The sequence below is a fragment of the Rhinopithecus roxellana genome, chromosome 2 (assembly GCF_007565055.1).
Source record: "Rhinopithecus roxellana isolate Shanxi Qingling chromosome 2, ASM756505v1, whole genome shotgun sequence".
NCBI classification, from domain to species: Eukaryota; Metazoa; Chordata; class Mammalia; order Primates; family Cercopithecidae; genus Rhinopithecus; species Rhinopithecus roxellana.
Genome location: NC_044550.1, coordinates 136933617 through 137077795, shown reverse-complemented (window position 1 = coordinate 137077795; position 144179 = coordinate 136933617). Strand labels below are relative to the sequence as shown.

Sequence of the window (144179 nt, the reverse complement as noted above, 5' to 3'; positions counted from 1 at the left end):
GCAGCTTGTTTGTGATTAAAATGAACTTCAGTTCCTTGAAATCTTGTTTAGCAATTAAATCTGTTTTACTTAGGCATTGAAATACTGTCTATTGTCCTGGAATGATCAAACTGGTATAGACATGTCTTAGCATTGGATGTTACATGAAAATGTGAATTTAAGAAAATCATAGTTACATTGATCCCCAAAAGCAGAAGGTTGTCTTTTAGAGCAATGAGAAACAGCAGCTCAGTTAAATTATCCATCTAACTTGGAAATTCAGGATTAAATTAGGTCATTATATTAACAAGAGTGTTAATAATGACAAAGCTGAGAGCCATACCTAGAATTGAGCCTTCTCGGAGCTGTCTAGTCTAGACAAATGCTTCTTTTCTTCAGTCTTTCCTAGTCCACTAATTTCCCTTATGGGCCTATTATGCTAGTATAGGCAAATAAATTTGTGATTAACACAAATCTGGTATCTTCAAGTAGGCTCCAAGTTTCATTGTTTCCCAACAGTTGCTTCAAATAAATAAAGTAAGCATAACATTTACAAAGGAAAGGAAATATTTCCTGCTCTTCTAGAAAGGCTTGGCTCACAGCAACTAAGTAACAAAATAAAATTTATGTGATTCACTTTGCAGCTCTAGGAACTTGTAATCATCCTCCACCTTCTTGGGAATATGGTTTTTGACAGCTTTGTTTTTTAGTTAATGTTTTTCACTGTTGAAAGGCTTATCTACATTTTCCTCTACTTTAATCTGTTTTTGCATAGAGAATGTAATAAATTCCCCTGCAAATATTTGCATGTCTGTGTATCTCTCGGGTTTGGTGTTTACATTAAGGCTCTCATGTAAGTTAGATGAGTTCACCACAGTAGCCATAATTTTATCATTAACATAGGTTGCATGGCATAGTTCAAAATCCTTCAAATATAAATTCTGTATAATTGCTGTTACTCGTAAGTCCACACCAACTGAATGAACACTGTTAATGCATTTCAGAAAGAATACAAAGGTTCATTTAGAGTGACTGCCTTAATAGTTGGATTGGTCTGGTCTTCTTTAACAAAAACTTGAACCACTATCCCTTCCCCAAAGGAAGATTTCTGTCGGATGTTTTATTATTCTCCTATTCTCCTTGATGCACTTCATTATAAATCACAAGTGGCTGTCTCTGCCTTCTTTTTTTTTTTTTTTGCTATATTAATTTTTATTTTTTATTTTTTATTTTTTTATTATACTTTAAGTTCTAGGGTACATGTGCATAACGTGCAGGTTTGTTACATATGTATACTTGTGCCATGTTGGTGTGCTGCACCCATCAACTCGTCAGCACCCATCAATTCATCAATTATATCATGTATAACTCCCAATGCAATCCCTCCCCCCTCCCCCCTCCCCATGATAGGCCCCAGTGTGTGATGTTCCCCTTCCCGAGTCCAAGTGATCTCATTGTTCAGTTCCCACCAATATCCCTGATGAACATCGATGCAAAAATCCTCAATAACATACTGGCAAACTGGATTCAGCAGCACATCAAAAAGCTTATCCACCATGATCAAGTGGGTTTCATCCCTGGGATGCAAGGCTGGTTCAACATTCGCAAATCAATAAACGTAATCCAGCATATAAACAGAACCAAAGTCAAGAACCACATGATTATCTCAATAGATGCAGAAAAGGCTTTTGACAAAATTCAACAGCCCTTCATGCTAAAAACGCTCAATAAATTCGGTATTGATGGAACGTACCTCAAAATAATAAGAGCTATTTATGACAAAACCCACAGCCAATATCATACTGAATGGGCAAAAACTGGAAAATTCCCTTTGAAAACTGGCACAAGACAGGGATGCCCTCTCTCACCACTCCTATTCAACATAGTGTTGGAAGTTCTGGCTAGGGCAATCAGGCAAGAGAAAGAAATAAACGGTATCCAGTTAGGAAAAGAAGAAGTCAAATTGTCCCTGTTTGCAGATGACATGATTGTATATTTAGAAAACCCCTTTGTCTCAGCACAGAATCTCCTTAAGCTGATAAGCAACTTCAGCAAAGTCTCAGGATACAAAATTAATGTGCAAAAATCACAAGCATTCTTATACACCAGTAACAGACAAACAGAGAGCCAAATCATGAATGAACTTCCATTCACAATTGCTTCAAAGAGAATAAAATACCTAGGAATCCAACTTACAAGGGATGTAAAGGACCTCTTCAAGGAGAGCTACAAACCACTGCTCAGTGAAATAAAAGAGGACACTAACAAATGGAAGAACATACCATGCTTATGGATAGGAAGAATCAATATCGTGAAAATGGCCATACTGCCCAAGGTTATTTATAGATTAAATGCCATCCCCATCAAGCTACCAAGGAGTTTCTTCACAGAATTGGAAAAAACTGCTTTAAAGTTCATATGGAACCAAAAAAGAGCCCGCATTGCCAAGACAATCCTAAGTCAAAAGGACAAAGCTGGAGGCGTCACCCTACCTGACTTCAAACTATACTACAAGGCTACAGTAACCAAAACAGCATGTTACTGGTACCAAAACAGAGATATAGACCAATGGAACAGAACAGAGTCCTCAGAAATAACACCACACATCTACAGCCATCTGATCTTTGACAAACCTGAGAGAAACAAGAAATAGGGAAAGGATTCCCTATTTAATAAATGGTGCTGGGAAAATTGGCTAGCCATAAGTAGAAAGCTGAAACTGGATCCTTTCCTTACTCCTTATACAAAGATTAATTCAAGATGGATTAGAGACTTAAATGTTAGACCTAATGCCATAAAAACCCTAGAAGAAAATCTAGGTAGTACCATTCAGGACATAGGCATGGGCAAGGACTTCATGTCTAAAACACCGAAAGCAACAGCAGCAAAAGCCAAAATTGGCAAATGGGATCTAATTAAACTAAAGAGCTTCTGCACAGCAAAATAAACTACCACCAGAGTGAACAGGCAACCTACAGAATGGGAGAAAATTTTTGTCTCTGCCTTCTTAACCAAAACTGTTCCTCTTCTGCACTCTGAAATGTTGACCTTGAAAACTAGAAAGCTAGTTGTAATCTCCTGTGAAGGAAAAGTACAAAAAAAAAGTATAAAATATAAATGTACAAAAATAAAGATGGCCAGGAGATTGACATTTCACTGTTATTTCTTAACTTGAAGATGATAACATACATCAAGAGATATAAAGCGGATTCTTTGGGTTCAAAATGCTAGCTAAAGTTCTGTTCCTTCTTTTCAATGTGAAAAATATGAGGATGTCCGTAACCACTCCCTCCCTGTCTAAGGCAATAACAGTATCTTAATATTAGAGGAAACTGGAGTCTGTGGTTTTCAAACCATTTTCTGTTTCTATACTCCTTAATATAATTTTGGGTAAATACGTATCCATAGAACACTTTATGTTGAAGTCTAAATATTTTATTATAAGTTTAAATATTTGCAGATTGTATCATGTACATTGTATTTGCTTTAAATACACAGTACGTCATAAAAATGTGAAACTGCAGATTTAGCTGTTTCTTTTTGCAGACAATGACCGCTATAACCTAATTAGAAAAACAAGTTCTTACGGTCAAGCAGTCAAATCAAACTTACTTTATGTCAGAAAAAAATGTCTAACTGCATTTTTAAGTTTCTAAACATTACATACTCCCTCGAGAACCATGTTTTCTTCTTCCAGATAAGTTTCTATGATAGTATACTTTGTAGATTAAACTGGAAATTTACTAAGGGTTTGTTTTTGGATGGAATAAGACATTTATCCTTGTATTATGTCTTGTTTTGCTCTTACAAGTATCTCAGTCAAATGCAAAACACTTTCAGATTGTCTTTTTTTTCCCCTAAGTCCTCAAAACATTAACATCACTAGAGAGAGCTCCATAATGTGATTCAGGATGAAAAATTCACCTTAAATTTGTGAAGTGGGAAAGAAAAGAGAACTGAAAAGAAATATTGGGAAGGTAAGCCAAGAGACCATACGCTTTTTCTTTCTTTCTTTTTTTTTTTTTTTCCGACAGAGTCTCTCTCTGTCGCCCAGGTTGAGGTGCAGTGGCCGGATCTCAGCTCACTGTAAGCTCCGCCTGCTGGGTTTATGCCATTCTCCTGCCTCAGCCTCCAGAGTAGCTGGGACTACAGGCGCCCGCCACATCGCCTGGCTAGTTTTTTTGGATTTTTTAGTAGAGAGGGCGTTTCACCATGTTAGCCAGGATGGTCTCGATCTCCTGACCTCGTGATCCGCCCGTCTCGGCCTCCCAAAGTGCTGGAATTACAGGCTTGAGCCACCGCGCCCAGCCACCATATGCTTTTTCTTAAGTAGAAAGTCGAACATCCAAAAATTAGTTTTCTTAAAAAACATGTATTGCTGTTTGTATCCAGGAATATTCTCAGATATACATACATCTCCCAGTTTGACTTTGAACATCCTTGTTTGGAACATCATGTAATCAGACACTTCTATGTTTAAGTTAGATAATAAGGTTGAACATCAAATAATTATCTGTATCAAATTGTGTGATCCTTTTCAGTCTGCAAAACTAGTCCTTATATTGTTTCTTCTTGAGTATTTTCTGAACAGATGCTACCATACAATTATTTTTATTTTTATTATTTTGGTCTGTGGAAACATTGCTTATTTTATTCAAAAATCCAAAAGACCGCACTAAGTGAAGACTGAGAGAGAGGTAGTAGGACTTGTGGGCTGTCAAATATAGGTTTAATAAGTCTGCCTTATATATAGTTAATGATGATGGAATAGGCCTGAGGTCATGTGCTCTTTGGAGATGTGGACACATATTCAAAATATATTGTGTTTCTCTTTTTCACTGTGTTTAGACCAACACTGAACAAGTCATCTACCTTGGATATGTTATGTTTCTATGTAACTCCACTTAAATTTATATAAGTGAGAAATTGGCTTTCTTTATCCCTGTGAACTACTCAACAAGTAGTTCAGCATAATGGTTTGTGGATAATTTACACTTAGTAAATATTGACTGACTTGCTATGGCAATATTAATTTTGAAGTTATAGACTGAAAGATAATTGTTAACAGGGGAACCTTGCTCCAAGTGACTCAATTAAAATGATCGTTATAATCCATGCAAACAGAATATTTTAAAAAGCAAAAAGCATGTGGATATCACAAAGCAAACGTAAACTCTGTTTTTATGCATTTTCCTCATTTATATAATATTTTGATGTATTTTTATAAATACATATTATATATACTACATTTATATATTTTTATAAATATATTTTATATATATTTCCTCATCTATATACAGTCTTTTTATATATTGAAACAGCAGGTAATTATCAGATCTCCAACTTTTTGCACATACACCAACAAATTTCTTAAGTCCTGTCTTCTAAATTTTAATATTCACAAAATAAAAATGTTGACCTACATGACAGAAAAAATTGCCCTGCCTTTTATATTTAATGGTTTTGTACCTCTAAATCTTTTTCTACAAATGATCCACCCATCTCCATGTTTTAGCTAAAGCATGTTTGACCTGGCATAATTTCCCTTAACACCTTTTCCTACAACAAATTAATATCTTCTTTACATTCTAACTTACAAAAGAAAGAAAGTGATTACTATCTACCATTTCCACAGTTCTAGAACTATTTTTTATTTAACCAATTAATTATTTTTTAAACAATGGAATGGAATGACCACCATGTAGCAGACACTGAAGGTACCTCACTTGCCAATACCGAACTTATCCCTGCTGTTTATGAAGACACAGCCTATCCAGGGTAAACAAACAAATATGACATTGCAACAAAGTGTGATACATATTCATGTAATTGAGTAAATAAGTGCTACAGAAAGACAACCTGGCTTCTTTTAATTTAACATCATCTGTGACATATCCTTGTTATTATCTATAGATCTAAAAGGTACTCACACTATCTTCAAAGGTTGAAATACTTATTATAAAGTACTTCATCAGTCTATGACCTTCTGCTCAGCAATATGTATATCTCTATCAAAGATATGTGTTGCACTCAATTATCTGACAAACTAATACATCTTAGGCCTCGGATATCTTGGATTTGTTTTATTTCCATTATAAATTGTTTGCTTTTTTCCAGGCACTATACTTTTCATTTTACATGTATTAATTCATGTAATCATCACAACAAGCCAATGAGGTTTCTGTGGATTAAATTGTTTCCCCATGAAAAAATATGGGTATTCAGGGGAACCCCCAAACTCGCAACAGTGTCAGAAGTGAGGGTGGTGTTGTAGACTTCCTAAAATACACAGATAGATAATATATTATGCTGGCCTTTCTGTAACATTGGCAAAAAAATAAAAATAAAACAAACAAAAAAAAATCAGAGCATCTTCTTTGTTTTTGTAAAAAAAAAAAAAAAAAAAAAAATCAAACCAAACTACATCCATTGGATTACATATTGACTATGGCTGCTCATTTGCTTCAAAAGCAGAGTAGTAACAACAGATAATATAGTGCTCTCAAAGCCTAAAATACATAATATTTGACCCTTTACAGATAAAGCTTGCTAACTTTTGGAATACATTATGCTATTCTGTGTGGTTGTGCTCAGATCTATGAAACTCCAAATATATTGGTACAGAAATTCAGTACTGCATCTCTTAGTTCCACAACCAATATTCTGATGTCATTATTATTTGCAATAATTTCCACCCTTAACATGTATTTGTTATTCCTTTGTGCCTTTGTCTGCAGAGTACTCAACAAATATTACCTTGATTTGAAGAACGTGCTTCTTATTGGATTTACTTTTATCTACAGAACAAACTTGACAGTGATTTCCATGTCATAAAGCTTTCAATGGTTTGACTCCAAACTTTCTTTTCGATATCATCATCTATAGCTTCTTTCATCTATGTACCCTCTGATTCCATAACAGTGAACATGGCATAAACTTTCAAGAAAATCTCTGTGCCTTTGTCTACATAATCTCTTAACATGGGATTTCCGTTTTTTTCTAATTATTTTTTATCTTTCAAGACTAAGCTGAAATGCTCTACATCTTGAATATTTTACATTTTCTTCCATTTGCACCATTCACTACTTCTTTCACATTTTTACAACTCTAATATGTCAACAAAATTATTTCTAGTATTTTGCAGTAATATTGTAGATGCTTAAAATACATGATGAATGAATGCATAACAAAGAAGATTTTCTAAAATATATGGAAGTAATTATTCATTTAAGTGTCATATCTTGTGACTTAAAAATTTAAGTGAAAGATTAAAATTTATTTTTCCTCAACACTGAATCTCAGTGATATGTATTATCTCCTTTTTTTTTCAGCTTTTATTTTGGATACAGAAGGTACATGTGCAGATTTGTTACATGGGCATATTGTGTAACACAGACTTGGAGTACAGCTTATCCTGTCACCATGGTAGTGAGTATAGGTAGTTTTTCAGCCCGTACCCCACTTTCCTCTATCCTCTAAAGGTCCCCTATTTACATCAATGTGTGCCCAATATTTAGTTCCCACTTATAAATGAGTACATGTGATATTTAGTTTTCTGTTCCTGTGTTAATTCGCTGAGGACAATGGCCTCCCACTGCATTCATGTTGCTGCAAAGGACATGATTTTCTTCTTTTATAGCTGTTGAGTATTCCATGATGTGTATATGTACCACATAATTTATCCAATACACCATAAATGGATATTAGGTTGATTTCATGTTTTGCTATTGTGAATACCACTGCAATGAACATATGAATTCATGTGACTTTTTGGTAGAATGATTTGTTTTCCTTTGGGGGTATACCCACTAATTGGATTGTTGAGTCTAATGGTAATTCTGTTTTATTTAGAGTTCTTTGAAAAATCTCCAAACTACTTTCCATGGTTGCTGAACTAATTTACATTCCCACCAACAGTCTATAAACATTTTTTTTTCAAAGCCTTGCTAGCATATGTTATTTATTTTATTTTATTTTATTTTTTGACTTTTTAATGATCTCCATTCTGGCTGCTGTGAGTTGGTATCTCATCATGGTTTTGATTTGCATTTTTCTGATGATCAGTGATGATTAGCATTTTTTTTTATATATACTTGTTGGCCCCTTAAATACCTTCTTCTGTGAAGTATCTCTTTATGTCCTTTGCTCATTTTTTACTTGGATTATTTGTTTTCTTCTTTTTGATTTGTGTAAGCTCCTCATAGATTCTGAATGTGAGACCATGAAGTTAGCATCATCCTGATACCAAAATCTGGCAGAGGCAAAACAACAACAACAACAACAACAAAACAATAACAACAACAACAAAAAAACAAACTACAGGCCAATAGATAAACCTAGACACAAAACCCTCAACAAAATAATAACAAGTTGAATCCAGTAGCACATCAAAAAGTTAGTTCACCACAATCAAGTAAGCTTATTGCTGGGATGCAAGGTTGGTTCAATATACGCAAATCAATACATGCGATTCACCACATAAACAGAATCAAAACCAAAAACCATATGATCATCTCAACAGACACAGATTAAGCTTTTAGTAAAATCCAGCATACTTTCATGATCAAAATCCTCAACAGACTAGGCATGAAAGGAACAGACCTAAAAATAATAAGAGGTAACCAGGACAAATGCACAGCAAATATATTAAGCGGGCAAAAGCTAGAAGCATTGCACTTGAGAACTGGTGCAAGACAAGGATGCCCATTTTCACCATTCCTATTCAACATAGTCCTAGCCAGAGCAATCAGATAAGAGAAAAATAAAAGGCATCCTCAACAAACTAACACAGGAATAGAAAACCAAACACTGCATGTTCTCACTCATAAGTGGGAGTTGAACAATGAGAACACATGGACACAGGGAGGGGAACAACACTCACCAGGGCCAGTTGGGGGTAGGGAGCAAGGCAAAGGAGAGCATTAGGACAAACAGCTAATGCATGATTGGCTTAAAACTTAGATAACAGGTTAATAGGTGCAGTAAACCACCATGACACACGTATACCTGTGTAACAAACCTGCACGTTCTGTATTTGTATGCCAGAACATAAAGTAAAATAAATAAATAAATAAATATATTTTTATGAAAAAATAAGAAATCAAACTATCTCTCTTTGCGGATTATATGATTATTTGCCTAGGAAACCTTAACGACTCCACCAAAAGGCTTCTAGACCTAAGAAACAACTTCAGTAAAGTTTCAGGATACAAAATCACTGTACAAAAATCAGTAGCTTTTCTGCACACCAAATTGAAAGCCAAGTCAGGAGCTCAATGGCATTTACAATAGCCATAACAAAGAAATGAACTATCTGGGAGTACATCTAACCAAGGAGGTGGAAGATCTCTAAAAAGAGAATTACAAAACACTGCTGAAAGAAATAAGAAATGTCACAAATAAATGGAAAAAATATGCCATGCTCATGGATTGGAAGGATCTGTATCATTAAAATGGCCATACTATTCAAACAATCTACAGATTCAATGCCATTCCTATCAAAATGCCAACATTATTTTTCACAGAAATATAAAAACTATTTTACAATTTGTGTAGAACCAGAAAAGAACTAACGCAATCCTAAGCAAAACAAAACAAAACAAAACAAAAAACGAAACCAAAGCTGAAGGCATCATGTCATCATGTTATCTGAATTTAAACTATACTATAAGGCTACAGTAACCAAAACAGCATGATACTGATACAGAGACAGACACGTACACCAGTGGAAAATAATAGAGAACCCAGAAATGGAGGTACATACCTACAACCATGTGTTCTTCAACAAAATTGACAAAAGTAAGCACTGGGAAAAGGACTCCCTATCCGATAAATGGTGCTGGGACAACTAGATAGCCATATAAAGAATACAACTGAACCCCTACCTTTCACCATGTACAAAAATTAACTCAAGATGGTCTAAATATTTAAATGTAAAACCTCTAATTATAAAAATCCCAGAAGAAAACTTAGGAAATACTCTTTTTGACATCAACTTTGGCAAATAATTTGTGTTTATATCCTGAAAAGCAATTGCAACAAAAACAAAAATTGACAAGTGTGGCATAATTAAACTAAAGCGACTCCATACAGCAAAAGACATATCAACACAGTAAACAGAGAGCCTACAAAATGGGAGAAAATATTCACAAACTATGCATTAGATTAAGGTCTATTATTTCTCTTCTAATGGGAACGCTTCATGATCAGTGTGATCAGGTCTTATTTTTGTATATGTCACAGGCCTTATTACAATATTCAATATTCAGTAGTTGTTTCAAATTCATGATGAATAAATGAATAATCATCATTGTAACTTAGTATACATGTATCATGCCCTCTTTTGTTTGTGATGAAGTCGATGATGTATATTTAGGACTATGGGCCTTTATCCTAATGCATCAACCTTCATTTCCTCTCTGTTTACTTAGATCAATTACCAATTTCACTGTAAAACCCCAGATACTATAATTATTATTATTTTTTGCCTGTACTGTAGCACATCTAGCACAGAGATAGAGTTGACCTTTTTTATGACTGCCCAGCAAGTATTCCTTAAGTAGAAGAAGGTAATAAAATTGCATTCAGTGAATAGATCTCAAATATTTGGTACTTGTAATAGTTGAGCCTTTAAAATGTTTGGTATTTTTATTCTTTTATTACTTCTCAGTTCCAATCTCTAATGCATCTGGGATAAACTTTCCAATAGCCTAAAGAAGCCCACCTCTTCTTTCTCATCCCACCATACATATATGCACACATACACAGGCTGAGTCACACATTTGGTGAAAATATTTAGGTCAAAGTAAATTAATATCCTCATCTGACTATTATACAGAGCTATTAGTCATTAAAAGTCAGGTACATACATGGAGTTAATGTTATAATTTTACAAATAGGAATACAATTTTTTTCTGTGGCGATGTAGACCAAGAGCAATCCCCTCAAATACTTGTATCTCTATATTCTGAGAGCTATCCTGAAAAGAGAAGGCTCACTAAAATTATATGTGCGTGTATGCCTATAAAAGAAATATACACACATACACTCACATACATACAAATATTATGTATGTATACGTTAATGTTTATATATTCATGTATATACATTTTAATTTAAATTCCGTTAATTTGCGCAGGTCTGATCATGATTAAAAGGTAGTAGATTGACATAGAGTATATATGCCTAGCCATGCTTCTACAATTGTGTCAGACACTGTTTTAATACCAGATAGTAACTCACTGTTCACAATAAAATGAAAAAGAAACTTAAGAGATTTATGCAAGCAAACAGTTCCTCCCCCATAAGTGATAAGATAGGAATTGTCTCATAAAACAAATCAACATTTTATCAAAAATGCATATAGCCAAACAGCTATAATTCTCTACTGTGTTTTTCTTCCATAAAAGTCTGTCATGGAAATGTCATGCACCCATATTATAAATCAATCCAAGGTCGTTTCAAGGTTATACTCACTCTCTGGGGCATTGAACTGATGAATTTGAATGACTTTATTCATTATATAAAATTTATTACTTATTTAGTATTGCACATACATTTCTCTTAAAAATAATACAAAACACAAGAAATAACATATAAGACATTCATGATAAAGACAAAACTCAATTAGTGTTAATCATAGATCTTCCACAGAAAGTTGAAATCTAACACAGTAACATAAATAGAAAAGGTACTGAATAACATCCATTTGATAAATAAATAGCATACTCTATCCAATGTATAAAAGAGTGAATAAACATATAGAAGAATTACAATTTGGAAATGCAGAAGAAGGATAAATTAATTATGTTTTTAGAAAGCAGTGCAAAATAAACTTCCTAGAAGAGCGGGCTCTTGATTTGAGCCTTAAAAGATGCCTTAAAGTTATTGATGATGAATATGGTATTGGAAAGGTAGAAAAATATTCCATTACTTGAGGTATGAAAGTAACTCATGTATGGAATTGTAAATGTGTCTACCTCTCTAATAGAACATTAGAAGGGTAGTATGAATTGTGGTTAAAAGGTTGACCTGTTAAAATCCTGCCACATTTATATACATAATAGTTAGTTAATTTGAATAAGTTATCTAACTCCTGCCTTTGGGCTTCAGTTTCCTCATCTGTAAAATTTAGATAATCATAGTGTTGCCTTTTTTGAGGGACACATAAGCTGATACAGGAAAATAATGCATAGAATATAGCTCAATCCTAATGCTCAATTATATGGACGCTGTTATTAACAAACTTTCTTGCCATGAATTGTCTACGTAGCACAATCACATACTGAAAACCTTTAGAATGGGTGCTATCTTTCAGATACTGTTAAAATGGCTCTGTTGTTTTAGTATGTTTTTCTAAAAGAAGAAAATAAAAACTTGGTATCTCAAAATTTATCCTTGAGAAAAAGAATAAATGCTAATGTGTAATCCTATTATTGTGCCAGTTGTGTAAGTGTTGTACTGTCTCATGTGCTGTACTCATTTTAGGTAACTTTCTTGTTACCCTTTGAATAACCAAGAAAAGGTACATTTTTTTCCATATTCTCTGCTGATTAAAACATGCTAACAACTCCTGTTTTGCCAAAGTAAGAATTTTAAATTCCTGAATATTATATCCACATTCTTGTCCAAGCTTACCTCTCTAGTTTCACTTCTAATTGCTTCTCTAACACACTATGATCTAACAATAACCACCTAATAACTATTTTTTCTCTTTTAGCCTGAGCCATTCACTCCACCTGAAAAGCCCCACTCATCCTGCCTACCTGAAAAATTCATTATCTTTTACAACAGTGCCAAAGTATTGCCATTTTTCAAAGCCTTCTTTCCCCCTATTTCTACCCTATTTTCAGAATGGAGTTTACACTTCTCAACATGTTTATATAGTTTTATTATGGCATGTCAATTGTCACTTTAAATTTTGGTTGTCTGTTCTGTCTCCACCACACTGACCTGAACTACTGTGCTCAGTCAAGTCCAGGTAAACTTAGGTGTCTAATAAATAGTGGTTCATCAAATGGACCAGGGTCTTAAAAAAACAAACAAAAAAAAAAAAAAAAAGAAAAGAAAAATATCACCAGCTATATTTTACGTTTCTTTAGGTAAAATATGTGTGCTATGCCCTTCTTTTAACTATGGCTAAAACATGTTTTAGAATTCATACATAGGTAAAGTTAACGGACTTGCCTGGGATGCCTTCAAGACAGGGGTTGCTCTTCAATTAGCCCTTCAATATAGGTAAATGAAGTGACTTTAGATCCAATGAGGAGTTAGAAACTGAAAAACTGCAAATGGTGTATGGATGCATAACCATGACCAGATAGTTGAAGAGATGACGGCAGTGATCTTCAGAAGTGGATGGTGTAGGTTTTATACCAGTGGCAGCATCATAGCTTTTCTTTCACCACTGCATAAAAGGCTAACTCCTGCCAGAAGAGTGCAGCTCTTGGCTGGGTGCGGTAGCTCACACCTGTAATCCCAGAACTTTGAGAGGATGAGTTAGGCGGATCATGAAGTCAGGAGTTTGAGATCAGCCTGGCCAACATAGTGAAACTCCATCTCTACGAAAAATACAAAAAATTAGCTGGGTGTCGTGGTGGGCGCCTGTAGTCCCAGCTACTCGGGAGGCTGAGGCAGGAGAATGGCTTGAACCTGGGAGGCAAAGGTTGCAGTGAGCTGAGATCATGCCATTGCACTCCAGTCTGGTCGACAGAGCAAGACTCCGTCTCAAAAAAATAAAAAAAAAGAGTGCAGCTCTCTTGGCCACATATGTCTCTCAAAAAGAACAGTGGATCAGAAAATACTGTATCACTAATCTCATAAAGTTATTCCTGTCAGTTCAACTTTCCCAACACCAGTCCCTAAAAACCATGACTTTGTAATGATTTAAAAATAAGTCCATATCAGAGACTGCCCTTTACAATTAGCATTGTATATTATATACTGGTTTGTGAGAGGCTTGTGAAAATAGAGAAAAGTTTGCAAATGAGAAAGGTAACTTACAGTAATATTTTTCCTGCACAGTGTATGGGAAAAACAACAGACAGTGATTGCCCATGTCGATTGCCTTCAAATATTCTCAATAAGCAAAAATGTGTAATAGCTCCTTTTCATACATTTATGTCTAATGAATATGTCTAGGAGATTTTAACAATTTTTTAAATAACTGTGGAGATATGTGAATTGAAAAATGAAATGATAAATGTTTTCTGGTAGAAAAACATTACCATTTACAAAGCCTCAAAGATGCCTCACACCATTGTCAGAATCCTAAGATTAAAACTTTGTCTCTAAATTAACTTCAGTAGTATATTCACTTCTATAGGGTGCTATATGGTCTACCAGAGCTTATCACTGGAAAGTAAGATGGCAAATCTATCAATGTTGATGATTGATTGAAAAACACTCTGATTCCACAATTGAACTCTGCATAATTCACCCCCCGCCCCCCCAAAAAAAAGTCGATCAGCGTTTTCACAACTGTTTTTCAACTTTTGACAATCTAATGAATACTTCAAATAAGGCAGAAAATGAACCCGTTTAAATTTCACAGGTCATTATTAGTAGTTTCTGTTGAATGTGAAACTGACATATATGCATTTTGTTGCAATTTTCACCTTAATAATGGGAAAATTGTTAACTATGACTGACAATATGACTATGGCACTTTTAGAAAATCTTAAGTCAACAATATCTAACCCTGTATTAAAAGAAAAATAAGGACACTTTTGTTCAAAGTAAATGAAAAATCAGGACCACTTATGAAGTGGTGGAGAAATCATTATTCACTCAGTTAATAATAATTCATACATATATGTTTGTTAAGTTACATTAATAAACAAATATTGTAGTATATGAAGTTAATTTTCCTGAAAATCTTTGCAAAGTACTTTTCGTATTTTCCACCATATGAACAAGGAGAATTTTTTGCTGCAATTAACTTAATTATGAAAAATAATACATTGAACCAAATTTGTGAAAAGACTTCTCAGAGCATTAATATGTCAATGATTATTCTGAGTCTTCCAGAGAGAGCTATATCATGCAGGAAACTGACTTGTATATTTTGTACATCTAATTCTCCTAAAACTAATATTCTGAAAATGAGGTAGGGAATATACATTTGGAAATTTCAAACTGCCTGAGCCTGCTCTATTTGCTTTTTCTGATAGAAAGAACCATCCATTGTTGGAAAACATGCCTAACTTAAAATACAAGTACCCACATACACACACTGTACATTTTTAAAAAATTATTTTTAACAATTTAACTCAACCAGATATTTAACGGTTAAGAACTGTGCTAACCCTTAGTGGGAAATTTTAAAAATTAAGATGTGGTTCCTTCTATCAAGGAATGCGCTATTAATTTAAGGAATAAGGTGTATGAATAAATACTTATTTTTGTATACAATATTAACATACTAAAAACACTTAAGCCTAAGATCACATAGTGAGTGTCCTCCTGTACCCAAAGGGATTAATCATGCTCATAAATATAACTGCTATCATTTATAGAAAGTCGCTTCTATAGAAATATCTCTTCCAGTCATGACCTTTAAACATATAATAAACATTTCATTATTTAGATTTCATATGAGACATATTAATTAGACTATATATATATTTTAAAACTTTGAAATATGTAGCTTTAGCCAGGTGCAGTGGCTCACGCCTGTAATCCCAGCACTTTGGAAGGCCAAAGCAGGTGGATCACAAGGTCAGGAGATTGAGACCATCCTGGCCAACAAGGTGAAACCTTGTCTATACCAAAAATACAAAAATTAGCCGGATGAGGTGGCGGGCGCCTGTAGTCCCAGCTACTCTGGAGGCTGAGGCAGGAGAATAGCGTGAACCTGGGAGGCAGAGCTTGCAGTGAGCTGAGATCATGCACTGCACTCCAGCCTGGGCGACAGAGCGAGACTCTGTCTCAAAAAAAAATATAATAAATAAATAAATTTTAAAAATAAATAAAATAAAATATGTAGCTTTGAGAGTTACTGCAACATAGTGTAGAAGTACAGAATTCCTTATACTGAACTGGGATTTGAATTTGTAACTTTGGAAAAATTATCTCTTCATCCACAAGTTGGGATGGTTAATAGCATTTTCCTCATAATAGTGCTGAGGAGATCAGTTAAAATTGTGGGTATATAAAAGGTGCTCAATAACTACTAGTATTTATCTCACTGACTTAATATAATAATAATGAACTTGTCTTACTGATATTATATATTGGCAATAATACAATTTATTTATATTGTGATTATTTTATGCCATGCAATATTGCTTTTTCCTCAAATGTTAATATAAATGATTATAAATATCTGAAAATAATATGTACCATCATTGTAATATAAAAACCTGTTATATTAGGGCAAGGGGAACTTCCAACTTTCTGATTTTATAGGAATTTGCAAATTTATCAGTGCTTTATTTTGTTAAACAGAGTTCTGTTTATGAGATACCTACAAAACATATGGTTATTATTAATATAGGTATCATTCAGATATTATTTATGAAAAGTAATTGCAAAATTTGGAGCATTATTTTACACAAGGTTGTTTCATCTTGGCCCTTATCAAACCTAACTGTAGGGTACATTGCCGTTTTGGATGATTGATTTTTTTTTTTTTTCAAGTTACATAGGACACTTGCAATGTAAGTTGTCCCTAGATGTGAAAAAGTGGACATGGACCCCCAATTACAATTACTGATAATCGATTTTTGCTGCATTTTCATACCATAATGCACTCCCTGAATGCACCCAAGATTCCATGAAGTGCCTGGAAAGGTCCTATTAATCATTTTCATGTGTTGTTTTCTTATTTATTAAAGTGCTAAACAGGCACTTTAATCTCTCCAAAAAATCCATTTACTTATGTTATCAGAAAAAGAATGAATTAGACATGACCATAGGCAAGCTTTATTTTTTAAACACTGTGCCATATCAATTTGGGTATTTCATCAGGCAAAAAAATATATAATTATATTAATGTAGAAGATTTTACAATGTTATGTGTACCTTATTTCTCTACTGCCTTTTTGATACGTCTTAGTAAAGTCTTCTGTCACAGCTTCATTAATATTGCCAGCACCCCAGGGCAATAAAAATACATGAGACAATTTATGGAAATGCAATTAAGCTACTGATTTAATAATCCAGTACTCAAGGGCTCATTCTCTCTCCCTCTTTTTTTTCTTTTTAATTTAATTCTCTTGTTCCTGGAACAACTCAGTAAAGATATGGCTACATCTAAGCAGACTTTTTTGTTTGTTTTAAATTACTTTAACCAATGATTTTCCCATTAGGAATTGAGTTACAACTTCAAACTTGCTCAAATATCCTTTAATACTACATTTTCAATTAAGTTTTAAAATTAAAAAACAATTATCATGAAAAAATCTTTATTATAATGTTTGATATCTATAAATAGTAGTCACTATCGATGTGCTTATGAGGAAATAGAAGCAACAAGAAACTTGTCTCATTTTTAGAACTATCTATTGCAATAACCTTAAGTTTTGCCTATTTATGTATCCAGTTATTAATCATTATATATTTATGTTTCACGAATGAGAATAGATTTTTTTTTCTGATAACATAAGTAAATGCATTTTTTGGAGACATTTGAATATATGTGAATAATATCCTGAAGAAAATAGAAGTATCCTAAAACCCCATTTCAACAGTGAAAAACAGTCATTTCCATGGCTGTTTTTCATGTATCTTCTTATGCATACACACACACTTGCACACACACACACACACACAGCTTTATTCCAGTGAAGTCAGATTATACATTGTTTTTCTTACCTCATTCTCATTCATACATCCATCAAACAATCTTAAAAACCTGGTTTTTATTCCTTCAGTTTATCCATAGCATTCTTCATACTCTTAATCATATAAAAAACATGTCTGGACACACAAATACAGAATTGGAGAACTGTTATTGCCTACTTTAGGAAAAATTGAATAATATCACATACTCTTCCTAAATCTTGTAATACATAACTGCCCGCAAGTCAATTTATACTTCGTGGTTGCCTGACAGTTAATGCTATAATATATCAGCAGGTGATTCCACCATTCTTGAGCTGATGAACTTTCATTTTCTTTTACTTTTTCTTTCTCCGCAAATCATGCCGAAATAATCCTGTTTGTCCTGTTTGTACAAAATGTCCTGATACTCTTGTATTCTTATATCTATGGGGATACTTTGTAAAACTGAGATTAAAGAGTAAAAAGCACATATTTTTAATTTTAGCAGATAGGTGCCAGATCACCTTCAAAATGCTATAATTGTTCTTTTCACCAAAAGTAAAAGTATACCCTATCCTCATCATACCTGGCCAGCAGTAGGGGTAATCTTTTTTACCTAACTTTTGCCAACTTAAAAGTAGTGTCAATTGTTAGTTTCATTTGCATTAATCTGACTATTAGAAATGTTAAGCTTTTGGCCAGACATGGTGACTCACGCCTGTAATCCCAGCACTTTGGGAGGCCAAAGCAGGCGGATTATGAGGTCAGGAGTTCGAGACCATTCTGACTAACATGGTGAAACCCCAGCTCTACTAAAAATACAAAAAAAAAAAATAGCCAGGAGTGATGGTGGGTGCCTGTAGTCCCAGCTACTCGGGAGGCAGAGGCAGGAGAATGGCATGAACCGGGGAGGTATAACTTGCAGTGAGCCACGATCACGCTACTGCACTCCAGCCTGGGCGACAGAACGAGACTCCATTTCAGAAAGAAAAAAAAAAAAAAAAAAAAAGAGAAAGAAAAAGAAACGTTAAGCTTTAAAAATGTATTAATTACATATTTAGATATGTTATCCTATCAAATTGATTTATAATGTTCATTTACTTTGTTTTTCATATTTCTGTTCTGAATTGATCAAAGGTTTTATATTACAGATATTATACTTGTAGTTTTGTTTCTGTTTTAATTAAAAAGTGGTTAAATAAGTAAAATACAATTTGCCATACTGCAGAAAATAAAATTGGACACTATATCTCAAAATAAATTCAAGATTGATTAAAAACCTTGAATGTAAAATCACACACACACACACACACACATAATATATATATATGTCCATAAAGAGAGATTTGGGAAGATTTTTTTAAAATATGAAAGTCCTTGAAGCTATACAAAGACACATACATTGGTATGTACAAAACAATCTCACATTTTAAATTTTAAGCATCCCATATTTATAATTAAAATAAAGTATTGTTACTGTGTCTAGTGTTGGTACAGTGTGTGTTTATGTAAGAGAATGGGTGTGTAGTTAAACTACAAAAGATTTAAAGGATGACTATTTCAAAAAAATCCAATCTTCATTGATCAAGGATTCTAGGAAAATGATAGAGTAGGAGGCACCAGGAATCTGCCTACCTAGATGACAACTGCATTGGCAGAATCTATTACGGAACTGTGTACTCTACTGAAGGCTCTCAAATTCCAGGGGAATGCTTGGACAGTATTGTATGGTTAATTTTACAGTAAAAGATTAACTACACAGGGCTGGGCACAGTGGCTCATGACCAGCACTTTGGCATGCTGAGGCAGGTGGATTCATTGAGACCAGGCATTTAAGATCAGCCTGGGCAACATAATGAAACACCGTCTTGCCAAAAAATAATATAAAAATATTAGCTGGGAATAGTAGCATACACCTGTAGTCCCAGCTGCTTAGGAGGCTGAAGTGAGAGGATCACTTGAGCCTGGGAGATGGAGGCTGCAGTGAGTTGGCATTGCACCACTGCACTGCAGCCTGGACAACAGAGCAAGACCTTGTCCCTTCAATCTCTCAAAAAGATTACTACATTTTATTGAATGCCATTTGACATGGTTAACTGTGTAGTATATACGCTTTGCAAGTTAATTACATTGTAATTGTGTCATATACACATTTTTCAAGTTCATCGCTGAGCAAAAACCAGTTCCCCTTCTCTGTGAAATAACACCATAGCAGTAGGTTCCCAGTAGCTATAATGTTACTCTGCGACCCTTCTCACTAGCTATTGCTAATTATATCATAAATAAATGTTTATTAATTCCAGTGTCTTTTAGAAAAGAAGTTAAGTGAAAGCTGATATTTATTAGGATTGCTTAACACACTTGCAATAAAATAATATACACATGACATAAAAATTCGAGATTCAAATAAAATAAATGCACCTGATCAACAGTGGGGTACTTTATCAAGTTTTATATGCATATATATATATGTGTGTATATATGTGTGTGTATATGTGTGTGTGTGTGTGTGTATATATATATATATACACTTTTCAGAATCTTACTGAAAAGAACAAGAAAATGTGAAGTTACAAAAACAAAGAGACACATACTTTAGACAGGCTTGAGTTAGTACTGCAAACGAGAAAGGAATTATACTTGACTCTATGTTGGATTCACATTTATAAAACCCAACCTAGGTGGCTCAATATCACGATAAAAAGATTAGGAAATATAACCATAGTCTGAACTGACTAATGAAACCTTTATAATCATGACCAAGTCAATCTTCAATGGCAAAGATTATATGGAATCTAAAGTCAGAGTTAAAAACAAGTCCACTTGAATTAATGCTTAAAACATAACATGGCAAATACTTACAGTAGTGTCTCTTTTGATTTTTGGATTGAGAAGGTGGACAAAAAGACCTCTGGAAATCTAACTTTGTTTTCTAGTGTTACATTTGTATATATAATTTAATAGCCCTGAGTTTGAATAAAGTTGCTTTTAACATATGTATTTTATTTTTCAGAAATATACCCTAAGCCATGTGATTAGTTGGGTGTATGTTCTTCAGTTTTTAGAGTTGAAGGGTTGTCATTACTTTATACAAAAAAAAAAAAAAAAAATTAAAGGTGAATTTTTATCATATAATTATACTGAAGTAAAGAAGGCAGATACTAAATAATAAATACTGTATGCTTCCATGTAGATAAAATTTGAAATTATATGAAGACAGAATGCCTTAAAGTTTTCTGAGGTTGAAGTGGGGAATTTCATTGGAAAAGGTCATGCAATAAACGTGTAGGTAAAGGGAATATTCTGTATTTGATTGTGTAGGTGATTGTCTAGCTTTATAAATTTGTAAAACTGAACTGGACTAAAATGTGTGCATCATATGCAAATTATAATTATGTAAAATTGATTAAAACTAGTTAGAGAGGAGAGAATCAGGCGAGGGGAAAAGAAAGAAAAGGGACATGAAAAAATAATGCCGGAATTATCTTTGATGACATTGAATATAGACTGGCCTTCTCTTAATTATTTTTAAAATTAATGTAGATTTCTCAATCCTTTGATACTTTTTCCTTCACACATCTTATATTCTCATATATGTGAATGTATGGCTATATAAGAGAGGACTCTCTTAAAGTTGGACTGAAACAGCTTGATATTTATATCAGGAGATGCACTGGAAGCATAACACTGACCCATGAGCAAATTGAAAATGGCATGTGCTAATTATGATTCATAATATGTTGCTTTAAGTTTAGTGCCTATTGGTCTACATTGTTGAGAATATTTAGTTTGATTGTTTATACAACTTGGCTTGAGTTGTATATGACTAACAGTGTATGAGAGAGCCTTCTATAAAGACTTTTCTGCCCTTCCCTTAAATTATTATAGTAAGCTCAAATCTTGAAGATTCATAATATACAGATAAAATGTGTCCGCGAGACTGAGAAAGGACCTTTAAGACAGACTTTCAATGATTTCCTGCATTTATTCCTGTTGTACTTTACCTTTATCTTTATTAAACACTAATAAGATTCTTCTTATAGAGCCTCATAGGCCTTTTTAGTTTTCCAACCTCTTTGCAGTTGGTGCAAACCTAGTAAGTTTTTGAATTATAGTATTGGGATTTTACTCTGAGGCTAGGCTTCAAAATGTAAACACATATTTTTGGAATTGTATCATTTTCAGTCTTTCCATTGTGTTCCACTCTCCCAGCCATACACATACCAGATATTAAGACTAAAAGCAATCTCAAAAGGTCACACATCTATAACAGATGTTTTTGCCTCTTGTAAAATCTAAGGAAAATATACTAAAAATGAAGGCATGAGTAAAATGGAATCATTTAGGTTGACCTTGAGTATTTCAATATCAGTCCAGCTTCAGAACAATACATTTGCAAGGGGAAAGGGGGTACTTTTGTGATTTTTTTGCACGTGCTACTTCAATTGAAACAGAAAAAAAAAAAAAAAGAACTAATTTGAACTAACCATAAAATGAAGGTTTTATCAGTATTGAAATAAAATAGCAGAAAATGCATTTGTGGGTCTGACCTCAGCACGGATTTTAAATAGTCAATAGTAACTCTAACTCTCATTCCACCTTCTCTGAGTGTAGCTTCATTCTTATTCCATCTTACTTAATTGTCACTGACAGATACAGACACATTCTTCCAACATATACCATCAGAAGTGAAACCTTCACATTCTCCAACTCTTGAAAAATCTAAGAGATGCACTTTGACTATTCTCAGATCATAGATTTATTACTTGGATCAAAAAATACTGCACAGGGAAGCAGATTCTGTAATCTCTGACATTACAGTAGCAAGGTCGGAGTGAGAAAGGGATAGCTCCCTAACAAGGGGGTATCATGGAAATGGTATTTTCATAGTCATACTTTTGTGAACTAGGCAGATATCTCTTCATGTCAACCACATCTCTACTTTGAACAGATAAATATCCACGCATATACAAAATTATACAGTAATAAAAGCATGATTTTTAATAAAATTTTAACCAAAACAGTCTATTTAGGTGAATAAATACTGATACTTACAGGAGATAGTTCTGCTTGAATGATCTTAACCCTTGGGGAGACATAAATAAAAGAATGGCATACTTTATTATTAAATGACCATCCAGCATATTTATGAGTAAAATTTCATAATAAATTTGTTTATTGTTTAAAATAAACACAAAAACCCTTTTAGTTAATTAATATTCCTTTTTAATATGCAGAATGAATATAAGAAAATAGCACAAATGGTGTTATGCCAGCAAACAGAAATAGTTCCAGTTAAAAGTCAATCCTGTATTTTGAGAACTTGACAAAATCATAATTGAAAATAGTGTATTATCTTGCATGCAGATGTTGTGTAATCAGGGACATCCAAATCAACTTACATCCAAATATTTCACAATTAGTCTTTGACATATTCTGTGAAGTATTATAAAACCATGCCCTCAGGAATATAAGAGCACAAAGGGAGCCAGGACTCCAAATAGCCGTTTATTCATTTCCTAAGGTTAGGTACAATGATGACTGCATTTTCAACATTATCAGGGCCACACAGACATTGGAGCTTAAGAATAAGATCCAATTTCATAGCAATCTGTTAAACTATAAGCCAGTCTAATGACCCAAATGTTCACCATAATAATTACCATCTTGAGTGAGGATGCTATGAATATAAAGGAACACTGCATATCTAAAATAAACTACATTTATATGACATGAGACCAATTTGATGAAAAGAAGGCAAACTGTGAATGGTAGTTCTGTTTTTTTAATTGTTTTCATTGTGTGTACTCATATCTGAAAATAATAATACCATGTAATTTAAAAAGTTATCATAACAGAAAATAAAATAAGACTGGAGGCCTTAACTTTTTATATCAAATGTTCTGCACACAAATATAGTCTTTTACTGATGATCTATGGCTCCAAAATATTAGTAGCTATAATTACATTTTGTAAAACAGAAGCTATGAATGCCTTACTACAGAAAGACACAAAGAATCATTCCCTTACTCATTCACTGCTAGTAGACCCTAAGGCACAGCATTTCCTGCCCAGATACCTGAATATTAATCCAGTTTTTGTTAGGGGTATACTAACATTAACTAATGGAGATTGGTGTTTAAACCAGTTAATGTAAAGAAATGCTGTAAGAACTGAAATATTCATTTTAAATTAACAAAAATCTTCTTTCTAGATAGAGAAAGTTACATGAGGACCCAAATGTATATCAGATAATCATTTGATGAATATGGAATTAATAAAATAATGTTTTGTTATATGACTTTAGTACTTTGTTGGTGTCAGGTTAAAGACATGTGGCCCTAGATAGGATAACTCTACAGAAGAGAATTTAATTTGTTTGCCTGCTTCACTAGAAATCCAACAATTAAGTCAGTGACTCTATTTTCCAATATTCATTTTCTCCATTTTCTCATCTCTTTTTGATTGATGGTATCATTTTGTTATTTTATTTTCATTGGCATGGGATTCATTTTGGCTAAAATGACTTTTTGACTATTTGTGTGCATGTATATATATGATTTTAAAGTCAATAAACAATGTTGTTTCTCTATTTCCAAGATTATCCCTCCATATTCTCTAAAGTCAATACTGTGAAACAGTCCAGATATGAGTCTAGGAATGGCAGTTAGAAAAACTGTAAAACTGGAGACAACTTAACTCAGGAGATAATCAATAGGGAAAATGAAACTCAATATAATTGACTCTATTTAGTTAATGTAATGATGCATATATTTTATATTTTTCATACAAGTATTTTTTCATATTTTAAAATTTCAAAGTTAAGTATACATGTGACTCCAGTTCCTCCCAACTTCTTTAAGGTACTTTATCTGGCAGTCACTAGCAGATGTGTTTGTCTAATTATTTCTTACGTTTTTTTTTTTTTTTTTTTCCTGCCTCATAATTTTGTTCACATTTGCTGTGGAGATTTTAGAAATCATCTGGATTGTTTGGTACAGGAAGGAAATCAACCCTGGGCTGCCTAATTACTGACAATCTTCCTGTTTTTCCTTGGATACATTTTCATCCTTACATATATTGGTGATTTTGGTTAACCCCTTCCACATAAAACTCAACTATACATCCCATGATAGCTTGCTGTATATTAAATCCAACTATTTTTATATTGAAAGTGGATAAAGTAAGCCAAGGTATTCCAGAAGAAAATACATTTGGTTCAGTATTTTTTAAAAATAAGCTATAGCTTGAAAGTCTCACATGCAGTCCTAAAAAGAAAATAATTGGGAGAAATAGTCCAAATAAAAAAAAACACATAAAAAATAATCTATATCAAGTGTAATAAATTGTTTATACCTCAGGTTTTTCTACTCTGAAATTTGTGTTAACATTTGACCACAGTCATTTCTGTTGTATTCACTTCTAAAAATAGAACAGGAAAGACATAGACAACAAAAATAGGATATGAATTGAGAGAAGACATGAGCTTTCAGAAGAGGAGAAGCATGAAATAAGTATAATTAGCATCGAGATATTAAATATAATGATGAAAGCATGCTTGACATGTAAGCTAGCAATTTGGTTGAGCCGAAAATTTTGGCATTCAGATTGAATACAAATAGTTTAATAAAATTAGGCCACAAACTGCATAGTGTGCTCACATAATTGTTTTCATTTTTCAAAATTTATCCTTGCTCTGAATTCAGATCTGACAGAGGAATAGATGATACAAATAGCAATTGATTCCCTTACATTATCTAGCTAGACAAAACTATGTATATATACTACCAATGGAAGTTTTCTTTTTTCTTTATATCACTAATCTTATTTATTTTTAAATTTTATCTCTTTACTTTCAATTTATGCCTTCTCTTTTTCTTTTATTACCTAAAAGGTGCTATATGAATAAATTTCAGGGAAATTTGAATTAACGCTGCATCTGTTCAATATGTGACATTTTCCAATTCTTCCATAATATGCCAGTTAAGTGCGGATGGCCCATTAACCTCCTTCTTTGTGTTTCAGTGCACAGATTTCTCTCATTAATCATCTGTACAACTAAAAATTCAGTTCTTTTTTAAAACTCACATCAGACTAAAGCTTTAGAGATTTGACAGGCACTGGATAGTTTTTTATTTTCAAAAGAATAATCAAAATGTCTCATAACTATCAAAATGAGGCATAGATGGGGAATATGTTTAAGACAGACTTTGACAAAGGGGAAAAAAAAAGAGAGAAAACAAATCCTTGGGTCAAAGTACTCCATAGACAAGCTTCAAGTATAAATGCAAATCCTTTTAGTTGAATGAGTCACTTATCCTAGTTTAAACAGATAATGTTGATATCAGACATTTTGGTATTTTATATATAATTGGTAGGATTAATAATTGATTTTATAGAAAACTGGCTCATTTATCTTTGAGATAGCATGAGATACTAAAATTAACTCTAGAAAACAGAAAATACTTTTATTTTACTTGAATATTTCCAGTACATCTTTTGGGGCATTTCATTTTTTAAGGTACATGATTTTTATAAGTACATATAAGCATATGATAACAATATCAGCACACTAGCAAACAAACTTAAATTTTGTGAAAAGGCTCATTGACTTATGGATTCAAACATTTACAAGGTTGCTATATTCCTCATTAAGAAAGTATAATTCATTTATCACTGACAAAAATAGTATGGTTTTTTTTGAAAGCCCAGAGATTATATTAATTTAGAGAGGCAATATAAAATTGCTTTGTATTTTATTGGTATAGGAATAATTTTATTTAAATTGTTAGTGACTTTTTGCTATTTTGATTTTGTTGTGGTGGTGGTTGTTATTAAATTCCTTCATTCTCTCCATATTGTCTCCTCCCAATTTTTTTCACTCATTTATTGATAATAGATTAATTAATTAATTCATTCATTATTTAATTCATTTATTACTATGTGAGTAAATATTGAGTTGGACCACCTGATGTAGATATAAAAATGAATTAAATTTTTCTTGCCAGTCAAGCATAATTGAGGCAGACATAAAAATATTTGACAAATATAATTGTTATAGTTTAAGTCACTGTTAAATAACATAGTAGCACAATTTGAGCTTAAACTCCAGTTAGAGAGTAGAAGAAGTCTTCATAGAAGTAGGGCGTGAACTGGACTTTGAAGGTTGAGAAGGCTCACTTAAGGAGGCTGGGGGATTGGCAGTCTTATACAAAGCCTCAGAAAAGTATAACCACATGGAGTCATTGCAGAAATTGACATAATTAATTTAATATTGTTTTGAAATTGCATAGAAGTGGCTAAATATAAAACTGGATATGTCAGACCAGGGTCAGGTCTGTTCAGCTAAAGAGGTTTCACACTGTTTCTTGAGAAATGGGGAGTCATTTCGAAAAAGAGGAATCATAGCAATAGATTTCTGTATTAGTGAAATTATCCAAGAAACAGTGAAGATCACTGAGTTCATAGTCAAAACTGGAGTCAGAGAGATAACAGAATGCTTCAATAATGTATATACGGGAGGAGGAGAGTTGATTTAACACTGGCATAATGTAAATGATGAGCAAGGAATAAATATAAGAAATCCTAATAAATTTCAGAGATTATAAACCTGGAGTCAGCATACATACAGGACAAATTGAAGTGATGGATAAAGGAGAAGTAGTGGTTTTGACAAAGATCAATTTTCTGTGAAAGAAGAAGTACAGTGCACATTTTGCCTTAAGGTAGCTGAGGGTCCTTCAGATAGAGATGTTTAGTGTTCACTAAAATATACAGCAAAATTCTAGAATAAAGATATAGAATTAACAAGATTCTAAGCTACAGGGATAGCATTAGCAATTTCAATGCACAGTTAGTAGTCCAACTCTACCTACTTTACAGTAACTATATTGTATTTAACGAGAAATGATTTTTTTCAATACAAGTTATCCTTAGCTAAGAAAAAGTGAAGAAAAGAGTGGGTATCTAGAATCTAAAGAAAAAAGTATTACTCCTCTATGGAATAATAATTCTTTCTGTCAAGCAACAGTTGAGTAATGGGAGGTATATTGTCCCTCAGGGACCAAAACTGGCTACGTAAAATAATAATAATAATAAGATTATACTCTACTATGTATAAAGTATGGATATAAATATAGTAAATAAATACACAGTATAACTGTGGTATTAAAATTTGATGGAAGGCAAAATGACGTGGAAAAAGAAATGTTCATGAATGCTCCTAGGAAAGGGTAAATATATTTTAAAAAAATGAAGTTGAGAAACATCTATCTGATAGAGGGGTGTGTCTTTTTTTTAGTGAAGGTATTTCTGAGTGTGGTATGTAATTTGTGAACTCAGGTCTCATACTAAATGTGACTTAACGGCCACAAAATCACAAAGACTGGTGATCTCCCTCTCTTACATTCTTACATCAAATTCACAGTCTGACATTCTGACATATTCTGCCCTCTCAGCTGCTGTGTAGTTTAACTCCTCTGTCAAGTCCATATCCCTGAGGGATCATAAGCTTTTATTTCTGAGTAAGCCAGAAACTTAGTGCCAGGATAATTAGTATTAGTTATTGGAAGATCATTAATGGCATCAGCATCAAAAATCACTCCAAGTGGGAGAGCGTCCTTCCTCTCATAGAGTTTTCATTTAATAAGCCATGTTTCTACTTAACATGACCAATGAAATCGGATGTACTTTATAAAGTTTTTTTTTTTTTTTATAATTTGTGTACATTCAAAATGAGTATAGATCTTATATAGAGGATATTTTTAATTTTAAATTAAAAGTTTTTTTTTTTTCTTAGCACATATAGTCTTCTGCATAAAGAAACCAAGAAGAACTATACTGATAAGACTTCTTCTCTGGTACTATAACATAAATAATGGGTAAACAAACTTAAAGAAAAATAATATACACGATATAGAATATACAGGCATGCACTACTTAACTAAGAGAACACATTCTAAAAATTGTGCCATTCAACATGGTGAAACCCTGTCTCTACTAAAAATACAAAAATTAGCTGGGCGTGGTGGTGCACATCTGTAGTTCCAGCGACTCGGGAGACTGAGGCAGGTGAATCGCTTGAACCCAGGAGGCAGAGGTTGCAGTGAGTCGAGATCGTGCCACTGCACTCCAGCCTGGCAACAGAGTGAGACTCCGTCTCAAAAAAAAAAGATAAATAAAATAAACAAACAAACAAATAAATAAATAAATATAAATTAATAAAAATTGTGCCATTAGGTGATTTTGTCATTGTGCAACCATCATTGGGTATACTCATACAAACTTAAATGGTATAGCCTACTACATACCTAGGGTATATGGCATAGACTATTCCCCTAGACTACAAACCTGTGCAACATGTTACTGAACTGAACACTGTAGGCAATTTTAGCACAATGGTATCTAAACATATTTAAACATAGAACAGGTACCTAAAAATACACTATTATAATCTTATCAGACCACTGTTGTATATGCAGTCTGTCGTTTAGACTGAAAAGTCATTATGTGGTACATGATTCTATTGTTTAAAATAAGCAAGTGGCTTCTCTGCCTAACTTATGCATGATGCAAGCACATGAGATGTGTAATCTAATTCCTCTCATGCAGGAAGGCAGTTTGGATAGATAAGACAAGAGCAGCCTAAGCCCTAGCTGAGATTAAGTGCAAATGGGTTTGCACCTTTAATTTCTAAATTCTAGCAAGCAAAATTGTTTAAAGTATGTGAAATTAACAATCTGACTTTAAGTTATACTTTTGCTGAATTATTTTATTAACAAATGAATTTAAGGATTTTAAAAAAGTATCATTTGACTGTGGCTCGGAAAAATTCCATCCAAGAAAGTCAATTTGTTTCTTTCAGTCTTTCCTTTTGCTTTCACTAGAAATCTAGATCTGGAGTAGAAAATGTAAGGTTTTTCTTTCTAACATTTTATTTTCTTATATGAAAAAAGTTTTAACTTAGGGTCCATAAATGCTGCTGCAAGCAAGGGTCTGTTCAGCTGCAAAAATGGTAGGAACAACGTGAATGTGTATTCTTTTGTTTACTTTTCCCCCTTTAGGAGAGATTTTTCAAAGGAGTTCTTGACTTGCAAGCATTAACATTAATCTGGTGCTTTTTTGGGTTCACTCTTCCTTTTATGTTTGGAGGGAGCTAGTATCATTCTTTATTTGGCAGGAAACAGAGAAAAGTCACCTCCATCACATATTTGTATGATTCCCCTTTAGCCAGGCTTATGCTTAGTGCAGTGACAGCCAATTTCTCTTGCTTAGCACAGGAAGAGGCAAGCTGACTTATTTTGGCTTGCTCTCTCTCCAAATCCACTTCTCTCCTCATTGTGCCTGGCCAACACTAAAGTCCCTGTTTGATGAGGCCAGGAAATCTCACATAACCTAACAAATGATATATAATTTTTAAGTAAATTTGGTATTAATCATAAATGTTTCATGTTGCAGACGTTGCAATGAATTTCACTAGAATATTGGTAATGGAAGAGCTGAAACATATCTATTGTGCCAGTTTGTTTTTTTCTTAAGTGTAAATTAATAGAATTATTTAATGATGTTATTGGAAGTGATTAAGGAAAAAAAAAACACACAAGAAATAAACCTTGAGACAAGAACATTATTCCTTTGCATATTTCTATATGGACTGAAATACAGTAACATGTTAAAAAACTGATAATAAATAAAACCAGAAAACATTGGCAGCAATCTTCTTTGGGTAAGAAGAAAACATTTACTTTTGCCATAGGGTATAATACATTTACATCATAATAACACAATATCTGTGTCTTTTATAACCTAGAGAATTGAACCCTTATGTGATGTCACTTTTTAATAATAAATGCAGGAAGTTCACCTGTAGAGTAAGAGTAGAGTCAGTTCGGAAGTTCACCTTGAGAGTAAATAGTAGCTAGAGTTCAGTAAATTAACTGAAGGAAGAGACAAAAACATATGAATAGACAACAGAATGTTTTCCCTTGAGGAGAAGAGCAATAAAATATTCACAGAAAAGCAATTACTAGGAAACACAGCAAGGTATGCAGAAAAAGTGAAAGGAAAGTTAATGAATTTAACAGAAAGATGGCAATAAGAAAAATAGGTTACTAAAATGTTAAACTTACCAATAAATACATATCTATATGTAACATCTGTAGATCATCTGCTTCTTGAGTGCATTTGTTATCACTTTTGCTAGATTTGTAAGCTACCTGTGAACAGAATCGGTAACATATTCATTTTAAAATAACCGACATCTCCTATTAGAATACGTATTCTGGAGTTCAGATCTCAGAAACACATTCTGTAACTAGGGTTTATCCGAACAACCAGATCCAACACATAAAAATTGTCTGAGAATGTTTCCTGATCTAGGTCTAGGTTGTCACTTAGAGGCTCTCTTGAACTTAAAAATCCAGCTCAGAAAAGACTTCCATATGTGTTTCCCCGTGTTTTTCTGTGTTCAAACATCTGAGTCCCGAAGGCTAATGATCATTCAAATAGAAACACACAATAAGAGCCTTAGCAAAAAGTCTAATTTCTAAACCATGCTGCAACAAGGATTCCCTGGTAAATGTGATATTTAAGGAAGTCTCAACCTTTAACTAATCTATATTTCAATGGCATATAATTCTTTCCATCAAACTACCAAATGCTTTGCTAGTTTGGCTTAATTTCTTAAAAGTGTTGCCTTAATGTTACAGGACCCCAACGCTTACTCAAAGGTGGCCGTTGGGTCAGGATTTCTGCATTATAGTCCCTTCTGTGGTCGCCAGAAATATGTTACAGGAATAGGGTCCTAATCCAGATCCTAAGAGAGGGTTCTTGGATCTCACACAAGAAAGAATTCAGGGCAAGTCCAAAGTGCAAAGTGAAAGCAAGTTTACTAAGAAAGTAAAGGAATAAAAAATGTCTACTCTATAGGCAGAGCAGCCCTGAGGGCTGCTGGTTGCCCATTTTTATGGTTATTTCTTGATGATATGCTAAACAAGGGGTGGATTATGCATGCCTCCCCTTTTTAGACCATACAAGGTAACTTCCTGATGTTGCAATGGCATTTGTAAATTGTCATGGTGCTGGTGGGAGTGGAGCAGTGAGGATGACCATAGGTCATCCTATCGCCATTTTGGTTTTGGTGGGTTTTGTCTGGCTCCTTTAATGCAACCTGTATTATCAGCAAGGATTTATGACTTGTACTTTGTGCCACCCTCTTATGTCATCCTGTGACTTAGAATGCCTTAACTGTCTGGTAATGCAGCCCAGTAGGTTTCAGCCTCATTTTAGACAGCTCCTATTCAAGATGGAGTTGTCCTGGTTCATGTGCCTCTGACATTAATGCTGTGCCTTAAACTATTATTGCAAGAGATCAAGAGGATGTTAATATTCCCCTCAGCTTGACTAATCTTCAGACAGGATTCTTCTTATTCTAGGCCTCTGACCTCTCTTTTCTGAGAACATTTACATTAGAACACTTTATCATTCCATATTATCTCTTTGCCCCTTTGAGATGTAAATCTTGTTAAAAGCATCTTGCCAGTTTAGAATTTAGGAATGTCTTCCTAAAGGATCTGGGAAAGATCTATTTGAAATGTAAATATTTGAGGAGCTAGCACCCCAGTTTCCAATCTCCATGGGAGGGCAGACTCCTAACATCAATGGGTACCAATTAGCAAACATAGATGACATAATCTCAAAGAAAAACATTTGAAAACTCAGGAATAACTAAATGTGCTCCATACATCCCACAGATCAGCCTCCCTTCTAACATCTTGCAAGATGTTTTCACTGGCTCACCCTAGTACATAAAAACTCTCCCACTTCTTGTTTCATCTGAGTTGAGTTCAGAGGAGTTTTGGCCTCTATCACTTGCTGCAATGACTTTGAATGAATTATTCCTTGCCTATTTAACTTTATCCAGTGTAATTTTTTGTTTGAAAATAGTTAGCAAAAAAGTAGTCGTATCAAATTGATTTTTCATTGACCCTGTAGTTGTTAAAAAATCTATTGCCTGTGGATTTGTTTTTGTTGTTTTGAGATAGAGTTTCACTCTGTCACCCAGGCTGGAGTGCAGGGGAGAGATTTTGGCTCCCTGCAACCTCCACCTCCTCGGCTCAAGCCATGCTCCCACCTTAGCCTTCCAAGTATCTTGGACTACAGGTGTGTGCCACCATGCCTGATAATTTTTGTATTTTTTGGAGAGATGGGGTCTCACCATGTTGCCCAGACTGATCTGGAACTCCTGAACTCCAGCAGTCCACCAGCATTGGCCTCCCAAAGTGCTGGGATTATAGGCATGAGCCACTGCACTTGGCCTATTATCTGTTTTGTGATTAAGGATCTCTGTGTTACAGGACTCTCTCCTTCGTTCAGTTAAAGATGGGATCCTTGTCACATGGCCATGAAAAATTAGTGTTGCAGACAATTTGAAGGGTGAGGAAAATGGGATTTATTGGGAAAAAAGGGAAAAGGGGACCCTCCACAAACCCAGAGTCCCTGCTGTTCACTTCCTACCTCGCAGATTGAATGCCAGGTTCTGCCTAGGAAGAGGAGGAGCCAGGCTCCTCCCTGCTGCAAATGGTTCAAACTTCCCGAGACTCTACCACAGTGCACACCAATCCCAGTGTGCAGGCTGGTTGGGGGTTTGCCGATAACCCCTTTCAACCGGCTGTTTCATTTCCACATGGGAAATATCTTTCATAGGATGATCACAATAAATGTTATTTTTTATTGTTTTTTCAATGGATAAACTTTATGTTTTTGAGTTATTGATGATATATTGAAATGGACTTTGCACTACCAGTGAGGAAAAAGTGGCTTCCCTTTACCTTCCTAGATTATTTCAAAAGACTAAAAATTAAACGATCATAAAACCGATTACCAAGAAAAAAACTATAGTTAACTATGTACATGCAGAGGAGTCCAAAAGAAATATGAGATTCAATGAAAAACCAGATGATTGATGCTTATATAGCATTTTGAGCTATAGAAAAATATCGAGGCTTGGGGTTTCTGAAGGGTGGTAAAGACAAGTTATAAGGGTGAGGGGTGGAGATGTATGGTAAATAAATGTTGTCTTGTTCTGCAGATCAAAAATCTCTCAGGTAATAAAATTGTCTCAGAGGAGCTATTAGACATCTGTATTAGGTACTTTTACTAAAGCAGTGAAGAGGCAAAGAGAAAACTTCCCCTTCACCCTTGGAAGATTCACTGAAAATTCAACTCACCAAAGAAAGATTAATAAGAGAAAGGCCATCTTATTTATTAAGGTGCACCTGGAGAGATCCAGAGTGATTACCCAAACCCCCAGAAGCTTATACACCAGCTTGAGGTTACAGATAGAATGAGGACTCAGAGCCCAGGCAAAAACAGGTTATAGTGGTAAAGCAGATTATAGTAGCAAGGCAGGTTATGAATGGAAGAGAAGTGGAGGCTTGGCTAGGAAAAGTGACCTTGTAATGTAAATGAAACCTTGCACGTAGCTGCCCTCAGATAGAATAGATGGTATATATTTCTTTCAGGTCTTTAAAGCTGTCAGACTCTCAGTTACTCTTTGCTAGATCCAGGAAAGGGAAGCCCTGGCTGTATCAATGCAGATTGTCCACAGATGCCAATCTCTGCCATAAAAGACAGCTTTGTAAGGCTACATCTGTTTGCTGACTCTCTGAATGGCCTTCTCCATGTATGCCAAGTAAACATATTTTGGGGTATGATATCGTTCAGGTCTGCATCCCAACCCAAATCTCATCTTGAATTGTAATCCCCACATGTTGAGGGAGGGACCTGGCTGGAGGTGATTGAATCATGGTAAGGTTTCCCCCATGCAGTTCTCGTGATAGTGAGGGAGTTCTCATGAGATCTGATGGTTTAAAAGTATGTGGCAGTTTCCCCCTTGCTGTCACTTTTTCTACCCCCTTGTGAAGAAGAAGGTGCTTGCTTCTCCTTCGCCTTCCACCATGACTGTAAGTTTCCTGAGGCCTCCCCAAGCATGCGGAACTGGGAGTCAATTGAAACTCTCTTCTTTATAAATAACTCAATATCAGGCAGTTCTTTATAGCACTGTAAAAACAAACTAGTACAGCATAAAATAGTTTTATTTTCTTCAGTAGATTTTCTTTATAGATTACAAAAGGACAATTTTCAGAGCTACTCCTTTGTTCACAGTTTCTCAGGATAACCAGCTGAAAATTTACCAAATGAATCTACTTTGCAGTGGCACATTCTGCTCTCCAACAGTCATATGAGAGTTGGGCTCAGATGTATCCTGAGCCCTAAGAGTCCCAAATCACTGGTATAAACCAGAAGTAAAGTTCTAAAGCCCCTCAGTCATCTAAATAGACCCCCTTCTCTCAGTCAAGGGCATTCCAAAGCTAACCTGAAAAACTAGTTGAGGCCATGATGGGAATGGGAAGCCAGTCACATCTCATTATACCTACCTCTGTTTTGGAATTACTGATAGAACAGACTCTGAGTCTGATAAGAAACATTTACAATCTTTTCTCTGAAGCGCGCTCCCTGGAGGCTTTGTCTGCATCATAAAACCTTGGTCTCTACAACCCTTTACCTTAACCCAGACAATTCCTTTCCATTGATTCTAAGTCTTTATATAATAATTAAACTCTTCCTCCCAATTGCCAATCAGAAAATCTTTGACTCCAACTGTGACCTGGAAGCCAGTTGTCATGCCTTTCTGGAGTGAATCAATGTACATCCTACATGTATTCATTGATGTCTTTTGTCTCCCTAAAATATATAAACCCAATTTGTGTCCCAACAACCACAGGCACATTTTCTTAGGATCTCTTGAGGGCTGTGCTATAGGCCATTGCTCACTCATACTTGGCTAAGAATCAATCTCTTCAACTATTTTACAGATTTTGGCTCTTTTTGTCAACATTGGTAAGAATATAAATTGTTATGATTTTGTAGAGAGCAACTTAATGTGTTTCAATAATTTTAACACATTCACACTTTTTGACAAAGTAATTTCAGAACTAAGAATATGCACTAAGAGAATAATCAGAGATTTACATAATTATTTATAAAAATGTTCCTAAATATGAAACAATGAAATAATGTATAATTAAAGTGTATCATATCTAGAAGAAAAGTTATTGTAAAATATCAAATACTATTGTTAAAATATTTAATAGAATATATTTATTGTTGTTGTTGTTTTCAGTGCCAATTGGGAATAGAAAGAGTTTTGTTATAACCATATGCTAACCATATCAAAAGAAACTATCTAAGCAGTGGATGATTTTGAAGGCTTAAGAAGAGTTGAAAGGGTGAAAATGTGTGATACCTTTCCTCACCCATCATAGGTGTCAAAGCCAACACTCCTATAACAAAAGAGATTAACAAGAGAAAAGCATAACAAATTTATTTAATCAAATATTTATGTGGCATGTGAGATTTCAGAAATGAAGGCCCAAGGACACAGGGAAAAGTGTTGTTTTATGCTTAAGTTAGATGAAAAATGGGTAGCCATGTAAAAAATTTAATTCGACAAAAGGGTATTTTCTAGTGGTAATAGAACATTAGATTTATTAATTTAGTAAAAATTGAACAGTACCTGCAAGGTTTGTTTGTTCAGAAACTTCTTGGTCTCTCTGTGTAACATTCATTTCTTCCAAATATGAGGCAATACACCTCTTGCTCCATACTTCGGGCAACAAACCTGGAGGAAATAAGGGTGGTCAAGGGAGAAGGGTGAGTGTTGCTTGTCCAGGTTTTACGGCTTGTTTTTGAGGGGGAAGGTAGTTCTAGCTTATATAACCTGCTTGAGGAAGACAAACCTTGGTTTGTATGAATCACCTCAGGGAGAGAAAGGCAGCAGGAGACAGGAGTACAGGAGAAGGTCAGAGAGACTTTGCTTCTGAGGCTTCCATTTCCTTTATTTCAAAGTACTCAGCACGCCTAAGTGCCATATTTTGGAGTATGGTTTTCTGAGCCCACAGAGTAAAATCTGTATATGAGGTAACAGTGTGCTAGAGACACACTGACAAATAGCTTTGTTAATGGGGTAGCTATTTGAATAAGGCATCTTTTCCTAGAATCTGTCAATTCTCAAGGACAGCTTTAGGAAATATGTGCCTCCTCCCCAACTAACATGGAGATTTTGTGATGTTTATGTATTTTTCTGGGCAAGAAGTTTTTCTATTTAAGTCGGTTCTCAATGGATTAAATCTTCATAATCTTAAGAAAAAAAAAAAACATTTAAATTAATAGAAGAGCATCTCTTTTGTTGGACCAGAGTAATTTTTCAGCCACTCCAATAATGATATAGAGACAGTATGTTTTGACATTCCTCTAGGCATGCATAGCTTCCTGATAAATTCAGGCCCATCATCTAAATATCATAGTTAAAAACATAAATTGAACAAAAATGATTTTATTAAACAGGTGTCTTTCATTTACATTAGCCAGTGTTGCTTTCCTCAAATTGTACACAATATCCACAATATTTCTAAGAGTGACAGAGATTTATGGAATCAAAAGTTCTCTCTCACTCACGCAGGTGCAAGTTAGATTTCAAATTGTATAGCCATTTTCTTTGTTCTAGGGAAAACTGTTTCTTCAGTAATAGCATTCTACTTTCTATGGTAATTGAGCTTTCCGGAAGCAAACTGCTTCTTCAATTATGTTTCATTGAATGACATTTTTTCAGAGTATATGAAGAGTTCTGTTTCTTTAAACACTTTAAAACATTAGTTTACCTTTTTATATACTGCACAAGTGCAATGAACTGAACTCATTAACTAATTATTATTTAATTGTGATGCTGAAAAGCTAAAATATTACATTGCAAGAGCTTTTAGTGATCATCATTTAGCATTTTAAAGGTACTAAAAGCACTATTCATCCATCAAATTGTTCGTTTGTTTAAAACATGTGCAACAAAAACTGAGTGGACCTAAAAGCACAAAATAAATCTGGTCCCTTGCACGTTAGTTAGATGAAGCAGAATGTGCACAGGTAAGGCCAGTAGAAACACACACACACACACACAGATACACACACACACACACACACACACACACACAATATGTTTGATGTACTCCAAGAAGTTCAATAACACTTGAACGTACATTCATAACGCATCTTTGGAAAACACATGAATATAATTTTAAATCCTGAAACAATAAAAAAGAGAATTGTCACAAGATTGCTTTGGATTTTAGTATCATTACATTAGAAGTAAACTTCATAATATTTTTAATAACAGCAATCATCTGTCTTACTTTGCATTTATTTCCTTTCCCTGTTTCGCTCTCTCTGCTTCTGGGCTATTAGAGTTTCTCAAATTGTTTGTATCACATAGATACCCATGTAAATACTGCAGGGTTGACTCCAAAACTATATTAGACACAAGTGTGCTTGTATTTCAGTTCTTGTAATTATAAGTGGCCCCACTTCAGACTATTGGATTTTCTATGAAATACAATGGAAAGCATCAAATTAGGGGAAGAGAGTGGCTCAGGCTGCCCCAAGCAATTAAGTGAATTAAAGAAAATTACTACTGGATGTTTTATGTACAGCAGGGGCTCTGTGCATGAAGAAATATAACTGCTAGTCACACCTGTGCTGATTCTCACTGTGGAATTGAAATTATCATGAGTAAATATAATTACTTAGCAAATTTAATAAATGTTGTTTGGGGTTCTGAAAACAGCACTTGGATCTACAAATTACCCATGATAATGTGGCAGCACAAGTTCAGTGGTATCTAATAGCACTAAAATATGTAGAGCATACTGGAATGTGCCAGGAAAACTTATGAGTAAGTAAAGACAATAAATTGCTACAAAAAAAGGGTACTAAGTCACTCATAGCTACCCATGCTTTCATGTTTTTCTTTAATTATGTAATTTTGACAAAATTGTTTTTTTCAAAATCCCCAGTAGTTTAGATATCCAGGCTGCCCTCCTGAATTACAAATAAGTTTATTCCTAGCAAGAAATTAGTAAGTATTTGGTAACACTTGAAATGAAGTGCTCTAAATAAGTATTTAATTAAGAAATAAAACAGTTATTGCTCTTGGGCTGTAATGATTGGCAATAATTGCTTTACATGATTTAATGGTTATAAAAATAACAGAGATAAGTAATAACAAGAAGAAATTAAGCTACACTTTCCATCATAACTTTAATTTGTATGCTCTTAAGAATCATAATAATGATTGATCTTTTATTAAATGAATATTAAGATAAATCATCATATAACCTACCTTATCTTTGAAGAATATGTTGAACCATTAAGTCATAATTTATAATTAAAAGGCAATAGAATTTATTTTATCAAAAGGAAGTAAAGTATTTATGTATTTTGTAAAAGTTTCATATGGTAAAAGCCTATTTAGAGTATAAGACTTCTGCTATAAGACTAATAACTATAAGTCTTCTACTATAAATCAAGAAAATGTTAGAAAACGTTTAATAGCTTTAGTATATTTAAACAATTCATCAAAATTATTTAAAATGCTGTTCTTTTGCTAGGGCTTGTCATAACAACGTGCCACAATTGGGTGACCAAAATTCACAGAAACATATTCTCTCACAGTTCTGGAGGCTACAAGTCCAAAATCCAGCTTTCTGTGGGACCATGATCTCCCCAAAGGCTCTGGGAATGAATGCCTCCTTGATCTTCTACCTTCTGGTGTCTGCTGTGAAATTTCAGCATTCCTTGTTTTGTAGACCTGGCACTGAAATCTCTACTTTCCTTATCACGTGGTCTTCTCCCTTGTGTCTTCATGTCTTCTTCTCTTCACATCATCTTCCTTCTCTGTATACTCACATCATCTTTCATCTGTGTATGTGCCTATGTCCAAATTTCTCCCTTGTTAGGGAAAGGACATTATCCAGTATACAATGTCCTAAGTTCAATAATGGATTTTGTGGCTGCACCAGTTTAATATGACTATATGTGAACTTGATTACATCTATAATAATCCTATTTCCAAATAAGGTTACATTCACAGGTTCTGGGTGGTCATGAGTTTTCAGGGGCCACTGATTAACCCAAATATAAAGTGTTAATGTTCTTGTAAGTCGCATGGCTGACTTCTCCCTGTTTTGTCAGTGTCATGCAATACACAAAATTCCCACTCAGTATTCACCTATACACAAAAAAGAATATTTATTACGCTCTAATGGAAGAATCAGGGTCAGAACACTTATTCTGTGACCAGATAATAAATATTTTAGGCTTTGCAGACCACATGGTCTTTGTTACAACTACTCATCCCTGCTATAAACAATAGGTAAATGGATTGGCATAGTTGGATTTGGCCCCAAGTCATGCTTTTGCCCACCTTTCCTATGGTGGAAAGAAATTGTTTATTTTATTTTAACAGAGTAAATATATATACTACACACACACACACACACACACACCCCAAGGAAAATCTGTTATTTGAAAGCATTGTCCACAATTTTTCAAAACCCAGATTTTATTTTTAAAGCTATTTCAAGATCTAAGAGACATAATGTATTTTTTTTTTTTTTTTTTTTTCCTGAGATGGAGTCTTGCTCTGTCATCCGGGCTGGAGTGCAGTGGCCGGATCTCAGCTCACTGCAAGCTCCGCCTCCCAGGCTTAGGCCATTCTCCTGCCTCAGCCTCCCATGTAGCTGGGACTACAGGCGCCCGCCACCTCGCCCAGCTAGTTTTTTTTTTTTTTTTTTTTTTTTTTTTTGTATTTTTTAGTAGAGACGGAGTTTCAACGTGTTAGCCAGGATGGTCTCGATCTCCTGACCTCGTGATCCGCCCGTCTTGGCCTCCCAAAGTGCTGGGATTACACGCTTGAGCCACCGTACCCGGCCGACATAATGTATTTTAAAAATCAAACCCATATGAAGAATTAAAGAAGCCTAGAGAAAAAAAAAAAAAGTAATATATATATATATATATTTGGAGTGAATTGTAAGTTCAGACACAAAGCTCTTCTGAGTGTGGGACCCCATGTGACTGCACAGATCATATGCCACTGAAATTGATTCTGTCTGAAAGTATTTTTGAAATCTTGTTCTTTCAACACACTAGGTCTTACTAAATGGGATTTTTATAAAGTCACTAATAATAACTCACAAATGGATCAAATGTATAATATATTACTTAAAGTGCCTACTATAATGTTTTGGACATTGAGTGATGTCCCAGTACAGAGGTTTTTAGATGAATTTATCTATACTTTTAATAATATAAATATCAAGTGCTGAGTATTGCCCCATAAACGATTATTTTAAATGCAATTTATTATATAATCAACAATATTATTCTTATCATTATAGTAATATTTTAGTCAAATATCAACAAATAAGGTGCTATTGATTTATGAGTGAGAGTCAAAGTTCTAGCTATCAATCCTGAAAAGTTAACATTTAGTGAAAACTTGGGATCACTAAAAAGTATACAACAACCAATTTTGTGAAATTGTTATTGCACGTCTCATTCATTTAAGTGTGATTAACAAAAGAGGTTAAATTTCACGTAGCATAAACTCTATCTTTTTTTTTTTTTTTTTTTTTTTTTTTTTTTTAGTATGGGAACTTTCTCTAGAAAAAATAAAAATAAAAAAATAAAATAAATTATAAAAAAGCCCTGTAGAACTGCACCTGCAGCATGGCTAGTTGTCTTGCATATTTAAAGATACCGTGATACCAGGACCCTGTTTTTGTCTTTAGTGAACGTGACCTTGTGATTGATCGCCCGCTCGCTCCCAATGCTGGATTACCTTGAGCCCGCCCCTGCGAAGTGTTATACTAAAGAAGAAGAAATTCAGACTTAAATCAAACAATAAACACTGCAATCTTAATTAAAAAGAAACTGTCAACTGGTGAATCCCGGTAGTTTCGAGATGACAAATATCAAATATGTGGTAAAGTGAAATGTAAAAAGTAGAAGAGGGTGATTATAAGGCAAGGCAGCTTTTAGATTTGCCATAGCAGAGATAAAAATATTATGACATGGATGCAGCTGGAAACCATCATTCTTAGCAAACTATCACAAGAACACGAAACCCAGCACCCAGCATGTTTTCTCACTCATAGGTGGGGAACTGAACAATGAGATCACTTGGACTCGGAAAGGGAACATCAACACACTGGGCCTATCATGGTGAGGGGGGTAGGGGAGGGATGCATTGGGAGGTTACGCTGATATAAATGACTAATTGATGGGTGCTGACGAGTTGATGGGTGCAGCACACCAACATGGCACAAGTATACATATGTAACAAACCTGCACGTTATGCACATGTACCCTAGAACTTAAAGTATAATAAAAAAAAAAAAAAATTATGACTGATTTTAAAGTCTGTATGTTGAACTTTACCTAGTGAGTTTTATGTGGAGGCAGATGAATAGAGTACAGAAAACAAAAACTACGTTTGCATAATGGAAAATAAAGTTCTGCTTAACTGGCAAGAGAAAATTATTTTTAACCATTAATGCAAATATATACTGTTTCATTTTCAATTATCTAATTATTTTAAATAACGTGTCTGAGTAGCAAATAGAAGACTTTTTTCCTACAAAAAAATCATTATATCATTTCATTTTTCCAATTCTGTATAAATGTCCAAGTTAGTTTTTGAGGTCTTGCAAACAAAATAGACATCTAAATATTCATATTTTTATTTTTCTTAAGTTAATTTTGGTATTTAAACAATGTAAAATCTTCTACCACTTGATATATATTGATAATCCAGAATTGTTTGATGGCACAATAAAAATCACATTTTATTTGTGTTTTAAATTTTAAAAATGCAAGAGTTATTAAACTAAAAATTTAGACTCTCTTAGAATAAATTATACAACTTCAAAATACCATTGTACTCTCCTACAAGTGAAAAGCATATATATATATATTTTTTTTTTTGATTAAAGAAGTTCAATCTTAGTGAAATAATTTACAACAACCTAGCAGGGATAGTGTTTAAGAGATAGAAGCAACACAATTTACTTGATTCAGACACATACATACAAAATTTTCTAACAGCTACTTTGAAATACATTGGCTCTCAAAGTTCATTTTAATTCTTTATTCTGAGTATAACACTTTTATTAAAATTTTGAACTTAATTTCATAGAGACGTTTTTGAAGTATAATTATAATCACTCATATATTTTCTAGACAATTGAAAAGAATATTTATAGATTGAAATTTTAGGCTTAAAACAGACTCTCCTAATATTTTAATCTCCTTTGAGTCTAAGCCCATGTTCTCTGATCTAACAGGTAACTTTAAGAAAATGATATTAATTCGTGTCAAACAGTGAGAGAGCACAATGTGCTAGCAGCCATCACTCTTGGGGCCTCCTCAGCCTCCGCATGCACTCTGGCTAGCTTGAGGAGCCCTTCAGCCCGCCACTGCACTGTGGGAGCCCCTCTCTGAGCGGCCGTGGCCAGAGCCAGTTCCTTCTGCTTGCTGGGAAAGTGTGGAGGGAGAGGCGCTGGTGGGAACCGGGACTGGGACTTCCAGGCCAGCACGAGTTCCGGAGGGCATGGGCACGGGCTCAGTGGGACGCACACTCCAAGCCAGCTGGCACTGCCAGCCCCAGGGCAGTGAGGGGCTTAGCACCCGGGCTAGCAGCTGCGGTGGGTGCGCCAGGGATCCCCCAGCAGTGCTGGCCTGCCGGCGCTGCGCTCGATTTCACCGGGCCTCAGCTGCCTCCTCTTGGGGCAGGCCTCAGGACCTGCAGCCCGCCATGCCTTAACCACCACCACCCCGTAGTGGGCTCCCATGTGGCCGGAGCCTCCCTGACGACCACCGCCCCCTGCTCCAGGGACTTGGTCCTGTGGACTGCCCAGGGGCTGAGGAGTGCGGGTGCATGGTGTGGGACTGGTGGGCAGCTCCCCTATGATCCAGGTCTGGGATCCACTGGGTGAAGCCAGGAGGGCTCTTGAGTGGGGTGGGGGTGGGGGTTGGGAACTTGGAGAGCTTTTATGTGTGACTGAGGGATTATAGATACACCAATCAGCACTCTGTGTCTAGATCCGGGTTTGTAAATACACCAATCAGTTATCTTAGTAGTTAGTATCTAGCTAACCTAGTGGGTTAGCTTGGAGAACCCTTGTGTCTAGCTAAGGAATTGTGGACACACCCATCAGCACTCTGTGTCTAGCTGGGAGTTTGTGAATACACCAATCAGTGCTCTGTGTCTACCTAATCTAGTGGGACTTGGAGAACTTTTCTGTCTAGTTAAGGGATTGTAAATGCACCAATCAGCACTCTGTGTCTTGCTCAGGGTTTGCAAATACACCAATCAGTACTCTGGGTATAGATCAAGGTTTGTAAATACACCAATCAGTACTCTGTATGTAGCTAACCTGGGGGGGACTTGGAGAACTTTTCTGTCTAGCACTCTGTGTCTAGCTCAGTGATCGTAAAGGCAGCAATCGGCACTCTGTCAAAATGGATGGATAGCTCTCTGTAAAATGGACCAATCAGCAGGATGTTGGTGGGGCCGGATAGGGGAATAAAAGCGAGCTGTCCGAGCCAGACAGCAGCAACACGTTCTGGTTCCCTTCTATACTATGGAAGCTTTGTTCTTTTGCTCTTTGCAATAAATATTGCTGCTGCTCATTCTTTGAGTCCTCCTACCTTTCATGAGCTGTAACACTCACCTCCAAGGTCTGCAGCTTCATTCCTGTCAGCGAGACCATGAACCCACTAGAAAGAAGACACATCTGAATGATCTCTGAAGGAACAAACTCCAGACACACCATCTTTAAGAACTGTAGCACTCACCTCCAGGGTCCGCGGCTTCATTCTTGAAGTCAGCGAGACCAAGAACCCACCAATTCCAGATACAACAGGATTTCTTTCTCTTACAGAATCACTTACCTTCCTCAAAGTCATTTTTGACCATCCATTGTGTTTAATTGAGTTACTTGATAAACTTCTAGTTTCCATATATAAAAGTATAACTATTTTGTATATCAAATACTTTGTGATAAAAAATATAATTTACATCTATATTTTACTTTGTCTATTCAAAGAATGTTTAAAAAATACATGGAGACTGCAGTCAGCATATTATTTCAAAATTAATATTAATGTTAATGTATGTCAAATACATGTGATGATAACTGTGCATTCTGAAAAAAAAGTTACTCTCTTGTATCTTATTACTAAGCAAATCACTCACCATTTTTAAAGACTTATTACATGCCATACAGTGTGATATGTTGTGAAAGAATGTGTAAGGTGACACAACTATCTTTAAAGACATGGGGAATAAACTTATCACAATAAATAATATCTAACGGCTTAACAAACAAAATGTTCTATGTTAGAGTTTCAGGCTGGGGAAGTAGTCACAATGATGATGACTGATAGATCATTTAGGCCTTAAACATAAATAGAACTTTATTAATATACAGGAAGGGGAAACAAATCTATATAAAGGAAATAGTATGAAGAGAAGCATAGAAGACACAAATTTAAAAATATAAGAAATTTCAGGACATTTGTAACAACCAACCTGGAAAACAACTTGAGATTCTTCCTTATTTTTAATTGCATATATATGCCATCTTTAACCTCACTGAGTCTTCTTCCAAAATGCCTCTTAATTTTGTTACTTCATCTCTATTTGTATTACTTTCTGCAGAAAGTTCTATGTCATCATGATCAGGGATTCCTGCCTAAGGGTGATTTTCATGCATGAGGGACATTTGGCAGTATCTAGAGACATTTTTGATTATTGCAAGTCAGGGAAGAGCACTAGTAGAATGTAGCAGGTAGAGGCCAAGTATATTGGCTAAATTGTAGCCAATGCTAATACACTGATAAATATGCTAAATATTCTACAATGCTTAGGTAAGGTTCCCACAACAAAGAATCATCTGTCCAAAATGTCAAAGTACCAAAGTAGAGATAACTTCCTAACTTTATTTCTGCCTTAAAAATCCCTATTCTTGATTAGAAATCACTGAGTTTGAACTACTATAATGAATTTGATCTACTATAAAATGTCCAAGAAGAGGTACCTATGAGACAGTTAAATGTCTAACGTTAAGTATCAACAGGGAGATCATTTTTGGAGGTACAAATTAGTGATAAAGTATAAAGGTTCAAAATACAGAGATGGTTAACACTTTCTAGAGAAAATCTTTAAAAGGAAAGAAGAAATAATAAGATAATAAAATATTTGTATTTAAAAGGAGAATGGGCCGGGCACGGTGGCTCACGTCTGTAATCCCAGCACCTTGGGAACGAGGCCGAGGCAGGTGAATTACCTGAGGTCAGGAGTTTGAAACCAGCCTGGCCAACATGGTGCAACCCCATCTCTACTAAAAATACAAAAATTAGCCAGGTGTGGTGGTGCGTGCCTATAGTCCCAGCTACTTGGGAGCCTGAGGCAGGAGAATTGCTTTAACGCAGGAGGCAGAGGTTGCAATGCGTCGAGATAGAACCACTGAGCTCCAGCCTGGGCAACAAAGTGAGACTCCTTCTCAAAAAAGAATAAAAAAAAAAAGAGGAATGAAGATGAATCTGCCAACAAAATATTGAACAAACAACTGAAACAGAAACATTAAGAAAGGGGAAAGAAGAGAACATCTCTTAATAAAGCAAATGGGTTCAGCTACTGACCACTTCCATGAATTTGGCTGTCTTCAACATGCTCTTAAGATTAGTAATAATTCCACTTTTTCTAAATATATGTTTGTTATCTACACATATATTAGATATTATTTCTTATATTGTTAATCCTTTTGTTTATTCTCATTTGGTAAAGTAATACAACCAAGAGAGAACAAACCAAGTTCTTTCAAAATGTGAAAATTTGGGGATGTCACAGGTTAGAAGGCAGGAGGGCATCAGTGGGCACAAAATCCCAGATGAACACCAACCAATTCTCAGATTTTGACTCTTTCAATCCACTTCATGATGCACCAAGGATGTTCAGGAAAGTAAATTATCACTATTTCATCAATCATTTCCAAGACGTTTGTAAAATGCTGTCCTTTTCAGGGAAGCGGGTTATTTTCCCTTACCTAAAATGAAAATTGGCAGAAATTGAGCTTAAACATTTTACCCAACTCAGTGATTTTGTCATTTGTGAATTACCTGATGGGTACATTACACTTATTTCTTATCTAGAAATTTAAAAATCTTACAGTGGTTTTGTAGGGTGAAAAATCTATTTCTATCGTTGACCCAAGTATTCCCAGTAAGGAAAGAAAAGCTTTTATCGTATTAGATCCTGCCTGCATTAAAATTATCTTTAAATATTTGACTTCATCTATTTGTTAAAACTATCAAATAGTTTACTTAGCAAAATAAATATTTAATTCAGAAAATAAAGCAATTACTGTGTTTAGATTCATCCATATACTTAGAAGGTGCCCCCTTAATTGCTCAAACAGAGTTGAAGACTTTATTTTTCATCCTATGGTCACATTCCCTTTTAAATTAATATGTGTGTTTGTGTGTGTGTGTGTGTTTCTGTGTGTGTATAATTTATATATAATTAATGTATAAATATGTTATATGTAACATAAAAATATGTTTATATACAACATGAACATATATATGACATATATAAATAATTATATTCATTTACTTATTTGTCATACATTTAGTGATTATCAACAATATGCAAGGTGCTAAGCATGTCACTATGTTAACAACTATGAAAAAGCCAAAGAAGTTCTTTTTAAGCTTGGAATCTAAAAGGAGAGACAGAAATCAAAGTTTGTTTCTGTCTACATAATTAATTTATTAAGATACTAATAAATGATGTTTGAGAAAATTATAAGTTGGTGTGAAAGCATAAAGTACAGGATATGGCAAGTCTAGAGATTTTGATAAAGCTTTTATAGGGAGAATTTGAATGAATCAAACTAAGAATTTATGAAAATTGGGTTGGTAAGGAAAAGGGATAAATTCATTTTAGGAAGAAAAGGAATGGCAGAATGTCCTCAGGAAGAAGTGAGCACGAATTATTTGAGTAACAGTGGAAAATGCTAGGAAATTACTTGGAGTGCAAATTACATACCCAAGTAGAGATGTGAAAGTGCATAGGAAAGCATGGAGTATATAATATGCATTTAAAGTATATTATTAATAGCTTGAAAATAAATATATGAATGAACGAATGAAGAAAAGATTTAGCAGAAGATTTTTTGCTTCAAGAAGAGCAGAAAATACTTATTAGACAAAAGTGAAAAATGCACAGAAAATTGAGTTACTTGCCAAAGGTCATCTGGAAACATCAAGGAAAGAACTAAAACAAAGTGGAAAAGAAGCACAAGCTTATAGAAATTACGTTGAGACCAGAGGCTATTTATTTTTAAAATTCTAACACTTTTCTCTGAACTTATAATACATTGAAATTCATTGGAAATATTATTCATACACATATCTAAGTCAAATATATAATCTACCAAATGGTTTCTGGCATATATTTTCCTTTCAGTCTTTTCTTCAGAGCATACCATGAAAATACATGAGATAGATGGGATTTATAAAAAGAGACCTAGAGATTGTGGGGCTACTTTATTTTGAATAAATAAAAGAGGAATGAAATCTAATTTAAAGACATATCACAAGACCTAACTTATTGCTGTATACACAAAGTACATTTTAGTATATAATATACAGATAAGAATGTTTCTTTTAAATCAATGTTTGTTGACAATGTTATCCATTATCCACTATTATTCTTATTAGTTATGTCTTACTTTTATTCAATTTTTTTCTATTGGATTTTTAATGAGAGATTAGTTTGGTTATAAGATTTTAAATATAACAATATTATATCAGAATATATATTTCAATTCAAAAGAAATCTTTTTCCAAGTTTACAATCAACTATGTCCTTCCATAATTTAATTTGTTGAAAATGGGAAGCATACTGGTAGTACATTTTAGTAATTTTAAAATCCTTTAATAAAGGAAAAATTACGTTTTGGCTTTGAGAAATATCTTCAAAAATAAAAATTGTTTCATATTCATATTTATGTTCATAGAGCATAAGGTATTCACTGTATAGTAGGTTTTTAGATTTACAAATGTTTTTGAGTAGAATATAAAAGAAATATCTAACTTCCCAATATCAGGGATGGTGTGAACATCAGAAAGCTACCTTTGTTATCCTAAAGCAACTTAGATTTTGTTGAGGCTGAGGCAGGAGAATGGCGTGAACCCGGGAGGCGGAGCTTGCAGTGAGCTGAGATCCGGCCACTGCACTCCAGCCTGGGCGACAGAGTGAGACTCCGTCTCAAAAAAAAAAAAAAAAACAGTCTTATTCCGACCCTGAAAACCTCTCTACAGAGGTAGAAGAGAAAAAAAGCAATGTTATTATTGAACAAGCTTGAAACCAGGATATGATGCACATCACGGGCACTCCACTAAAGAGAATGCAGACAGAAAGAAATCTCACCCTTTTATATAGCCAAACAGATTCAGCCTATTTGCATACACCTTTTCATTGTTGTGAGATCATCATAGAATGTAATGTACTTACACAAACTTGGATGTTCTTATGGCACATAGGCTATATGGGATAGCCTATTGCTCCTAGGTTACAAACCTGTACATGTTACCAAATACTGTAGGCAACTATAGCACAATGGTATTTGTGTATCTAACCATATATAAATATAGAAAAAGTACACAAAAAAGTACATTATAATCTTATGAGACCACCGTTGTAATATGATCCACTGTTGAACAAAATGTTGTGATCCAGCACATGACTACGTAGGCCTTTTAGTAATTATTCTATCTTCCTAAATAGCTTTTCTCAGTTTTGCAATTCAGTAACATCCATGGTCACCATCTAATATAAAAGTCTTGGCCGGGCGTGGTGGCTCACACCTGTAATCCCAGCACTTTGAGAGGGCGAGGCAGGTGGATCATGAGGTCAAGAGTTCGACACCAGCCTAGGCAACATGGTGAAACCCCTACTAAAAATACAAAAAAAAAAAAAAAAAAAAAAAAATACATTTTACTCTATTAAAAATACAAAAATTAACTGAGCGTGGTAGCAGGTGCCTGTAATGTAGCTGCTCAGGAGACTGAGGCAGGAGAATCACTGGAACCCAGGAGGCAGAGGTTGCAGTGAACCAAAATCATGCCACTGCACTCCAGTTTGGGTGACAAGGCAAGACTGTTAAAAAAAAAAAAAAAAAAAAAAAGTCTTATTATGAGGTACAAACTGAAAGATACAGATTAAACTTTGAGTGTTTAATGTATACAGCTATTACTATTTTACATCTTGAAGACAAACCTATTCTGTGGGTATTTTTTTTTTTTTTTTTTTTTGCATGGGATCTAAATCAATAGCTATACATTATAATAGTCAACAAAATATTCATGAGTAACAAATTCAGTTTCATGTATCAATCTGTACTTAGATGGGAAAGAAGTTACATCACAAAGTTAGTTAAGTAGACCTGTTTTTTTGTAGTTTCTATTTTACAATGCCAAGTTTGTATTTTTCTATTAACTGGAATTTTTATGTTTTCAATTAAGCCAGTTAATTTTGTTTGTTTGTTTGTTTGTTTGTTGTTTTACAAGTAGGGCTTGTCTTAGCCCATTGTGTGTTGAGATAGCAGAATACTAAGATCAGGTAATTTATGAAGAAAGCAATTTCTTACATTTCTGGAGACTGGGAAGTCTAAGATTGAGGAGCTATATCTGGTGAGGTCATCTTGCTCTATCATAACACGGTAGAAAGCACTACATGGCTGATATTTCTCCTCCCTTTCTTATAAGGCCACTAATCTCATCATGGGGTCCCTACTCTTATGACATCATCTATCACTAAGTACATCCCAAAGGCCCTACCTCCAAATAGAAACAACACATAAATTTGGGAATTTAATTTCTGACACATGGAATTTGGGGACACATTCAAACCATAGCTAGGCTTGAGTACTTGGATTCATATTAGTTTTATTTTGCTATCAAATGATTATTAATGAAGATGGTCTCAGTTCTACTCTGTGAATAATAAAACTGTTGGTTATACAATTCCAGGTCCTGTTTCTGCTGGGAGGACAATTTGAGCTACCTGGAAAGGAGACTGTGAGAACCATTACTGGGAGTACAAAAAGAAAAGGTCATGTAACTACTTTTGATTCCTAGTAAAATGTGAATCTTAAAGTAGTCAGAATAACCCTACCGGAAATAAGACAGCAAGACCATCTAAAATGTAATATGTAATATGTTCTCTAGAGTACCTCTTCATCTGAATTCAATACCAAGATCAGTTATTCTTGAAAACTTGAATTTCAAGGCCTTGTGAGAACCACAGTCAAATCTTCCCTGGGTGCTGTCTCCACAGGGAAGCATGACTCCAGCTGAGTTGTTTCTCTTTTGTTTTGGTTTTGGTCTTTGTTTCATTTTGTTTTAATCTCTGATAGCCAAACGAGTGATCAGCAGCACTTGAAAGCCTTCTTCCCAACATGGTGACTGTATTTTCTTTCTGAAATACCTTTTTGTAGATGAAATTTCCTGGTCCACAGAGATAGTCAATTTCCACTGGCGTGTCCTTCCAGATCTTACTATCTTTAAGTTTCAGGGTTTTTAGGGAAGAGATAAACCCTTTTAGGCATTGGAAACGGTTAGAAGAGGATTTGCTTATATCAGGCACAGGGCATGTTCTTAGACCGAAATTCATGGGCCTGCCAAATGTGGGTTCAAAGGAAAGATTCTGTGCTTGAATGCAGAGGCAGCAGGAAAAAGACTAATGACAAAACTCTGGAGATTTTAACCCGGTACATAGCTGAGTCTTAGCTAATTATTTTTTTAAATTTAATTTATCTACTTTATCTGGAGGACTGAGGAATATAAGGTGTATGATAGGTTATGGAAATCAGCACACATCTGCATAAATCCTAGGCAATGGTACAAATAAAATAGCTTTCTGTTTGATTCAAATACTGTGGTATCCCAAAAGTTAGAACAAAGGTTTTTAAGAGAGTCTTTACCATTTCCTGAAAATCAGTTTATATGTTTTGTTTCATTTTTGTTTTTGAAGAGGGTAAGGCCTCAGGCCATCCAGACATCATACACACAGTAAACAGACAAAGCTCTTACCTTTTACATGTAGTTCTATGAAATTCAACTACCAAAAGGTTCCTGGTAGTTATTCAGAGAGCGTTTCCTGTGGTTTCTTAGGAGTAGCTTGTAAATAATTCTGCTGACAAATATCCTATCTCTCTAATATGTTTGTATTTAAAAAATCTTTTTTTGGTATGCGGGCTCAGAGTCTAGTGACTTTAAAATTCATCTCTTCTTCAGATGATTTGTTGATGACTTAATAACCCTAACCAGGCCGGGCGCAGTGGTTCAAACCTGTAATCCCAGCACTTTGGGAGGCCGAGATGGGAGGATCATGAGGTCAGGAGATCGAGACCATCCTGGCTAACATGGTGAAACCCCGTCTCTACTAAAAATACAAAAAAAAATTAGCCTGAAGTGGTGGCAGGCGCCTGTAGTCCCAGCTATTCGGGAGGTTGAGGCAGGAGAATGGTGTGAACCCCAGAGGCAGAGGTTGCAGTGAGCCAAGATCGCACCACTGTGCCACTGCACTCCAGCTTGGGTGACAGAGTGAGACTCTCTCTCAAAAAATAAATAAATAAATAAAATCAAAAACTCTAACCAAATCTTATTATGTTAGATCATTCCCATAGTCCCTTTGTGAAGCATATTTTTGAACATTAAAAAATGTTTCTTAATGTAGTATAAGTGGATCTTCTAAGTTTTGAGTCTTCTATGTTTTATCAACAGCTTTTGAAGCTCTGTCAGCAAAATTAATTATTGAAATTTTAGCAGGCAATGGTGAAGTTCAGAACAAATCAACCATCAATTCTCTATGAGTTTTTTAGTTCTCAGGGAAGTAAAAAATCCTTTTCTTTTTAATTTGTGCTGTTGCTTGACAAACTCAAAACATTACGTATGTTTTGTACTATGAAAAGTGCTATGAATACTTTTGAAAACGTACACAAATACATTTTAATTCCAGAACCAAAGAAAGTCATCTCTAGTACGTGTTATCATCTTCTCTCCTTGTGGAGACTTAATTCCAGGCAAAACAGAAGCTTCTATCATTTTATGATAGGTCACTCAGGAGAATGGCGTGAACCCGGGAGGCGGAGCTTGCAGTGAGCTGAGATCCGGGCACTGCACTCCAGCCCGGGCGGCAGAGCAAGACTCTGTCTCAAAAAAAAAAAAAAGAAAAAAGAAAAAGAAAAAGGATAGGTCACTACAGCAAGGGAAGCCTTAACTAGGACACTTGTTTTCCACATGCATGACCCATAAGGAAGCATTATTAAATATGAAAGATGAGCATAAACATCACATAAATCAGGTCGTACTTTTCAAAATTTTGAATCTGCAAAGGTGGGAAAGAAGCTATATTCAATTTCAGCTTTTCATAAGCACTTCATTTTACAGGGAGCAAAACCAAGGATCTGGAGAATTATGCAAATGAGATGTATTGTTCATACTAAAAAACTGGAATCCTTTCTCTACAATCCGGTGCTAATCCCTAAAACCAAGGTTTTTTTTTTTTTTTTGTTTTGTTTTTTTTTTTTAGTAGTAATCTACTTACATCTGCAAAATGGACTTTGTGGCCCACAGCTATCAACCAATGACCTCAATACTTTTCCTCGGTTCAGCAATGCCGCAGTTTGTCTAGTGAGGCCTTATGCAATGGTACCAAAGCCAAGTATTCAATTTTGCATGCTCTCTAGTTTCTAAGGCCTGTGGAAATTCATCTGTATTTGAATAACTATAGATGTCTCTGGTGGGAAAAGTTTGTCTGAGTGTTTTTTTCTTTTTTTGAGAGAGGTTGTTATTGCTGTTCATTTGTTTGTTTTATAAACAATTAGATAAATTGTAGGAGAATCAAAACCCCTGTGGAATCCTTTATCTCATATTGAACTCCTTCATAAGCAAAAGGACACAATAATTTTAGTACAGGCCAGGCGCGGTGGCTCAAGCCTGTAATCCCAGCACTTTGGGAGGCCGAGGCGGGCGGATCACGAGGTCAGGAGATCGAGACCATCCTGGCTAACAGGATGAATCCCCGTCTCCACTAAAAATACAAAAATTTAGCTGGGCGTGTTGGCAGGTGCCTGTATTTTTGTATAGCTGTCCCAGCTACTTGGGAGGCTGACACAGGAGAATGGCGTGAACCCTGGTGGCAAAGCTTGCAGTGACCTGAGATTGCACCGCAGCACTGGGAGACAGAACAAGATTTCGTCTAACAAAAAACAAACAAACAAACAAAAAAGAATTTACGTTCATCTGCTAGAAGAATAGAAATAAGAGAGAGAGAGAGGAAGAAAGGAAATAAAAGAGGAGGCACGAAAATGCAGAACGTGGATTAATTACAGAGAAAAACTTGCAGACAATAATATCAAAGACAGAAGAGATGCAGGATGAGGAACTTTAGGGATTAACAAAACAGACATGCTTACTTCTCTAAGTTCTTTTATCAGTGGTTGACCGTTGATATGGTTTGGCTGTGTCTCTATCCTAATCTCATTTTGAATTCTAGTTGCCACAATCCCCATTGTCATGGGAAGAACCAAGTGGAGATCATTGAATCATGGTGGCAGTTTCTGCCATCCTGTTCTCATGATAGTGAGTTAATTCTCATGATGGAGCTTCCCCCTTTACTGGACACTCATTCTTTTTTTTTTTTTTTGACAGAGTTTTTGCTCCTGTTGCCCAGGATGGAGTGCAATGGCATGATCTCAGTCTCACCACAACCTCCGCCAGGCAGGTTCAAGCAATTCTCCTCCCTCAGCCTCCTGCATAGCTGAGATTACAGGCATGTGCCTCCACACTTGGCTAATTTTGTAGTTTTTTGTTTGTTTGTTTGTTTGCTTTTTTAATAGAGATGGGATTTCTCCATTTTGGTCAGGCTGGTCTCAAACTCCCAATCTCAGGTGATCCGCCCACTTCAGCCTCTGAAATTGCTAGGGTTACAGGCATGTGAGCCACCTCACCTGACCAAATTCTTCTACTCCCTGCCACCGTGTGAAGAAGGACATGTTCATTTCCCCTTCTGCTGTGATTGTAAGTTTTTTGAGGCCTCCCCTTTCATGCGGAAGTGTGAGTCAATTAAACCTCTTTCCATCATAAATTATGCAGTCTAGGGTATGTCTTTAGTGGCAGCATGAGAACAGGCTAATAGGGTAAATTGGTACCAGGTAATGTGGTGCTGCTGTAAGGATACCTGAAAATGTGGAAGCGACTTTGGAACTGGGTAACAGGCAGAGATTAGAACAGTTTAGATGGCTTAGAAGAAGACAGAAAAATAGGGGGAAGTTTGGAACTTCCTAGAAACTTGTTGAATTGCTTTGACCAAAATACTGACAGTAATATGGGCAGTGAAGTCCAGGCTGAGGCGATCTCAGATGGAGATGAGGAACTTTTTGGGAACTGGAATAAAGGTCATACATGCTATGCTTTAGCAAAGAGACTGGCGGCATTTTGCCCTGACCCAGAGAACTGTGGAAATGTGAACTTGTGAGAAATGATTCAGATTATCTGACTAAAGAAATTCCTAAGTGGCAAAGTGTTCAAGAGGTGACAGAGCATAAAAGTTCAGGAAATTTGCAGCTTGACAATGCAATAGAAAAAAAAAAAAAAAAAAATCTGGGAATAAATCCAAGCCTGGTCATAAGTAACTAGTAACTAGGAGCCAGATGTTAATTCCCAAGTCAATGGGAAAAAAATGTCTCCATGGCATGTCAGAGACCTTCATGACAGCCTCTCCCATCACAGGCCCAGACGCCTAGGAGAGAAAAAAGGTTTCTTGCCCTGGCCCAGGGCCTTGGTGGTCTGCACAGCCTTGAGACACGGTACCCTGCATCCCAGAAGCCTCTGCTCCAGCTGTGGTTAAAAGGGACCAACATATAGCTCAAGCCATTGCTTCAGAGGTGCAAACCCAAAGCCTTGGCAGCTTCCACGTGGTGTTGGGCCTGTGGGTGCACAGAAGACAATAATTGAGGTTGGAGAACCTCTGACTAGATTTTACAGTATATATGGAAATGCTTGGATGTCCATGCAGAAGTGTGTTGCAGGAGCAGAACCCTCATGAAGAACCTCTGCTAGAGGAGTATGGAAGGAAAATGTGGGATTGGAGCCCCCACATAGAGTCCTATCTAGGGCACTGCCTGGTGCAGCTGTGAGAAGAGGTCCACCATCCTCCAGACCCCGGAATGGTAGATCCACCAACAACTTGCATCATGTGTCTGGAAAAGCTGCAGGCACTCAACAGCTACATGTGAAAGCAGCTGGGAGGAGGACTATGTCCTTCCTGTAAAGCCACAGAGTTGGTGTTCCCAAGGCTGTAGGAGCCCACTTCTTGCATCAGCATGACCTGGATGTGAGACATGGATTCAAAGGAGATCATTTTGGAACTTCAAGGTTTAATTACTGCTCTACTGGATTTTGGACTTCTATGGGGCCCGCAGCCACTTTATTTGGCTGATTTCTCCCATTTGGAACGAGTGTATTTACCCAATGCCTGTACCCACATTGTACCTACGAAGTAACTAACTTGCTTTTGATTTTACAGACTCATAGGCAGAAGTGACTTGCCTTGTCTCAGATGAGATTTTGGACTTGGACTTTTGAGTTAATACTGGAATGAATTAAGACTGTGGGGGATCGTTGGAAGGGCATGCTTATGCTTTTAATTTTAAGAACATGAGAGTGGGGAGGGTCATGGATGGAATGATACGGTTTGGCTGTGTCCCCACCCAAATCTGATCTTGAATTGTAGTTCTCATAATCCCCATGTGTCATGGGAGGGACCAGGTGAGATAACTGATTCATTGCGGTGGTTTTCCCCTTTCGGTTCTCACAACATTAAGTTAGTTCCCACAAAATCTGATCGTTATATAAGGAGATTTCTTATATAACCACTCTTTGCTGGGCACTCATTCTTCTTCTTGCCACTATGTGAAGAAGGATGTGTTTGCTTCCCCTTCCGTCATGATTTTAAGTTTCCTGATGTCTCCACAGCCATGATGAACTGTCAGTCCATTAAACCTCTTTCCTTTATAAATCATCTAGTCTTGGGTATGTCTTTATTAGCAGCATGAGAATGGACTAATGCAACCATCTCTATCAAATTTACTTTTCTTCTTTACTGTAAGTATATGAGTATGACAAAGTAAGTGCCCTTTTAAAATTTATTCCTTGCTTTTCTGATATTTGTAATAATTGATTTTATTCCTTTTAATGGAGCTCTCAGTAAAAGATTCCTTTTTGCACGTGATCATGGCTTACCCTTTTGACAAACACTTTTTATTGGTTCTATAGCAAGTATAAGTATCACTAGAGCCAAAAGTGAAACTTTGTTTTCTTTTTCAGTTTGGAGTGTTTTTCTGGCACAGTGTGAGATGCTCTCTTCTTACATAGCCCTTTTCTTTCAAAATGCACATGGTAGCTAAATCAGATCACTTTTTTTTCCCAAGGAGCTCCAGAGATGATTCCTTCACAGTACAAAATAAGGTAGCCTTTAAGTTGCACAGTTCTCTCCCAAAAAGATGTATAGGAGAATCAGGACAAGGTAAGAACACATGTTCCTCAGATCCTCAGAGGAGTTATCTGTATGGGAATCTAGGGGGAAAAAAGAACAAGTAGGAGAAAAAAAAAAGACATAAAATACCAACAACTTGTATTAATCTGTTACCAAAAGCATGTGAGAAATTATTGAGAAAGCTACAGGATAAGTAGCACCACTATTACCAATTCTCACATCTGAGTGTCCCTAAATGTATTTTAAGTCATTTTCCATTGATTCCATAGCTTTCTGGACTTCCTTAATTCCCTTGTTCCTGTGCCTCCTGTATCCTCCCCAGTCTACTTCTATACTTCCTTTTCCAATGTCATGGATTCTTCTTTTTCAACCTTTATAGATTGGCCAGAGTAGAGATTATTCCCTTTAGTACAGAATGCTCATTGATCAATTAACACAGTAAGCTTTAACATTTTTTCTTCTTTGTCTTTCTTTTGATGATACCCAAACCAAGTAGCTACTGATAAGACTTAAGTGATATTCTACACCTGGTATCCTATTACATTTTCTGTAATTCTATTTTGTAGCCTGCAAAAGAGACAAGGCAAAGGTATTTATGGTCAGAAGGCTACTTCATCTGCCATTGGATCTATGCCAATAAACTGTACGAATGTCTCAATGAATAATTAATGATAATGAATTAGGGGACTCACCCCCCTTCTGGGAACACCATTATACCTTCTACCTCACCTTTCTCAGCAAGGGTTCAACTCCAGCTATTAGCAACTCTTTTCAATGTGTCTCTTAAACTATTAAGTCCTTTCATAGTTGTGTGTGTGTATTGGAAGGGAAGATGTGTGTCAGAAAATCAGCTTCCCTTGTCCACCAGAACTCCCTGAGAGAATCTTTAGAATCCTAATGTTCTTGTTCCATCAAAGGAACAAAGCTGACTAGTTACAAAATGCCATATAGGAGTCAGTACACATCCCCATGTGTGAAGCTGTAAAGGAGTTTGCTTTGCACTACTTCAACTTCTCAAGCATAAGAAAAAGAAAAAAATATAAATGAATAATATTAACTTGCAAAGAAGACATATAGATGAAGGAGTCCTCAGTAACTTCTTGAGGGCATCAGCTTTGCTTGCAGGACAAATAAAAGCAGGTTTTTCTCTGAGACAAAGGAAATGAAAGTTATATAGCTTTTTGGTTTCTTTTTCTGTGTCTACGTTTATCAGTTTAACATCTTTTCTCTTTGCCTTTTTATCCATTGACAAGTGCAGCTACTCTCCATCCTGTTGTCTTCCTAAAAGACAGCCTTTTCTTCAAGTTCTCATATTTTCGTGATTAGGTCTCCTTATATCTTCTGTTTTTCTAGCTTCATGGTACATGAATAATAAGGGACTTTTGGAGGGGAAATCAAGGCTAAGACATAGAGTGAAATCACAGTTGACCATGAGGCACTCAAACCTGTGCCCTCAAAAAGTAGATAATAACATTTTTCCCTCATCCCTCTTTTCAGGAAAATCTCCTGACACAGATATCTTAGTTAATTTATGCTGCTGTAACAAAATTCCTGACACATGATAATTTATAAGAATAGCATGTTATTTCTCATAGTTCTGGAGGCTAGGAAGTCCAAAATCAAGGCATCAACAGGTTTGTTTGTCTGACAATAGCTATCTCTGTTTTCAATGTGCCATCTTGTTACTGTATCCGGTAGAGGGGAGGAACACCGTTCTCACATGACAGCAGGCAGAAGGGCAAAGGAGCCAAAGTTTGAGTGAAATTTCCTTTATAAAAACCTTAATTCCATTCAGAAAGAAGAAAACCTCATGGCCTAATCACCTCTGAAGGCTTCACCTCTTCATATTGTCATATTGGCCATTGAATTTTAACACAAATTTTGGAAGGGAGACTTTCAAACCATAGCAGAAAGAAACCATTCATCGAAGAGGTCATTAACTTCCCTTCCCTAGACTCATTCTGAGGTAATGAGGAATAAAGACAAGATGTTCAGGGGAAAAGGGGAAGTAGCCACTGCAGAAAAAGGGTCAGAAGTGTTCTGTGAAAGAAAAAGTACCTCTAATTCTCACATTTTCTATTCTATTTTGCTTTTTTCCCTTTTGCCTATCCAAATTATTTTTTTTCTTGGAATAATATTCATCACATAAATACTAGTGATTGACTTGTTTTAGATGAGATTTGTATTAGTTTGCTAGGGATTGCATAACAAAATACCATAGACTGAGTGACTTAAAGAGCAAAAATTTATTTTCTTCACAGTTCTGGAGGCTGGACATCCAGAATCAAGTTGCCAGCAGGGTTGGTTTCTCAAGACACATCTCTCCTTGACATGCAGATGGTTGTCTTCTTGCTGCATCCTCATGTGGCCATGGCCTTTTTTTCTCTGTGGTTTCCATCCTTGGTATTTATTCCTCTTATTACAAGAACATGAGTCGTATTGGATAGGACTCTGCTCTTATGACTTCGTTTGGCCTTAATTATCTCTTTACGCTGTATCTGTAAATACAGTCCCATTGGAGGTTAGGTCCTCAACCTATGAATTTGGGCGATGGGAGAACATATTCTTATGTAACAAGGCCTGTCTATGAACCTCAATGCATTCATTTAATTTATTCAAATCAGAAGAACCATCTTCAGTATACTGCTAGATTGAATTATCATACATTTTTTCAAATATAATAGAAAGTTATTAATTCTTTAAGAGACACACTTTCAGGCAGCATTTCTGGTGTCTTGTATTTTCCAAGTATATTAATACTGATGAGACATTAGAGCCTGTATTATTGATGTTTATTTAATAGTAAAATCTTGAATTTTAAGATGGGGGTTCATTTGGCTGGTATTCCAAAATTGTGCAGAGTAGAAAGAGAGGCATAATAATTCACGGTATCTTGCTTGAGTGTTGTGTGCTCACAAGACCTTCAGCTGGACCATTCAGTTTAGAAAATGCAAAACTCATTGTATCTCTGTTGCCAAAATTATTAGTGAAAATGAAAACAAAATATCCTCCCAACTCTGAAAACCTCTCTGTAGAGGTAAAAAAGAAAGTAAAAATATTACCGACTAGGCATTAAACCAGAATGTGATGCACATAGGTAATTTGCTGAAGAGATTGCAAACAAAGAAATTTCACCCTTTTATATATTCAAGCAGGTACAATCCATTACATATATATTTTCCAAATAAATAATAACTAGTCCTCAGTAAGAGGACTTGATAGTACCATTTGTCACACATAGTTGATCCTAAATTCACTTGGTAATTGAGTTGACCATCTGTGTTAGCTAATTGGATTTATTCAAAGGAAAAAACAAATTACCACATTTTTACAGCAAGAGGTAGTTTTGCAATTTGGAGTGAGAACCAGCCCCCTTCACCCAAGGCTAAGCTCCTACCATTCCAGAAATTGAGAAATGGGGGTACTATCTTCCTCGATGATTACACTTCAGAGAGATTGTTCCAGGTCATTGAAAAAGATATTCCTTGACCTTAAAGCTGGTGAGAGACTTATTAACTTTTATTTTGATTTGTATTTTTATCTCTATTAATGTTTAACCTTTAAACATTACCTTTAAAATTTAAAAGATTACCTTTAAAATTGTATTTATGGTATTTTTGATAACTATATACATCGTATAATAATGAAATCAAGCTAATTAACATATCTTGTAATGCACACATTTATTATTTCTGTGTATGTATAGGGTGAGAATATTTGAGGTCTATTTTCTTAGCAATTTTTGTGAATATAGTGTATCATTATTAACTATACTCACTATGCTGTATGATAGAGTCCCAGAACCTATTCTTCCTATCTGACCAAAAGTTATTTGTAAGGCTGATTTATTTCACTTAGCATAATATCCTCCAGGTTCATCCATGTTGTCACAGATGACAGATTCCTTTCTTACTAAGGTCTAAATAGTATTCTATTGTGTATGTGTATACACCCTACATTTTAAAAATCCACTTGTCTTTTCCTAGATACTTAGATCAGTTTCATATCCTAGCTATTATGAATAAAGCTACAATGAACATGGGAGAGAAGATGGCTCTTTGACATATTTATTTCAATTCATTTGAAGCAGAAATGGGACTGCTGGATCATATGGGTAGTTCCATTTTTAATCTTATGAGAAACCTCTATACTATTTTTCATAACAACTATACTAATTCATGACTCATCAACAGTGTAAAAGTGTTACCTTCTCAACATCCTTGCCAATATTTGTAATCTTTCATTTGAGTTCCTTAACCCCTTATCAGACATATCGTTTGCAAATATTTTCTGCAATTTCACAGATTGCCTTTTCACTCTGTTGGTTGTTCCTTTTGCTGAGCAGAGGACTTTTAGATGTATGAAATATCACTTTTTTCTATTTTTATTTTGGTTACCTTTGTCTTTGGGGGTCATATCCTAAAAATCTTTTTAAGAACTACATCAAAAACCTTTTATCCTATGTTTTCCTCTATAACTTTTAGTGTCCAGTCTTACATGTAATCTTTAATCCATTTTGATTTGATTTTTGTATATGGTTAGAAGTAAGGGTCCAATTTTATTCTTCTGAATGTGAATTTCCTATATTCTTAGCACCACTTATTGAAGAGACCATCTTTTACCAATGTGTGTTCTTGGCATCTTTGTAGAAGGCTAGTTCACCATAAATGCGTAGATTTATTTCTGGTGTCTCTGTTCTATTCCATTGAGCTACATGTCTGTTTCATGCCAGTGCCATGTTGTTTTGATTACTAGAATTTTGCTGTGTATTTTGAAATCAGGAAGTATGATCTAGTGTGACTAGCTAGTCACAATAATTATATGAGATAACTAGGTTAACCAACATTTTCTAATGATTTATTTGACTATTCAGGATCTTCTCACATTCCATTCAAATTTTGCAATTTTTTTTTTCTATTTCTGTGAAAAATGTCATTGGAATTTTAAAAGGGACTGCATTAAATCTATTGATTACATAGTCTGAAAATTTTAACAATATTAATAATTTCAATCCATTAAAAGAGTGTTTTAAAAATTTATTTGTGTCTTCTTCAATTTATTTCATCAATGTTTTATAAGTTTTAGTATACAGATCTCTCACCTCCTTGGTAAAATTTATTCCTAAGTATTTTTTGTGCTATTATAAATGAGGCCATTTCTTATTTCATTTTTCAGTTTATTGTTAGTATATAGCAACACTATTGATTGTGTGTATGCTAAGTTTGTATTCTGCAACTTTATTGAGTTAGTTTATTATTTCTAACAGCTTTTCTGGTGTAGCCTTTAGGGTTTTCTCTATATAAAGAGTATGTCATCTACAAATATAGACCATTTAATTTCTTTCATATTTGAATGTCTTTTATTTATTTTTCTTGCTTCATCGCTCTGACTGGACTTCCAGCACTATGTCGAATAAGTGGTGAAACTAAGTAACCTCATCTTGTTACCAATTTTATAGGAATCAGATTATCACCACTGAGGAGGATGTTAGCTATGAGCTTGTCATATATGGCCTTTATTGTGTTGAAGTACTTTGCTTCTATACCTAATTTGTTGAGAGTTTTTATCATAAAAGAATATTGAATTGTGTCAAAAGCTTTTTCTTTATCTGTTGAGATGATTATATGATTTTTATTCTTCGTTCTGTTAATATGATATATTGTTTGTTGATTTACATACAGTGAAACATCCTCGCCTCCCATGAATAAATCCCACTTGATAATAGTGCATAAGTCTTTTAACGTGCTGTTGAATTCAGTTTGCTAATATTTTTTGTTGAGGATATTTTCACCAATGCTTATCAGGGATACTGGCCAGTAATTTCTTTTCGTGTAACGTTCTTACCTGGCTTTGGTATTAGGATAATGCTAGCCTTATAAAATGAGTTTAAAAGTATTGTCTCCTGTTCAAGTTTTTGGAAGAGTTTGAGAAGAATTGACATTAGTTCTTTAAATGTTTGGTAGAATTCAGTCATGAAGCTATAAGATGCTGGGCTTTTGATTGTTGTTATTTATTTTTTATTTTGTTTTGTTTGCCATGATTTAAACTCCTTAGTCATTAATGGTGTGTTCATATTTTGTATTTCTTCATAATTCAGTCTTTGTACATTGAATGTATTTAGAAGTATATCCATTTCTTTTGGTTATACAATTTGTTGGCTTACAATTATTCATTGTGGTCTCTTATGATTCTTCATATTTCTGTGGTATGAGTTGTAATGTCTCCTTTTTATTTATGATTTTATTTTTTGATGTATTCTTTCTTTTGATCTTTTCTGTTGTCTTTCAAGTCTCTATTTCATTTATTTCTGTTCTGATTTTTGTAATCTTCTTCCTTCTACTAACTTTAGGCTTTTTTTTTTTTTCTTTTATTCCTTTGGGTAACATTAGGTTTTCTATTTGATATTTTTTTGTTTGTTTGCTTAATGTAGGTATTTATTGCTATAAACTTTCCTTTTAGAACAGACTTTTCTGCATATCATATGTGTATTAGTTTGTTTTCACACTGCTGATAAAGACCTACCCAAAACTGGGAACAAAACGAGGTTTAATTGGATTTACAGTTCCACATGCTGGGGAGACCTCAGAATCATGGCAGGAGGTGAAAGGTACTTCTTACTGGCAGTGGCAAGGGAAAAAATGAGAAGCAGCAAAAGAAGAAACCCTTGATAAACCCATCAGATCTCAAGGGACTTATTCACTATTATGAGAATAGCATGGGAAGGACCAGCCCCATGATTCAATTAACTCCCCTCTGGACCCTCCCACAACACTTTGGAATTCTGGGCAATAAAATTCAGGTTGATATTTTGATGGGGACACAGCCAAACCACATCAATATGTTATGTTACTATTTTCATTAGTCTCAATGATTTCTTCTTTGACCCAGTGGTTTATAGCTGTGTGTATTTTTGGTGGCTTTGATTTGTGTACAATGCTATGATTATGATAATAGACTATTACTCTTTTTATAAAGACGAAGAAACAGAAACTCTAAATTATTTGCCTGATATCAAAAATAGTTATTGGTAGAGATTATAATTTTTCAAGGTGTAAGATGTACAGAAATCATCAGGTTATAAATTGTTTACTCACAAATATTCATGTGTATATATTTTATGTACATAAATGAAGATACTCATGGATGACCATGAGTATAATTATGAAGATTTTAAAAGAATTGTGGCTGGGTGCGGTGGTTCATGTCTGTAATCCCTGAACTTTGGGAGACCATGGCAGGTGAATCACTTGAGGTTAGCAATTCAAGATCAGCCTTGACAAAATGGTGAAACCCTGTCTCTACTAAAAGAAAAATCACAAAAATTAGCTGGGTGTGGTGGTGAATGCCATAATCCCAGCACTCAGGAGGCTGAGACAGGAGACTCACTTGAACCTGGGAGTCTGAGGTTGCAGTGAGCCAAGATTGTGTCATTGCACTCCAGCCTGGGTAACAGAGTGAGACTGTGTCTCAAAACAATATATTAATAATCCTACTACTCATTTTTCTTTAAACTTTGTGACATTTTCTCTCAAACTGAAATCAAAATAGAAAATGAAGTATACTTATTTTTAGTGGTATTGGACTAATTAATACTTTTAAATGTAACTTTCTCATATTTTTTTCTTAACCTTTATTTGTTACTTTAGCTCCAAGGGTGAGATAAAGATATGTTTTGTCTTACTAAGAGAATTTTGCAAGGGAAAACCAAACCAGTTAGAAAATATTTGTCAATAAGTAAACACTATTCCTTGTGACTGCTCTAAAACCTGGGACAGACGAGCCTCTCCTTGGGTTTGTTCTTTAGAAGTCTTCACCGATTACAATCCTCAAAATACTTCACAGTGCATTGCTATCTTTTCTTTTGGGATTCAATGTTCAGTACTGACATAGCATCGCTCCAGTGACTAACATGGTTTATGCTCCAGGGAAGCACTTCACAAGTTTTGCCCTAAGTTCTCAAAACAATTGCATCTCAAGGTCATAAGGGTTGTGGATTTCTTCATTTCTAACATTGATGGAGAGACTGAAGCATTTGGGAAAAATAGCAACAGACTTAGTGAACTTGTCGGGTCCTCCTTCTTTTACCTGGAATGAAATATGTTCCTGTATAGCAAAACGTAATTTTTCAATAGTGTCAATTATACATTTGCTTGCTTTTTTTTATCTTCCAATTTGAGAGTTTGGATAAACCCATGATTTATTGTGGGTTTTACAGTAGCTGTACACTGTCAGGAATGAATTCTGTCGGTATTAAATAATTCTTATAACTACTAAATTTATACATCTACAGGGCCAGCATGCATGAATTATATATATATATATTTTACTTTGAACATTAGAACTGTGAGTAGTTTTATTCTTATATATAAAGAAATTTAATTTTAAAACATAGTTATGTCAACTCTATTATTTTACTTAATTTTAAATATTTATTGATTACTATATATATTGATTTTAACTTAGTTTTAGCATTAAAAAATGTATAAATAATGTATATTTTTACATTTAATGTATTTGTTTTTAAAAATATTTTTGAACTTTGTTCACTTTTGAATAAGATTGTACAAAATTGTAAAATTCTATGGATAGTTGGGATGAAATATGAGAGTAATTATGATATATTTAGAAAATAAAAGCAGAAGAACAAGAAAGTGTAGACATAAAGATGAAAAAGTAAGGAAGAAAATCTTCTAAAAAGTCCTAATTATATCTTTAAAAACTGAAAACAATGAAAGGGTGAATTGTATCATATTTGGCCTTTACAAAATTCATGAACAGAATGTAACAAATTTCATAATGTAATTAAGAATGGAAGCTATAAAAGTGAGCAAGAAAGTTATTCTCATCAAATCTCCAACATGAAGGCACTGGATATACTCCATGAAACATCAAATTCTTTTCATAAGGAGCTTTGCTTGCTACCAAAATAATTACAGTGACAAATAAAATGTTATTCATACCTCAGAAGCAGTGGATGCATTTGTGGCCTGTGCATTAGAAGATAACATTATATTGATTAACTTGACATGTTTGTTGAGAAAGTCGGAAACTCTGAAGTGTTGCTGTATTCCTTGTTCATAATGACACACTTTTACACAAAAAAAGATTAAAATCAGAAGACTTATGCAAGTCTCCATTGGTATTGTTATATTAATTGTGGATTATTCCAATAGAAAGGAAAATGTTTTAAACATGGGAATCAATATGGTTGATTAAGTCCTAGCAGAAAGACATGGTTATTAGAAAACCTAATTTACATAGAAGAAAAAAATGAAACCATAATAATTAGTCATACTGTCATTCTCTGGGATAGTCTTGGATGTCACATCTAAGTTCGAAGTTGCTTTTGTTCTTGAGTCACTTTCATTAATAGGCTGTGTGTAATGGCAATTATTTAACCAATTAATCTCACCCATACCCAAGTTCTATTTCGGCGTTAAGGTCAAGTATCTAAGCTGCTCTATAAATACCCTTATAATGAATGAGGAAATTTATCATCCCAGGATTTAAAAACAAACCAGAAACAAAACTTATTTATGTTGGAATATTCAAGATAATTAACCCACATTTTAAAATCATTGATTTTATGTGCATTCTGATAGTTTTTTAACATGTTTGAACATTTTAAATACTTTTTTTTTTTTTCTTGAGATGGAGTTTCACTTTTGTTGCCCAGGCTGCAGTGCAATGGCGCAATCTCAGCTCACAACAACCTCCGCCTCCCAGGTTCAAGCAATTCCCCTGCCTCAGCCTCTCAAGTAGCTGGGATTACAGATGTACGCCCCCATGCCCAGCTAATTTTTTTGTATTTAGTAGAAAAGGAGTTTCACTATGTTGGTCAGGCTGATCTGGAACTCCTGACCTCAGGCGATCCACCCGCCTCAGCCTCCCAAAGTGTTGGGATTACAGGCGTAAGCCACAGCGCCCGGCCTAAATGCTACCTTTATGCTTGAGTTAGCATATTTGTTCTTATGGGCTTAGTAAGACCTTAATTTTTTAAACAACGAACTACTTTCTTAGGTGCTTGCAATGTTTGAGAAAATTGTCTCTATTCAATTGCATATGTAGTTCAAAAAGTTTAAAATAATTTGATAAATTGTAAATAGGGTTAGATACAGTTTTTAAAAAATTTACGTATATTAGATATATTACTTAATTTAATATTTATCCAAATGCATGTTAAAAAGTGATTGAATTTGTGTATACAAATTACTTAAATGTATGATTCATATACAGAAATGATATTTGAAATTAGAGAATTAAGAAAGAGTTTCTAAGCCTGGCATAGTGATGTGCTAGTAATCCTAGCTACTATGAGGGAGGCTGATGCTGGATGGTCCTTTGAACGCAGGAGTTTGAATCCAGGCCAGGGCAACATAGCAAAACCCTTTTGCTGAAAAAAAAGAAAGAAAGAAGGAAGGAAGGAAGGAAGGAAGGAAGGAAGGAAGGAAGAGGAAAGGAAGGAAGGAAGGAAAGAAAGAAAGAAAGAAGAAAGAAAAAGAAAGAAAGAAAAAAGAAAGAAAAAGAAGAAAGAAAGAAAGAAAGAGAAAGAAAGAAGAAAAAAGAAAGAAAGAAAGAAAGAAAGAAAGAAAAAGAAAGAAAGAAAGAAAGAAAAGAAAGAAAGAAGAAAGAAAGAAAGAAAGAAAGAAAGAAAGAAAGAAAGAAAGAAAGAAAGAAAGAAAGAGAGAGAGAGAGAGAAAAAGAAAGAAAGAAAAAGAAAGGAAGGAAGGAAGGAAGGAAGGAAGGAAGGAAGGAAGGAAGGAAGGAAGGAAATAGTTTTCCAATTTATAAACTTTTCATGTGTAGAATTGATAAATAAGAATGTGTCCCCTCCGAATGCAAAGCAAATTAGTTCAGCCATTGTGGAAGACTGTGTAGCAGTGAAGATCTAGAAGCAGAAATACCATTTGACCCAGCAATCCCATTACTGAGAATATACCCAAAGGAAAATAAATCATTCTATTACAAAGATACGTGAATGTATATGTTCATTGTAACACTATTTACAATAGCAAAGACAAGGAGTCAACCTAGATGCTTATCAATGATAGACTGGATAAAAAAAATATGGCACATATACACCATGGTGTACTATATAGCCATAAAAGGAACAAAAATCATGTCTTTTCAAGGACATAGGTGGATCTGGAAGTCATTATCCACAGCAAACTAATGCAAAACCAGAAAAGCAAGCATTATATGTTCTCCTTAGCGGGACCTGAACAATGAGAACACATGGATGAGACCCTGTCTCAAACAAACAAACAAACAAACGGCCTTTAATCTCAGCACTTTGGGAGGCGGAGGCAGGCAGATCACCTGAAGTCAGAAGATTGAGACTGGCCTGATAAAAATGGTGAAACCCAGTCTACTAAAAATATAAAAATTAGACGGACATGGTGGCAGGCACCTGTAATCTCAGCTACTTGGGAGGCTAAGGCAGGAGAATTGCTTCAACCCAAGAGGAGGAGATTGCAGTGAGTTGAGATCGCACCATTGCACTCCAGCCTGGGTGCTACAGTGAGACTTGGTCTCAGAAAATAAATAAATATATAAATAAATAAATAAATAAATAAATAAATAAATAAATAAATAAGGAAAGAAGGGAGGGAAGGAAGGAAGGAAGGAAGGAAGGAAGGAAGGAAGGAAGGAAGGAAGGAAGGAAGGAAGGAAGGAAGGAAGGAAGGAAGGATTAGGACATGTTTATCAGGTAACCTTTGATGGGTTTTGAGAAAGTGCTCCACAGAAGCATCTGTGGAATATGATAAAAGTTGATGTTTTTTAAGATAAAGAATGTTTAAAGTTTTGGGTATATTTCTTTTAGTACCTTTGGCAAATACATGTATAAGAAGTTACATTAAAACTACATTCTGCTTCCTGGACTATTTTTTAGCTACATGATTGCTGTGGGCCTGATCCTGTGGATCATATTTTCAATAGATTACAATTAAATTTTTAAGGATGAATCAGAACATCAGTCTGTTTTTGTATACCTGGGGATCTGGGAGCAGTAGAAAGATTACACCACAAGGAAAAGTTTACTACCTCAGGCGCAAGTTGCCTCCCTCATCTCTCAGTTATGTTAGAGACTTGGGGGTTTCTGCATTTTGTCCCAACACTCAGAAACTGATTATTTCAGTTTCTGTCTATATGTAAGAATACTGATCCCTTGTTGATATCCTGGGCTCCACTATTTTCACTGCATTCTATTTTCTTGCTTTTTCTTAATTAGCTTCTATATAAAAAGTAAAATTTAAGTGCATGTTTATTCCATAAATAGGTCTGAAGAAATGTGGCAATTACAGAATTCAATCCCAAAGCAATTCATAGGTAGTTTCTTAAGCTGCCAAAAAGAAAAAGTAATTAGCTATTAGTTTATATGATACTATGCAAGCTTTTTGTTACATGAGAACTACAACACGATGTGAGGAAGATATATAGACGTGTATGTAGACATAAAAGACAGAAACACATAAAGACACACACACACACACACACACACACACACACATATATATATATATATATTTTTTTTTTTTTTTTCTTTTTTTTGAGACGGAGTCTCGCTCTGTCGCCCAGGCTGGAGTGCAGTGGCCGGATCTCAGCTCACTGCAAGCTCCGCCTCCCGGGTTTACGCCATTCTCCTGCCTCAGCCTCCCGAGTAGCTGGGACTACAGGCGCCCGCCACCTCGCCTGGCTAGTTTTTTGTATTTTTTTAGTAGAGACGGGGTTTCACCGTGTTAGCCAGGATGGTCTCGATCTCCTGACCTCGTGATCAGCCCGCTTCGGCCTCCCAAAGTGCTGGGATTACAGGCTTGAGCCACCGCGCCCGGCCTAAAGACGCATATTCAAGACCATAACACAAAGACTTTTTGAGAATTTCATCACTGAATTTAGAAAGTGTATAAATCTTAAATGATTTAAATAGTGCCTGTAACTTACAACTTGTCTCTTTCCTTGGAAATAACTTGTTGTCCCTGTCACTATATTGCTGCTCGTTTGAAAAAAAATATATAGTTCTGCAAACACCCACATAAACAGTATAGATAGATAGATGGATAGATAGACTGAAGGACAGCACTTAGATTGTTTGTCATTATTTAATATGTTTAGTGTGGACTTTTTGTGTATTTGTTTTGTTTTTATTTAATATTATATTATAAAAAAATTACCAACAGAAACAGAGAGTGTAAATCGTTTGCTGTAAATCTGAGAGAAAAATGTTAACGGAAGCCAGAGGCAAAAACAAGCAATTCAAAATGAAAATTTCAAGTAAAAAAAAATGCATTTGGAAAATCAGTAGTAATCAGATGAATAAGGAGGTGCCATACTGATACATGAAAAAAAGAAAAGGTAATTGTAAGCAAGCCCATCAGCATACTGGGTGTGTGTGTATATGCAACAATATAGGCTAAATCAATACAACAAAAGGTTGAAAAATATAGTGACCAACAGAATACATACATATACAGCACACATATGTTGTGTATCAGTTTGGTTTAGGACTATTTGCTGGGTTGAAACTTTTAGGAACCCAAAATCTTTCTACTCAATTATTATATTATGTATAGGGCTCACCTTTGCTCTATGATCAGTGATGACTCACTGTTACTTTATCATTCCAGCTTTCAGACTGGGGAAAGAAGAAATATATGCTTTTTTCTTTTCAAAAGCTTGGACCCAAAATTGCAAGTATTACCTGTGCCTATAACTCATTAGCCAGAATCTTATCATATGGCCACTCTTGCCTTCAAGAGAAGCTGGGACATTAACATGTTAGCTGGTCAACAATGTGCCAGGTAAATCTTTAATCACTATAGAAGAAGGGAGTGAGGACTTTTGGAGAACAACTAGCAGCCTATCTCTATGAAATGGTTCCTCATGAATGTTGTGACTTAGGGTGTTATTTGGGTGCTGCTTTCCAGAAAGTATGTTAGAAACATAAATGCAAGAACCATACAAATGTAGTATATTTTAGTCTAATTCTAATTCTATGCACTTATTATATAGAAAATAATAAAAATAGACAATTTTAGAAATAGATTGGGAACATCTTTTTTTTCTCTTTTATTTCTTCTTTTTTTATTATTTTTAATCTTATACTTTTTGTTTTATTTTATTTTTTTCTTCAGCTTTTAAGTTCTGGGGTACACGTGCAGAATATGCAGGTTTGTTACGTTCATGGGTAAATGTGTGCTATGGTGGTTTGCTGCACAGATCTATTCATCACTTAGGTATTAAGCCCAACATCTATTAACTATTCTTTCTGATGCTTTTCCTCCCTTTCTTGGGCACCCCCAACAGGCCCCAGTGTGTGTTGTTCCACCCATGTGTTCTCATCATTCAGCTATTTATAAAGGAGAACGTGTGGTGTTTGGTTTTCTATTCCTGCATTAGTTTGCTGAGGATAACAGCTTCCAGCTCCATCCATGTCACTGCAAAGGACATTATCCAATTCCTTTTTATGACTGCATGGTATTCGATGGTGTATATGTATCACATTTTCTTTATCCAGTCTATCATTGATGCACATTTGGGTTGGTTCCATGTTTTTGCTATTGTGAGTAGTGCTGCAATGAACATACGTGTGCATGTTTCTTTACAATATAATGATTTATATTGCTTTTGGTATATACCCAGTAATGGGATTGCTCAGTCAAATGGTATTTCTGCCTCTGGATCTTTGAAGACTCGCCACCCTGTCTTCCACAATGGTTGAATTGATTTATACTCCCACCAAAAGTATAAAAGTATTCCTTTTTCTTCACAGCCCTGCCAGCATCTGTTGTTTCTGGACTGTTTAATATTTGCCATCCTTTCTGGCATGAGATGGTATCTCATTGTGGTTTTGATTTGCATTTCTCTAATGATCAGTGATGTTGAGCTTCTTTTGAGAAGTGTCTCTTCATGTCCTTTGCCAACATTTTAATGGGGTTGTTTGTTTTCTTGTAAATTTGTTTAAGTTCCCTACAGACTAGATATTAGACCTTTGTCAGATGGATAGATTACAAAAATTTTCTCGTTCTGTAGGTAGTCTGTTCACTGATGATGGTTTTCTTTTGCTGTGCAGAAGCTCTTTAGTTAATTAGATCCCATTTGTCAAATTTGCTTCTGTTGCAATTGCTTTCATAACATCTTTAGTGAAGGACTGGAAGCAATCAGATATCTAACAATAGAGTAGTCATGTATCACCTAGTATATATGATAGGAAGTCAATATACTGATGTGGAAGATTTTAAGCATTTTAGATTATAAGGGCCATTATGGAATTCTTGGTCATTATATCCTGTGACTTCAGCCAGTTCAATATTTTCCTTGAACCTCAGTTTTCTGAGTTTTAAAAAAGAAGATAGGCCAGGCGCGGTGGCTCAAGCCTGTAATCCCAGCACTTTGGGAGGCCGAGACGGGCGGATCATGAGGTCAGGAGATCGAGACCATCCTGGCTAACACAGTGAAACCCTGTCTCTACTAAAACAATACAAAAAACTAGCCGGGCGAGGTGGCAGCCGCCTGTAGTCCCAGCTACTCGGGAGGCTGAGGCAGGAGAATGGCGTAAACCCGGGGGGCAGAGCTTGCGGTGAGCTGAGATCCAGCCACTGCACTCCAGCCTGGGCGACAGAGCGAGACTCCGTCTCAACAAAAAAAAAAAAAAAAAAAAAACAACCACAAAAAAAAGAGAAGATAATAGTTTTGATGTGAGGATTAATAATGTTAATGAGTTTCAAAAATCTGATAAAAACTGTATACATGTTACTTTAATTAAATTTAAAATTATAAGAATGATGTAATGTTGAGAGAAAATATTTTTAAATGAAGACTTAGATTTGGTTGAATTATTTAAATACTATGAGAATATGAGAGTAAAGGAAATCTATATATATGTACACACACACCTATATACAAAATGAAAATTACATTAATTTTAGACCATTGGTTCTAGAAAATACAGATTATTGGCTCCAGGTAGTGAGACTATGGGTAATTAATTTTCTTTTATCGTCTTCTAAACTTATCAAATAATATTATTTGAATGATATAAAATAAGTTTCTTATAATATTATGAGGGAGTGGCCAAGGTGGCCAACTAGAAGCAGCTAGTGTGCGTTGCTCTCACAGAGAGGAGCAGAAGGGGCAAGTAACTATGATACCTTCAACTGAAGCATCTAGGTACTGACAGTGGGACTAATCAAGAAAACAACTTGACCCAAGGAGAATGAAGAAGAGACACGACAATGACCCACCTGGGAGCAACATGGAGCCAGGGGAACCTCCCCTGCCCTGGGAAGTGGTGAGTGAATGAGCGGTCTTGGCAAGCCACACTTCTCACATGAATCTTTGCAACCCTTGTGTCAGGAGATCTTCTTGTGAACCTACTCTACTAGGCTTTCGGTCTGACAAACAGAATTATGTGGAGTCTCGACAGAGCAGTCACTCAGGCATGTGTGGGAACACTGGACCCTTAGATACTTGGTCTTTCCAGCCAAAGTAGCAGTAGCTCCAGTAAAGTGGGAGGTTAGACCCCTGTATATATCCTTAGGAAAGAGACTGAATCCAGGCAGCTGAGCAGCAACAGCTTAGAAGTCTGTTACACCTCCCTAAGCAGGAGCTCCCCTGGGGAGAGTCAGGTGGCCATGTTTGCTGTTTGGGCACCTTCAGGCTTTGGACTTTGGAGAGTCCCAGCAGACTCTGGGCAGAAGGGATTCCCCAGCACAGCACAGCTGCCCTACCAAAACGAGACCAGACTGCTTCTTTAAGTGGGTACCCAATCCCATTCCTCCCCACTGGGTAAGACCACCCAACTGGGGCTTCTAGTCACCTTCTACAGGTGCCTTTGGGCTGGCAAGAAGCTTGTGCCTCCCTAGGTCAAAGCTCTCAGAGGGATGGACAGGCTGCAATCTTTGCTGCTTCACAGTCTTCATTGGTGACATTTCCAGATACTAGAAAATACAAAGTGATTAGATACTGGAGCAGACCTATAGAATACCGCAGCAGCCCTACAGAAAAGTGGCCAGACTGTTACAGGGGTGTCCATTCTCTTATCTCCTCACTGGGGAGGTCCTCCAGGCCTGGGCCTACAGGCACCCCTTACCAGAACTATTGAGCCAGTAGGAACTCAGGAACTCCCTGGACAGAGCCTTCAGGGGCAACAGACTCTCTGTCACTGCCTCTGCAGGGGATCTGGCCTTGACACCTTCAGACTAACAAAGGAGAAAAGACCCTAAGTGACTTACCCACAACTCCAATGAGTTGTAGGAAACCCAAGGAGAGGAGGCTAGTCTGTATTCCATGGGTCCCACCGCCCACCCCCACCTCCGTCTTCCCACTGCTCATAACCAGGCAGGGAACCCCTGACTTTGGCCGACGGCACAGACCTTCCATCCTGGGCTGACTGCACTGAGTGATTTCTGACTTTCATGTATCTGGAGTGGAGCCCTGAGGAGACAAGCAAACAACTATCTTCCACAATCACTGCTAGATCTATTCCTCTGCTGCCTCTAAGCTGAGGAAGGAACATAAACACTGAAATCACTTCTGAGCTGCAATGGACAGCCCAGGTGTACCAGGTCGTGAACTACAGCCAGCACTCAAGGAGGAGAGGAACCCACACTTTCAGAGCATTGAGAGGAAACACGGCTGCAACTGTGAGGAAACCTAGGGGAGTCACATGACCAAGCAAGAGTTTACCAACTTACCAATAAGCCTAAGTGCCTCCTGCTGGATCATACCCAAAGTTTCAACACCAAAAACCTCACTAACATACCCCTGTCTGAAACCAGAGACAAGCAGCCAGCTTCAAATAAAGACCCTGCACAAAGCCTCAGCCTAGTGAAAATATCCAAAAAAATTTATTGACTATATTCAATCTATACTGCAGTTAAAGGAACAACCACATGCAGAGATGAGAGAAAAAAGAAAGTAATGCAAGAACTCCAGTAGCTCAAATGGCCCAGGTGTCATATGTTCTCCAAATGACCTCACTAGTTTTTCAACAACAGTTCTTAACCAGGCTGAACTGGCTGGAATGACAAAAATAGAACTCAGAATATGGAGTGGAAGAAAGATCATCGAGATTCAGGAGGATGGCAAAACCCTATCCAAGGAAAATAAGAATCACAATAAAGTGACACAAGAGCTGAAGGACAATATAGCAGGTATAAAAAAGAACTTATTGGGTTTGACAGAGCTGAATAACACAATACAAGAATTTCCCAATGCAACCACAAGTATTAACAGCATAATAAGCCAGGCTGAAGGAGAAATCCCAGAACTCAAAGACCTGTTTTCTGAAATAAGACAATCAGACAAAATAAAGACAAAAGAATAAAAAGGAATGAACAAAATTTTTGTGAAGTATGGGATTACATAAAGAGGCCAAATCTACCAATCATTGGCATTCCTGAATGGGAGGGGGAGAAAACAAACATCTTGGAAAACATTTCAGGATATCTTCCATGGAAACGTCCCCAAACTTGCTAGAGAGGCCAACAAATTCAAGAAATACAGAGAACTTCTGCCAGATTCTACACAAGAAGATCATCCCAAAACACATAATCATCAGATTTTTCTTTTTTTTTTTTTTTTTTTTTGTATTTTTTTTTTTTTTTTTTGTATTTTTTAGTAGAGACGGGGTTTCACCTTGTTAGCCAGGATGGTCTCGATCTCCTGACCTCGTGATCCGCCCATCTCGGCCTCCCAAAGTGCTGGGATTACAGGCTTGAGCCACAGCGCCCGGCCAATCATCAGATTTTTCAACGTTGAAATGAAAGAAAGAATGTTGAAGGCAACTAGAAAGACTGGGCAGGTGATCTACAAAGGGAACCCCATCGGGCTAACAGCGAGGTTGTGGAGAAAAGGGAACACTAATACACTGCTTGTGGGAGTATGTATTTGTTCAACCATTGTGGAAAGCAGTATGGCAATATGGCGATTCCTCAAATAGCTAAAAGCAGAACTATCATTCAACTCAGCAATCCTATTACTGGGCATATACCCAGGGGAATATAAATCATTCCACCATAAAGACACATGTATTTGAAAGCTCATGGCAGCACTATTCATAATAGCAAAACCATGGAATGAACCTAAACACCCATCAATAACAGACTGGATAAAGAAAATATAGTACATATATATTGTGGATGGAATACTATGCAGCCATGAAAAAGAAAGAGATCATGTCTTTTGTGAATGGAGCTGGAAGCTATGATCTTTAGCAAACTAATGCAGAAACATACAATCAAATACTATATGTCCTCACTCATAAGTGGGAGCTAAATAATAACAACTTATGAACACAAAAGAGGAAACAACACACAGTGCAGTCTACTTGAGTGGGGAGGGTGGGAGGAGAGAGTGGAGTAGAATATAACTAGTGGGTACTGACCCCTGTGACCTGGAACACCCAGACTGGCTCAGTGACCTGGATGCAGAAGGCTTGTGACCAGTCTAGTCAGTCGGGCCTGCTCCCAGGGTACATGCCAAAGGGAGACTCACTGGATTGTGGGAGTGTAATCCATGGGTGGGCTTAATACATGGGTGATGAAATAATATGTGCAAAAAACCCCTGTGACACATGTTTAGCTATGTAGCAAACCTTCTCCTGTACTCCCAAACCTAAATAAAAGTTTAAAAATTATGTAAGAATCTCAGATATTTGTTATTAATAATTATTTACGCTTTTATAATATAAGCCTCCCCTAATTCTTTGGCTTAATGTCCTATTTATTGCCACTGTTGATTGTACTATGTAGGAACAATTTCTTAGAACATGAAATGCTTTTATTATAGGGCTTTAAAAAATAGAATTAAAACATTTTGTACATCATAAAAATACAATTATAAAGAGAGAAAAGACTCCATAAAAATACACCATTTTTTTAAGAAGAGAAATAATCTTGAGGAAACCAGGCAAGATGGTCAACCAGACATAGCCAGAAAACACCTCTTCCACCAAGAGGAACCAAAATACCAAATAAACCAGCACACTTCCAACAGATATTTTGAGAGAAAACACTAAAAGTCCATAGAGGTGACACAGATGCTGGGGTTGAAGAAAGAGTAAGCTGGGAAGTCTGCTTGGAGTCACAGGGCCACTAGGATTGCCCCCCAGTTCCTGAACCCAGTGAAGGAGTGAGTGAGAAAACCTGGGGTAATAATACCCCATGGACCTCTGGTATCCTAGCTATAGGATAAGCTCCCACAACCCCCATAGACCTTTGTACTTAGAGGAGGAGCTGCCTGGAAAGCAGGTAGATGTGCAGCTTGAACCTTCATGGAGCCCAGAAGGTTTTGCTGTGCAGTACAGCTGTGGCAAATCACAAGCATAGATGCCCATCCCCCAAGCTTCTCCATGTTGGACCGAGTGGTTGAAGCTCCTGTTGTCTGCTGGACTTGGAGGGAACAGGGCTGCCATTGATATGGGATTGAAGCATGTCTGATCCACATGCCCCCTTGCCTGCTCGTCCCTCCCAAGACAACCTGCCTTTTGACTCCTACAGGATGGTGCCCACAGCACAGTCTTCACTGCCCCATCTGTGTCTTCTTAGCAGTGTGGGAATAGTGGGCCCCTCAGCACAGCCAGTGCTCGACCAAAGGGAGACCTACTGGATTGTGGGAGTGCAAGCTGGGCAGGCCCACAGCTGTCTGCCAGGATGAAAACCCAGGGCTGTGGGTGCCATATCAGTTGGACATCCACAGTTCCACTGCCCTGCTCTGGGATCCTCCATCCTTGACCCACTGCCTCACCAAACCACCAGCAAACATATCTCACAATTCGCTCTAAAAAGCACAGGAGACCAGCAGGCCCCAAGGAGTTGTGGGTCTCCTATGACTTAACTCTTAGCTGCAAGTGCTCCGAAGGGAGGAGGGAGTGCAAGCTGCCAAAGCCTCCCTTGGGGCAAAGACAATGCTGGTACAGAGCCAGTAGTTCCACCAAGGACAGAGAATGAACTTGGAGAGAGAGTCATCTTTTGCCCAACTGCCTCCGCTCCACAGAGCCCTGCTGTGTATGTACTGAAATACAAAACGGGTGCAAGACTGAGAACCCACTTGCTTTCTCTTACTGTTAAACACCACCTACTGGAATGCAGCCGGAATTACACCACCAAAAATTGCTTCAGCAAGCAAAGCCTGTGAAACCCATTGCAGAAACCTCTCTCTCTTCACTGGCTATAAACTTAATTGTAAAACCTTAACCTATAAAAATCCTCAATCCTAGCACTTTGGGAGGCCAAGGCGGGCAGATCATTTGAAGTCAGGATTTCGAGACCAGACTGGCCAACACGGTGAAACCCCGCCTCTCTAAAAATACAAACATTAGCTGGGTATGGTGGCACGCACCTGTAATCCCAGCTACTTGGGAGGCTGAGGCAGGAGAGTCGCTATAACCCGGGAGGCGGAGGTTGCAGTGAGCTGAGATCGTGCCACTGCACTCTAGCCTAGGTGACAGAGAAAGACTCAATCTCAAATAAATAAATAAATAAATAAATAAATAAATAAATAAATAAAATAAAATAAAATAAAAATAAAAATCCTCAAAGAAAACCTAGGAAATTTCCTTCCGGACATTGACCTTGGAAAATAATTTATAACTAGGTTCTCAAAAGCAATTGCAACAAAAACAAAAATTGACCCATGGCCCCTAACTGAAGTAAAGAGCTTCTGCACAGCAAAAGAATCTATCAACAGAGTGAACAGAGAGACAATCTTCACAAACTATGCATCTGATAGAGATCTAATATCCAGAATCTACAAGAATCTATAAGGAACTTAAACAAATCAATAAGAATATAAAAGATAACCAGATTTCAAAATGGACAAAAGAGATGGACAGACACTTCTCAGAAGAGGACATACATGCAGTTAACAAATATATGAAAAAAAGGCAGAGTATCACTAATCATCAGAAAAATGCTAATCAAAATCACAATGATATAGCATCTCACAGCAGTCAGAATGGCTATTATTAAAAAGTAAAAAATACAAAAATTTGAGCAGTTGTTGGCGAGGCTGCAGAGAAAGAGGAAGTTTATGCCCTGTTGATGGGAATGTAAATCAGTTCAGTCACTGTGGAAAGCAGTTTGGAGATTTCACAAATAATTCAAAATAGAACTATCATTCAACCCAGCCATCCCATCACTGGATATAAAGCCAAAGGAAACTAAATCATTCTATCAAAAAGACACATGCCCTTGTATGGTCTTTACAGCACAATTCATAATTGCAAAGACAAAGAATCAACGTATGTGCCCATCATTGGTGGATTGGGTCAAGAAAATGTGGTACATATATAACATGGAATACTATATAGACATATAAAAAGAAGGAAATCATGTTCTTCAAAGCAACGTGGATTCTGCTGGAGTCAGTCATCCTAAGCTAATTAATGCAGAAATAAAATGAAATATCGCGTTCTTGTTTGTAAGTGGGAGCTAAATCTTGGGTACCTATGGACATGAAGAGGAAAACAGTAGACACTAAGGATTCAAAATGGAGAGAGGGAGAGAAGGGGATACGGCCTGAAAAACTTCCTATTGTGTACTGTGTTCACTATTTGATGGGATCAATAGAAATGTCAATCTCAGCATCACACACTATACCACTGTAACAAAATTGCAGATGTAGCCCCTGAATCTGAAATAAAAATTGAAATTAGAAAAAAAAAATCACTAAACTTGATTTTGAAAATCAGAATCTTGTTTGGATTGTGAATATTTTCTCTACATTCTACTATTTATTCTACAGATTCTGAATATTCTATCATTTACATGTACTACTTTATAATTTAAAAGTAGTCACAAATATTTTTTAAAATAAGAAAGAAAAGCATATTTTAAAGTGATTAGTCCCAATACAGTAACATTTCTCCATTTCTAGTAGTGTTTACATTAAATTTTTTCACTATAATTCATAGTAAAAATTCCAAATTCAAAATTTTTAATTATCCAAAAATGAGTAAAGCTTTACATTTAAGGTCATGACACTTAAAAAATCCTTGTAAGAAAACTTCATATTATAGAAATGAAGCTCCAACACTGATAATTTTCCATAGTGTGTGGAGAAAGTTTAGTTGTTTTGCTTTTGTTTGTGCTGGGAAGAAGGCCTGATAGGAAGAAAGTAGCAAAGGCTTCACTGAACCTCAGGATTTAAACATACTCTCTTATTTGACCAGAACAAAGTACCTGACTAAGGTAGAAGACATGGTCATATGAAACGTCTTTAGCTATTGAAATGGAGCATTACTCTTTTCTAATCAAACTTTAATTTCAAAACAGAAAAAAATTATTAAATCAGGTATAAATACATGTTTCTCAGAAAATGCATTAAAAATGGTGAAAATTTTTCCTAAAGTTTTAGTCCATCTTCGAGAGTCATCCTTTTGCTCAATTGCTGTAATCCTAAAGCTCTTTTAAGTCTTATTTGACTGAATTCTTAATATGCTGAAACCTGAAATTTCTGAGCATTCAAAGCTTGGTTGCTTCTGATTTTTTCATTAGTGTCAAATAAAGTGCTTCCCATCAGATCCCATGAGATTTTATCAGTACTAATCTGCTATTTCTTCCCTGATGCTTCCAGACTATTGAAAGCTCCTAATTTGTGATAATTAACCTCCTGAGAATAGCATTGCTAATTTAACCCAGGGAGCAGCCACATCTTTCTGTGCTCAGCTTTGCAACCTCCCAGACAGGTCTTTTTTGGTCTGTATTTCAGGCATCAGGTAAATTATGCACTAATAAACAGTGAGGGTTTTTGTAGTAAAAGCCAAAATTATGTGGACAGCACTTGTCATGTGAAGGACCAGTTCGCTGTGGTGATCAAGAACAAATGATCCAGCTTTTGTTCTTGATTCTTCTTAGTGAATATGTGATGTTAAGACAGTTACATAATCTTTCTAGCCTCAGTTTCTCTATATGTAACACTTTCAGGTTACTGTGATAACTAAGGGACTTACTCTTAATATGTATAAAATGCTTTAGCACCTAAAACACCACCATAATAAGCTCTAGATAGTGGTGCTATCATTATGATAACAAAATTTCATTTTGAAACTGCAGATATGGATAAAATTGGTATGGAGGAGAAAAGAGGGAAGTAGTTAATGTAAGAACTGAATAAATTATTTCTCAATATGAAAGACATGTTTTTGAAGATGCAAATCAAAAGTGGGTTGAGAGAATTAGGGACAAGAAGAGAAAAAAGTTTCTATTCACACTCTTAAAGACAGCATAGAATATCTAGCATGCTTTAATATAAATATTAAGCTGCTTAATAAGTTCATTAATATTGTCACTCCCTCCAGTTAGAACAAATTTTAGACTAGGTATAATTGGCATATCAAATGGTAACATACATATATGATTATATATATAATATATTATTGTCAAAATATATATTATAGTCAATGAAATATTATAGTTGCCATTTCTGTGAGTTGTATCAACTAAGTGATTCCACTAAATTTCAAGTGGATCCTTGTTGAGTCAAATGACATGTTGGTAACTTTTTTTTTTTTTAAGATTCACAGCAAAATCTTAGTGAAAGGTAGCAAGATTTCCCATATACCCCTGCCCCACATACATTTGTTATAATTGATTAACCTGCATTGACACATCATTATCACCTGAAGTTCATAAAGTTCACTCTCGATGTTTTAAATTCTATGGGAATTTTTAAAATATAAAACTCCTGCATGTACAACACGTAAAAGAAAAGCATATTTTGCTGAGACCAAAGGTCAACGATCAAGCCACCTCTGCTATCTCTGATCCCAGAAGTGACTCCTAGTGCTTCAGGAAACCTTCCAACTATGGCATCAGTTTTAAAAACATTCTTGCAGGACAATGTACTGTATTTTGAATGAGACATATCTGGATATGGCATATTTATATCTCTAGCTCTGTGACTTTGAGTAACTTTAAATTTTTGTATTTCATTTTCTGTATTTCCAAAATAGAAATCATACTTAAACCTCACAGGTTTCTGGGAAGGATTTAAATGAGGGACCATATAGGTGACATTTACTGTAACACCCGGCACAAGTAGTAATTCGGTAAATCCTAGATGTCCCCAAGCTTTCTAAATCTTACTTTAATTGAGACTAATGTGATTAATGCCATCTCTATTTTCTCCATAGAACAATGGTGAAATCTATCACAAAGCTGAATTAAGAAGTTTTAAAAAACATACAGCCGGGCACGGTGGCTCACGCCTGTAATCCCAGTACTTTGGGAGGCCGAGACCGGCGGATCACGAGCTCAGAGATGGAGACCATCCTGGCTGACATGGTGAAACCCCGTCTCCACTAAAAAAACAAAAAAAATTGGCTGGGCGTGGTGGCGGGAGCCTGTAGTCCCAGCTACCCGGGAGGCTGAGGCAGGAGAATGGCGTGAACCCGGGAGGCAGAGTTTGCAGTGAGTCGAGATCGCACCACTGCACTCCAGCCTGGGTGACAGAGCAAGACTCCGTCTGAAAAAAAATAATTAATTAATTAATTAACAATATTTATTATTATTACTACTATCGACAGAGATCATGAAGCACCCCAAAAGCCCAGTATCAAAAACAGGTTAATTTTGGCATGAGGTCGTCGATCTGCTAATAAATCTCAGATAATTTTCTGAAAAATTATTTTCTGAAAAATTATTGATATTAATGGTTACTGTTAGTAACCATTTATATCAATATATCCTCTAAAAATTGTATAAAATATCTTAAAATCATAGGACAAACTTATTTGTATATTAAAATTGGTGACTCTAAAAAAATGATCAACACAGGCGGGGCACCGTGGCTTATGCCTATAATCCAGCATTTTGGGAGACTGAAGAGGGCGGATTACGAGGTCAGGAGATCGAGACCATCCTGGCTAACATGGTGAAACCCCGTCTCTACTAAAAATACAAAAAATTAGGCAGGCGTCGTGGTGGGGTCCTGTAGTCCCAGCTACTCTGGAGGCTGAATGGCGTGAACCCAGGAGGCGGAGCTTGCAGTGAGCCAAAGGTTGCGCCACTGCACTCCAGCCTGGGCAACAGAGAGAGACTCTGTCTCAAAAAAATAAATAAATAAAAAATAAAAAAATAAAAAAAAAGGTCAACACATTTATTACATCCTCAGACAGATCACCATAGAATTAATTTAATTAAAAAAAATCAGGAAAAGTGTGTAAAATAGAAAGGAGCCTAGGATGTGCTCTTGAGAAACTTCAACACCTAGAGGACACTCAGGAGAAGAGTCAATAAAAAGACACTGGAATGCCTGAGTGGAAGGCATGGTCATGTAAGAGAGATGCTAGGAAAATGGAGTTTACAAAGAGTGGAATGATAGTTGTGGTTTCACTCTTTCATCCGTTATATATTAAGCAGCTATTATATTTCATGTGCTCAGGATTCAACAGTGAGCAAGATAAGATCTTTGTGCTAAAGAAACTTACAATTTAGTGAGTCAAGTGAAGATTGTTAACATGGAAATGGATAGAAAAAATGTCCACTGAAATAGGCAATTAGGCACACATGTCTAAATTTTGTTTAACAAATGTGTAAAATCATTAATTAAACACATTTTTTAAAACTGAATGCCTGTTATTTTCCAGGCACTGTTCTAAGTGGGAACCACAATAAACAAAATGAAACTGCAACAAAGGCCCAAAGCAGGTGCGTGCTAGACATGTTGAAAACATCTGAATTGCTAGGATAAAAAAGTGAGGAAAGAAATCATAGAAGCTGAGGTCACAGAGATAAAGGGTTGGGGTACAGATTGTGAAAGACCATACTGTTACTTAAAATTTCTTAATATTTACCAATTACCTAGTAAATGCACTAATCCAGTTCCTAGGTATAGCTTGCAAGACCATGCTAGACCGGCCCCATGTAATTTTTATCCATGTCCCATTGTATTACACAGGACACTGTATATTCCAGTGATAGCAATGTTTATATTTTTGCCTCTATTCTTGCTTTTGCATATTTTTTCAGATTGTTTTTCCTTTTGAAATAATCTCCCTTTCTGTCCTCAAATCATTTTCCCTAGGAAACTTTCTTAGAATTCAAACAGGATAATAAGATTTAACATACCATCTATTATTCTTTCGTACTAAACAGTGAGATCCTTTAGATATACAATATTTTTTTTTTCATCTTTACATTCACAATAAACTAGGAGTTGCTAACTTTATGTTTCAACATGACTAGGCCATAGGAATAACTGGTTGATCTGTGAGGAATGACTTGTGTATCTGTGAGGGTGTTTCTGGAAGAGATTAGCATCTGAATCAGTAGACTAAATAAAGAAGGTCTTCCTTCACCAAGGTGGGCAGGCATTATCTAATCCATTGAAGACATGAATAAAACAAAAAAGTAGAGGAAGCTTGAATTAAGTCAGCCTGACTGAATGAACTAGAACATCAATCTTCTCCTGCCCTTGGCACTGCTGGTTCTCTGGCCAGACTGGAATCTATGCCATCTATATCATTAGTTCTCCAGCTGTCAGACGTTTGAACCACACAACTAGCTTTCTTGAGTCTCCAGCTTGCAGACAGCATGACATGGGAAATCTCAGCCTGAAATACCATGTGTGTAAACATCTTATAATAAAATTATCTCCATATATATTTATATAATATATAGGGTAATATATATGGTTTTATATCTATATGTGGATATATATACACACACACACACTCTCTCTCTCCCCTATTGGTTCTGTTTATGTTGGATATACATGGTATCTGACCCACAGTAGGTATTTAACATATCTCTGACCAAAACTGCATGCCCAAATTAGTTATCAAGAAACACATTTTTTACTAATAAACTTTATTTTTAGAACAATTTTGGGTTCACAGCAAAATTGAACAGAAAGTACACAGTGTTATTATACACCCCCTTTCTCTACACAAAACATGCCCCTCCATCAATATTCCACACCAGAGTGGGACCCTTGTTACAAATTATGAACCTACATTGACATATAATCATCATCCAGAGTTCATAGTTTACATTAGGGCTTACTCTTGCTGTTGTACATTCTTTGGGTATTGACAAATGTATAATAGTGTATATTCACTGTAGTATCATACTCTGAATAGTATCATTCTCCGAAAATTATCTATGTCCATTCATCTATCTCTCCGAATCCATGGCAAGCAACCACTTTATTGCCTCTATAGTTTTACCTGTTTTAGAATGCTGTATTGCTGGATCAAATCGTATGTAGTCTTTTAAGATTACCTTCTTCTACTTAGTAATATGCATTTATATCTACTTCATGTCCTGTCATGGCTTAATAGCATTTTTGCATTTTTTTTTGGTGTGTTTTTTTGCTTTTGTTTTTTTTCTTTTAGTGCCGAGTAATATTTTGTTTTCTGGCTATACCTCACTTTATCTACTTGCTACTGAAGGGTACCCTGGTTGTTTTAAAGTTTCGGCAATTAGGAATAAAGCTGCTATAAACGTCCAGGTAAAGGTATTTATGTGAACATAAGTTTTTAATTCATCTGGGTAAATATCGAGAACCATGATTGCTCTATCATATCATAAGAGTATTTTTAATTTTGTAGGAAACTGCCAAAGTGTCTTTCAAAGTGGCTGTATCATTTTGTCGTCCCTCCTGCAGTGAATGAAGGTTCCTCTTGCTCCACACCCTCAGCAGCATTTGGTGTTGTCAGTGTTTTGAATTTTGGTTATTCTAATTGCTATATAGTAGAATCTCACTGTTGTTTTAATTTAAAATTCCCTAAAGACATAAGGTGTTGAACATCTTTTCAGATGCTTACTTTTAACGGTATATCTTTTCTGGCAAGGTGTCCGCTTGTCTTTTGTCCCCTTTTGATGGGATTGTTTGTTGTCTTGTTGTTGAGTTTTAGAGTTCTTTGTATATTTTGTATAACACTTTTTTTATCCTATGTGTCTTTTGCAAATATTTTCTTCAAGTCTGTGGATTTCCTTCTCATTTTGTTGAAGAAAACATACATTTTTAAATGAAGAAGAAACACTTTGATAATTAATGCAATTCTTGATAATTATATCTGTTATTAAATACTTATTAATTTTAATGATGTTTTACATTGTTTACATGTATTAACTTTCTTAAACTTCAAAAATAAAATAATTGGAAAAGGGAACAAATATACATGTTCTTCTTTAACATCCTAAGAAAGAAATTCAAAAAGAAGATAGAGAGCAAAGCTAAAGCTAAAACTTGAAGCAACAAAACTTCTGTCTTTAACTGCATACAATTTTCAATCAGGAACTTATCTCAGTACTTCATAAACATACTAAATTAGGAAAGAGATGAATGTATATCTGAAAACAAAATAATGCATCATTTTACTGAGAGAGTTTACACAGCTTCAAAGAGCAGATGTTTTGGTTCTATCAAACTGTAGTTGACAAATTTCCTAGCAGTGGGAGTGGAAAATTAGTTTTCATTTTTAGAAATTATTTGATACCATTTACAGACCTTTGCTATTTATCACACTGATTAAAAGCTGCCATTTACAGCATTTATAGTCTTCAAGTACATGTCAAAACTGTTTCTATCCAATTCAAATTTCTTCTGAAGGGACATATTAAACCAAACCAGGATATATATCTTTCCTTTTCTTAAGTAATACATCAAAGCTATGCAGTAAGGTACATTCTAATATTGTATTGAGAATTTCACTGATTAAATCTGGAGAGATGCTTATCTAATACTTACAAACTTGGAAACATCTTTAGAACCAAAGGTAAGTATAAATAGGTAAGAAATACTGCCTTGGAATGTCATGATAAAATGGCTACAATTTCCATAAAAGCAACAATATCTCAAATCCATTTATCCCATGAGAAAAAAAATTCATGTCAGAAAAAGCAAGATAGTTCACTGAAGCTTATAAACTGGCAGGTGAAATTTTGTAAGGATTTCTCATGATCACTCAGGAGTTTCTTATAGGGATACTGGAAAAACCCATGGAAAGAAAGTCCCCACTCCTCTCCAGTTATTTAATCTCACAGGATTTGCCATGAGCTGAACCATATATGCACATTTATTTTAGACAGAAACTTTTGAAAAAAATGCATATTCTACATATGTTTTTTTTTTTCCCCCAATTAACTAAATAACTCTCATTTTGAGGAAGGGGTTTCTACCCAGATACTTTTGAATATGTTATAAGGCCAGGCACGGTGGCTCATATCTGTAATCTCAGCACTTTGGGAGGCCGAGGCAGGCAGATCACTTGAGGCCAAGAGTTCCAGACCAGCCTGGCCAACATGGTGAAACCCAGTCTCTACTAAAATCACAAAAATTAGCTGGGCATGGTGGTGTGTGTGGGTAATCCCAGCTACTCGGGAGACTGAGGACACAAGAATCACTTGAACCCAGGAGACAGAATTTGCAGCGACCAGAGACGGTGCCACTGCGCTCCAGCCTGGGTGAGAGAGCAACACTCCGTCTCAAAATAATAATTATGAAGTGGGAGGATCATTTGAGCCAAGGAGACAGAGGTTGCAGTGAGCCAAGATTATGACACTGCATTCCAGCCTGGGTGACAGAGTAAAATTCTGTCTGGAAAATACCTCTGTATATCTCAGAATTTTTCCCTTGAACTTTAATAGTTCAAGGGTGTTCAAATAAATGTAAAACACACCTTCCTTAAACTTTGCTTAATAAGACTCAGGTGTTCACCCTAGTCTTGCCCTGGCATTGTCCTTCATTATAGAACATGTAACTTTCAAAATATACTCTGAGAAAGACGATTAATATGAACTTTCTAATAAAAATTAGAGTTTGTATGCATACATAAAAATTTTAAAAAATATTTTAATATGATGTAAAAATATAATAATGTCAATATTATATCTAAATATTAAACTTCAATCAGGGAATATTAAAGACTATAATTTTAATGTAAATTATGAATTATGATAAAGTCTTGCTGACATATACAAATGTATACATAGCTTTTATGAATGGTATATATTCGTATGTTTGTACATCCACATTTAATCTTGTTACAAGATTTGGGCTTGTGTTAGATGAATTTGGGAGAGTTCAAATAATAGTAGTTTTACTCCAGATTGAGTATTGAGGGAAAGTGGGAAATTTTATATATTCTGATGTAAACTTTATTTGGAATATAATATAATGAATAGGATATTACTACTTTCTGTTATCCTTCAGGAGATATTTATACTCAAGTCATTTAAAAAATATCAACCTGTTTCAGGATCTGCATCACAATACTCGAAACCACTTTCATTCAAAGACAATATGGTAGATAGTTGGTACAGGCTGACTGAAAACAGCTTCTTGCTTATGTATTCAAGAATTAGGCTATGAGTTAGACTGAGTAAATAAGTGAATGCAAAGAGCCAAATGCAGCATATCAATTAAGCTTTGATTCTTAGGAAATTTATATCCCTGAGTAATGCTGGGTTCAGGCACACAGTTGTATCTCTAGATATCTTTAGAATAGATGCATACAGGCTAACTGCATAGATGTACTCATGTGAGCTCTTTGCCTTTTCTCTATAATTTTTCTACTTATTCGTTCTCTCTGGGGCTTAGGCAGAGCAATGCTGTCTTCTGATTTAACTTGATTTTTAAATTTTTATAAATAAACTTATCTGTTGATAAGCCATTTATACAACTAGCCTGCAGAACAGGAAAAGTACAGGTGTGTGTGTATATATATGTATATGTGAATTGATGGGTATATATACACACACATATCTGCACATGAATACATATATAAATGTACACTTGTTACAGAGACACACAGAGACAAACACACTCATATATATACACAAATATATAAATATATTGTTTTGATTAACCATCGTTATGCAGTCAGTTTCTCCCATCTCTTCTCATCAAAGGCACTTGTTCTCTTTAACTCTGTTTATTGGTATCTTTCCTTCATTTAGAGAAAATCATATGACAACGACAAAGAAAGACACAGCAAAACCAAACCCTTTCGGCATATAATGAAAAGTATTGTTATGTAAAAGCAAGACAATCTTGTTTATATGGAAGATAATAAACCAAATCAGAAAGTTATCTTTATGACACATTACTGATATAGTTCCCAGAGTATAAACCACTGCACAGGTCTATCTGGTATGCAAAATCATGTTCAGTCACCAAATTGAAAAAATTTTCTGAATGTACTCTTGTCCCCAGAACAGCAAAGCTACTCTAATGAAACCAAAATTATTATTATTATTATAGAGACAGGGTCTTGTTCTATCTTCCAGGCTGCAGATAGCAGCATGATCATAGCTCACTGCAGCCTTGAACTTCTGGGCTGAAACTACCCTCCAACCTCAGTGTACTGAGTAGCTGAGACTACAGGCGTGTACCACCTAGCCTGGCTCTGAAACCAAAATTATTCTTTCTACTATTTTTTTAAATGGGAGCTACACAATAGATAGATTGATAGATTAATACTAGATAGATATGCATATATACATATTTCTTTTGTTATGTAAGATTTAATAATTCATTTATTTAACAAATATTAATTACCTATTTTTTTGTAAAGAACTCTTCTCAACACTGAGTATGCAGCAGCAGACAAGACAAATTTCCTCCTCTCATGGAGAAAATATTCTAGTGGGACAGTAGATGATAATAAAGTCAACATGATGAGGTGGGAAGATCATTTTAGTTAGGGTGACCAAGGACTACATTTCAAGGAAGGTAATGTTTGCACATAAACCTGAAAGACATCAGAGCTTAACTCTTGAGTTAGTAAAAGGGCACCTTGACAGCTGCTCCCCTAGATATGACCCCTAATAAACCATACCTGCCAGTGTGTGTGTCCTGGATCCAATCTAGGGTGGCTTATGACTGCATTAACCTACTGAACATAGTGACTATGACAATTCTGGCACTAGCTTTCAAGAAACTGGGTAATTTTCCTTTCTCTCTCTTTGCATGTTTTATTGAAAGCCCTGAGCTGTCATCTAAGAAGTCTTTTTTATTTTGCTGGAAAGATCACATGGAAGGATCATGTGTAGAGGTCATATGGAAAGGAGATGCCCTGAGACTACTCTTAGCCGGAGTGAGTAAGGTCCAACTGTACCATCGTCCAAGTCAACTCAACAAGGACTCCTGCTCTTGTCAACACCCAGGGCCTGCTCTAGGGGCACATAAGTGTGCAGTCATACAAAGGCCTCATGCTTAGAAGGGTTCTGAACTTAGATTGGTCTTGTACCTGGTTCAATGCTCTGCTGTTGCTGCCAAGAAATTTTCAATGATTTTTAATTCAGCTAGCCTGCATTTTTTACTACACCAGCCATGCAAATTCTGTAGCTGGCTTTACCAACAACTGGCTGTCAATGAGATACTACAAGTGAAGTGTCCATAGCAAAAGGACCGTGGAGCTGAATCCAGTCTGAATACACAGAACCTGAAAGATGAGATGCTTTTTCTTTTAAACAACTAGGTTTGATACAACAGTTGGGTTTATATACATAGGAAAAACTCTGAAAGTTTTGTTTGAAAAAAATGAAGTTTTGGAAGTAGTTCCTGATTCTCAGCATTGTGTAGGCCATGCTGCATCACATTAGACTAGACATGATAAGGAGTGAAAGGGTCTTATCAAATTCATGGTTTATTAAGAATTTAAATGCACATCATATTTCAAAGTGCAGAAATGGAGCTAAAAGGATATTAAAGCCTTAGTTATTTAGTGTCAAAGTAAAAACATCATAATATTTAATATTAGATAAAGAATTTACTGTCCAAGGTCTATGCAAGGTTATAGATTTACTAAAACATCTGTGGGGAATTTTTCCTAATGCAAAGATTGGCATAGAGTCAGAGCATACAGTCACTAGTGCTGAATGGATAAATTGCATCTTGTTAATTAATCTGGATTGCTTCAGTTTCTTCCATAAAGGAGGAAAGGTTGATCATATTATTTTCCAGAATTTAATCTGTCCGTAAATTTTATAGTCTATCATAGGAGGTAGAATGTTCCATGGCCACTTTCTCTTCTTAATTACAATAATTTATTTTTGCCACTTATGCCTCTACCTCTTTATTATTACATGAAGTTGGATTATTTAAAACATTCTCTCCATCTCAAAGAAAAAAAATCTCAGATTTGCAAGTCTTTCAAAAGAATTTATGTTTCCATTGCCTCTACTGTCAAATCACTTAATCTTTGTCACTATCTTTAGAGAACACCTAATTTATATTTCTGCCAGGGAAACCTGTCCACATGTAGAAACTGTGAAAGTATCTTGTATGTCTTGTCAACTGCATTGTAATACACAGTGGACTCTTTATGTTCAGTGTATTTTGATTAAACAAACACTGAACTCATGAGTTGTAGTGTTTTGACTCCCATATATATTGTCCTATATATTATTATAAAAATTTTATCTAACCTGTATTCAATCCAATAATAGTATTCTTTATGAATCAGCAAATATATTTAGTTACTATTTTAAAACTTATGTCTGATATTTTCAACATCATCACATTAGTTATTAATCCAAGATAGACTGTGAGAACTGTACTAATAAAGCAATTATTGTACAATATTTCTGCCTGAGTCTTCTCATATGTAAAATGAAGAGTTTTCTCCCATGTAAAATATATATGGAGATAAATAAATTGTATACAGTTCTAGAACTATAAACATTTAAATTAAGCAATGAATTTGGCTTACTTTCAATGTTCAAATGACTTCTTAACTCGCGTCAGATGAGTCCATACTCTTCACCCATGGGTCAAGCACCCAGATGATGTGACGTCCACAGCCCTCTGGCCTCCCCTCCTCCCACTGTCTTCCTTGATTATTGCACTATAGGCAGGCTGACATAGAAAATACTAACACGTTTGTCCCTACCCCAGAGGCTTCACACAGTTCTTCCCTCTGACTGGAAGACACTGTCCCCAAACCTTTGCATTGCCTTACTCTACTTACCCCTTTACCGTAGAGCACCTTCATATGTCTCTCCCCGAGAAATCTTGTCCTGACCAGCTCCTCCCTTTGCCATTCCCTTACCCTGGTCAGATTTATATATCTATGACTAATTTAGAGTCAATTGCTTCACTAGAAATTTTTCAATAACAGTGATATTGTCTTAACCACTGCTATAACCACAGCATTTGGCACTAAGAGTAAATACACGTTTGTCAGTTATATAGATCAGCCAAAGAAATGACAATGTAGAATATAGTTAAATATTATAAGTTGGTTGTGTTCATGCCTTTAGTTTATCTCTTTTCTGCATTGGCTCACTTTGCCATGGAACTTTGCAACTCTGAATGAGAAGTTCTGCCCCATTCCTTGACTCTGACTCAGTCTTCTTACTTTATTGGCCAACAGGATGTTAGGAAATATGAATAAGCAGAGGCAAGAAAAAATGACTTGTCTATTTCTGGCTTGCACTCAGACTTTGTTAGGAAGCAGACTAATTTGAACTAGTCTGCTGAAATGTAAGACATGCATCAGAGATAAACCCTTTTTATCATCTCAGGAGAGTCGATCCTGAATTAACCAACCCATGGCTGATGCCAACACATGTGAGTTAGCCCAGACAAGACAAGAATAACTCCGTGGACTTGTTAATTCACTGGATTAAAGTTTCATGAGCTCAATAGCAGTTCATTATTATAGTTTTACTGAGGTTTAGTGGTTGTTTGTAGCATTATTAAGGCAATAGGTAACTCAGAATAGTCAAGAGGTTTAACAAAGTTATTTTAACACCTTTATAATTTCATTACAAAAGTAATGCATTCCCCTTGTAACAAGTGAAACAATGCAAAAAACAAAACAAAACAAAACAAAAAAACATTAATTATCTTGGCCTACATTCACCAATTGCATTTACTTCCATGTGAAGAAACTGATATTAACAGTCTTCTGTGCAAATTTCAATGATTTTCCAAATGAAGAATATTTCTAAAAGTCAACAAGAATAAGGCATGTAGCATAGTCTGTGTATACTGGGTATCTATTTAAAATATTTTGCAGGAAAAAAGGGTGATCTATTGGCTCCTTTATAAAACTTACTCTGATGGCAGGAGCAAAGTGACAATCTATACAGAGACAGTAGATAAGAAGTGATTCTAATAGACCATGAAAGCTAATGAGGGTTGAGATTACAGTGAGAGGACTGGAAGTAACAAGAGTGGAAGATTAATAAATCCAAGACTCCATTTTTCAAGAATTTAAACATGAGTGGGTGAAATGAAGCACAGAGAGAAAGATATGACTTGTCAATATATGGTTAGCGCAATTGAAGTTTAAAATTAAGTTGCACCTTAAATTTAAAATCCATAGCAGTGACAGACTCACAACACAATGAACAAGCATTATTTTACCTACACATACATAGAAATACAATCTTTCTAAACTTTTAATTTTGCATTTCTTTTGACTTAATATTTCATGAATGTAATAAAATGAAAGTATATATAAAATATGCAGTAATTCAAAAACATGATACTGATATATTACATTTAATTAAATTTATCAGAAATGCACATCTCCTTGTTTATACATGACATTTTGTCTCATGAATAATGAAAGTAAAATACCAGAAAAAAAGAAGCTTTAAATTATTGTTAAAGCTCAAACTAAAGTATTCCATTTCTGCTCATTTACTCAAACATTTATTCAATGAAAATGTATTAAGTGTGTGCTACCATGCTAGGCACTAAGCGTAGTTGCTGATACAAAACAGATCTTATCCCTGCTTTTATGAATCTTTGAATTTACTAGAAAAGTGGGTAACAGTATAGAGTGATATGATAGCATAGCAGAAGAGGACCCAGGCCATAATTTAAGGCAATATTCATCAAACTTTTAGGGCCTAAAATTCACCTGAATCTGAAATAAATGCAGCTTCTGTCACAGCATAAGTAATACTCAAGATTTTAGATTTCTAACAAGTCTCCTGTTGATGCCAACACTAATTACCTGTGCATTACACTTTGATTAAAGGAGATATAGGTATCAAGGAAGGCTTTTCAGAGGAAATCAGTTATAGTGTAAATCCTATGAGTGAAGAATTATCTTGATAAAGGGAGAATAGGCCAATATAGGAATTCCATGTTTAAATCAAGAAAATTCAAAAATGTATAAAAAGAGCAGCTGGGTTATATACCCAGAAGAAGAAAATAGAGAAAGATGCGGTTGAATGTTTCCTGAAAGTATACAGAAATGCAGAATCTCAGATCTCACCTTGACCCACCAAATCTGAATCTTCATTTGGGCAAGCTCTCCACATTGTTTTATATGTACATTAAAGTATCACTTCTCTAGAGAATAGTCTCCAAAATAAGCACAAGTTTAAATATATATTAAATGCAATGTTTTATATGGCAGTTTTATAAATAATATTTGTTCTTAAACTGTGAGTTGAGTACTTCTTCTAAATAATGATTAAAAAGAGAGGTATGTACCACAATGATGAAACACTGACTTTATTCTGAAAGACATTTAATTGGATTATTAGTGATGCGGCTGTCATTGTAGCAATCACTCAAATCCCTGCTAAATCATACATGGATATGCATATTCAAATGGATTTTAGTTAATTATTAGCTGTCCTTTTCAATTCTTCTGATGAGAGAAAAACTGAAATTGTGCCTTCTGCTTTTGCCTTTAACAAGTATTTAACAACAATATATATGGCATATTTCAAAATAAATCAAAACAAAACAAAAATGTTTTAAGAAAAAACAAAGAGTGAATTGTTGAACTCCAGCCACTGCCCAATTTGCTATCAGCTATTAGCAGCCTCCTGCCACCCAGAGGGTTGACGCTTGAAATGTGGCCCATGAACTGGTAGGGGAGGCTTCTCCTAAGGACATGTTAAAAATGAAGAATGTTAGATGCCTCCACTGACCTACTACATCTACATCTCAACAGGATCTCTAGGTGATCTGTAGACATGGAGAAGTTTAAAAGAAATGAAGCTTCTAATTCAGCAGTAGTTCAGGAGTGGGGCGTCTGGTTCTGCATCCTAGATGAGCTCTGAGGTGATGATGCTGATGCCAGTCCTTGAATCACTCTTCGAGTGGCAAGGATGAAAAGCACCATAGCATTTGACACCCTCGACCATTTTTGTAATGTGTAAACTCTTCCCTTTTGTGGTCCTTAATATCACTCACAAAGTTTTCTAGCTTTCTAAGTTGTTCTTCACAGTTATTTTGGCTGAATTTTTCTTCTGCATCTGCCCAATATAGATTCTTGGTATTTTTTTTCTTCATTCTGTCTTGATTTGGTTTTTGGTTGTTTGTTTGTTTTTGCTTTTCTGGTATGCATTCTTGTTACTGTCTTATCCATATACATGATCTTAACTTCAAAACAGATGCTGATGACTGTCTACATTTATCTTCCGATCTTCAAGTTCATGTTCAACTTCTGTTTTCTGTTGGGAATGCTCTACACATATACCTCAAAGCAGTCAAGCTCAACTTGTTTAAAGTGTAGTTAATTAAGCTCTTTCTAATTAGTCTCTTCTTTTGACATACCTTCTGTATTTGCAATACTAGATAATAGGATTAACATCCAACCAAATATACCAAGCCAGGCTGGGCGCGGTGGCTCACGCCTGTAACCCCTGCACCTTGAGAGGCCGTGGCAGGTGCATCACCTGATGTCAGGCGGTGGAGACCAGCCTGGCCAATCTGATGAAACCCTGTTTGCACTAAAAATACAAAAAATTAGACAGATGTGGTGGTGGGTGCCTGTAAGCCCAGCTACTCGGGAGGCTGAGGCAGGAGAATCGCTTGAACTCAGGAGGCAGAGGTTTCAGTAAGCCGAGATTGTGCCACTGCACTCCAGTCTGGGTGACAAGAGCAAAAATCTATCTATCTATCTATCTATCTATCTATCTATCTATCTATCTATCCCTATAAATATATAAATATCAAACTACAAACATTGAAGACATCCTTAACTCTTCTCTCTCCCTCATTTCCCAACATCCATTCTTCTAACCCTTCACATCAAACCCACATGAACACCTAATTCTTGATTTTTTTAATCCCTGTGTCTTAAACTCACCCCGTTTTATCTATTCTCACCACCATCCTCTGATGATATCTTACCATAAGATATTTTTTTTCCTTTTCACTACTTTGGTACATTTTCCACATTTCCACATTGCAATAAACACTATCATTCTAAAATGTAAACCTAACTATATTATAATACTAAAATATTTCAGAGATTCCCATTCTCAAAGCACAAAATTCAAAATTTTTGCCTGAGCATATAAAGCTCTCATGATGAGGCTCTTGCTTACGCCTCCAGCCTGTTGAGTCCTGCTTTGCTGCCAAAACAGTCTAAAAGATCTCCCGGCACACAGTAGCATTTATTCCCCCAGTGTCTTTACAGATGCTTTGCCACTATTTGAATATCATCCATGATATTAACTTTACAAAATCCTGCTCTTTCTTTGATACCACTGTTTAATAATGAGTGTTTAATAAAAGTAAAGTCTTGCTAAAATAATGTGATCACATTCCACTCAGTTCCTGTTTTTCACAACTAAAAATCCCCAGACATAACAAACAAACCTAGAAAAACTTCAAAGGAGAAAAGAAGAAGGAAGACTACCTAGGGACTACGGAACTTGAGAAACAACATAGGGGTGAGTTCTCTGGGTTTCATTATTTTATCCCATACATTTTAAAGAGTGTAATGAAACCTTCAACCTACATTGGCAATAGAAAGATAGGAAAACAAACAAACAAACAAAAAACAAAACTTACATAATGCTTGTTCCCCCTGCCAAATAATAGGGAAAAATGTGGCCTTTTAAATAATACTCATCCTTATCAAGCCAAATGACAACAGAAAACCCAGAAATTTTTCTCCCCTCCTATCACCCACACACAGTTTCTTTGGGACAGAATGGAGAATTATCTTCAACCCTACCTTCCAAGCCAGGCCTAAGTAGGCAACAGTGTTCCTATTCCCCCACCTGGTGGTATTTCCTTTGCTGAGTAGAGAGTTAACCTTCCATCACCTTCCTTGTGGAAATAGATGGTAGCAATGCAATTTCCCTGCCAGGAGAGTGTTGGTAGGTCAAAAATGGAGCTGTTCTTCTTCCCCATCTGGCAAAAGCAGGCACCACTTCGACTGCTTCAACCAGGGTAGTTTTAACGGGATCCAATATCAGGCTGAGCATCTACCACCATCTACATCAATGAGATGGGGCAAGGCAATGGGAATTGGGACTTGTAATCACTCCACCTCCTTCCTACACTTGATATCATTGAGGCCCAGTTGTGGGCTGATCCTCTTTATCTATCTGACAGTAATAAGACTGTTGTAATGCAAATCAGAGACAGTTAAAACACCAATTCTCCCTGTCCTCCAGCATCTGTAAGGCCCAAGGAGGAACTGAGCCTCTACTCTCATCAGGTTTCAATGAGGTAGGATGACATGAAGGAAGGAGGGGTGGTTGGCAATCCATCTTGCCCCTCACCTGGTGTCACTGAGGCCCAGTGGAGAACTGAATTTATATCCCCAATCAGAGGAAATATACAATGATAGCCAATGACCTGCTTTCAATGAGAGTGTCAGCAAGGCTTGGGAGGAGCTATGTTTCTATTCTAATCTGAAATAAGACGTGCACCAATACTGCACGTTAGCCAGGGTGGCGTTAATGGAACCCAGTGGAAAGCTAAACATACTCACCTCTCCAGCCCTCATGGTACACGCATGCAAGGGAAAGATTCAATTGACTCTAAATACTCATTATATAATATCTAAAAATGCTATACCAAGAGGGGAAATCACAAATGAATAGTAAAAGACAATCAACACATGCCACCACTGAGACAAATCACATTTTGAAATAATCTGACAAGTATTTCTAAAGCAGCCATTACAAAATGATTCAAAAATCGATAAGAAATTTTCTTTAACAAAAAATAGAAAATCTCAGTAAAGAAATAAAATTTATAGAAAAGAATCAAATGGATATTTCAGAAGTGAAAACAGTGTTTCAGGGCCTTGCATGACAGTAACATAATAGTAACATTCATGAGAAGGAAAAGAGAGAATAGAGCCAAAAAAAAAAAAAAAAAAAAATTCCAAGAAATGCCGTTTAAGACTTCTAATTGGTAACAGGCCATAAATCAGAGATTCAAAATATCAAAATAAATATACACCAAAAAATATCATAACTGAACTTCTGAAATTTGAAGACAAAAATCTGAAAGCATTCACAGGGAAACAACACATTATTTACACAGAAACATCAATTTGAATAGCTGTAGTTTTCTCATCGGAAATCATTATAGGCCAGAAGGATGTAGCACAATAGTTTTCAAGAAGTAAATAAAAAGAATTGTCAATGCAGGTTTTATAATATCCAGTGAAAATATTTTTCGAGATGATGGTAGTTGGGCATGGTGGTGCACATTTGTAGTTCCAGCTACTGAGAAGGCTGATCATTTGAGCCCAGCAGTCTGAGTCTAGCCAGTGCAACATAGCGAGACCCAATTTTAAAGAAAAAAAAATGGAATGAAGGTAAAATATAGTCATTGTCAGATGAAAGAAAACAAAAATAATTTTGTTTGTTATTAACAAATCGGACTATAAGAGTGGCTAAAATAAGTTAAAGAGAAAGGAAATGATAACAGAGGAGTGCTTGGGATTTCAGGAAACAGAAAAGACGATCAGAATGAGTGAATATAAAGATACTTATAATAGACAATTTTTAGTTCTCATGAGTTTTCTAAGCCATACTAGAAGGTAAAAGTAAACATTATAACTTTGTCTAATACAGTGCTACATTACGTAGAAAAAGTACGTAAGACAATTATATTTTAAAAGTGGAGAAAGTAACAGGGCCTAAGTGGAAGTAAGGTTTCAACACTTTTTTGAAGTGGCAAAATTTCAATACCAGCAGACAGTGATGAGTTACATATGAATATTTTAATACCTAAAGCAACTACTAAGAAAATTATTCAAAGAATTATACTCAACAACACTATAATAATCAGGATGCAATCCTAAAGAGGTTCATATAGCTACAGAAAGTAAGTAAAGAGAAACAGAGGAATGAGTAACAGAGAAAAAAAATATCAGAAAATATATTAAAAATACAGACTTGCCTAATAACCCAAGACCATTTGACTTGGAGCTCTTATCCTTTGTACATTTTTGCACTTAGTAATGTTCATGTTATTTTGAGATTCTTTACCTCACCCAAAGTTGCTTAGTTTCTAGAAGGTGGAAGCTCCCTTTTAAAAAAATCATTTGTTTATTGTAAATGCAGTTCACATAATACCATCTGATTTATGTGTCTAGCAAAGTGCCACGCCAAAGGGTAGCTCCAGGGGCAGAGGTGTAGTTTTTTCACATCCCTATCATACATCCACTCCCAAACTCAATTAAATTTATCTAAGTAGAAACATTGTGCATGATATTTAAATGCAGCTTCAAGAGGATTACCCCAGCTTTTTTCTTACAACAAAGTGTTACCTTCACAGCTCTTCACACATCAAAATTCACATATAGGAACTCTCAGTATGTCCATGAGAGATTTTTTGTGTGTTTATAAAAATGTATGCTGCTATTAGGTATTTTTAAAAGAAATCCAGTGAAAGATTTTTATATGAGATTTATAATTCAAATAATAATCTTTGTATCATACCACAGATGAGATAATTTATAAAGAAAAGTATTTTACTTTTTATGCTTCTGGAGGCTGGAAAATCCAAATTCAGAGCCTTCTTGCTGCATCATCCCATGACGGAAGATAGAACAGAAGGAGAGCAAGAGGGGGACAAACTCATTATTATAACGAGCCTACTATCACCATAAGAAACCCAGTCCTGTGATAAAAATATTAATCCATTAATGAAAGCAGAACCCTGCTGTCCCACTCACCTCATTTTAGGCCCCACCTCCCAAAATTTTATTTGGGATTTAGTCTCCAACACGCAAACTTTGGAAAACACGTTCAAACCACAGCACACATGTATATAATACATGAACATTCTGCATTACATTGCCTAGTTTTGTTTTTTGTTTTCTTAATCTATCAATAAATTTTTGATTTGTTCCCATAAATTTGATAAAGTGGACTTTATTAACTTATGATGCTTTTTCAGAGCATTTCATATAAGTGATTAGATGAAATAAAAATATATTTCAAAGAGAAAAAAATGCCAAGGTAGCAAATGCCACTTACATTCAGGAGAATTGCTACTTTTTTTTTTATTGTACTTTAAGTTCTGGGGTACATGTGCAGAATGCGCAGATTTTTTAAACAGGAATACACGTGCCATGGTGGTTTGTCACACCCATCGACCCTTCATCTTCCTTAGGTATTTCTCCTAATGTTATCCCTCCCCTAGACCCCAACCTCCAACAGGTCCCTGTGGGATGACCAGATCCTTCTAAAGGATTAGAAAATGCTTTTCGACATCCAATATCAATATTATTAAACATGAATAGCATAATGTGCTATTCTTTGTGCTTATGTTTAAGTTTTTTTTTTTCATAATCCACTGTTTGCTTGATTTTTTCCTCCCTTGGCCTTTATTTCTATATTTTGCTGTATCTATTGCCCACTGTCAAGTGGCTTGTTTGGATTAGGGGCCTTTTAAATGTAAATCTCTTCAGTGTGTACAGAAATTATTTTGTCTCAATATTTCAGATTTAAAAATGTGTATCTTCTTAATCTATGTACAAATTACCTGTCCTCAAAGTCCACATCTCTATTAGAAGTTCAAATCTATTCAATTTTCATGAGCATGTTTGACAGTTTCTTCCATACATATACTTTAAACTTTTCAAAGTTCAATGAAAAAAATCATAAGAACTTTAATGTTATGTTAATAGATTGTGTAGCAAATACAAGGTTTGAGTTTAAAACCATTTTGCAAAATAAGCAGTTAAAATTAGAGATGTTAAATGTTTTATAGCATTGTTTTTTTTTTTTTTTTTTTTTTTTTTTTTTTTTGAGGCGAAGTCTCGCTCTGTTGCCCAGGCTGGAGTGCAGTGGCCGGATCTCAGCTCACTGCAAGCTCCACCTCCCGGATTTATGCCATTCTCCTGCCTCAGCCTCCCGAGTAGCTGGGACTACAGGCGCCCACCACCTCGCCTGGCCAGTTTTTTGTATTTTTTTAGTAGAGACGGGGTTTCACCGGGTTAGCTAGGATGGTCTCGATCTCCTGACCTCGTGACCTGCCCATCTCAGCCTCCCAAAGTGCTGGGATTACAGGCTTGAGCCACCGCGCCCGGCCTTTATAGCATTTCAAAACACATGACAAATTTTAGAAAGTGTAGGTCTGAGTGGAACATAGTTGTTCATGAAAAGTATCCAAAACTGGAATATAAGCCTTTTTCAGTGCTATTCTGAGGTTTGTTTAATAGTTCAAGTAGGAGAATGTACTTTTATTTGTCTTTGCTATTTGCTAAGAACCCAGGTGCCCTGACAAAAGACACAGCAAATCCAATTGTCACAGGACTCTACCTACATTACCTAGCCTCTTTTCATTTATTGATTATTCCTAGCATGCGCTCAACTCAGAGACTTTATATTTAGTTTTATCCCTTTCCCCAGATATTCAAATTGCTCCATCCTTTACATCTGTCAGTTGTTTGTTCCAATGTCATACCTTTACAGGTACCTTCACTGATTACATTATTAAAAACATAATCACTGCTACCCCTGTCTACTTGCTTTATTTTATTTCATAGTCATATAGAAAATGCAATGTATTTGTGTGTCATATATTTTCCTCCAGTAAAATACAAGCTCTCTGAGGTCAGAAACTCTGCTTACTTCACCCCAGTACGAGATAGTGTGACAGGTGTCTTGATAAAAAAAATGTTCTATTGGCACTATGCCTTTTGCAGTTGCAAGAATGCAAATTATTTCCAAGTTCTCCCTTTTTCCTTTTTTTTTTTTTTGCTTAATCTCTATGATTTCTGATGCATAACTAATTGGCCCTTCTAAACATTTATCCTGGCTAAATGTGCTGCCATTTTCTGCCCTTTCTAGTTTTTCACTTCAATGTAATAATTCTTACTGAGTAATATAAAGTTTACTACTCTAGCCACACAATCAAATAATTACAGTTCATTAATCTGCCTCCTCAATCTTAAATAAATGTGTTTACACATTTATCAACTCATACATACATTCATTTCTGAAATATATACTGAATGTATGCTATATGACAGGTCTTGTGCACAAGCAAATTTTAAAACTTAGATTTTTTTTTCCTACTGTGTTGTTGGGAGATTAGCTATGAATATTTAAATATATTATTCATGTTATATCATCTTTTAAATAGTGGCTGTTAGAATAGCCTTCTTAGTTGTCCTGTGCATAATCTACCTATAATGTATGCAATCATACGCAGTCGCTTTGCTGGTAAATATTTTTGGTTTATCTAATTTTATTTTCACACCATTTTTCTATAATTCTATAACTTCTTCATCTAGCCTTCATCATAAAATTTACTTCACAATATAAAAGTTATCTGTTCGGCCAGGCACGGTGGCTCATGCCTATAATCCCGGCACTTTGCGAGGCTGAGTTGGGTGGACCACCTGAGGTCAGGAGTTAGAGGCCAGCCTGGCTAACATGGTGAAAACCCCATCTCTACTGAAAATACAAAAAGTAGCCGGGTGCTGTGTTGCATGCCTGTAGTTCCAGCTACTCTGGAGGCTGAGGCAAGAGAATTGCTTGAACCCAGGACGGGGAGATTGCAGTGAGTTGAGACTGCATCATTGCACTCCAGCCTGAGCAACAGAGAGACTCCATCTTAATTAAAAAAGAAAAAATTATGTATTTATTTTTCCCTTTTTACCAATATGATATGAATACTACATGAATATAGATTTGGTGTTTCTATATCTGATTCCCATTGTCTGGCAAAATGCACAGGAAGTACTTTAAAAATACTTGTGAGATGAATGATGTGTATCATCAAATTATCTTAAAAAATATATATTTATTTTGAACTTACTTGAAAAAACATTATTCCATGAAACAGAATATTAGTCCATTTTTCCAATACCCAGATTAAATGTAAGCATAAGTAAAAAGGAAATCTCATTGTTGTACTTGAAACATTATAGCAACTTAAGCCCACTTTGATTCCAACTCTCCTATTTTCTGAAAGTAGCCCTTCACATATTATTTTCAACTGAATGTTTGTGTCTCTCCAAAATTCATACATTGAAGCTCTAACCCCCAATGTGATGATATTAGAAGGTAGAGTCTTTGGAAGCTAATTAGGTTTAGATGAGATCAGGAAGTCAGAGCCCCCTTGAAAGGATTAGAGGCCTCATAAGAGGAGGAGAAAATACTAGAGCTTGCTCTCTCAACCATATGAGGATACACCAAGAATCTAGCTTTCTGTAAGCCAGGAAGAGGGTCCTCATCAGAACCTGATTATGCTGCCACCCTAATCTCATATTTTCAGTTTATAGAACTGTGGGAAATAACTGTTCGTTGTATAAGTCATGTCTATTGCATGTTGTTAGGGCAACCAGAGCTAAGTTGCGTATCCACCATGGCACTGATTTGTGTTTTCCTTTTCTCTTGTAGAGGTGTTCCAGGGAACAATATATATCTCAGTAGTCTTGCATCTATATGTAGTCATGAGATAAGTTCCAGCTATTACAAGATGAATGAAAGTGGTATGTGTGGCTTCCAGGCAAGGCATTTTAAGAAATAAGAGTATAACTTCCATACATTGTCTTTCTTCTCTTGTAATTTGGTTCTCCACTAAGTAGATGTGTTTGCATGCAGGTGGTTTATTTGGGAAAATTCTAGGAATAATAGTTGTGAGGAACTGAAGATAGTAGGATGGACAGAGAGAGCAGCTGAACGCTTCCCTGTGAAACCAATCCCATAGCAAGTTCTTTAGCAGAATGGCCTTTCAAAGATGGAGACACCTAGGGCAAAGGAATCGACTTCGTACTTTTTATTGACCAGTCATTAGTTATGTATATAGCCTCTGGAAAGAAGAGTAACTTTGGGTAAGATAATTTTTTTTAAGTCAGTAGCAATTTCTGAGAGTCACTTAGCTTTGAGTCCTCAAAAGCCAACATTCCAGTTATCAGAACACCACAGCATGCACTATCCATTATCCAACACTTGCAGAATGAATTGGGGATCTAATGAATAGTAGAATTATGAGAGAGAGGAGTCTGGGTGATTAGACTACTTTGTTAAGAGAAGTTACCCAGTATCATCTACTTGACTGTAACGTGTTTTAGTTAATGAAGTTTGCTGTGTAACTGCAGTGTAACTGATGTTCATGTTTCAGATAAATTTTGTCAGTTTTTTTCAGAGTAACCCATTTCTAATATTGTCCTTTTTTATAAAAAAAAAAAAATGCCTTTTAAGTTAAAGGAACAAAAACTATGTAGAGCAATTATACAGATGGCATAATGTTTACCAGTGTTGCTGGGAAACTCCTTCGAGAGGCTGTATTTCAGAAGCATATTATCCAATGTTATTGATTTAAAATTATTCACCCCTCAGGGGTCTTAAACTACACAGCATTCTCTGCCACAACAGTTTTCATGTGAGGTATTAAAATCTGGTGATTCCACATATGTATTTGTTATTTGAGTAGTAATTCCATTTGCAGGAATAAGTGTTTATTACTAAACACAAAGTTTTAAGTTTAAAAGTTAACGATATCATTTAAATTGCTCTGTGCCTCAAAGGGAGACAATAATACAGGTATATATGAATGGTTATTTTTGAGAAATATAATTCTAAATTTTTGTGATTTTGAGTTGGAGCTTTAGCATAAAAATCTATAACTAAAAGAACAATACGTTCTTCAGAACCACTGTTTACTACACAACATAAATCAAGAATCTGGAATAAATAATTGTCTTGCTTATGTTGCCAGAGGTTAATTCCAAATTTTGCATTCTAGGCCAAGTTTATCAAATGATTCAGAGCTGAGTCTTTATCAAGTACATTGAAATGTTTGGGGGATAAGGTGTGCTAATATTGATGCCACAGTAACCACCAGAGTGTTTTTCCTGACATAAATTGCATGGCTTTATTTGTTTAAGCTTAGAAGCCAAAAATATATCAATCCAGTTGGAAATTAGAAAAAATTTAGAGACTTGATTTTCCAAACTCAGTTTAACCACTACTCTAATATAATTGGAGGAAACAATAAATACTGATTAATATTGGAATTAAGCACATGACTTTTGAAATAAGAGTGGTTCTGGAATCATTAATAATTGCGTGTGACTGTGGATTTGTCACTGAAACTTAATTTTCTTATTAATAAAATGTGTTAAATTATGCATATCTCCTGTTGAATTTTTAAACATCAAATAATATGGCTGAAATGCTTTTAAGACAGTGAATCATAGTATGTTCTCAAAAGATAATTGGTATAGCTATTTTCATTATAATACTTAATTGAAGCACATGTAAAGGCAAACTTTCATTGGAGAGCTGTTCAAAAAATAGCATGTATTTCTTTGACTTCACTGGTTTTAATTGTTTTACTATAAATTAAGACACACTGTCAAATATGAAGTAGCTAAAAATTCAATCATCAGGTGCCAAGAAATAAACAATTGTTGGCATTTAAAAAAAACTTGTAAGTAATTAGAAATTGTTGCTTCATTTGCATAATTTCAAAAATAGCTTTTTTGAAGAATGCATAATTTAAAATGCATGTTTCTAATATTGAAAGAGACAAATGATTAAAGCTATCTGATAATCTGACCAATTTCCTGTGTCTATCATGAAAGAATAGACAAAAATATTTGTTTCCTAAGACACAACCTAAGACCCATACACAAATGTAAAAATAGTTGTACATAATAAAGGTGGGCAGTGAATAATTTAATTTTTAATTCTGAAAAATGCATTTACTATTTAGAAGAAAGATTACCTTCAAATTCTACTTCACTGCTAGGGTATGGATATTTATATTCCCACAAAATTCATTGTTGCTATCCTAGCCCCTGAGGTGACGGTAGTAGGAGGTGGGGCTTTTGCGATTTACTAGGCCATGAGGTCAGAACCCTTATGAATGAGGTTAGTGCCCTTATAAAAAGAGCTTGAGGGAGCTCATATGCCCTTTCTGCCATGTGAGAGCGCAACTACAAAACCTTCACCAGACATTGAAATCTGTTGGTGTGTTGATCTTGGACTTCTCAGCCTCCAGAACTGTGAGAAATAAATTTCTGCTGTTTATTAGCCCACAGTTTATGGTATTTTGTTATAGCAACCAAACTGGACTAAGGCATTCCCTTCTTAAATAATTGAAATTTTTTCAGCTTCTTGAACACTGAAAGTTCCTCTTTGATGGTAAATCTTTGAATAAATGTTTCCTCAGTTAGAATGTTCCTCAAAACTCCTATACCTGGTTTTCAGATTTCATCTTAAGACTAGACATCCATCTTAAGATGTCCATCTTAAGATTGGACATCCTAAGTTCTACTATTCTCTTCCTCCAGTATCACCCTAGTACAAGTCCCTCTTATGTCTTGCATGTCGTGCAACTTCCTGATTGGTTCCCCAGATATACTTCTATGTGCTTTCTCTTTATTTTTCACATAGCAAGCAGAGTGTTCTTTCTCCAACTTAGATGTATTATTTCACTTTCTTAGGTGACCTCTCATACCACTTAAAGTTCAGCCTCCTAAACTCAGCCTACATGTTTTTGTCTGCCCAAGCCCCTCTTCCCCTTACTTGCTTCAATCACTCTGGTTTAGTTATCTTTTCTGCATAATGCCAAGTATCATCCTATATCAGAGTCTTGGCAATTGATGTTTTTGCATTTAAGAAATACGGTTCTCAGTTGAGAGAGATAAGTTCACTCAGGCCTGTGTTCAAATGTAACCTCCTCAAAGATTCCTTCCTTGCCCATCCTATGACCATAGCCATTCACCCTTTACAAAAACATTTTGTTTACATAGCTCTGACTTTTATTTGTTGCATTTATTACTTCTCAAAACATGTACACATTTATTATTCATAGTAATATATCATTTCAAAATATAATGTGAGGTAATTTATTTAGTTTGTTTCCAAGTCCACCTCCAGTGAGTTCCTAGTATACAGTAAAAACTCAAACGTTTGTTATATTAATGAATGTATGAATTAACAAGGGGTTGGATACTTATATTTGGATACATTTCTGTAATGAAATTCAATGCAATCTTTATACAATTGTTCCTGGAAATGGCCAAGGAAAAGAGTCACTTCACAAACTATTATCATCACAATTATACACAATTTATATCTCAATTTTTGTGCTTCTTTGATTTTCCAATTGTTGAGGAAGCATGTTACTTTTGAAAATAATATGTGTATTCTTAAATATTTGCCTCAACATTTGTAACAAGAGTCTGGTCGAAATAGCAGATCACTCCATACTTGGCAATAAGTCTGCTACAAAGATAAATTTTCTAATTGCTCTTTAGGTAAAATAAAGCAAAAAAAAAATATTTTTTCTTCATGCAGCGTGTCTAATTTATTTTTATTATGTTATATTCTAATATTTGTTAATTAGACGTGTGTTCTAATTCTAAATTTGGATTAGTATCTGTAATTTAGCACATTACATTTGTTGTACTGATTCTATTTAAGTGAGATTGACAAAGTAGACTACAGTCAGAGTTACTATAAAGTAACTATAAAGTAAACCAAAATGATTCAATGCTACCTGAGAATAATACAGTTATATAACTGGGGTTCTGTCATTGATGTAATTTTTAAAAACTTATTTGCATTAGGTATTCATCCTAATTCAAAACCCACAATTGCTTCTCCTGTTTTCTTTCTTTATATTATATAATTTGGTAAATTTAGCTTACAAAATCTGCTATTTAAGTGAAATGGATAGTGGAGTAATATTTTATTAATATCAGTCAGGGTTTCTCAACCTCAGATGAGTGACATAGTGAGATTTGGGGCTAAACAATTCTTTGTTGGGAGATGGGATGTGGTTGTCCTGTACATTGCTTGGCAGCACTCTTGGCCTCTCTCAAAGGATGCCAGTAGCAACCTCCCACCCCTACTCACACAGCTGTGAAAGCATAAATATATCCAGATATTCCAAATATCCCCTGTTGAGGAATCACTTTGAGTTGTAAATGACAGATATACGTAGAGGAAAAAACAACAACTGCAGTAAATCCAGTCAAGGTTTCATTTTGGAAGAAGTAAAATAAGGGCTTATTTATAAATATCTTATGTGTAATTTGCAGGCATGAAAATTGAAAATATTAGCATTGAAGTACTTTACTGACTGTCCAATGTTTATTACTTATTCATTTATAATTCATATGTACACAGACATGCTCATTCCACTTCAAATAAGCTTTGATTCACAGAAAAGTGCACTTTGGTCCTATTATTCAGCTTTTCTTCAATTAAAAGAGATGTCTGAAATTTACTAGTCTCCCATAGAGTCAATATAGCCCATTAAATAGACACTTTATTTTCCATTTTCTCAAAATAAAGTGCCAATGAAATTAGAAGTTTAATTATGCAGTGCACTGATATTTGAGCATTTTATCATCTTGCTTGCTTGCTTTTTATTTAATTTAGTTTTGCTGCAACACAGGCCACAACCTGTACTTTAGCATGGAACGGGTTCCAGTTCCTCAGAGGCACTTATATTTTTTCTTATTGTAAGCCTGTCACATTCATTTGTACACCAAATGCTTATTTAGGACAGAGGATTTTGCTTCTTACATTTTGGGCTAAGCTGATAAGAATTGAATATATGTATGTATATATATATATATATATATATATATATATATATATATATATATATATTTGCCTGCTAGCTTGCTTTCAAGGAAGATTAAGAACATAGAAAACATGTTTAATGTATTTTAGCTGAACTCAGGAATCGAGTCAACTGAATCTCAGATATATCCTGTGTTTAAAGATTGCCTCACTGCATAACAAGTATTGATTCAGTCAGAGAAAGACCTCCCTCTGACCAGGTTAGAAAATCTTGTAGAGAACAGAAGAGAATTCAGATGAGAAAAAAAAAAATCAAATCGCATTACTGGAAGAGAATCCAAATGATTATATAGAATTCCATTTCACTTTTTAAATTCCAATTTGAAGCACAGAGAGATTGAACAGCATACTAAATGACACACACAGCTAATTAATTGTAAAGTAGGAATTTGAAACGTTTTTCAAAATTATAGGTCACCAATTCCCACGAACCTCAAAGGGAGGTTGGGATGATTCATTGTAGTATAGTTTTAATTTCAATCATTAAAGCATAGGCAAATACTTGGAAGGAAATTCTCCAGATAAATTTGCACAACCTTAAGCGATCAAGCTATTGACATGACTTAGTAAAATTACAGTAACACTGCTAATCTGACACAGTGACAGGTCTAATAAATAAAGTATGAGGAATATATGCTTATGTTAGTTTTTAATTTACCTAAAATCTATCTTCCCTGTAGCACTAAGAGAATTTTAAAAAATGCTTTTAAAAGGAGTTAGCCAGCTTGCTTTAGGCAGAAAGTAAAGAAAGGGTCCCCAGAGAACCTCTGACCTGCCCCGCAAGTGCTTACACCAGATGTTTTGTGCAGATAAGGGAACTTGCACAGGGGGCTTACCTAAACAGGCTGGCAGTGGAAAATTCCATTCCTTAGCACATGCACAGTATGGAAAATAAATCAATATGGAGCAGCTCAGTATAAGGGCCCACATGCACACTGGAAGGATGGGGTAGAGCTGCCAGGAATTCCCACCTTAAGTAGTGGTATTCAACTGTGAAGCGGGTAGCCAGCTTTCAGGACTCTTCTCTTTGCTGAGAGCTTCCCTGTTCACTTAGTAAATTCTACTCGACTCACTATTTGATGCCAGCATGCCTAATTCTTCCTGGTCTTAAGACAAGAAGCCAGACCTAGCTGAGCTAAGAAGCAAAAGTCCTGCATCACGTTTAAACTCTTTTAAACTAATTAAACTATTATGTAAATCAGATATATAAATGCATATATAGATATGTACATATACACATATGTAGACATGTACAAGTCTTCATATATGTGTGTGTATATATACTTTTATGAATGTAGCAGTACATGAATTCCATTATGACTGAATTGAATTAAATTATGTTACATTATTTCTTCCAGTTCTATAATATTTTGCATAAGTATATCTAAAAGTAATTTCTTTCCACACTGAAACTCTATAGTTATTCCATTCAAGTTTTATTCTAATGGATTTAATTTGGAAATTTTATTACCTCCCTTTAGAGTAAGAGGAAACTGTAAAACTTTTAGAATACCTAGATGTCCTCTGTTTCCTTTGAGCTTCTAATTGCTTTTAGGTTTATCACTCTGCTTTGAAAAAACTAGGTTTCCATTTGATTTGGAATAAAACTGAAAATCCCCATTGACACTTACATTATTAATTTGCTGTCTAATTTTCAAAGCCCATATTTTCCACTTCACTCAGGATCTTCGTTTGCAATGACTGTCTTTATGTTCTACTGTGCCGAGTCTTTTCCTCCTTTTTATGTGCACTTGCTCCTTTATCTCATTATCGTCTTTGAGGTCTTAATGTAAATGTCACCTACTCAGAGAGCATTTCCTATATCAACAGAAAATAATTAGTGAGAAAATGGGAAGTTTATTTTCGTTTGCAAGCTACAAATTTCAAGATTGCTCTTTGAATGGCTTTGTTTCTTGAACTGAATGTCAATGACTTTGATGTTTTTCATACAAATAATTCCCAACAATTCTGGGTAATAAATTATAATACATAAGAGAATTTGATGTGATACCAAAAGCTGCATCAAATTGAAACCGTACATTTACTGAAATGAAAGCTGTAACTTCTTCTAATCATTATTACATAAATGCACATTGCATTTAAGTAATGCAGATAAAGTTATTATTAATTCTTTAAACAAATGTTATCAAATCTAGAGAATAAACAATTATTCTGAGATAAATACCATATGAATTTATGACAGGTGTTCCAAAATACTATTTTCTGTCTTGATATCAGAAATTATGAGCTCCATAATTGTGTGAGTAGAAAGTTTCCTATATGTATAGATGACTTTTATGACTCAGTTCCATTTATTATTTTTCTATTCAAGTGACACATTTATGTTTGCTTGCTTGCTTGATGTATTTTAAGTTTTTAATGAGATAATAAGACCCAAAATATTACTAGGTACTTAAAAATGTTAAAATATTGAACAGACTTTTTTTACTTTTAATAATAATTCTAGTAATGCATAAATTAATTTTAGCCAAATATTTCTGTCAACTAGTGTATTAACTTACATCTTTTGTTTTAAAATAGTAAGAATGCTAATACTAGTTTGTTAACTGTGCAAAATATATAAATATAAGTACTTAAAGAGCTGCCTATTGATGTTACTTGAATACAATGATAGTATTCCCTTAATATTTTCTCTACTGCCAGGCACTTCACCTGAAATTTTGGCCATTGAAAAGCATTTTAAGATTAAGATTCTACTTTCAAATCATTCTATATGAAATGCATGTAAGTGACCCCAAAATATTTTATATTTAGAATTAACCAGTATCTTGAGAATATGCTATATGACAGCTATTATGTTTGGTCCTTTCAAATAAATTTTAACATTAATATTATCATACTTGAAACAACCCATTATGAGTTAAGTATTATTTTTCCCATTTATAGAGCTTATGAGATTATGCAGTGTAAAGATGGAGAATCAGAAACTAAAAACAGAACTTGTGATTACAAGATAATTATTCATTTATTAGTGCAATACTCAATATTGAGAAGTGAGGCATCAAGTAGAAACAACTATTATTTATTAGACTGAGAAAACTAAGATTATCCCTACCATGGAATGCTACAAAGGAGGGGAGGCACAAATGAGGCACAGAACTGTAGAAATATAGTAAGGTGTTTTATTTGGATTAAAGTTACCCAAACAAACTTGACATAAGTCAGAACTTTTTGGACCACGAATAAGTAAAAATGCAAGTTGTTCCTCCATTGTCAGCCACCTTTACAGACCCTTCATCAAAGCAGAATTCCAGGCAATACAATTTGACTATGTGTTTCATTAAAATCCCAAAGGAAGGTAAGAAACACTTTCCCCATATTAAATTATGAAAAGTAAAATCTGTTTTTAATCAAAGTATATAATTTAAATCTACAAACTTGAAATCATCATTGGACTATCACTAGTTAGGCTATTTATCTTTATGTCTACAAATTTGAACATTTTATTCAAGCATTTACATGTCTTGAAAATAGATATAAAACTAATTTTTCTAGTGAACGACTTGATACTTACGTATTTTAAACTACTGATATGATTAAGAATTGTTGCTATTTATTCTAGAATGTACTTTTTTCACTACCAAATTAGCACTTTGAACTGCAGTAACGGGGATATTCTGACAAGCACTGGAATTCTCAGGTTTATGCTTATTGATTTTGCAAAAGTAAAACATACCACATAAACCTAGTCAGCTGATCTCTGACAATGGAACAAAAACCATACAGTGGGCAAAATAGCATTTTCAACAAAAGGTGTTGAAATAACTAGACATCTACATACAAAAATAAGTAAATCTTTACACAGACCTTATGCCCTTCAGAGAAATTAACTTAAAATAAAAGACCTAAATGTAACATGCAAACCTATGAAACTCTTAGAAGATAATGTAAAAAAAATCTAGATGACCTTGTGTTTGGCAATGACTTCTAGATACAAAAAAGAAGGCACAATCCATAAAATAAAAAAATAATAAGCTGAACTTAATTAGAATTAAACATTTTTGTTCTTCGAAACAAGAACAAAAACAAAATACTTTCAAAAGAACAAAAAGAAAAGCCAGTGACTTGTAGCAGATATTTACAAAACACTTACAAATAATTATCCAGTAAAAAGTAAACTGATTAACAGATACATAGAAGACTTTAATAGATACCTCACCTAAGATACACAGATGACAAATAAACATATGAAAAGTTGCTTAATGTATGTTGTCAGAAAAATGTAAATTAAAACAATAGTCAGATACCCCGACACACCCATTAGAATGGTCAAAATCCAGAAAAGTGACACTACCAAGTGCTGCAAAGAATGTGAAACAACAGGAACTCTCATACATTGCTAGTAGGAATTCAAGCTCTACGGACACTTTGGAACAGTTTTGCTCTTTATTACAAAACTAAACATACTCTTATTGTATAATACAGCAATTGCACTCTTTGGTATGAAGTCAGATTAGATAAAAGCTTAGTCCACAAAAAAGACCTACACACTGATGTTTATAGCAGCTTTATTTACAACTGCTCAAACTTGGAAGAAACCAATATGTCCTTTAGTAGGTAAATGAATAAATAAACCATTGTAATCCAAACAATGAAAAAATTATTTAGTGTTTAAAAGAAATGAGATATCAAGCCATGAAAATAAATGGAGGAAACTTAAATGTCTATCAGCAAATGAAAGAAATTAGTCTGAAAATGCTACACACTATATGATTCTAGTTATGTGGCATTCTAGAAAGGTAAAACTGTCAAAAAGGTAAAAAGTTCAGTGGTTGCCACGGGTTGGGGGTGAAATTGAGATGAATCGGCAGAGAGCAGAAGAATTTTGGGGCAGTGAAACTACTCTGTATGATATACTGGTGGATACATGCCATTATAAACATCCAAAATAGAGATTTCATGACACTGAGAGTGAACTCTAATGTAAACTATAGACTGTGAGTGATGATGATATATCAGTGTAGGTTCATCGATTGTAACAAATGTATACTGTGGTGGGGGATGTTGATAATGGGGGAGGCTATCTATATGTGGGATATACAGGGAATCTCTGTACTTTCTGCTTGATTTTTCTGTGAACCTAAAAACTACTTTTTAAAAAGTGTTACCTATTGCAGTGCCTACGTAACAGCTGGACACTCATCCTGTTTTGTGTCCAATGCAATGCCTATGTAACATACACTTCCTACTCAGCTTTAACTCTGTTTATTTTTAGGAAACAGGATGTCTGTGGTCAGAGGTTTCTTCTTATACAGCTTACCGGACTGCTGAAGAATCTAGCTTCATTATAATCCAATTTCCATACTGAATGACACTCCCAGAAGCACCATGACAGTTGACAATCACCACATCAACGACCTGAAGGGAACAAAAAGGACAAAAAAGAGGCAGCGCTTTGATTCCATAAAAAAAAAAAAAATCTTCACCCCTTCTCAAGAAAAAACATGAATGTTCCTCCTCTTGCTCCTAATGCCCATACCCTTTACGAAGAATATATCTGTAAATTCTCAGAGTGCAAGAGCCGAGAAGGTGATTTATCAGCTACACTCCCACTTATCCAAATCTTTGGCCATCGAATAAAGCTTGCAGTGCTTGATACTTACTGTCCATTTCCGGTATTGATTTCATGACACCAAATGGAAAAGTTACCACCAAAATGGAGCTCTTTCCCATTTGGTGTCATGAAAAAAGTTCATTTAAAAAAAAGTAAAGCATTTCTTTAGCATATGAAATTCAGTGTCTTCATAAATCTACTTATTGTCTTAACTGTTAAGCATTACAAGACTAAGAATTAATTTTTAAAAACCCCATTTGAATCAAATAATTTCTTCATCTTTTCTTTAATGTTGTACAATCCATTTAAACTGAAGAAAACTTTATATATCTCTTGCATTAATTCTTAAATAATTAGATTTTTAGATAGTATACCCATTAGTCACAGCAAAAGAATTTACCATAACAGGCTTGGTTCAACAAGTTTCATTAACTTTTCAGTTCATTCAGAAGGATTATGGAATGGTTTATCAAGATAACTTTGCATTTTCTTAAAGTAAAATGGTAAGAATATTATTATAATATTTTGCAGGCATGAACCAAGAAAAACTTTGCAAACAATTTCCAATAAGCTATTGCTTTTTTACGTACTCTACCTTGTCTTAGGTTACTGTCACCAAGTAAGTTTTAGTGGCCAACATCAATACAGGTGTAATGGGCAGGTGACAAAAAGCTTATATAATTAAAATTAAAATGACGCTTCTGAAGAAACATTAAACTGAAGTTAGAAAATAAAAATCAATGTTAATATGCTATAATAAGAGAGAAAAAATTAGCATAAATAAAACAAAACTTTTTTTTTTTTCAGAATATAAACAAAATGGGTAAAGTACCAAGTGGTGTTTCGATGTATTGGAGCATTGTATCACTTGATTTTATCCATTCTTAGGTTCTTCTCAGGAAGTCCTAGACTTAACCTCAAATTGTCTTTGAAATCTTCTTAAGCTTAGAATACCCTCCACTGTTGCTTGTATGTTTTCATTTGCATTATCCCATTTGTTTACCTCAAATATAACTGAAATTTGGCTTTCACTCCTCATTGATCTTCACCTTCTGACAGATCAGATGGCATTCCTCTGCCTGACTGAGCTCTCTCCTTAAAAAGGAGAGGAATTCTCACAATGGTTTTCCTGATATTGCCCTCCATCACTTTCTGTAATTTATAACATAACCTTCAAATAACTATATATAGCATGTGTGTACCCTGACACAATTGTGTCACTTGTAATAGTGTTTGTAATTGAATTTAAAATATTTTGTCAAGTATATCTTACCTGCAAAGCAATATATAGAGCCACCTAATGTATTTTCCCTGTATACAACTTTTAAATTCAGCATTAATTTTCAATGCCCGAATTCTTAGTTCAATTTCGAAGCAGTAAGTGAGAGGAGATGGTCTAATCATTTAGAGATTTTGGGGAATAATAGATGGATGATGTACTTTGGCATTTTTTTCTAATTAATATACTATATGCTGTAAATTATTACAATCATGTTGGCTAAAATTGGCATTGAAAATAATGCTGAATTAATCACATGCTGTTCCCTTGTACAATAATTTTTTGACATTTTCTAAATATGATCACCTGATAGTGATTTTTCTACTGAGTCCAAGAAATTATTTATTGGTCTCATGTACATCCTTGGAAAGTATGTGAGCCCACCATAGATTACAACTTTGCCCAAAATGTTTTTCTAAAATCTTCAGCCCTCTTCTTTTTGACTTTTTGGAAGGAGTAATTCTCTGATAACCATATTTCTCTTTTTAAACATTTTTCTTCTTAAAAGCTTAAAAATTATCTTGCAATCAAAACAGATAATACTCTGGTTGAAGAACTATAAATAAGATAAAAACAAATTAACAATTAGGTAATTGGGTTCTAATGAGTATTTCCTTTTAAGAGAGGAAATACTACATTGAAAATATGAGATTAACCTTTATACAAAGAATGGTATTCAAAATGCTATTAAGTCATTAACTTTGGCAAATAGGCATTTAACCTTTGTCAAAATTCAACAGTGTTTAACCTTTGTGTTTAAAATAGTGCTTCCATTAGGTATGCTTCAATTGCTGCAGATCAAATAGGAAGCAAGCTGCCTCTTGACCTGAAATTTAAACTAATCCTCATGTGACCTTTGCAGGAATTGAAACTAAAGTTTATTGAACTTTATTTTAAAAGAGCAGAGTTTTTGTGTTGTTTTTGTTTTTGTTTTGTTTTTAAGATTTGCAGGCCTTTGCATATATCTCACTTCCTGCCAGGTGAGGACAATTCCAAAATGCTGCAAGGAAAAGCTGTAGCTGTTGTATTTGCATTTTTTGGAGGCTGTAAACAAAGACAATTCTCTTGAGAAAGTATGTTTTAACAGTATTTCTAGGCAAATTGTGCAAATTCAGGAGATTCAGATTAACATTTATACTTTGGCTTATGGAAAAGTAAAATTCTAATGTCTTCCCATTTACTCACTGTTAATTTACAGTCATGAAGGAGAAAAGACATAATTTGATTTACCTATTATGGGCACACCAGTTGTATAGAAAGCATTATTTCAAATCAAAAAGAGCTATTTTCCTCTAACCATTTGCATCAGTCACTGTTAGTAATCCACTGATACATTTCAAGTAATTTTACTCTCTAATTAGAGCACACAGCTCTATCTTCTGTTTTCTACAACAGATGTGATATTTGCAAGCATCTCAAGGGAAGATGTATTTTTCTGAAAGATGCTTACCTGCACAACCAAAAGATTTTTGAGGAGCCGCTGAGAATCTGGACCAAAAAGCACAACTTTCAATAAATAAGAAGTGGAAAATGAGGGAACTAAGTCCTGGTGTCTTTAATTACCTTTTTCCTCTTGTGAGCAGATCTTCAGATAGACATTAGGAGCTATAAAGTGGTCTTCCAATGTAAAATCACAAAGAATAAATTATAGGAGAGTATGTTTCCATTTTAAAAGAAAATGTGTCTTCCTTTCAGAATGTGTCTCGGTAGTCTAGTCTTTGACATTGTGGTGAGATCCACTATTTTACTTACACTTATATATTCTAAAAGTTTTATATGCAAAAGTTTCCAAAACCTTCAGTTTCCAGATAGAGAAAGCAATGCCTTAGAAGGAAATGACTCACAATGTAAAACTAGAAAGTGTGCACCAGTTAACACCAGCTCTAAAGTTTTCAAGTAGGTGAAGTTTGTATTAACCATTTACTGACCTGCAACTTCTGGGTAACTGCTTTCTCCATTTCTAGTTCTTTTAGGTTTAATTAATGTCCATTTGAACCTGCTTTTTTACTGTTAGTTACTTAAAAACTATAAATTCTAGAAAGGTTGGCACATGGATATTTCCAATAAATAGAGCAATACCTGTAACTCAGTGAAGGAAAGCCCCCAAATTGGGGCTTAGCCTAGCAGAGTTATTTGCTTCCCGCCGGAAAGAATTCATGGGTGAGATGATAGTGTTAAACAGTAATCATTTATTGAACCACAGCTGTTCCTTACAGAGAAGGGCTACCTCACAGGCAATGCTATCTACATCTGCAGTTGTGAGCTATTGTATTTATATCCATTTGTATCCATGTTTAATTAGATATAAATTAAGGGGGGGGTGGTTAATGCAAAATGAAGGGGTGGGTTCTTTAGAACTTTCTAATTAAGGGGCAGTAACTTCCAGGTCACTGAAAGGGCTGGCAACTTCCAGGTTGTTACCACAGCATTTGTAAACTACCATGTCACTGATGGTAGTATCATGCTAATGAGCAACGAGGGCAGTTAGGGATTGCTTTCATCATCACCTGCTGGCTCCTGGCAGTTTCTTTACTTCATCCTGTCAGGACTAAGAAATAAGTCCTGCCAGTATCCTACCTCATGCACCCCTCAGAGATTAGATACTACTGTTTAATCTTAAAGGGGCTACAGAAGGTTAGTGTTCTGATCTGTAACTTCTTCTTGCTGATATTATGGGTGCAGGCTCTGCCTAGCACTGGCGAGCAAAAAATCTATGGATAGCTGATCTAAGAGACCCAAATGCAGGATATGTTTATTCTCCAGGTTAGTAGATGGAGTGAGTTGGAAGCCTGATGCCAGAATAGTTTTCATATAAATTATTGTAGTCTAAAAGACACAAATTTTACTATGAGGTTAAACAAACAAGGAACAAAAATTAGTAATAATAGCTAATGAAGGTCTTAGGAAAGGTAAAAATCAAGTGAGAATAATATAGTAAGTGTGGTTTATTACTACACACACTCCTCCTTCCCATGTTAATTATTTGCATGTTTGCAAAGCAACAGCTTTAAGTTTCTTAGCATTTACAAATGTATGTTGTATCCTCCTCTTAACACCTGTGGGGATTCCTAAGAAACAGTTTTAACCCTCGACAGGTGTACCCAGTCTGTGATTCCCCGAAGTTTAACAGCAGTGGGGGTACTTAATAATACCCAATAGGGGCCTTTCTATTTTATTTATAGTTGATCCTTAGGGGATCCTTCTTTTTAAGTTTTTAATAAGACTAAGTATTCTGGTTGAATAGGGGAGCTATTCATTTCCTTTGTGTGAAAGGGCAATATTTTATTTTTGTAATTTTGAAAGGCCTTTTGAACCTGGCCTAAATTTCAGATGGATAGTGAAGCATGTCAATCCACTCTTTCATGTCATGGTCTAAGATATTTAGGGTTTTGGGGGGATTCACTTTGGCCAAGGGACTTCCATTAAACATTCTAGATCAGATGGGAATGGGGATAGGTAGGCAATCATTAGCACTTAAAACTCTTTTAAACAATATAAGAGCCAAAAACTAAAAGCCAAAAATGAGGTATACAGCAAGAAATACTAAGAGTATAAAATCAAGTTATACTGATATTGAAGGAAGATACTGCTTTTATAGACCTCTATGATAAAATATTTTAGCGTCAGGTTATAGTAATGTTTAAAACTGGAGAGAAAATAGTTACAAGAGCTGACACAAAAGGTCAGGGAAACAGTTATAAACTCAGGCCTTCTCAAAAGGAGAAAGAGATGAAAGCAGTAACACAGAACAACAGTTGAACTTCTGAAATACAAATAAGAGAAGCTTTAAAAGATACCAACTATAGCATTAAAAGCAAAATTTCTTGTAATTTAGAAAATCAGTCCCTTAAGCAAATTTTATTTTAGCATGTAGAGCATTCTTTAGAAAGTCTATTATAAACAATTTCCTTTTAATTAGAGCTAATTTAATCACACACAACATTTCTTTCATAAATTCCCTTCACCAGCCTTATCATGACATATACCATCTATGACATGCTTGGACTTTCTGATTTGTCCTAGCAATACATTTATTTCTATTTTTATTTTTTTCTTCAGTTATTCTTTAAACTTTTTCTTAAAAAAAAAAATACATCTTCTATCCACAACTTACTTTACATCCCTCTTTTCTACTAACTTATTCCTTTATATTTTGAATCTCACCTTTAATAATTTCTGAATTAGATAAAAACTATTCTTATTCCCAACAGAGAATACTTATTTTTGGCACATTTTTATAAACTTTGGAGGCAAGAAATTCTGAACTGCCTATCAGATATTGGTATTTTATAGATGAGAATCATTCTATGGTTTCAAGATTTTAAACCACACAAAAGCTCACCATTTAAAGCCATTTTAATTATTCTGAAGCCTACAAACATCATTGTTTTACCTAGGTTAAAATTAAAGTAAAATTTTAGAAGACACCACATTCCCTTTCAACTAACAAGTTTAGACTAGTCTTATTTGTTTAATTTATGACCACACCTTTATTTATATGCCAATTTGATAGCATGCTGGACACAATACATATCACATAAATGAAGTAACCTACACAAGACCACTGTATCCAAGTTATTTACAAAATTGAGACCTGTCTTCCAGGCAAAATTTCATTTTCCCTGATGAGTATGAAAGTCAGGAAGAGGCAGGAAAGGAGATCCCATACTACCAAACAAATCGGGCCACTGAAATTCATTCTGGGTAATCAAGTGAGGCCCCATCCTTAAAAAATAAATGAATTAAAAATGGTAACAAAAAAATCAGCACAGGCTGAAAGAAAATGAATCAGCATAAGAAAATGATTTTTATTTACTTAGAATGTCCCAGAGATTGTCTCTATGTTTTCTTAGCTTGACTAAACATTAGACAGGCTTCTTCCTGACCCTAGGACCTGACTCCCTTTGCTTAGAGCATTTAATTTGGAAAGCTTGTAACTATAAATTCTTTCCTCGTCCTTTTTGAGATGTATGTAATGTCTTAATCTTAAAGAGCTAAGAACCATCCTTTTGAAATATAATTATCAAGAGAGAACTCCTATCTCCTGGTCTCTGTAAGAGACTAGAAGCCTAACTTTAATGGGTTCTGATTAGTAAACATAGATGACCTAATCACCATGGACAACATTTACAAGCTCTGAATTAACAGGACATGTTGTACACATTCTATTAATGAGCCTCCAGTTGACATAATGTCCTCTGTAACATACTTTTTCATCAGTTTACCCTGGCAATTTATAAACCAAGTAAGTTTTGTTCTCATGAAATTGAGTTCAGTCCAAGTTCTGGCCTCTCTCTCCTATTGCAATAATTTCAATTAAAGTCTTCCTTGCTTGTTTAAATTTATCTGGTACAATTTTTGCCTTGAGTGTCTGTATATGTAATTAAGGGATATGATTTTCACTGAAATAAATGCCTTTGAGTTTGCAGTTGGTTTGATAATAAATTACAGAAAGTGTTTAAACCGTCTTAAATGGTGTTTATTGATTTTAATAAAACATTTTGGAATGTTGATCCAATTTCCAACAACTAAGGGTTTTTTTCTTTTTGTTTTTTGTTTAATTTGTTTTCCTTAAGAGCAATTGCTCACCCAAACATTACCCCTCCAGGAATGTATGTATTAGAAGACTTCACCATATGGAAGTCATGGTTGCTTGGACTTGGAAGGACACTTAACTTGAAATAGATCAAATAGATTCTGTTTTCCAAAACGATTTTTTAAAATACAAAAATTATTTATGTCTATTGGCACTAGAGTAAGATTCATAACTTGTAAAACAAACTTTTTGAAATATTAGCTAATTATAATATACCACAGACCAAATAGAAAAAATAGGAAGAAGTCATAGGGAGTTGGCATAAAATTTATTTGATGCACTGAACTCTTCAGCAATGGTTTCAGTTAGAGGAGTTAATCATTAAAGACCGTACTAATAACCCAATCTAGGGACAAGAGTTAGAGGTCAATATATATTCTAGAAAGAACTGATATTGCCCCACTTAGCTCAGTCATGGTGACCAGATTGGAGTTGAAGTAATGTAGTAATGCAGTTATACTTTCTTTAACTTGACTCAAGTTTGAGACTAAGAAGGGAAAATTTCTTAAGCAGGACAACTTAACAACTATGTAATTGGACTTCCAAGTCTAATTACACGGATTACCTAAAGCTTGGCTATAAAAAGCGATCTAGGGTTACCATAACTCTTCGACAACACTGAACTCTGATACAATATTTTAAATAGATTCAGAGAGAATATGCAATGAGAGAAAGTTTCCAAACAGCTGTCTGCTGAAGCAAGTCCCAAGCCCTTTTCTTCACTTTCGTCAGGGAAAGAAAGACTGACTCATAAAAATAAAGAATGTACACCCAGTCCTCCCACTTAGGTGCCAAGGAGATTTAAATAGTGCACAAGTAAGCAGAGAAGAGTTTTTGGGACAAATGGTTAGCCCGGAACAAGATGGATGAAAAAACATTATTTTTTTTTTTAAACACACAAATATATTTCCAATATCAGCATATTCTTCCATGTTATAAATTTGCTATAATTTACTAACGCATTCTGCTACATAGAATGTCATTTATATTGTACTGGCTTTTGTTTGTTTATTATATTACTAACATCGCTGTATTGAATGTACCTATACATACATCTTTGCACTATTCTGATTTTTTGGGGGGATATTGTTCCAAGAGATAAGTTGGCAAATAAAAAGTACTACTGCTTTGAATTATTGATACATATGGACAAATTGCCTTTTAGAAACTGCTTTCCACCATCAATATAGCAAAATAGACGTTTTAATAATTTGATATTTATAAACACCACGTTTATTTCAAACACAACACTAGGTTCCAGGTTTGGATGCATAGATGATGAAGAACAATATAAAAACAGTGTTCTCTGGGACCTTAACCAGCCATAAGTAAGCACAAGATTTATTGCATACAGAAAAATAATGAAAATAAAATGGAGAGTTCTGTTTAGGATAAAATAAAATTATTAAAGAGCCACCATATTTGATATACATCAGGACTATACACATTCTGCCAATTACTCCTCCTCATAATACCTGTCACCTATCACCAACAGCCTTGTACAGAGATACAGGTTCTTGCTAAGCAATTCCAAGAGATACATTCTCCACATTCTTCTGTGTGGACTTATGGATAATTATTGGTTCCATTTGTGAGAAAATGTCATTTCCACAGAGAAACTGACTAACACAATGCAATCCATGGTGAACCTACAGGGAACTTGATGAAAATTACACTTTTCTTACTCTCACAGAAGAAAAGGGCTATCATTTATTTATGTGGACAGGGTTTTTCCTTTGAGGGAATGTAAAGATCAAAAATATTATCCAAGATTATTATCTTATCCTGTCAAAAGAGGGCCTTCTATACATAAAATTCAGAATTAATTCATTCAAGTAACAATTTAACTATCAATAACACAATAAATTTATAACTAAATATATGAGTAAAAACAAATATATATATATACTTAAAACTATTAAAGTGAACACAATCACCTTGTATACTTATACCAGAATAGGTCTCTTACATGATACCTTGGTATGGATTCTCATTCCCTGCTGGACATTTGCTTCAAGTATATGCATTTCAGCCATTAGACATCAGTAGAAAGAGGCTTAAAATTAATGAGAAACATTGGAAAAACTTGCAGACTGAATTGCTTTCATTGTTCCCCTTAGTAATCTAATAAGAATCAATATTTTAAAAAAACACATTACTAATAGGCATGCTAACAATGTATAAGAATGGCAAAAGATAAGTAAAATTAATAGTGTGGTATATTTAGAAACTGGGTAATTGCAATATGGAAGTGATCAATCAACTTGGGAATTTTTGTCATCTGAATTGATATATTATTTTTTTAATCTGCATTTATTTAAAGTATATATGTTTTGACATGTGTATATGCCTGTGAATTCACAACCACAGTCAAATAAATGAAAATATCTATCACACACAAAATATTATTTCTACTCCTAAATATTACCTTCTTCCTAATCCTTCCTGCTCCCTTTCATCCGTCCCAATGCAAGTACCGATCTGCTTTCTGACGTTATAGATTAGTTTGTATTTCTTAGAGTTTTATATAAATGCAATCCTTTGGCATATTCTCTTGTATTAAGTGGCCTTTTTCACTCAGTAAAATTATTTTCAGATTTATCTATATAGTTTAATTCATCAAAAGCTCATTACTTTTCATTTCTGAGTAGAATTTTACTGCATATATATGTCATAATTTATCCAATCAGCTGTTAAACGTTGTCTGGGTTATTTTGAGTTTTTGGCTATTACATACGTACTAAGTATGAACAATTGTGTACAATTCTTTTTATGGACACAGACTATTATTTCTCTTTGGGGAACAGGTAGATGCAAATTGCCTGGGTCATGTGGTAAGCATATATGTTTATATACTGGTTTCCTGAAATGATAAAACTGTTTTCCAGACTAGTTGCAGCACTATATATTCTCACCAACAACTCCAATTCCTCTATATCTCAGAGAAAACATTTTATGGTCAGTCTGTTTGAGTTATACCAATAGATTTATAAAATATCATCTCATTGTAGTTTAATATGCTTATACATAAATAATGGTGCTTTAAAATTTTTTCTTAACCCATATTTTAAGTTTGGGGTAGATGTGCTTTGTTATATAGGTAAAAATGTGTCATAAGGGATTGTTGTACATATTATTTCATCACATGGGTTAAAATTATTTTTTATATACTTTCTTGAAATCAGTATATACCATCTTTAGTGGTATGCCTGCTTCCATCTTTTGTCCATTTCTATGTTTTTTAACCTCTTATTCGTTTTAAGAGATTCTCATATATTCTAGATTCAAGTTATTTATGGTATAAATGATTTGAAAGTATTTTCTTCTAGTTAGTGGCTGGGTTTTTCATTCTCTTAGCAATGTCTTTTGTGGACTACTCTTTTTAATTTTATTTTTACAAAGTCTATTTTATCAATTTGTTTTTTTAAAGATTGCATTTTTGATGTTTAATATAAGAATTCTTTGCTTAACCCATTGATATGGTTTGGCTGTGTCCCCACCCAAATCTCATCCTGAATTGTATTATAGTTCTCATAATCCCCATGTGATATGTTAGGGACTAGATGGAGATAATTGAATCATCGGGTGGTTTCCCCTATCCTGTTCTCATGATAGTAAGTTAGTTCTTACAAGATCCGATGGTTTTATTGGGGCATTCCCCCTATGTTGGGCACTCATGTCTCTCTCTTGCTGCCATGTGAAGAAGGATGTGTTTGCTTTCCTTTCCACCATGATTGTAAGTTTCCTGAGGCCTCCCCACCCATGTAAAACTGAGAGTAAATTTTTTTTTTTATAAATTACCCAGTCTCAGGTATATGTTTGTTAGCAATGTGAGAAATGACTAATATACCCATGATCACAAATGATTTTCTATTACGTTTTCCTAGAGTTATTTAAAGTTTTAAAGTGTTTATTTAGGTATATGATCAATTTGGGGGTTAATATTTGAATATGGTTCCAGATATAAGTCAAAATTTGTTTTGTTATTTTTGTTTTTGTTTTATTGAATATGAATTTCCAGTAATTTCACAACATTCATTTTTATCCATTCATCACCAAACTGCCTTTTCATCTTTGTTGAAAATCAGTTATCTTATATATGTATATGGATTTATTTCTGACACTAAATAACCCTGTTTCATTTACCTGGTTGTCTTTATGCCAATATTGTACTGTATTCCTTACTGAAGGCTCACTAGTTCTTAAATTCAGGTAACTAAAGAACTCTATCTTTAAGAATATTTTGGTAATTTTAGGTTATTTGCCTATGCTATGATTAGGCTTTGTGGCCCCACCCAAATCTCATCTTGAATTGTAATCCCCATAATTCCCATAGTCCTCATGTGTCAAGAGGAAGACCAGGATAAGGTAACTGCATCATGGGGGTAATTTCTACAATGCTGTTCTTCTAATAGTGAATGAGTGCTCATGAGATCTGATGGTTTTATAAGGGCTCTTCCCCCTTTGCTCAGTTCTTCTCTTTCCTGCCACCTTGTGAAGAAGGTGCCTTTCCTCTCTTTCACCTTTCACCATGATTGTACGTTTCCTGAGGCTTCCCCAGTCATGCTAAACTATGAGTCAATTCAACCTCTTTGTTTTAGAAGTTACCCAATTTTGGACAGTTCATTACAGCAGAATGAAAACGGACTAATACAGCGTGTTTATATAAATTTTAGAATGAACTTTTCAATTTCTACCATAATATATGCTACATTATTTTTACTGTTATGGCATTGTATCAATAAGTCAATTTGGATAGATTTGATACCTGTGTCTTCTGTCCCAAGAACATGATAAGCTTCTTCATTAATCAAAATCTCTAATTTATCTCACCAATATGCTTTCAATTTTTTAGTGCACAAGTCTTGTACAACTTTTGTCAGATTTACTTTCAAATTGTTTCATATTTTTTATATTTTCTAATTGATATTAAAATTTCAAGGTTTGAATTCACGTTGCCAGTATATAGGAATACAATTGATTTTCAAACTCACGTATTAGTGTAGTAGTTTTTTTTTTTTTTTTTTGTATACTTCACTCATTTTTCTATAGAGGCAATTATGTTATCTGAGTATTAAGACAATTGAATTTTTTTCTTGTTAATTTGAATGTCTTTTTTTTTTTCTTTTCCTTATCTTATTGAACTGATTAGACACTCCAATACCATGTTGAATAGAGTTGCTGAGAGCAGACATCCTTGTCTTTTTTGTGATCTTAGGGGAAAACATCAATACTTTTATTACTAAACATGATGTTAGCTGTAGGTTTTTCTTTTTTAATAGATGTCTTCAACCAATTTGTAAGGACTTCCTCTCCTTTCTTAATTTGTTCAGAATTTTTACCAGGTTTGATGTTTGATTTTTCCAAATAACTTTGTTGTTTCTATTGAGATGATTATGTGATTTTTGGTATTTGGTTTGTTATTGCAGTCAAATACATTGATTAGATTTCAAATACTTAACAAACCTTGCATACCTAGGAGAGATTCCACTTGGACATGATCAATTCTTTTAATGCCTTGCTGAATTTAATTTGCTAAAGTTATATTTACAATGTCGAATTGATTATATTAGGAATATTGATATGTGAATTGGTTTGGTATTAAGGTAATGCTGGCTTGATAAACTAAATTGGGAATGAATCTGCAAATGTCTGGAAGAGTTTTGTACTATTAGTTTTGTTTCTCCCCTAAATGTTTACATGTTATCTGTACTTGATATTTCTTACTAGCAAAAAAAGCTATTTGTTTATGTTAAAAAACTTCTGCTCTTGACCCCTCTTTCTCTTCAACTACTGCTTTGTCTTGCAACTTTTACAGACTTTTTGAATATGGATGTTCATTTGTTTAGTAAAAAGGCTATTTTGCTCTACTGTATTGCTTTTTCTTATTTGTCAAAAGTCAGTTGACAATGTATTTAACTCCTCCAAATTCTTTTACTAAACTGTCTTTAATGTAGTCCTTACTAAATTGTTATTGCTCCTTTTCAAAGAAAGTTGTGGCTGTAAATGTAAACAAAGATTTCTATTTTGCTAAAATTAATGATTATTAATTAGTCTTTTTATCAGTTGACTTTTTAAAAGACTTTATTTTTTTTTAAAGAAGTTATAGGTTCACAGAAATATTAAGAGGAGTTGACAGAGATTTTCCATATCTGCCTTGCTTCCACACATGCATAACCTCCCTCATTATCAACATCCTCCACCAGAGTGGTACATTTATTACAACTGATGAACCTACATTGACACATCATAATAACCCAAAGCCCATAGTTTACATTAGGATTCACTTTTTTTTTTCTTTTTTTTTCTGAGATAGGGTCTCACTGTGTCACCTAAGCTGGAGTGCATTGGTGCAATCATAGCACACTGAATCCTTGATTCCTGAGGCATAAGCTATCGCACCTGGCCCCAACATTACAGTTCACTCTTATGTTGTACATTCTATGGTTTTGGACAGATAAATAATGGCATGTGTTAATTGTAGTATCATACATAATCATTCAGCATATAGTCTTTTGATATTGTCTTCTTTTGCTTAGTCATATGCATTTAAAGTTAACCTGTGTCTTTTCGTGACTTAAAGACTTATTTCTTTTTAGCACTGAATAATATTCCATTGCCTCAATATCCCACAGTTTTTTCTTTTTTTTTCATTCGCCCACTGAAGGACATTTTGGTTGCTTCCAAGTTTTGGCAATTATAAATAAAGCTGCTACAAAACTCTATATAGAGGTTTTTGTGAAGACAAAAGTTTTCAATTCCTTTGGATAAATACCAAAGAGTGCAATTGCTATGTCATATAATGAGTATGTTTAGTTTTGTAAGAAACTACCCAACTGTCTTTCAAAGTAGCTGTAACATTTTGCATTTCAGCAACAATGAATAAGAGCCCTTTTTCCTCCACAACTTCATGAGCATTTGATGTTGTCAGTTTTCCATATTTGGGCCATTTTAACAGATGCACTGTAGTATTTCATGGTTTTAATTTACATTTTTCTGATGACATATGATGCGGACCATCTTGTCATTGTTTATTCCCCATCTGTATAATCTTCTTTAAGTAAAGTGTCTCTTAAGGTCTTCAGCCCATTTGTCAGTCAGATTGTTTGCTTATTGTTGAATTTTAAGGGTGCATTATATATTTTGGATAACTGTCCTCTATCAGATGTGTCTTTTCCAAATATTCCCTCCCAGTCTGTGCCTTGTTTTCTTGTTATCTAGACATTGTCTTATGCAGAACAGAAGTTTTAATTTCATTGAAGTCCAGCTTATCTAATTTTTTCATGAATTATACCTATGATGCTATATCTAAAAAGTTGTCTTCATCTGCACAGTTATCTAGATTTTCTTCCATGTTATTTCTAGGAGTTTTATTGTTTTGTGTTTTACATTTAGGTTTGCTATTCATGTTGAGTTAATTTTTGTGAAAGGTGTAAGGTCTCCATCTAGATTCATATTTTTTTTTTGAATGTGGATTTTATTTTGTTTAGTAAAAAGGCTATTTTTGCTCTACTGTATTGCTTTTTCTTATTTGTCAAAAGTCAGATGACAGTATATTCATGTGGATCTATCTCTGGGTTCTCTATTCTGTTCCATTGATCTATTTTTCTATTAGTTTGTCCTTGCCACACTGTCTTTATTATTGAAGCTTTATCATAAGCCTTGAAGTCAGGCAGTGTCAATCTTACAACTTTGTTCTTCTCTTTCAATATGTGCTGGCTCTTTTGCATTTTTTGGCTCTCCATATAAACTTTAGGGTTCGTTTTTCAATATTCACATAATAACTTGTTGAGATTTTCATTGGAATTTCATTGAATCTACAACCAAGTTGGAAAGAAGTGACATTGTGTCAATATTGAGTCTTTCTACATATGAATATAAAATATTTCTATATTTATTTAGTTTTTTTTATTTCATGAGAGTTTTTTACTTTCCTTCATATTGATCTTGTATATATTTTTCTAGATTCATATATAAATATTTTGTTATTGGGAATGCTAGTGTAAATGTTTTTGTGTTTTTTGTTTCAAATTTCACTTGCTCATTGCTAATATATAGAAAAGTGATTGACTTTTCTATAATATATTAAACGTGTATCCTGCAACCATGCTATAATTGCTTATTGGTTCCCAAAGTTTTTCTTAAATCAATTGTTTTGAATTTTCTGCATATGCGATCATGTCTGCTGTGAAAAAAGACAGTTTTATTTTGTCCTTTGCAATCTGCATACCTATTATTCCCTTTCCTTGTCTTACTGCATAAACTAGTACTTCCAATATGATATTGAAAATAAGTAGTGAGAGGATACAGTCTTGCCTTTATCTTGGTGGGAAAACTTCAAATTCCGCACCATTAAGTATGATGTTAGCTATAGGTTTTTGTAAATACCATTTATCAAGTTGAGAAGTTACACTCTATTCCAAGTTTACTGAGAGTTTTTATCATAAATGGGTATTGAGTTTTGTAAAGTACTTATTCAGCACTGATTAATATGATGTGATTTTTATTTTTTAGCATATTGATATGAGGGATTGCATTCATTTATTTTCAAATGTTGAACTAGCCTTGCATATCTGAAGAACACTCCCACTTGGGTGTGGTGTATAATTGTTTTAATATACTATTGAATTTAGTTTGTTATTTTGTTTAGCACTTCTGTATCTATATTCATGAGATATGTTGTCTTATAGTTTTTTTTTTTTTTCCTGGCAATGTGTTTTTATAATTTTCATACTAGGGTAATGCTAGCCTTATAAAGTGAATTAGAAAGTATTCTCTCTGCTTCCATCCTCTGAAAGGCATTGTGTAGAATTGGTATAATTTCTTTCTTAAACATTGGTAGAATTTACTGGTGAACTCATCTGGGGCTACTGCTTTCTGTTTTACAAGTTTAGTAGTTATTGATTCAACTTTTAAAAATAGATATAGGCCTATTTGAATTGTCTACTTTTTCCACTGTATGTTTTGGTATCTTTTGTCACCTAGGTTACCAAATTTATGTACATAGACTTAATATCCTCTTGCTGTCCATAAGATCTGAAATGATGTGCCTTCTTTAATTTCTCATATTGTAAATCATGTCCTCTCCCTTTTTTTCTTTATTAGCCTGTCTGAAGGCTTATTAAATTTATTGATCATTTTAGAGAACCAGTTTTTGGTTTTCTTGATTTTCTCCATTGATTTCCTATTTTCAATTTCATTGATTTCTGCTCTAATTCTTTTTTTTTTTTTTTTTTTTTTTTTTTTTGAGACGGAGTCTCGCTCTGTCGCCCAGGCTGGAGTGCAGTGGCCGGATCTCAGCTCACTGCAAGCTCCACCTCCCGGGTTTACGCCATTCTCCTGCCTCAGCCTCCCGAGTAGCTGGGACTACAGGCGCCCGCCACCACGCCCGGCTAGTTTCTTGTATTTTTTAGTAGAGACGGGGTTTCACTGTGTTAGCCAGGATGGTCTCGATCTCCTGACCTCGTGATCCGCCCGTCTCGGCCTCCCAAAGTGCTGGGATTACAGGCTTGAGCCACCGCGCCCGGCCTGCTCTAATTCTTATTATGTATTTTCTTCTGCTTATTTTGGATTTAATTTGCTGCTCCTTTTTTGTTTCCTAAGTGTAAACTTAGAATATTCATTTTAGATACTTCTTTTTTTCTGATGTATATGTCCATGGTAAAAATTTCATGTGTTGAATTGTCACTGAACTACCTTCACTCATCCCAATAATTTTAACAAATTGTGTTTTCATTTTCATTTAGTTTATAACATTTTTTATCTCTCTTGTGATTTCTTCTTTGACCAATATGTTATTTAGAAGTGTGTTTTTTAATCTCCATTTATTTATGGATTTTCAAGTTGTCTTTCTGTTATTGATTTATAGGCTAAATCCATTGTTTTCTGAGGGCACATTGTAAGACTTTTGTTGTTTAAATTTGTTACAGTGTGTTTTATGGCCCAGAATTTGGGCAGTCTTGGTGAATATTGGTCGAATTTTCAGGAAAGTTTGACCCCATTTAAAAACTTTCTTATTCTTAGACTTACTCAGAAGCATTCAAAACTAAAATTGCACAAATAGAGACGTTTTAATTAAAAATAAATTCTAATTTAATTTAATCTTGTCAGAAGACATATTCTGTTTTTTATATGTTGTTATTTATTGTGACTTGTTTGTGTACTCTACTATCAATTGTTAAAATGTTACATGTTTACCTTAGAGGAATATGTATTTTCTAATTGTTGGATATCAATTTTTGTGTATGTTCAGCCCTTCTACAACTTTACCAACATTAGGTCTTCTTGGTCTTTCATGTTTCCAAGAAGCATTGTATTAATTATAATGTATAATATATGTGAACACAATAAAATTATATATCATATGAGATTAATAATTATTTATCAATTTCTCTTTATATATATCTTTGTGTATTTTGAGACTGTGTACTCAAAGTCATGTGAATGTTGACTTTTTGGTGGCATCATTAATGATTTAAATTTTAATTGTTGCATAATTACCTTCTGTATCATAATGATTTTTAACTTTGTAGAACATTAATTTAACTACACCAATTTCTTTGGGGCTACTCTTTACATCATATATTATTTCTTGTTATTTTACTATCAAACTATCTGACTATGCGTGTGTTAAAACTTTTTTTTTTTGTAAATAGCATGTATTTATAATTTTTTCTTGTTTCTCAATTTAAAAAAATTACCAGCTGATAGAATAAGTTGGGTATATTTCCATGTATGGTGATTAAATTTGAAATCACTTTTTCAAAATACTTTATGCCTTCTTTTGAATGTTGTTTTCCTTCCTTTGAATGATTATTTTAAAAAATAGCATTACTCACGTTGTATTTGGAAGGTTATGCCCCCCCTTTTTGTTTATTTAAAAGGTATAGCTTACTTTATGTAAGAAATAAACAAGAAACTGTACCCTCCTCATGTGCAATGAAATTTCTTAGACCACTTTAAATCAGAGCACCTCTATATAGTTTTTCATAACTATTCATAACTTCATGTTTAATGATAGCTTATGTTTATATCCCTACACCTAAAAGTTACCATGATATGGAACAGAGGATTAAAGACATGGAGTCGGTATTTCAGCACTTAGTATTTAGTTATATTTACATATGTGTTTTATTTCCTTTGTTTGATGGTCTTTCTTTAACCTTATAAATTCCTTCTGGAATTATTTTTTTTTTTTTCTTGACGTACATTCTCTATTAACTCATTTAGTGAAGATTCTAACTACTGTGCCTGTTACATCATAATTACTTAACTAATGTCGATTTCTTTAATAAATTATTAATTTTGCTTCTCATCAGAATGATGCAATAGTTAAAGCAAATAGACAAGAGAAAGAAAGTCTCTCACCGTACGTATGTGTTAGTATTTGTAAAATGTTCAAGGGTAGTATCTTACTCAAACTTTCTACAAGAAACCCAGAATATTTAGCAAATGTCATGCTGCTATGTATTTAAACTGTGAGGAATGTCATGATGCTATATATTTAAACTATAACGATATATAATACAAGGTGGGAGGGTGCTCTTAGAGCACCAGATAATATGATTTTATTTGAGATACCCAACCTCTGTGCTTCAGCTTCCTTGTCTCAAAAACCGAGGATGGAACAATAGCACCTACCATATAAGGTTGCAGCAACAATTCAATGAGTGCATACATTAAAGGAGTTTGGAGAATGTGTGCATAGCATAAAGTCATGTTAAGAAAATTATTTTAAACTTGGAAGTAGATGAAAAAAAACTACATGCCCTTTCAATGCTCATTGCAGCATTGTCTAACTAGTCTTTAACAAAAAGAGTCTCCTTGCCTCTCTGCAAGGCTTACTTTCCTTTAGTTTAGAGTCCACAGAATGCACGTTTGTTTAAATTTATACTTACCATTTATTAAGGTTCAAAATCTGTTAAGTTAGATGTTAGTTAATAGTTTTAGTCCAGTAATGATTTAAGTGACTTATACTTAATTAATAGTATAACTTTCAAAGATTTATTGCCCTTAAAGATGTTAACCAGTATTGTTTCTAATTTAGCAAACTTATTCAGCATGCCTTTTAAGACTGACTATATAATCCTCTTTTCTTTGAATTGTACTTTTAACAAGTTTTACTTTGCTACTGGTTTTCCCATTAATAAGTTGAATAAATATTTGATCCATGTTCATGCTATATTTGTATGTCATATTTTTAGCTAAAATATTCTTTGGCACATTCAGTAAATATTAGCTATTTTATTACCATTAATCTTTCTATATTGATAAATTTAGAAGATTAGAATATGGTAATGAGAAAAATCACAAACTCAATTTTACTTCATTTGATTTGTATTAATAAAAAATATAATTTGTTCTTTTCATTGAGTTCCTTTTAAATATTTGTATCATTTATCCTAAAGAAAATGACCGTAGAGAGTACAGAACTTTGAGCACTACAAGTTCTTGTTTTAGGAGAAATCCAAAATATTAAGTTTCCTTGATGTTTAGATTATTGTAAGAAAAAAAGAAATTGTTAACATCAAAATAAACTACAAGTTAAACTTTTAAAAAAAAAGTTCATGTGTGTGTATATATATATATATATATGAATATGTTGAAATATTTGTTGAAATTAAGCATTAAGTGATCACAAAGAATTTGAAATAAAAGCTGGAAAGCATATGAATTAGTTTTGTATGCCCATATTAATGGTAGTATCAGATAGAGGGATGGATTAGAGATACTTTTCAACTGGAAAATAGCCTGTTATTTCCGCAAGTGATACTAAAATATAGAAGTTTTTGTTGGTTTAAAAATTAATTGAAAATTCTTCACATTGTTTCATGTAACTGGCAAACTTACCTAGTCTCCATTTTGAACTAAATGTGTTTAGTCTTTGATAACTTAAAGTGTTGCTCACACCATGTCACTCTAGCCTGGATGATAAAGTGAGACCCTCTCTCAAAAACAAAAATATAAATAAGAATGAAGACTTGATAATAAAAAGCAGACAAACAAATAGAGTAATATTGATCTTTATGAAGGATGTTAGTTGTCCCATAACCTTACAAAATATTGTATTTAAACTGAGTATCTAAGAGTTTTTGTCTACCTCTCTACAGGACTTAAGCATTTAATATTGTTGCTACAGTACCAAGTAATAGAAGGTAAACCTGTAATATCTTTTTGCTACAATATAAGAAAATATGCCTCATTACAGTTATGTTGATAATCAAATTTCCTCTGTGTTTGAGAGTTAAATACTACACATTTGGTTGATTAATGTATAAGAATGCATGATTACTAAACTAATTTATATACTTTTAGCGGAATTTTTCATTTAGGGGATTCCAATATCTTCTCATTACTCATCAGATAAAATTCATATTCCCAACATAGCCTGTGAAGTTCTAGGAGACACAGTTTCTATATTTTTTTTCCTGACACATCCATTATCTGTTACTCTAATTTTCAGCAATACCAGCAGTTATTTTAATCCTTTTGGTTCTCAGAGCATGTCAGTCTTATTCCTGTCCCCAAATTTGGCGCTTGTGTTTGCTCTACTTACTACAGGCAACTCCTAAATCTGTGTATAGCTAGATCTCTGTTATTGTTGACACCTCAGCTCATCTATCACTTTCTGAGAAGGTTTCTTGGATTATACCTTTTAAACTCACACTAGTAAATATCATATCACCCTAGGCACTTCCTTTCGTGGTCCTCAGCACAAATCATTTTATTGTTTGCTCAACTGAACTATAAGCTCAGTGTGTTAAAAGATCTAGTCTGTATTTTTCTTATTTTATCCTCAGTATCAAGCATATGTGAATTACCCAACTGGTTAATGAATGTTGAATGAATTTAACAACAACTTATAAAAACTACACTTTTATTATATGCATCAATAATTGCAGAATTGTGAAACTTTTGTATACATTTTTAAAATATATGCATTAATTCTGTTTTTAGTAATGTGAGCATTACTTTTGATAAAGTAAGCTGTATGTACAATATCAAAGGACAACCAAAAGTAATTTTAGCTTAATATTGAAACACGTTTAAGTTGTTTTGACTTGTGTGTTCCTTAAAATAGGTCATACATGTTTAATTTTTAGTAACCATGACTAGTGATGTGTTAAGCTTTTATGATTGATAGATTTGCAATGTTGGCATTTTAATCCACTTATGAAACAGCTTGATCTAAGCTAAGTTCAGATTGATAAGCAAATTCTGGCTTCAAGTTTTTCTAGAATTGTTTTCCTGACTAGCTATGAGTGTATAAGATTCTTGTTTCACTTTAGTGATAAACTTTTACATGTTTAATATCCATCTCTCTCAACACTCAACGGCCTGAGGTCAACCCTAACTTCATATCTTTATAATACATTATAATATTTGCTATATGTGACCCAGGTTCTATGCTTATCATATCCATTCCCTCATTTACTTTTCAGAAGTGTTTCATAAGATAGGTGCTACTTTTACCGTACAGTTACTTACAGAAGGGGAAACTAAGACCTACACAACTATAAGCAAAGTATTCAAGTTCTCGTGTACATTAACATGTGCATGTACATTATCATGAGAACTTGAATACTTTGCTTATAGTAATTTATATGTAATTGTTCTAGAAAGTGTATTACCAACATATGTTTCTGGGATGTAACACATATTTAATAATTGTGTATTAAGTTGAATTTGAAATATGACTAGGGGTGTTTGTGTGTGTGTGTGTGTGTGTGTGTGTGTGTCTGTCTGTCTGTCTGCATATCTCCAATTTCTGTGTTTTGTTTCGAGAATGGACAGTTAATTGAAGTTCTCATGCAAGCCTACACAGCTTCTGTCTTATTCAGTCTTATTCTTTTTTGGGCAGCTATAACAGAATACCTGAGCATGTATAATTTATAAATAAAAAAAAATGTGTGTCGCACAGTTCTGGAGGCTGAAAAATCCAAGATCATGGCACTGGCAGGTTTTGTCTGCTGAAGGCCTGATCTTCTCTTCCAAGATGGTGGCTCGAGTGCCGCATTCTCCAGGGTACAGGTATACTGTTTCTCACATAGCAGAAGAGAAAGATCAATGAACCCACTCTTGCAAGCCCATTTTTGTTTTGTTTGTTTGTTTGTTTTTGAGACAATGTCTCACTCTCTCACTCTAGAGGATGGAGTGCGGTGGCACAATCTCTTCTCCCTGCAACCTCCACTTCCCCTGCTCAAGTACTCCTCCCACCTCAGCTTCCCAAGTACCTGGAACCACAGGTGATGACTACCAAAAAGTGTCTTTTTGTTTGTTTGTTTTTGCTAGAAACTGGCTTTTGCCATGTCAGCCAGGCTGGTCTTGAACTCCCAGGCTCAGCCGAATCATCTGCCTGGGCCTCCCAAAGTGCTTGGATTATAGGCATGACCCACTGCATTCAGCCACAAGCCCATTTTATAATGGCATTATTCTATTCATGAGGTCAGAGCCCTTGCAACCTAAACTCTTATCCATAGGACACAAATTTTAACACTGTTGCATTAGGAATGCACTTTCTGACACATGCATTTTAAGGAAGACAAAAACATTCAAACTACAGCAGATTTTTTTCTACATGTAATTGTTCAAGAAAGTGAGTTACTGCATATGAGAATAAGAAGTTTCTTAACTAAAAACTCTCTAAATAGTAAAAACAGAACAAGCAGCTGAGACTAAACTAGCAAGACACCTTCAAAGAAGCCACAATAGTTCAGAGAACTAAAACATGGATTCAAGATTTATGGAAACTTAAAAAAAAAAGAGAGAGCTTGACAATTTTATAAAGATTGGATCCGAATCTAATTAATCCAAGAATTTCCTTTATGGCCTGAATGGTGATATGTTAATAACACCAACAAACACTTACATAGCATTTATTATGAACAGTGCTTTTCAAGATCATTTAATTGTGTCAACAATTCTGTGTAGCAAATAATATATTTTTTTTTTTTTTATAGAAGAGAATAGGGGTGACAAGGGAAGCATGATGGCTGGTTATTAACATTACACTGGAATCTTCCACAAAGTAAAATATTGTGTGAAAGCAAGCAAAGATATTTGAGTCACAGATTTAATTCAATACTTTAGTGTTACACAATATCTTAATGAAGGAAACAAAAAAAATCTATAATTAAGCAAGATAAATTTTAATGCTTCATAGATAGGATTATTATTCAAAAGATTAATACAACAGAATATTGTCCAAATACAACTCCCAATGCAAAGTAGTGAAAACAAATACATGCAGAAAACTAACACTTTACCTACATACATTGGTTTAGATTTTTTCCAGAAAGTTTAATTTCATATAAATATTTTATCACTTTATATTAGGTTGGTCCAAAAGTAATTCTGGTTTTTGCTAATAAGTATGAATTTTCAATCAAATATTTGGGAGGAATATTAGATTCTGCAACTAATCCTTTATAGGGAAAATAGTCACTGGCATAGAAGAACAAAATCTCTATTTTAAAGTTAGCCCATATGTCTGACTCTTCAAAAAATTTTTACTACTGCATTGACAGATGAAATTTCTTTCGTGTTGGGGGGATGTAGGGGAAAGAATCATAAAGTTTTTACAGATTTATTTCCTTTCCAGATTCTATTTGCAAAGCAAGGCTCACAAAAGATTTTTAATATAGATTTAAGTTTTCCATGATAGTGGGAAAGTTTTCAAGAAAGCTCTATAAACACAATCTCCTAAATCTGATGAGTCTCTGCTAGACATGAAAAAAAAATACATTGTCTTTCACATCCTTCTGTGCTAAGAATTTAGGCTGCAAAGAAAATTTAAAGGCAAAATCCTTATATGAACTTATTTATTCTATATAATTATTAGGCTTAATTTTGTCTAATCATTATTGATCATTTAATAAAATCAGTTGGGGATAAAATTATTCTCTATGTCTCATTGGTTTTCTGTGCTATTTTAGTCTACATGCAATAAAAAGAAAAATATATAAATAACATTTATCACATACTCCATTAAGTCTAACATATGCTAGCACAGCACACTGCAGTCAAATTGTGTATGTCTGTGTAAAATTGGTGCCGCTCCTTCACTAAAAAAACACCTAGTAAATGAAACTGTAGTCCAACAAGTAGACTTATTTTGGCCTTGTATTGAAAGAAAACATATGTAACAAACCTGCACGTTATGCACATGTTCCCTAGAACTTAAAGTATAATAAAAAATTAAAAAAAAAAAGAAAAGATAAAAAAAATAAGAAAACAAGTGTACAGATTCTAAATTCACAGTCCTTTTTGTGAAAAAGTCCACACTTTATAATTAATGTGTTATTTTGGTTTGTGTTGGTTTCTTCAGTTATTAAAGTCCTATCATCACAGCACACAAAGCAGACATGCAATTTAAAGCTAAGCAACAAGTGTACTAGTGTAGCAGTTTATAAGAAAAAAAAAAAAAAGACTGTGTATCAAGCTTTGTAAAGTTGAGGCCATCTAAAGCATCAGGATGAAATTTGGTCTTCATATTTGCATCAGGCAAAGGTTAGCCATATTTTGTGTTTCTAAATTTCCTCTCACAGGGAATTAGATATACATATTTTATGCAATCTTTTCACCTGTCATGATATGCATAAAGTGTATTAACATATGGATGGGGGAACAACATGATCGTTAAAGCAATAGTTTGTGGTTTCTGTCTTCACGGGAAATCCAACGGGGATTGGGATGTTAAAGACTGAGCCAGGTCTACACAGAGTACATTTCGTTAGCTTCCGGGTTGATACTACCGGGGTCATCTTGCTAGTGTACCGTGTGGGCTAAGTACCTTATTCCAATTTCTTCAAACAAGGTTTCTCAAAATATCTGTGGTAAGGGACACTTAAAAAATTTCTAATCTCTCATAAATTTATACACTTCTGAATTACAATGAAAATAGATTACTAAAAATAAGTGGAAAATACCCACAAAGACATGAAAGAAACAAGTTCTATTTTGTTAGTATTAGATTCAGTCAACATAAAATTACTTTGTCAATGTACAGTGTACTCTAATACTTAAAAATTTACTCTCAATTCGGACACCTAGATCAATCTGTTTGGTGTATACTGGTATCTCATTGTGGTTTTTATTTGTACTTTCCTGATGGCTTATATTGCTAAGCAGCTTTTTGTTTGTTTGTTTGTTTGTTTCCTTTTTGAGGCGGAGTCTCGCTCTGTCGCCCAGGCTGGAGGACAGTGGTGCAATCTCTGCTTATTGCAAGCTCCGCCTCCTGGGTTCACGCCATTCTCCTGCCTCAGCCTCCCGAGTAGCTGGGAGTAGAGGCGCCCACCACCACGCCCGGCTAAGTTTTTGTGTTTTTAGTAGAGAGGGGGTTTCACCCTGTTAGCCAGGATAGTCTCGAACTCCTGACCTGGTAATCCGTCTGCCTCGGCCTCCCGAAGTGCTGGGATTACAGGCGTGAGCCACCGCGCCCCGCCGCTAAGCATTTTTTTACATGTGCTTCTTGGACATTTGAAAATCTTCTATCGTGAAGTATTTATTCAAGTTGTTTGCACATTTAAAAATGTTTCATTGTCTTCTTATTATTGAGTTGTAAGTTATTTACATAATCTGAATATAAGTGCAATATAAAATACATATGTTGAAAATCATTTCTCCCAGTCTCTGGCTTGTCTTTTTTTTTCTGTGTCCATGGTGTCTTTTACAAAACAGAAGTTTTAAATTTTGTTGATGTCTAACTTGTCGAGGTGTTATTTTAGGTTTTTATTTGTTGTGTTCCACCTAAGAGATGTTTACCAAACTCAAGGCCAAAAATGTTTTCTCTTATAATTTCACCTAGAAATTTTACGGTTTTTGCTTTTGTGTTTAGGTCTATAATTCATTTCAATGTAAATATTGTGAGGTGAAGTTTTAGATTAATTTTTCCCACAACTACATCCAATATTTACAGCATTGCTTGTAAAGTTGATGATCATTTCTCCGTTTTTATTCTAGTATTTTTTACTAAAAAAAAAACCTACCATATATATGTGGATCTTTTTTGAATTCTATACATTTAATTTATCTGTATATATCTTCTTATGCTAAGACCTAACTCTCTTGATTACTCTAGTCTTAGGCTAAGTGTCTAAATCAGGCAATGCCAGTCTTCCCATTTGTTTTTCCAGAATTGCTTTGGCTATTTTATATTGTTTCTGTTCCTATACAAATTTCAGAATCAATTGTCAAATGTAAAAAAAACAAAAATAAATAGTCTGCCTGGATTTTGACTGGGGTTGTATTGAATCTATAGATCATCTGAAAAAAAAAAAAAAAAAAACTGACAATATTATTGAGTACATCTGTGTACGTGACATATTTCTACATTTAGTAGTTCTTTATTTTTTTCTAGCAAAAATGTATAGCTTTCTGTGTAGGTATTCTACACACACTTTTCTAAATAAATATCTAAATATTTTTTAGTTTTAAATAGCATTTTGGATTACACTTTAAATTTTACTTTCTAAATTGTTCATTGCTAGTATATAACAAAACAATGGATGGCTATATATAAATCATGTATCACTTGATCATGGGGGAAAGTGTTATGTCATTCAATTACATATAATGTTAACTGTAGGTTTTTAATAGATTCCCTTAATCACACTAAGAAAAGTTCATTATATTGCTTATTTGGCGAGATATTTTATTATGAGTGAGTTATTCAAGATATGTTGCTAAATTTCTAAATATTTGAGGTTTTCTATGTATCTTTTTCTAATTTTTTTAGAGCTGTACTTGGTGAATGTTAGCTATTGAATGCCCAGATGGTATAATGTTCCTTTAAAATGTGTTGATTTTTGTTTTGACAGCCAGTTAAGTTACCTGTGGATCAGCTTCAGCCTTTCAAAGTCTGTTTTTGATATTTGTTTTGAAGACATAGATTTTCCTTTTCGGTTAGTTTAGCTTTACTCTGAAGATATAAATTTTCTGCAGATTGTATTGAATTGCCTTGATTTTTCAATATGTTTTCTCCAGTCTATTTAGTTGGAACTAAAATGCCTACCAACCCTTTGTGAACTTCAGGTATTTCTCTGGTTATAGCTCCTCATAGGTTTTCATTGTCTGGCCTTGTAGAAATTATCCTTCCCAATGCTCAGCCTAGTATTCAACAGAAGACTCAAGGTTACTTCATGCAGATTTCTGAAATGTGTTCCCAGCTTCACTTCAGTTGGTTGATACCGTGATCTTCAAATTCTAGCCACCTCAGCTTCCCTCAACTATAATCTGTTTCCTAAACTCTGTAGGATCACAATACCATTCATCTTCTTTCTTTGTGTTTGGATTTCCTGTCAGTGCCACAGAGTAGAAATACCCCAGCTTCTAGAAGGCCAGCAACACTGTAGAACTTTATCCTACTCTCTGGAATCACTTGGAGTTTGGAAGAAACACAATGTTGTGTCTGATGAGGAAAATAATGTAATTTCTAGGAAGTGGTCTTAGGGTACAACTGTTAATGTGCGACATTGCCATATGTATGTTTCTAATAGCATGAGGGAGGGTTCATAAATATGGCATTATCTTTGATAAGGATTTAGGAAATGGAGAGATTCTTAGGATTTTGTTAAATATTAAAAAATCAATTTTTAAATTAGTTCTTAATTCCACCAATCTTTTTACTCAAAATATGAATGTGAAATTTTGTAACAATCATTCTTATTAAAATGTAAGTTATATGCAAATTTGATTTCCAGGAGGAAGAGTGAGAACCAATGAAGATGGGGATGAAAGCTTTCATTTTTCTTATTGTTGTTAGTATTACTCTTACCTAAAAGTCTTGCAGCTTAGTCTTTTCTTTACTTTCCTTCTGAACTTTCTCATAAACCTTGTAGGACATTCACACTCATTTTATTTTTAACACCTTTGACAAACTCTAATTCTATAAAGAGAGAGATACAAGAGTTATGACCCTTAGTTCTAGAGTCTAAAATATAGTCTACTTGAAAGAACACACAACATACCTCTAGTGTTAGACTTTTTTTTTTTTTTTTTAGGTTGGCTTTGTTTGATTTCCAGCTGAGTTATTTAAGTGGATCAGAGAGCAGTCGAATTAATTGGTGCTTCTCTGAACCAAATAGCAGTGCCTATGGCTAGTTGCCCTTCCCAGATCATTGTGGCATTGAGCCTTATGATGCTATTATGTGAGCGTTCTCTGGCTGTGGCTGTCCTGGGTCATAACCTGATTTTGATAGCAACAATTACAGATACTTCAAATGTCAAGATTCAGACCTTATGTGTTTTCTGACAATAATGTACTACTGAAGAAAAGCTTCAGGGAACAGTCATGAAAGATTCTTCATTTCTAATAGTATTTATAGATTTGATATTTTGAAATACAATTGAAATAATAATTGCCAAATGGAGGAGGTGGCTGTTAGAATGCATTTTGCATGTTTTACATTAAAATAAACAGAAAAGGCCAGGCGCTGTAGTCCCAGTGCTGTAATCCCAGCACTTTGGAAGGCTGAGGTGGGTGGATCACAAGATCAGGAGTTTGAGACTAGTCTGACCAACATGGTGAAACCCTGTCTCTACTAAGAATGCAAAGATTAGCCGGGAGTGGTGGTGCGTACCTGTAATCCCAGCTACTCAAGAGGCTGAGGCAGGAGAATTGCTTCAATGCAGGAGGCAGAGGTTGCAGTGAGTCGAGATCTTGCCACTGCACTCCAGACTAGGCAACAGAGTGAGACTCCATCTCAAAAAAAAAAAAAAAAAAAAGAAAAAAGTTAAAATCCTTCAAATGTGAAGATTCAGACCTTATGTATTTTCTAACGATAATGTAGTACTGAAGAAAAGCTTCAGGGAACCCTAGTTTGAAGGTAAGGCTAGGATAATTTGAATATTCACAAGATACTTTTATGGCTCCTTCGTAAACAGTTCATCAAAAGTCTTAGTCATGTGCTCTACAAACTTCATTTCAGAAAGTGACTCCATTCCTCATGAGAAGATATGACTTCATACAGAAAGTGACTCCATTCCTCATGAGAATCGGCCTTTGGTACAACTGCCAATTTTTCCTTATATAAAAATGTCATAAGCTATCCAATTTTAAAATTGGGCAAAAGACTTGAATATGTTATTCTCCAAAGAAGATCTGCAAATAGTCACCAAGCATATAAAAAATGTGGTTAATATCACGAATCATAAGATAAATGCAAATCAAAAACACAATGAAATGTCATCTTACACACCTTAGGAGGGCTACTATCAAGCTAACAGAAAGTAGCAAGTATTGGCAAGGATGCAGAGAAATTGGAACCCATGAACACTACTGGTCGGAATGTAAAATGATACAGCCATTAAGAGAAACAGAATAGAGGTTCCTCAAAAAAATTAAAAATAGTATTAACATATGACCCAGCAATTCGACTTTTGTGTCTATATCAAAAAAAGAAAAAAATTAAAAGCAAAATCTTGAAGACATATTTGAATACCCATGTTCTTACAGCATTATTCACAATAGCCAAGAAGTAAAAGCAACAAAAATGTTCATTGACCAATAACTGGATAAAGAAAATGTATATACATACAATGGAGAATCACACAGACATCAAAAGAAGCACATGCTGCCACATGAATAAACCTCAAGGACATTATGCTAAGTGAACTAAGCCAGTCACAAAAGGACAATACTATATGCTTTCACTTACGTGAAGTATCTAAGTGGTTAAAAATTATAGAATTGGAAAGTAGAAAGGCGGTTGCCAAGGTTTGAGAGAAGA

General features: G+C 34.8%; 1 long non-coding RNA gene across 1 annotated transcript; it reads left to right on the top strand.

Moving 5' to 3' along the window:
• Positions 1-50733: 50733 nt before the first annotated feature.
• On the top strand, positions 50734-138347 carry LOC104669516. Its single transcript, XR_748999.2, has 4 exons — positions 50734-50815; positions 60597-60762; positions 85599-85714; positions 136373-138347. It is a non-coding gene; the product is annotated as an uncharacterized LOC104669516 (long non-coding RNA).
• The last annotated feature ends 5832 nt before the right edge of the window (positions 138348-144179 follow it).